General features: G+C 34.3%; 1 protein-coding gene across 1 annotated transcript; it reads right to left on the minus strand.

Moving 5' to 3' along the window:
* Window positions 1-21,250: 21,250 nt before the first annotated feature.
* On the minus strand, window positions 21,251-81,275 carry LOC111502423 (acid sphingomyelinase-like phosphodiesterase 3b). The gene is made up of 9 exons (XM_074182885.1): window positions 80,891-81,275; window positions 65,002-65,070; window positions 57,269-57,434; window positions 51,985-52,190; window positions 40,600-40,754; window positions 29,571-29,766; window positions 27,656-27,768; window positions 25,097-25,287; window positions 21,251-21,774 (listed from the first exon to the last, which is right to left on the minus strand). The coding sequence occupies exons 1-9, from the start codon at window positions 80,958-80,960 to the stop codon at window positions 21,552-21,554; spliced, it is 1,389 nt and encodes a 462-aa protein (XP_074038986.1). The 5' UTR covers window positions 80,961-81,275; the 3' UTR covers window positions 21,251-21,551.
* Window positions 81,276-144,179: the final 62,904 nt, after the last annotated feature.

A 144,179-nucleotide genomic window follows, 5' to 3' on the forward strand; every position in this document is an offset into this window, starting at 1 on the left:
CAACCAGTAGTTTTATCGAAGGGTGTAAACTGTAACTACGACAGTAACTGAATCAAAGCCATTTTTCTGGTTTGTCGACCATGACCTGTAGGTTTTCATAGTAGATGTTTCTTCTATGACTTCCATGAGGCAGAGAAATACTTCGAATATGGCTGTTCATAGCGCTTTTCATAAATAACTTCGATTCTTTGATCATCATTTAGGAAACTCTACGACAAGTTTCAGGGTATTCTTTGGGCCTGACCTCATAGTGCTAGAGCCAAGCTAGTGACCTTTTCCTTTTCTCTTGGCGGCGTTGAATAGCCTATGATGAGTTACCATTGACCATAGAGAAGTGAAGGCTTCTGGATTTAAACTGTAGATATTCTTTTGGCTACTGATGCCCTCTTCGAAATGATTATATTCCACCTCAGGCGTTTTGTTTGGTTTACTATGGCTAGTATGATCAAGTTGTTTCTACAGTTTTTTCAGATGTCCAATTTCTTGTTTTTTTTATGATGTCTCGTTAATTCTTTGATCTGATCCTCCAATTTCATTTCTACTTCCATCCTCACTCTTTCGTTAATCGTACTCGACCGCTAAATGTATAAATTTCATCCTATAACACCGTGACTTCATCAGTTAACAGTCGATTGGAATCAGTTGATTTGAATGAATCTTTACATTGTAGTAGGAAATCTGCGAAGCATAAAAAGTAGCATGTTCAATAACACCTTTATGGTAAAGGGAACGAAAACCTCAACGAGCCATTGATTTGAAGTAGACCAAATTCGGAAAATATTTCCAAAAATACATCCTAGACTGAAAAAATGGGAGAATGGGTTAGCTTCACTTCGAAAGTCATCTACAGTGAACAATTTGGTGCTGCTCTTCCACTGTGAATGATAGAGCAAACAAGCCTATTTGATATTCAAAGTTTCATTCGTTGTGTTTATTACTAATGAATTCAGGACAGACCAACCCTATTCAGATGTAACAATATATATTCAAACTGTAGTAGAATTCTCTTTCATAATTCATGTATATATAGAGAGAGGCTATTAGTGCGATTAATCCCACACTAGCATACATGGGATTATTCGTTCCTGAAAGGGACTTTGACGAATGAAATAGTCTGTGGTCAGACATACAATTAGTTTGATTCACATCGGTATTGAATTCGCAATGTGCATTGAGTATGCGTAATATGAATGCAGTTTGTCCGTATATCACACGCTTGAATTTGCAACTTGTGAATTGGGCATGGAAATGGAGGTGATGAGATAGTGAGTAAAAACGTTCCGCACTAGTGGAAGTGGTCACATGTCCTCGTGGATAGTGTGTTTTTGTATCAAAGGACCGCATTACCTATATAACCAAAACATTAGTAGAAAATCTTATTTTTTCGATGTGAAAAGGGTGGAGAACCAAATAGTGGAATGAGTACCTCGTATTGCTTCTCGCAGGCGCATAACTTTGAGATTATACTCTTCATTGACCCTACAACCATATGACAAGAACGACTGATGTTCTATACCAATGGTCGCCAACCTGTCGATCGCGAGCTACCGGTAGCTCGCGGAGGCAATTCTGGTAGCTCTCACAATGATTTTAATTTAAAAAATACAAACTACAAAATTCCACAAAAAAATCTAATTGTCATAATATTAAACATAAACAGCGGCAACGTTGCGGTGAGCGATCTGCCGCTGACGCCATCAAGCTAGAATCGGCTAGAACCGACCAGCCGGACCAGCGCGTTAGTGTTCGAGAACGATCTGGATTGCTTTGAACGGGATAAATACGCACGGCGCGGCGACATTGAGCTTAGTTTGAAACTGAACGCGTAACCAACGTCCAGCGGTTGGGTTAGTAGAGAACAACAAAAATAATATTATAGCAAGCAGTTGTAAGAAGGTAAAGACATACCACTTTCATTCGGAATGGAAAAACCATTCTTTTTTACAGAAGTTAAAGATAAAAATGTGTGTTTGTTATGTAATACTTCGGTCTCCGTTGCTAAAAAAGGAAATATTGAGAGACATCATGAAACTGTACATTCTAATTTTGAAAAATCATTTCCACCACTTTCTGCCGCCAGAAAGGAGAAACTGAAACAGTTAAAAAAGCAGTTAATTGGACAACAATCAATATTTTTAAGAACAGTCGACAAAAATAAGGCTGCAACTGAAGCATCGTACCGTGTGTCCCAGATAATTGCACAAAAAAAAGAAACCTTATGAAGACGGGGAAATGATAAAACAGGCGTTTTTAGAAGCTGCTGATTCGTTATTTGCCAACTTTAGAAATAAAGACGAGATAGTTTCAGCTATAAAATCTATGCAACTTTCTGCTAATACAGTGATGAGACGTGTAGAAGTAATGAGCAATTATATTTTTTCACAGTTAAGAACTGACTTAGATAACTGTGTTTATTTTTCAATTCAACTGGATGAATCAATAGATGTCGTTGACACTGCCCAGATGGCCGTGTTCTTACGTGTTTTACGATTAAAGAAGATCTTTTGAAGTTCATTCCACTGATAGGACACACTACTGGACATGAGTTGTTTTCGCATTTAAAAAATATTATTTTTTCCGAAAAAATTCTAATATCTAAAATGGTAGGCTTGACAACCGATGGCGCTCCAGCTATGGTGAATTGTGATAAGGGTCTGGTGGCGTTATGTCGTAAAGATGAAACTTTTCCGCAATTTCTCTGTTACCACTGCATTATCCATCAGCAAGCATTATGTGGAAATTTCCTGAAACTAAACAACGTTATGAAACTGGTGGTAAAAGTTGTAAACAAGATTAGAGCTCAAGCGTTACAAACAAGATTATTCAGAACCTTGGCCGATGAAGTTGACTGTCAATACGGGGACCTACTCCTTCACTCTGAAGTCCAATGGTTAAGTAGAGGGGTGCTGAAACGTTTTAATGATGTCCTATCTGGCATAGTTCAATTTTTCAAACAACGCGATGAACCGACTCCGGAACTAGAAAATTCAATCTGGCTTAGAGATTTTGGTTTTCTCGTGGACATTACAGAAAAATTAAACGAACTCAATTTGCAGCTTCAGGGGAGAGACAAAGAACTAGCGGAAATTATTTCTGACATAAAAGCATTTATCAAAAAGCTGGAGTTTTGGGAACAAAACCTAATTAACAGCGATGCCAAGCATTTTCCTATTCTTTCAGAAAAAATATCTCAAAATCCATTAGAACCCTATGACAACAAATATCATGTATAAATAATTTCTACCCTGAAAAATAACTTCAAAAATCGTTTTGAGGATTTCAGTGAAATGGCTTCAGTAGCGCAGTTTGATATCCAACAGTTTGCAACTTGTGTTATGCAGAACTGTGGCGAAGACATCACTGCAACAGAAATGGAAGTCATTGAGTTTCAAAATGATTTATCCTCAAAATCGTTAGTCTCAAGTACTGAATGTATCTGGCCTATTGTAAGTAAAGACAAATATTCAGTTCTATGCCGTGTTGCCTTGAAAGTCAAAGCATTATTCAGTTCAACCTATTTGTTTGAATCTTCTTTTTCCAATATGAAGTTTATTGGGAACAAATATCGCAATCGACTCACAGATGAACATTTGGATAATTTTATTCGAATGGCTGCATCAAATTATACTGCAAACATTAAAAAAATTATCGATGAGTCTGAGTGTCAGCCTTCTCATTGAACGTGCTTTTTTATTTTTCAATATTTATGTTCATGATAGTGCGTTACTTTTTTGTTGTTATTATTAACTATTTTTGAATCATACGTGAAATGCCGTTGTGGCTGGATAAAAGTTTGTGTTTATTTTTCAAACACCTTCGTTTGATAGGTAGGAATGTAGCTATGAACAAGTACGTACTAGTAATATTAGTTATTTTGTTATTAGTTTATCATTACTTTATTATTAGTACCTATGTATTATGTATTACCAGTTGAATAGTAAAATAAATACATATAATGATAAATTAACTGTGGATTATTTCATGTACGTTGCGTTACGTGGCTTCCGTGTGGGTAGCTCGCTGTTTATTCCAAAATTAACAAAGTAGTTCATCACATTGAAGAGGTTGGCGACCACTGTTCTATACAATGGTAATCGAAGAAAACAGTGAGCAAAATCTTGACATTCAATAGAATTTGTCTTGTTTTTTTGGTATTGGCTCTCCGGAGCTCTGCAATTGGGACGATTGAACTTTGGTGCCGATGTCATATCCATATACCCATGATTCGTCACCAGTTATAGCTCTTTTGAGAAAATTTGGTTAGCCGTTGACGTCACTCAACAATTCCTGAGCGATGCTCCTACTTTTTTTTTGGTCAAAATGCAGCAGTTTTGGAACGAAATTTGCTGTCACACGCTTCATGACCGAAATTTGCCAAAAAATTGCATTACATGAGCCAACCGATATGCTGACATCTTCAGCAACTTCTCTAATAGATATTCGATGATTCTTCATGACAATTTTCTTCACTTTCACAGCATTATCATCGTTTGTTGATTCACATCTTCTCGACCCTATGTAAAAAGCGTCTACCACTTGTAAACATATTTGTGACTCAGAGTACAATCGTCATATGCCACTGTCAATATTTCAAGTGTTTTTTAGTACTTGATTCCATTTTTCACACAAAATTTGATGAAAAATCTTTGAGCCTTTTTTTTTGAAAGCAGAAAATTTTCGAACACGCAAAACGCTTCTAACTTCTATGTTCCTCAATAACAAACTGAACATGATGAACAGCTAAAACTGCGATATGTCGGTCCCACACTGAACACTGAGTCACGCGAATAGTTTGAAATACGGCTAGCGCTGTGGGTTAGGGTGAAGAGAAAGTGAAGCCAGACAAACTGGCGCCGTTATGCGTTACATAACGAAGCAGTTTACTCTCACATACGAAGTTATCACTCAAAAAAATCGGTAGTAGCTTATATAGGACTGACATTTTTGGATAAAAATTCTATGCCTGAATGAAATTCCTTCAACTAAAAACATATAGTGCTGTAAAACTTTCTTAAATTTTGTATTATCAAATCATATAGAAGTAAAACAAAGCATTGAATGGAATCTGTTTACCCGCCAATGAGCTTCGAATTATTTTAATCTCCTACCATAATAACCCATTTACACGGAAATCGTCGACCCCAAAAGGATGTTCATTTCAGCAAAATCTTGACGTGAATGAGAAGTTGTGATGTTTTTATCACCAACGCCACCCACAGCTGAAGATGTTCCTTTTCATTCTGCAGTCTCCAATTATCCGGCCTCCCTGATAATGTTGTTTCATTTGTTTTAATGAGTGAACATCAAAATTCTTCAGAAGCGTTGAAAATTATAACCCCGCAAATGAAGCTTTTAGTGGAGTTTGTTCAAGCGTAAACGTATTCTGTGATTTTCTGGATGAACCATTTCAGATAATCATTCCAAAATGTTTATGGATTGGTTAACGAACAAGATGAATACACTGTTTCCACTGAATCAATATTAATGTTGCTATTCCCTCTACTGTGGAGAAAATTATGGAAGTACCGTGATATTTCGTACAAATATCCTATAATATATCAAGAGAGGTGCTGTGATTAATATATATCCAACATCAGCTACATATTTTGACAGTCGAGAAACTATAAATTTTAGAAGTTGTAAAAATGTATGGGTTCTACACAATCTGAGTCATCATTTTGAAAGAATACTGAGTTTTGAGAAACAGCAATAATACGTTTCAACAAAGGCATTGGCTCTGCCCCTTTTCAATTTCTAAAAATTACATGCCGTGCTCATTTGTTGTTGAGTCATCGACCATGTCCTTGGCTAGGGTTAGTTCTTGAAAGGTGTTATACAATAAAATGAAATGGTTTAAAACTTTTCCCTCATTCAACAACCGACTGATTATTCGAAGATTCATTTGTTGCCTTCAACGCAATATTACCTAGAGACAGACGCCTCAAATTCAAATCATTTAACAATCCTTCAGCATTGTTTTCAAACTGCAGATGATATCTGTTTCAAGTTTTCAAAGTAATGACGTGTCTATGATATGTTTTTTTGGGTCCGAATTTCTGGCGAGCATCACTGCTGATATTAAAGCGACCAGAACGCTCATAAAATCTTATTTTTTGACCCGTTTGTCATACAAGAATTGGTTGAACCCGGTGAAGTATCATAAACCCGCTTTTGAGAGTTGTGGCAAATTATAAAAAATCACAAATTCTATTTGAGCACTATGTTAGCGTTTTGCATTCATGATGGACATTTATTATTCACTATTAGGAAACAGAATATATGTAAATATGATAACTGGACTGTATACCAAATAGATAGTAAAATTTCTCATATTTTTCAGCATCAGTCATCAACTTCATCAATGTTCAAGTGCATAATGAAATTGCATTGAAAAACTTCTCAAGATGATGACTGAATGTCTGGTTAGAAATAGTTGAGAACCATTTCAATGAGTGATCCCTAAAATTCCCCTGTGATTTCAAGTATGGAGTGGGACACGATGTGTGAATATACCGCATATATCATAACCATCTGCAGCTGGAAACTTCGGAAACTATCATATGAATGAGTCATTTTATCTCACTCTTCACAAAATGACTAAAAACCACGCCCTGTCGTGAATTATTGTGCGACACAAAACGTATGAAATGATAAAATATCGCCACGCTAGATGTTACCTGATTTATCGTTGGAAAACACAGATTTATGTATGTACGTGCATCATTTGAAAATATTTTCATAGAGTCATATTGTTCTGGTGGAAACACGCCGTTTGAAAGTTTGGAAGTTTGCTGTTGAATTTGTTGACAAAATTGAACCGTTGAATTCCTGAACTCATCAAATTATAGCAATTCGTTTCCTTGCGATTCCTTTATTTCGCAGTTACTCAGTTAGCTACTATTATTTTCTTTCATTACAAAGTTAGACAGGAAGTAAACACCGTTCATATTCATGTCATTTAGATATCCTTTGCTCTTTTTTGAAGTACGCTCCTAGGGAAATTAATTTCGAACGACAACTATTAACTAGAAAATGAAATAGCACAATATAGATTTCATCTGTAGTTCACAATGTTGCAAAATGGAAACTTTTATACTCTGTTACCTGATAGTAAAGAGTAATCGTATGCTCATTATGATCAAGATAATCGATGAATATCATACCATGCACATCTCAGAATACTGATTCCATAACCTAGCAGTTTCAATCTCGGGTTTTTAAAGTGGAATAGCTTCAATCACTGCTCAAAATCATCAATTCGTTATTGTTTTTGGTTGATTGTGAGCTTGCGCGGCATCCACTTTGAACTGAGCCTTCGCTTAAAAAATATTCAGGCACGATATATCCAAGATGTTCTTTTGATATCTTCAGAGCCTCACCTTTCTCAATCAACTCTACTTCGCGGTCATCCAAAATAATTTTGAGGATTTTTTTATGTTTGTTATTGAGGCATGTATATGGAAAGAGTTGGGCTGTCATCACCAGAAAAATGTATTTTTTCTTACAGTTATCCTTGATTCCACAATAGAAAAATTTTTGGACACATCCATCCAGTCCCGAAAATACAAATATTATTGTTAAAGGTGCAGAAGACGATTGTGTATACTAACAATCAAAACGTCGTGGTATACTAACAATCGAAACGTCGTGAGGTAACTTGGTTTTAATTTTCATTTCTTGTTAATAATCGTTTTAATTTTCATCTCGTGTTAATAGTTTATTTTTTGATGTTTTGATTGTTTTTCGAATTTTTTTTCATTTCAGTTTTTTTGCTTAATATAATTGTTATTTTTTCAGCTAATCTCTTTTTTTAATTTTTTACAGATTCTTTTTGGCATTTCGAATCAATTTATATCATATTAAATAATGGAAGTCCGAACTAATGAAATGCACCAAGAAATATTATCAACTACCTTCAAACAAACCTGCCGGACGAATTATTGGCGTAGGTGTCGTCAGAATTAGTGGCGAAGGTACCGCCAGAAATATTGCCGAAGCTACCGCTAGAATTATTGGCGAAGGCACTGTTGGAACTTTTGGCGAAGGCACCACTGAAAATTTTGGCGAAGGTCCTGTACGAATTTTTGGCGAATGCGCTGACGTGAAATTTTGGCGAAGGCGACGACAAGAAATGTTGGCGGAGGCACCGCCCGTAATTTTTGGCGGCGGTACCACCAGTAATTTTTGGCGAAGGTGTCGCTAGAATTATTGGCGAAGGTACTCTTAACTTTTTGTGGAGGAACCGTTAGAACTATTGGCGATGGCATAGTTAGAATTGTTAGCGGAGGTTTTGCGACAGTTATTGGCGAAGATAACGTAAAATTATTGGCGAGGGTGTCGCAAGAATTATTATTGAAGGTGACGGGAGAATTGTTGATGACTTATTGGGAAAGACCACGTTGAAAAACGATCTGTCAAACCATAATACAGAGTACTTATCTGAGAGGTCCACTTATCCGAAAACTTTTCAGTCTGCCGAGGGCGATATCTATCGAATTTTCAATGTCATTTATTTGTTGAAGTAATAAACTTGTGAAGCATTTCACATTCTTTTGTTTTCAAATGTGAATAGTAATTTGATTTTTGAATCATGCAAGTAGTTCTGTAGTTCATAATGTTGCAGGATTAAAACTTCTATACCCTGTTGCGTGATCCATCCAAAATCATTTTGTGCATTTTTTTTTCATGTTTTCGTAGAGACAACCTCTTTGGGGGGCGTCTACTACGTGCATCGTCCTCGGTGCTCATTTCACCTCGTTTAAACTCCTACTACTCCTCTACAGTTGATTTTCCTGGTGCAGAGTCCGAATGATGTTTATCAAGGTTCAAAAGTATTAGCCTAAGACTTTTTGAGCTCATCTTATTCATTTATTGGGACATTTTTTCCACACCAGAATGAAATACTGTATCTCGACGCACGTCTAGTCCTCTTCTGATGATGCTAACTTGTTTAACGAAACGCGTGTAGACATACTCATACACTGGTGTTGGAAGTGCACTTCGAAAAATAGGTATTCCACTCTGGTGTGCAGGAAGTGTGTTTTATTTGTAATCAATGGATTAATACACGGATTCATCTCTTGAAAGACGGTGTTTGTTGACAAGTAGTTGAGTATGAATAATGAAGAGGAATCAACTGAAATGATGGTACATCTTTCTTTCAATTGCTTTCATGATTCTTTCCTGAGATTGAACGAACGAATTGAATGTCTCGTATGGGGATAACTACTTTTCTCCGGTTTTTCCCTAAGGAAGACTGAGGTGCGTGGAAATTCTTCGACGAAATTACATTCTGTAAGCCTCCGTTTTGTATCGTGCTCGGTCATTATTGCCGAGGGATAATATTCTACGCTCCAGCGACAACGCCATCGATGTCATTTCAGGCCGTGTTCTGGTATCGATTCACTTGTTGAATCACATGACATCGGCTAATAGACCTACTAGCAAAAACGCAAACACGATGATGGTTGTTTGGAAAGTATGAAAATTGAAAAAGAAGATGACATGAAATTAATTCCATAAATGAATTAATTTCATAATAACAATATCATCCAACCGTAGTACCACATGAGGAAGGAAACTAAGAATAGGCAAATAATGTTGAGGCATCTACATGGAAAGAGTTGGGCTGCCATCACCAAAAAAAAATGTATGGGATTTCTTGTTTCTTTCAGTTATCCTAGATGCCACAATAGAAAAATTATTGGACACATCCATCTATTGACGAGGAATAGAAATATTATTGATGAAGGTGCCGAAGACGAATTTGTACACTAAAAATCGAAACGTCGTGAAGTAACTTGGTTTCAATTTTCATTTCTTATAAAAAAAAAGTGGTAAAAACCAGAAATTTCCATTTCTTTTTTCACTCAATATAATTACATATTTTTTTTGGTATGGAAAAATGGAAGTCCTAACTAATGAGATACATCAAGAAACATTGTCAACTATCTTCAAACTTGCCGGAAAAATTATTGGTGAAGGTGCTGTTAAGATTATTGGCGAAGGTGTTGTTGAAACTATTGGCGGAGGTGTAAATAGTACTTTTTGGCGAAGGTTCCATCATAACTTTTGGCGAAGGTATCGCAAATTTTTTTTGCGAAGGTACTGTTAAAATTATTGGCGGCGGTGTCGTTGGGCTTTATTGGTGAAGGTTTTGTGAGCGTTATTGGCGAAGTTAACGGAAAATTAACAACGAGGGTGCTGCAAGAATTGTTGGTAAAGGTGTCGCGCGAATTATTGGTGAATGTGCCAGGAGAATTATTAATTACTTACTAGGAAAGACTACTTGAAAAAATGATGTGACAAATCATAATATAGAGTAGTTATCTGAGAGGTCCTCTCATCCGAAAACTTTTCAGTCTGCCGAGGGCGACATCTATTGAATTTTCAGTGCCATTTATTTTTTGAAGTAATAAACTTGTGAAGCGTTTCACATTCTTTTTTTTTTCAAATGTGAATAGTATTTGATTTTTAAGGCATCTAAGTAGATTTCGAGCAGAGTTGCTGCCTTTTAAGAAAAAGAGAATCCGTTTAATTGTAAAAAATGTTCTGATATCAGGGAATTTTGTGGGTCGGGGTTTGTATCGTGTATGTGGTTATTGGATACAAACCTATACATGAAATATTAGGGAGTTTTACCAGCCAGGAATCTATAAACAAAGTTTTTTAGGTAATGCTCAGGTCTATTAGACATTTTCAGGCAACCACGATGTTTTGGGAGGATGTTTGTGATCTATGACTCGGTCTGAAGTCAAACTGGTGTGCAGATAGATATTTGTGCACAGTGACATAATTATACATTTTTTCATTAACAATTCTCTATAAAAGTTTCGAAACTGTTGATGAAATATTATTAGGCTAGTCTTCTACACTTGGAAAGCATTATATGTTCAGTTCGTATTTGTCCCGCTTGTTTTGCAAAGTTTATTATTGAATCTCAATAACCTTACAAAGGATCAATCACTTCACGGTAGTTATTCAATTGATATGAAATATTATTTTCTCTATATTGTGTTCGGATATTGATTCACTTGTTGTATTCAACAAGTGTCATACTATTGTATGACACACGTTGATAAAGAAATTCAGAGAACGTTCAGTTTTCCCGAAACATGTAGACGTGAGCTCGGCCTCGTCTGGAAAACTAACCATGCCATCGATCATTGTATCTCATGATTGATGTTGCAGGGAGACAGCTGTCAGACCTCTTTTTGCCACAATATATATATGGAACTGTGAACGGAGCTTATTGTAGAAATGTCATCTGAATATCGGATCATCCGACTGAAATTTCTCACAGTTGCAAGGAAAAGTGAGATGTGCTCTTTTTCAGGAGTGAATTTTTGGGTGCTGAGCTGAATGTACGTGGGATTTGATAAGAACTGAATTGTTTCGTAAATGGTTTTGGCAATATTTATGGCAATTTTTTTTGACTTTGCATAAATACACGTATACCTATAGCTCAATATGAATGTATGGAGCTTCGTCCCTAACCATCCAGAAAATAGCCATCCGCCTGATTGGAGATGCGAACATTACTTGCTACCTTGACAGTCTTAAACATCGAAGAAAGGTTGGAGATTGGTTTCTCGTCTTGTCCCCACGAAAAAAATCAGTGTTTCATTTGTTTCATCAAGAGTTATCAATATATAATTTTCTTTCATCTCCGACATGAATATAAATCACATTTTATAATGCACCGAAATATAAATTGATCATCATTTTTACATAACGCAGACCTGCTCTTGGACACCACTGAAAGAACTGAATTGGATTAAAATGATACACAAAGCAAAATTGTCAATTTTTAAGTGGGTATTTAATGGTTTTCAAATACGAGTTTTTCCCATATCAATCTGCGGAGCGAGAGATTATGATTGAACAACAGGCTATATCGTTTGAAACTCGGACATTGTGAGGATTATTCTTTCATTTCCGTATGACAATATTGAAGGATTTGACATACATTTTGTATGAACGCAGATATGATAGCTAAAAGCACTTTTTTCCAACATTTCCAGTATTATTACATGCACTAGCAACCCACTTTTCGAACAGAATACTCAAAAATCCTCATACTTGTATTACGACAAATAACATAGCAGTACAATCAGCGACTAAGTAGCGACATGTTATCACTACTTCAAGGCAAGTGGCTCTTGACAGAAAAATATTTGAATAAAATTATTTTTGAGAGAGGTTCGATATAATTCAAATCATTTTCGAATCTCAACTTTCGAAAGACTGGACAATGATATTTGTGATTCTTTATGTGATATGAAACAGCAAAGACATCACAAACATCAGTGAGGCTGAAAACATAGAAACATAGAAAAATAATTGATGAAATTTGATCACATCATTCAGTATAGTTGCCTTTGAAGGCGATACAATGATTGTAGCGGTCATACAATTTTTTTATAGTACGATTGGGGCCTGAGAACAAGAACAAGTCGATGGGTGCTAGATCTGGAGAATACGGAGGATGCGAAAATAATTTTAAGCCCAATTCATGCAATGTTGTCATTGTTTTCGTTGGTTTAAGACACGGTACGCTGTCTTGTTGAAACAGCACTTCCGAATGGGGCCGTTATTCTACGATTTCGTCTTTCATACGCTCCAATAACGCTATGTAATAGTCACTGTTGATGCTTTCACTCTTTTCAAGATAGTCAATGAACAATATTCCATGCGCATCCCGAAATAGTGATATTGTGACTTTGTCAGTCGACTATTGCGTCTTTGCACGCTTTGTAGTCGGTTCACCATATACAAGTCCACTCAAATGACGATCGTTTCGATCAATCAATCCATTCATTTGCTTATCATCAGTACAATAGATTGAGCATCGTCAAGGTGAATAAATACAGTAAAACACAGATACATTGAAAAAACAATGTATTGAAACTTGCAGTTGAAAAATCATCATCAGTCCAGAGATCAACCAGCAGCCTTTTTATACTTTTTTTGTATTTATTCATATGTAATTCTCTCATATTTGATGGTAGATGGCTAAAGAGCTTTTTATGAGTAATTGCCAGTCGATGTTGTGGCTCAAGAATATTGTGGCCATTTCTGGTCAAATATTCATGGTGTTATTTTCTGTTTTGATATAGACGAGACATCGAACTATGTATAGAGCCGCAATTAGTAATATGGTGAATTTTTTAAATAGAGGTCTACAGCTGTCAGTCCGTTTTTCCCTTCGCAGGATTCTAATAGCTGTTTTTTGTAGAATAAATACCCTTTTCCAATCAATTGAAAGTCCCCAGGAAACCAATACGTATGATGACATTTGATACGAATGAACCATAATATCTCCCTGATCATACACAACATGAGGTTCATTCTACTCACCATCGCAGTCAATAGAGAATAGTGGGATATTTTTCAATCTAGGTGAATGATATTGATGAAAAAATTTTACACATCGCTGTAGTACTATTTCTCAATTCCCGTTTCACAACAGCAATGTTTTGACTTGTTGATTCTGATATGTTGGTCTCAACTCTTCATGAAGGACAATTCTGGATAGGAAGAGACGATATCATATTTTCTCAACATCCATGGAATGGACCGAAGATTTTTTATGGAAGCTGTCAAAGGTAGTCCATCGCAAGACCAAGATTGTACACCGACTGCGAAACGAGATTTCTGCTCTGTTATTCTCTGCAGCCATAGAAGTTCTGGGATAGAATAAGTAGAAAACAAACATTTCTCTCAAATACCAGTACTGCCATAATATTGTCACGCGTTTAACCAACGAAGTTGACGTCTTCAGCAGATGAAGAAAAATGAGTACTATCAGTATATAATCTTAGGTAAACCTTTTCTTTCATTTCCAGAGATCAGTTGGGTTCTAAAAGTAGTGAGGAAAATACTTTTTCTATTTTAGCAATTGAACAATAAGAAGATGTTGGAGAAGAACAACACCAGCTTCGAGTCATGAATTCTGTGAATATTTCATAAAAGAAACAAACTTTGAATTCTTTCGTAACTTCATTTTGCTGTTTAAGAGTAGACTGACTTATAATGATGATGATAATAATATTGTCGTTCCCTGCTGAGAAACAGCAGATAATTACCTAGCAGTCGATACTGCTTAATCAAAAACTGCAATGATAGTTAAAAATACAAAAATGAGTTGAACTATATGAATATACCAATCAGAGGCAGAGTTCATGAATTTTGTTCGAAGAATAAGTGTCTGCTCTTCTACTCAACCATGAAATTAACTTTTGAGTACATACGGCTACATACTCGAACATTAAATACAACAAACATTTGGTACACGCAAATATACAAAGAATTCATTGAGTTACCGACATAGAATACTCAGTATGCAATATTTGATGATTTATTGATTCATTTTTGCCAAGAGATTTGGAATCTCTTGGCATTTTTCCATACGAAGAAATTCCAATCTCTTAACATTCACGCACTATGTGAATTATTGTTTTTTGAACATGAAATACTCATCAAGAAGAAATTACTAAGTCAGGCCAACAAATCGTTTCAGTTAGAAACAAAGTAAACTCTAAAAACAGCACATCGTCTATGTGATGTAACATAGAATTAGTTCCTTCTATTAGACCTATCGGAGACAACATTCTGTCGGTTTTTGTAGTGACAACTCCACACGAAATGGAATGCCGTTGAAAGTTATTAGACCGCGAGCTTGTCTAAGCTGCCATTCTATCTTGTCGCTCTAACCGACACCGAAGTCATTTTCCGGGGAATATGAACATAACGACTCCGGTATTCGAGTTATTCAGAGATTTCAGATGGCCCGATTTGATATGAACGTTGCTCGAACAAGCTGAGAGTTCATTCCGACGAATATAAAGTATACTCCATTCGAAAGATTCGATGGAGACAGTGTGCATTTTGGTCGAAGTGATGAGATGTTCATACCAAGTCACAAATGTCAAATATGATAATATTTCAGAATTACCTTTTTGGTTATTATTGATATTTTTCATCAGTCACTCTATATAGTAGATGAACGAGACGGGTTCGAGCTCACAAGGTCGCGCGTCGCTGGTAAGGGTTTCAGAGAAAAACTTCAGTGAGTGGAAGAGAGAAACGTGTGACGTAATCGATTCAGGGAAGAATGTGAAAACATCCATCTTGCAGTTTGTGAATTTTCAAATCATACACTACCTATTCAATAAATCTGTGAAGAAAACAACGAATCAATCCAAATTCTTTATTTCCGAAATTTCATTTAATACATCCATTTTGACCAGTTGAGTTTTATGAGAGGAATGTTAACATCCATCTATTGTGTCTCTGGAGGAATGTAAGCCACCAGAAAGCCGGATTTTGAGAAAATTCATGAAGACTATATTGAGTGCATGACATATTCAGATGGATGCACGTTCATAATATGTAATAAAATCTAAACAAATTCTCATAAAATGATATAATAAAACTCCGTCAAACAAAACAATTGTACCTATAATTAACAACCTTCCAACTGAGTAGGAAAATACCCAACATTCAATTAACTAATATTTCGCATTCAATTATTGAAAAATCCATACTATACATTCAATCGCAAATATTTTGGTCATTGTTTCGCATATACCAATATACTCAATTATTTACACATTTTAATTGCGAGTTACTGATGTAGAAAAAACATTTCGGCCCTTCATATACTGAACGAGATATATTGTGACAATCAAATATGTGATTCTTTTTGATCTAGTATATATCTGTGTACTTACAAATATTCGCTGTTTTTCAATGAAAACCGACAGAAAAATGATGTTCATTATTGTGTTTATTATCAACGTTTTGTGATCTCATCATCATTACAAAAAATGTAGGTTATCATTTCAACTATTGATTGTAACTGATATATATATATATCTCCCTCGAAATTTATTTTCTATTTATGGAATCCACTGTGCGATACCTATTTGTTTGAAATTAAATTTCAAATATGAAAATTGATTTTTTTCTAGTTGAAGTTTCGTCAACTGAAGTTAAACACAATGATGAAGTGTATTTACAAAATGAAAGCAAATAACACTTCAAATGAAATTCACACACAACAATTTATAGAACCCCAACAAGTGTCTCAACTGTTGCGGCTTTGATGAGTCTCTTGTGAAAATATTACTCTCTCAGAATATGCCTCCCAATGATGAACAAAACAATACATTTTCAGTAAAAATATCTATGAATATTGGATCCAACAAAAAGAATAATAAAATTGGAGTGACTGTAACTGTAGCTTTCACTGTAACTTTCAATCAATAATGATCCTTAACAAACACTTGTCGGGACTCAAACTTTATTTTTCCAGCTCGCAGTGGAGATTATTTTTTGTAGCTCATACCTAATTATAAGCTTTGTGAAAAATTTCAGTGGTAATACTGCTGACTACAAAAGTATATAGGTCCTGACACTAGTTCGATTTTTTGTTTTGCAATTATTGATAATGAATGTTATTGTTGACGATGAATGTTTTTTCTTCAATCAGATGCATTACACAGAATTTTATCATGAAAATCTCAAATTTTGACAAGAATGAATTGAATTTGTTTCTGCCATCGTTCTTTTGGAGAATTCTCTAGAAATATATTTCTGGTAAAGGAAAATATTGAAAGTGAAACTGAAATCCAGTTTTTATACAAGAGAAATACACAATGTACGTTACTCATTTATTAATTAGCATGTGGCTTATGGATGGATAGTTTCATGAATTGATTGGCGGTTTCAAAACGATCCAGTAAGGAGAGAGGGAGAAGAGAGAAGTTCTGAGAAACTTTTCCGAATATTTCCGTCGGTTCGTTTGAAAATAATGTGATCTAGGTATATTTGTGTGGCTCTAAATAATCAAATGATGACGTTTATGACGTTTATGAAATGAAACGACTTACAACTTGATGATTGACTTCAATATTTAGAAAATATTGTTCGACTAAATAAATAAAATTTTGTAAAAACATAGTTTTTGGTAATCGGATAAGTAATGTAAACATTAGCAGATTTCAAGATTTTTCTTTCTGTGAAAATCACTTCAGTATTCTCAAGTCATCCATTAATTGTTCCAAGTTTATTACTGCCAATCAAGTAAACAAACTGAGATGAAACTTTACCATTATGTATGTTTACCAAAAATAATATTCGTTATAGGAAATAATTGGTATGTGATATTAGGATCAAGAATAAAGTTTTCCAAATTGGAAGGGTATATCTTTAGGAAAAAATACTTTTTGGAAGAGAAAGAATTTGACTTCCCACTTGGCCATCTTTATACAAAAAATGTGAAAATCTTCAAAAAAAAAGAATGAAGCAATCGATTCAGGAAATTAAGATGTAGATCAAAAGTAATTGTTTTCCTATCCCTACAGAAATTGATCTGACTACAAAATTTGTTCAAATATTCCCCCTACATATAAACGCTTGTTTCTATAAAGAGTGAAGAGAATATGTGCCGATGATTGTTGTGTTTCTCTCGTTATTTGGAAGTCCCCTCACTTGTCTATTTCTTTCAGATCTTCTAAACACATCCATGGGTTCATTGTATCTTCCCCATCTTATTCCTTTGCTGGATGTATGTCCTATTCTTCTGGACATAATTCGGATTGTTTGGATTGAATAATTGTTTGCTCCCTATAATCCATTCGCATAAAATAGCTGAGGTCTCCATTGTACAGCCCTACTTTGTTCAGATGTCCTCTCAATGAACATGTTTCTCAATCAGTTATTTCCACCAATAAAATCAAAGCTAGTATGAATACAAGTCCGACTCTTGCTTGGGCAGTCATTCAGAAATCAATAATGAAATTCAGAAGTCAGAATCTTCATTAAGAATTGTCCATTTATCGACTTTGGTTCAATAAAACTTTTGATCAAACTCAAAAAAGTTCTAGACTACTTCACCTGAAGTTATTCATCACAAGGTTGCTCCAGTGCCCAATTATTTTACTCCTTCAGACTTGATTGATTGTTAAATCATTAATTGGAATGAAGATGTGACATCGAATATCAAAGATGAGTTCGTCAAAAGTATTTTCTGCCATACATGTTTCGTCTGCAAGATTTCTTCCCTTCACGGAATACTTTTGGTGAATGAATATTTTTTTTTCCAAAATGTTTGTGTTTTCTTTTTTGTGACGGGTATTTCTGGGACCACCCATATTTCAGATTCCATTTATTTGCGGATCAATCTGAATTATGCCAACAACTTTTTTATATCCAGGGATTATATGAATGTATTTTTCAATCGTTTGCAACGTGCATTAACGTCATTCATGCCTTTATACGTCAGATTTTTCATTCATAGAGTGATTTGAAGAGCTCATTGAATTACTGGAATAGCGGATTTATCAATTCTGTTTCGACTGAACCAGCTTCACGTTTTAATCCTCTGTTATAAATATCATGCAGTTTCACCCGAGTGACACTCAATCATTCGATGTGCATTTTATTTTTATCTATTCTAAAGCACTGATTTCGGACCCATCCAAAAATCTCAATGGAATGAAATCATATATTTCCACAACGGTTATAAATGAAAGCATTTTTATAAAATGAATCTGTACTTTCTATTATTTACAGTTTTTGATTTTGTTTTTGGTCCACTGAATTGATGTTTGTTGGGAAAATGAAAACCGTTCAAAATTGCCGAAGGAAGATGTGACATAAACGTTGTTATTCAGCATCAGTTCAAATAACTACCAAAATGGGTCATTATGATTGATAATGCAGAACATTAATTAATCTCGCATTGGAAACGAGTTTCATATATGCTGATTTATTGCTGACTGGAACGCGGTTGAGCAATAAAAATGTTTTTAAAATTATCTTTGAAATATCAAATGTGCTTGCTATAGTTCCCTGCCGCTATTGTTTGATAAACAATTCTGAAATTGCAAAAAAAATATGAAATATGCAACAGAACTTGAAAAAATTGGAAAAATAACTTTCAACCGTCTCACGTTTTATGTTATGTGATATGTTTTATATAATGTGGCATTTCTTTATATTGAGTAGTTTTGAAGCTTATTGGAAAATACTTGTAACAAGACAAGAGCTGAAAATATCTCCGTAATGAAAATCCATTCAAATACAGTAATGAATTTATCTGAATGCGAATGTAATATTATCAAATAATGAATGGAAAAAAGATGTTTTTATTGTAACGAGTATATACCAAATTGACTTCCATGTACAATTCTATTTCATCAGAAGCAATAAAACGATTTCCACAATAGTTACAGTTCTCTCTTACCATAATTTGAGATTTCTCAGCGCTTCGAAACATTTTATATCTTTTCAATCCTCTATTAGTATAACATCTATAATCTGTATGAATAATTTATTTACAATAGGCATCGTTTTCGAAAAAGAGCTTTGTAACACTTACACATTTATTATAGGTATACATATTGTTAAATAGTTCCATCCTTTTTGTTCAATATATACAAAAATATGTTACATAAATATTGGATACACCTCTTTTCACATATAGAGTCTTCACAATTTCAATATAAAATTTCATAATGAACCTAAATTTGTTAAGAAATGCAATGAACCTCAGTGCAGGGTTTGATGTGGAGCTTTTGGGTACATATGTCTCACCCCATGGCAGATCGGAAAAGATGAGACATCAATATTTCGAACTTAGGTTCTTCTTTTTATCGAATCTAAAAAGGAGAGTTATACTCCTTCGAATGGAATAGTGAACTCATGTAATCATTTGATTTCCACTAGATAGTTTTACAAAAACGCAACACGTGTTTCGCCATACAATGGCTTCCTCGGGCGTGTCTTAATAACTAATTCTACACATTAAATGCTATATATACCTTATTCTACAATTTGAGGTACCTGAATTTCAAGTACCTGATTTTTCACCTAAGTAAATTGTAGAATAAGGTATATATACCATTTAATGTGTAGAATTAGTTATAACTCACACGCCCGAGGAAGCCATTGTATGGCGAAACACTTGTTGCGTTTTTGTAAAACTATCTAGTGAAAATTACACAACAAAGTGTCTTCATCTTTATCACCGTTTGGGAAGACTGATACTTGGCTCTAGAGTTTGGTATCATTTTCTTACAAAATTTTCAACAATCCATAGGATTGTAACAATAAGGTTTCATCTTTTCTGAAACCCCTAAACTAGGTCATATTTCTCTAATTATCATATTTGTGTAACCTCTTAGAAACAAGGTTATAATTTTCTGATAGATTCGGCCGTTACTAAATGATTTTCAATGAAAATCTCTGAATAATACGGAACAGATTGATCAGGAAATTCACAGCTAATATTACTGAGGAAACAGATAAAGTTTAGTTACCAGAAGCAAAAAATAAATCGTCTGATTAGAAAAGGGACTGATTCGCAGAAAAATTTAGATGAACAAAAAACTGGCAAGAATCTTCAGTGATGAATGACCTGAGTGTATGAATATGGTTAGTCAAACATTCTGAAAACAAACCTTAAAAAAATGAAAGACTATTTTTCAATACAAAATTGTTACTGTTTAGAAATGAATAATGAGTGATGACTGTGTAATGACAGTTAACAGAGAATGAATATTATTGAGGAAATACAGGAATGTTAAAGAAAATGATATAATTTTCATTTTAATAGTTGAAAAACCAAGTGAAAAATATTTCGATGATGCTAAGTTAGGGAATACAGTCAGATCAGCAAATTGTCTAAAAAATTTGTTCTAGATCAGTTATAGATCTAGTTCGAAAACACTGTTCCTTGGATGAGTAGAAACAATTCTTGGACTAGCCGTAGGTGAGTCTTAGAAGTCCGCAAGTTCAAAAAACTTTGCACTTCTTGAACTAAGCGGGAAAAATGCCACTTTCTCGATGTCAGATCAAGGAAAACTTTAAGAAACAGTTGTAGTTGGCTTGGAAAAATTGTTGTGGCGGTGAGTTTACTTTAGAGAAGAACCAAAGGGATTTATCTCGAAGAATTAGAAACGTTGTTTGAAAGGAAAACTGCACGTAGAAGAATGCTTTGAATTTCATAAAATGGATTCAAATAATCGATATCGGCAGCAACCAATTCAAGTATGAACAAAAAAAGTATGATAGCGATCATACAGCCACAAAATGAAATTAAAAAATGTCATTAAAATCAGGATAAGGAAAACCATCAGGACAAGAAAGTCTCAGGAATCATCGTCTCCACCATTAGTCTCCACTTAGTCTATTGCCGTATCATCTTTAAAATTGTCAACCAAAATCGTAGATTTGAGGCATAGAAACCCGGAAAATAACCTTGATCGACAGTTGATTGACGCAGTCCAAAAATAAACAGAAGGTTTTGTCTCTCGACTGCAATTTTCATTACATCGCCGTAATTCGTATTTTTCAGAATATGCTAGTGACGTAAAACAATGGGGGGAACAATCTTGATGATTTCTGAAATTCAATGAGATCAATAATAATTGAATATACCTTCCATAGACTTGAAAACTCTGAAACGAATAAACTCTGCACAATTCTCATTGCATCTCTTTGAATAATAATTTTTGTCTCTTCGAATTGCAAGCACTAAATTATCACACTAATTTTATCACAACACTCACAGATAGTATGAGGAAAAACATCGGCCGAGAGGTGAACGACCTTGAAGAAGAGAGGGCGCTGGGAGCGGTCTGCATGCACTGATGAAACTCATCGTAGTCCACTCTGGTTATGGCGCAGTAATGGGTATGAGCGCAAGTAGCATCACACCCTGTAGATGGGTTTGTGTTGATGCGGACAGAATTGGTTCTATAGTACCTGAAATGATGAAACAGTGGTATGAAGCGATACGTTGACGCTGAATAGCTTGATTTATCACACTACTACTCAAAATATAAATTATATATACAATAATTATATATACAAAATACAATAAATATAATTCAAAAAAACTGAAAAACACGCTTATAATTCTTAAAATATGTTTTTTATTTTGATTTTCTTTTGAACAACTTATCATGGAGGTTACTTATAGCGCCATCTGCCCGAGAATAGCTCAAGCGAAGTTGATTGTTACTGTTATTTTATATGCATTCACTTTTATATTTTTATGTTTTATAGTTTTTATATTCTCATACTTACATTTGTGTTGCATTAGAATATTCATTACTATCATTATTATTATTTATTTCAATATGTAGCATATATATTATCACTTTCTGACTACTTTTCCACCCCAAAATGCTGAAATCACCAAGTGTTCAAATATTACTTTCAATTTGTATAACTTATATTCTTTAAAATAATAACACTTTGACAATAATATTTTCTCTTCGACAATATCTTTCAAGTTGTGTATCTCAGAATAGTAACATTTTGTCAATGAGATTTCATCTTCAACAATAAAGTACATTTTGTTTTGATTTGATTGCAATAATTGATAGTTGCGTACACCGCCATCTGCCCGCGAATATATCAAGAAATATCAATTAGGTTATGAAAAGCGCCATCTGCCCGCGAATCATAAATACATACATACATACATACATACAGGTGGAGCTAACATGAAGCGTGTAATAAAAATGAAGAAATTTTAATTCGAAACAAAGTTTACACAAGTCTCAGAAAGATGAAGTGGTGCGTATCATCTTCTCATTCACTAGAAAGTGAATGAGAAGATGACACGCAGATGATAAAATCCACTTGAAATTCAATCTATCCTCTTGAATAATATAACATAACTTTTTGTGATTGTTCAATTTTTCTGTGAATGCACAAGTACTGTAGAAAAATCCATGAAGTTCTGACACGATTATATTCCAGAGAAACCACATGCCAACATGCCACTGAGACCAATTGTCAGTGCCCCAAGGTCGCCGACCTACCGCCTGGCGAAGCATCTGGCCTCGCTCGTCCAGCCTCATGTGGTTAAGACAAACACCTACGTCAAAGATTCAACAGCCTTCGTTGGTGAACTCCACTCTAGAGGCGACATATATTCTGATATGTCCTTGTTTACAAATACCCCACTAAAAGACTGTCTGAGGGGGCTAACCTACTTGTTTCCAAATGAAATAGTCGGACTCTTCAGAGTATGTCTCACGGGAAGTTCCTTTCAATGGAGGGGAAACTGCAATTTGATGCCGTGGCGATGGAAAGTCCACTTAGCACAGCGATAGCTGATCACGGCATTAACACCTTCAGCAGCTGGTAACATGAAAGAAACGTTCTAACTCTTTTCCTAGACCGCTTTTCCGCTCAACACCTCAGCATCAAGTTCACCATGGAGACTGACCAGATGTGGTGCTAGACTAACCTACTAACAAACCACCAAAAGAGAGGAGATATCTCGACTCTAACTGAACGGGCTCGAATGTGTACCAAGGCATCAAGAGGAAGAACAGAAACATCTTCAAAGGACCTTGAAAGGTACAGTGTACCCAAGATCAACAAGGCCATAAAACTGAAGAGTTCCACTGTTCAAAACGGGGAGGAGGTTTAGGTGCTTGCCTGTGCGTATGTTCCTTATATCCCTAGGGCAGGAATGGAGAACTCTTGACACCCACGAAGAAGTAAGAACAAAGCTGCAGATCGATTAAAAACAGAAGAGACCCACTACCAGCAGCAGGGGTATATTATATACCGTGCACTTGGAGAAGGGTATACATCGGAACCACCAAAAGATCAATTGGAACTAGGCTGAAGGAGCATGGAAGAAACTGCAGAACAGATCAACCAGGCAAGTCAGCTGTGGCGTAACACACACTCAATGAAGGAAACCACACGATTCTCTTTGGAAATACGAAACTCATTCCCTCCGAGCGTAGATATCATAGCCGACTGGCGCGGGAGGTAATGAAGATCTACAAACCAAAGCTGGAGAGCCACGAACTGAGACGATTTGACAAACCATAACATCGAAGTTAGGTCTTTCATGTCAAACAAGGTCAAAGGTGTTAGTCGATTGCATTATTCCAAGGGTGAGTGATATGTGTAAGAAGGTCGCCTCTAGTCTTTGCGGCAAACATCCCGATGATCGATTAGATGTTGAAGCATTCTAAATATTTTCAAATGATATGAATTAACAGCTTTTTCCTTGATTTTTGACGTAACTGAATATCAATGCAACTGGTATATAGTTGGTTGAGAGATTTATCTTGCCCTTTTCGAGTGAAGCTCAAAATTGAGCAGTCTTCCAACAAGAAGAAAAATATCTTTTGGCAAAACAAAGTAAAAAGGCCTGGTGCAAGTTTCTTGACACCATAAATCTGTACATTTCGGGCGTCAGTTTAGTTTTCATCTCATACTCTCTGCAGTTACTGAGCGAAGTTTCATTTTAACTTGTTACAGAATGATTATAAATTTTATCAACAATAAAAGGGTCTATACGAATAAACCATATTTGTCTTCGTTTATAACTTTTTGGATCATATAACACTGCTTTCAACAAAGTGTTTTGTTCACTATATCCATACAACACTCTCATGATGGCCTTTTCTGACGTAGAGATGTTGGTCTTTCACAAAATGGTATCCTACAATATTTTAAAACAATATCATTTCAATGAATCTCTTCACAGAAACATTAAAATTACACATTTGAATGTTATTCAGTATCCGATAACTCAAAACCAAGTATAATAATTATCAGTAAATCACCAAAAATAAATAATATAATCGATTCTTGTGCAACTAATTCTGACTCACAGAAACTTGAAGATAGAGACACTTCTGACTTAATTGAATTTGTACACAGTATCATGAGTAATTTTAGTCCATACAAATATCAACATGTGGCCTTTTGGTCCAGAAGAAGCATTTTTCACCAACATCAGAACTGTAATTCTTCTCGACGTGCGTTTTACCAACCCAGTTGGCATCTTCAGGAGATTGAAAAAACCTGTTTTCTTCATCTCCTCCTCGATCCACCAACTTGGTTGGTGAAACCAACTTTTGATTCTAAGTCGGAGGTTCTAGTTTTTTCTCATATTCGACAAGATAAAGTCGTCTTCCATATTCTATTTTCATATCTACATTTTTATGACTAGTGTGTCTCTCCACCTCACACTGTGATCCCCAGTATTGAAGGATAATGATACTCAAGAGGTCCAGTTAAGAAAATATGATGTGTTCACACTCACCTATTGAATACTGAGTTTCCCGAGGGATTATCTTGCGTGAATTTATCAGCTAACGTATGGAGACTAACAGGACTAATCTCATTGACAGAGTAGTAGGTGCTGAAGTTGTATTCTACCGCCCACTCTGCGTTCTTGTTGTCGTTTGCATTGGCAGTAGAGAGGTCAAGGTAATACTGGGTGTAGTCGTAAACCTGTAACAATTCAGAACAATACATTAAAATACAATATAAATTTACTCACAAGGATATAAATCATAATGAAATGATGAACATATTTCATAAATGTTTTTTATGATCAGATCAGAATCCACTGATTGAAGACACGCCCTTAAGGTATTAGGAAAGTTTGTTAAAAATTTCCACCTCATTATGCATTAGAGAAACTATTGTCAGAAGCATTTTTGTGCCAAACTGTTTACGGCGGAGATACCTTCGTTATTACCACCTTTGAAAGTAGATTTCCATCTTCAAGATCACTTCTCAATGTATTAGTTATCATACATTAAAGTTTGTTGCCTGACACCGGTAGCGTAACAAAATTTGTATATGAAAGCGACTTGTCGTTAGCATAATCCACCTGCATTGTTATTCAGAGGCGTAATGATCAACTCCGCCGCCGTCCCTGATTTCAGAGCAAATCACAGACACACCCTCTTCAAATTCTTCTGATCTCGAGAGGGCTCCGGAATTTTTCAGCAAACGACGCTTCGCGGCACCTTTTGTGTCAATCGAACCCTACTTGTTATTCATTGTTTTTGTTCGCCTGCCTTTGCTGTAGATTTTCTAATTATCGCCATGTCTCAAAAAGGGAATAGTATTTCCCTAAAGACAATTTAATTCTTCTTGGTTTTGATGCCTGGTAGGATATTTTTTTTGATTTTCCTTGTTTTGCCTTCGTCGTTAGGGATGATATATCCCGCGCTGGATGAGATTTACCGCTAAACTCTCATAGGGGTAGACTTGTTGCTGTTTTGTGGAAAATCTTCCTTAATCAACACTGCCAAACTATGAGAAATGATTTTTTCCTGTGACTATCAAAAAAACATTAATTATGTGACCAGTTCCTGTTGGGTAATTAGCCAGAATGACTCATAACTCACACCTTTGAACCAATCACAGTTTATTAGATTCATAAATCATTACCGTGGGTCCAATATCAGATGAGCAAATTCATAATTTAACAATTGTGTTGTGTGCATTTTTTCATTCGCAAAATTAGCCTTGAGAATTCACCTACTTCGAAATTGCTCAGAACTACATTCACCTTTTCAAAATTGCTAGAAATCACGCGTCAAAAGCTGAGACCTCATAGATTATTGGCTCGCAAAAGTTTTGGGGTGACAGCTGGTTAACAAAAAACACATTTTTCAATGAATCCCCATTCGGTAAATTCTCCACAACTGAATCTAATTTCAAAATATTTCTGTTAGTCATAGAAAAATTGTGGTATTCTACTCGCGAACAATGGTCATTACTCGTTCGTATGATTCATAAACTGCATTTCTTTATGTGAAAGCTATCTTCCGTTTTATTTGCCGAGGTCTTGGTTCCAATGTAGACCAACCCGCAGCTACGAGGGATCCGGATGTTGCTTGAAGTTCTGTGGAATCCATAGCTGACTTCAGACTTTATCTGGTAGTTTTTGTTGGCCTAAATATTGGTTTCACGTCGTGTTTCTCTAAGATCATCCCAATCCTGTCTGTAACATTTTCCTCAGGAAAACTCTCAAGGTTCACAAATAAATTGTGAACGTTTTCAATTACTGTTCTGTGTCTGGGGGTTAGAGTTTTTTCCACCAACTTCAGGTTCACCAATTTATGAGCTGGCCAAATTCTTGACAACCCTACTGCAGACATTCATAGAATAAACAGAATAATCCATTGAGAACTCATGACACTTTATCGAAGAGAGTGGAGATATGAAATTAGATTCTGAAGTGGACTTCGACGTGCTCTCCTTGTACACGATAGTTTCGATCAACGACACGATACGGCTAATTATTCCAAGTAGAAACAACACAGCTCATTGTTTATCATCAACTCTTTTCCAGTGGAATGGTATTTTTACGAACAAAAGGATAGTACCGCGATGGGCAGTCCATTAAGTCCGTCGAATGCAAACTTCTTCGTGAAAAATTTTGAACAAAGGGAGCAAGTGACCGTGAAACCATATTGTTGGCTGCTTCATATTGATGACATGTTCATAAACTCTCTCCACCCAAAAATTCAATCCACGATGGAACGAGAAATGATCTAGCCTGCTTGGAAGTTCTTGTGACCAAACGTGAAAATGGTACATTGGGCTACAGAGTATACAGGAAATCAACACTTTCATACATGTACCTCTACAAAAATTTGAACCACCAACAAACAGGAAAGAGGGGTTATTGAAACGTTGGTTGTAGAGTCTACAATATTGATCATGGATTAAGTTTTGATACGTAAACTTTTTTCTCGACATTTTTTTTTGAATTATCAACGTTTCATCATACTGTTGATATGAAATATTCAGATTTGAATACATATTAATGATCAACATTATTGTATTTTGAAATACTCACCACTCCAGTATCCTTGTCAAATTTATAGAGTCTTAGTCCAGGATTATTTGGTCCTTCGTTGGTTCTTCTGGGGGTAACGGAAGGTGCTATCATCGCCCAAGAAACTGGCCGACCTGCAACAAATAACAAATGTCATTGGAAAACTGCAAAAACATATTTGAATTATTGACAAATAACAAATTTCTTTCATCATATCATTTGTGGGATATCCCACCACCGCTTTTTCAGTTGATACTAACCTTCAAAGGGAAGCTGTTGAAATTTCATGATAATCTACTGATAAGTTTGTGGATTATTGGGCTAAGAGTGACACTACTTTTATTATTCTCAGAACAATAGATCAAAAACAGTTTCGTGTTTCAATTTTACACTGCTTTTCGATGGGAAAAATGCCGTTCAAAAAAAACAATGGCTTGGAAAGTGTTATAAGGACTCCGCTGCATTAGAAACAGAAATTAAACTTCAGTTTCCTGTGGTCATAGAAACACCGATGATGCTGAACTCAGTGGATGTTCAAATGAGGCAGTATACACCACAAAATCGTTTTGAAAAGTGAAGTTGCGTGAGTTAGCTGACATTGAGAAGATACCATGTTGGCGTAGTGTCAATTTGCTGAGCTGAGCTAAGCACTCTGTATCCAGGGGTAAATAATCATCTGAAAACTGTCGTGAAAACTTTCCGTAGATCAACGGAAAAGAGTGTAACATTGTTACCTTTGTCGTTAGCCGCAGCTGTGTCCAGCAATTTCATAGACCAAATGTATTACCACCAGGCCGTCGGTGTCCAGGAAAGTTTCGAAACTGAAAGCCCAGAACGGTCGACATAAATTCCCGTCGTAAAAGAAAATTAAGTGGGCTGTTCTGTTTTTCAACCGGATTTTCAAAGTGAACGATCGCTTTATATCCAAGGAAACGAGAAAAAAATATAATTTTTGTTACTGTTCAACGAAATGTTCGAACCCACATCCGGCGTAATCTCTTTAACAAATCTTGGAAAATCTTTCAGCCATAAGTTTATGTCCTTCACTCACAAAAGTTTCAAGAAGAAACTTTCAAGCAAGAATGAAACGTTGATTCAAATGGGAATGAAAAATTCGTTTGCGAAAAATCAGTACTAGTTGTTGGGAAGCATTAAGAAATAGGAAAACTTTGGGAAATGCAAGATGTTTTTGTACTACTCGAAATTGTCAGGGAAGTTGGGATAAAATTGAAATACGTGGATATATTGGAAGCTTCGGTGAAGGGCAAATCAGCAATTTTGGTGAACTCTCAAAATCGAATGATATACAAAACATGGTAAAGGTACATGCAGCACACATAATTCCATTTTCAATAAAATATTTTTGCAAGACTCTCGGTACTCTAATTTGAATATCAGTCGCATAACCCTCTTCTAGGATACAAAAAATCTATGGAGCTTGGGAGAGCAGCCCCACACAGCGATATCATACGAGCTGTGACAGTAAATAAGGGCAAAATGAACATTTAAGAGCTGTTTTGTTGAATACAAAACTCAATTGTCTGAAAGCATAGTACCTCGAATTAACTTTTTTCTTTACTTCAGCTGTACTTGACTCCCATGCCACGTTGCTATCTATGCACTTATCAAAAAAGTGGACTTGTCTTCGGATTCTTAATCAGAGTAGAATAATAAAAAGAGAAGAACCATAAAATTATTGCTTTGACAATCACCATTCACAAACAGCTACTGTTTCCTTCGATAGTATTCCTACTCATAGTTGCTGATAACTCTTCCAAGAATATACAATATTTCAGATCAATTTCGTTCCGTGGAACGGAAGAGAATCGCATTCCCCTAGAGGGAAAACTGTATTCCAGATATTTTCCGATCGCGGGCTTTCCAAATACATCGAGACCCGCTTCTCCGAATAAAACTCAATTTCGGTTCAACTTACCATTCTCCCCATAAATCACCCGGAATGTATCCGAATGCAAATGGCCGAAGAACTGACCCGCTATGATTCCGGCATACTTGCGCACAATTTCCAGATATTTCTTATTATGGTGATCCAGGTAGGCGATGTGGGACGGCGTGGTGGCGGCCCTTTGTCGCTCGTTAGACCCCGGAGGCATGTGGCCGACAAGATACACCTGGAATTAATATTACACGGTTAGAATTTAGGAGGAAATTCTGAATGAGTAATAGAATATTTCAAGCTGTTTATTCAATTGTTACCATAATGTAATGTCTTTTTCTGAAATTATATACTGGAAACCTAGATATCTGATTAGGTGTATCTCTTGAAGTTTCTGAAGCTATTGAATAGTTCAGAACATATGGAAGATACACTGTAAAACTCTGTCCATGCAACAAACGAAGCAACCCAAACAACGATAGATGCCTGATCAAAGCATGATTATCACAGTAAGCCGCTTTACGCTGGCGAATCAGATTCAACTGCAATCGGCTGACGAAATTCGTTATTATAGTGTCGCAGTGGTCAGTTATGTTTCAACGCCTGTGGTGTGTACATATAAGGTATTTTTTAAATTGAAATTTTTAAAATATCAGGTGCTGATACGGCTGAAGAAACTGCTAATTTGTGTTCCTAACCTCCACCTAACCAAAACAACTGCACCTCAATATTAATGAAAAAATGTAATTATGAACATTCACAAGAATCGTATTGAAGTAAAATCTTTATTGTCTGTGAGGAAAGTAGGAAAGAATGCTGGAGTGTTTCCTCCAAGTGGCTGTGGAGTTATAAAAGAATATAAACAAATGCATTATTTTTTGGCTCCAAAGTACATCTTTTTTTTAACGAAATGCCAACAATAGATCCAGTTCTAAAAGTTGTGAACGATGATCCTGATCTACCAAATATCAAAAGGTCGACATTCCATAAATTATTAAAAAAAACTAGGAGAAATGGTGTGTTGCTCGAGAAACCAGAAATAGTAATATGGAGATGACAATATTCAATGAAAATAACAGCCTACAGAAAATAGAATAGACGAATCTATTACTTGGATTGAACGTGGGTAAACACAGGCCGCATTAAGTCCAAAATTTGGGTTGATAAATCCTTCAAGACAAGCCGTTTCAGACGGCCTCTCAAACCGCGTATGTTTGTGAACAACATAACTTGTTATTGTTATGTGATATTATTCGTATGGGAAGAAACGCTTCTTCTGTTCCAACTAAAACAAAATGAATTATTTTTCTGGAAAAGGAAAAAGGTTGATAGTATTTCACATAGGAAGCGAAACCGGTTTTGTCTCCGACTCCTTATGGGTCTTCAAGTCGAAGAAAATGAAAGACTATCATGAGGAAATGTGGCATATCTTTTGGGATTCAGTTCAGATTGTTTCAGATAATGCTCGGTACCATTCTAGAAAAGCTGAAAAAATCCTACTACAGCCACAAATAAAGCTGTAATTCAAGACAGGATGCGTTAGAAATGTATACCATTCGAGAATAACATGATAGAAGCTGAACTTTTGAGGATAGTGAATGAACATAAAACCGAATATAATAAATACATTGTTGACGAAATTGTTAAAGCACAATAGAATAGTATTATATCTTCTCCTTCACCACTGCTCATCACAATAGAGCTTATTTGGGTGTACACAAAAAACTTTGTGCCCACAAAAAACACTACTTTTGAGTTTTGTGATCTTATATTTTCAGTGAAGCTATTTCATCTATTACCGTTGAAAACTGAAATAGAAGTTTAGGGTGTGTGAAAGATAAAGTAGAAATGAAAATGTTGAGATCAGACCATCTAATGGATAATTTGGTAGACAGAATTCAGTTCATTATCAATCTTAATGATGATTATTTCAAGAGCAGATCTTAAGCATCTAGGCAATCAGTCTGGAATGACGAAAGGTTTCATTAATTTATCATTATCTAGGGATTTATACGCCAAAACGTCATTTTGAAATCAAAAACTGTTTACCCGTTTGTCCTGCTGAAATAAAATGACCTAATTTATTTGTTGTTCACTCAATTTTAAAAACACAAAATTGTTTTTGTTTTCTTCATCAGTTGAACTTTAAATAATTTTCCTACACCCAATCGCATAATAATAATAATATTTTGGAGCACTCGTTGCTAGGCTGGATAGAGTTTAGTTATTTTCCTTCTGATGATTTTCGATGTTGAATTTGTTTACCAACTTTCCGATTAATATTCCTAGATTTTCGAATGCGTTTCTGCAGGAGGTTTAAGAGCCCAAACTCAACATTGAACGAATAATACGTTTTTGTGCTATAAAAACACAAAACGGTTAAGTTGATGTTCCTCGAAAGGTCCCATCATATCGTATAGTCTATTTTCTACCTGTACATAATAGAGCTACAATAATTCAAAATTTCTTTTATATTCCTAAACTGATAGGCAATTGTGTGAAGTTTGGAAACAAGAACTCCGCAGTGAGACTTCCAATTGGTTGTCGACATTTGATTCCAAAAATTTCGTTCTCGTGACATTGGTGGAGATCACATGAGAACCAAATGAGATATATTCACAGGTTTTCTGGGGGCTATGATATCTAGGGCATTTTCTTTTCGTTATATTCAGAAAAAACGAGGTTCGCCGGAAATCAATTATTAACTACGGATAAAGTTTCGTCACAGTTTTTCGTAATGCAACTTTCTTAGGTATTGGAAATTATAAATGAGGTGACATTTAAGACAACTATCACACAGTTTCTACAATGTGAATTTTTTTTCACCTAAATATTATATATTTCAATTTTGTGGAATGTTTTGAATTAAATTATCCATAAATTCATTTATTTCTACATCATTCTCTAGGAGACAGCACTGTTTGCCTAGCAATTCAAATATGTATTATTTTGGAAAGAATTACAAGTTACTAATTTTTTTCAACTGGAAATATCAGTAACCATCAACATTCCATTTGTACATTTCATTTGTTTGAAATGGCTCTTTGGCCTGACTGCTGGAATGCCCGCTCGCAAAAACTTGCAACGTACACAATTCCCTATTAATTATTAAAAATGGCAGTTGAATGGCTGCTTTGTGAGCGGAGCGTCAGAATATTAATATGACTCATGAATAGCACTTTGCAGTGTAAGCTGCAAAATCCTCTTCCGTATTTATGTTGTTTTTTCTCTCATTACGTAACGAGTTCTCTCGCAGTTTGAAGAATGGAAACAGCTAACTATATTTGTAGACTGTTAGCATGGAATACTACCTAGTAGATTGATTGACTAGACATTTTCCTTCATGAAGTGACTGTGTGAAATGCAAGCCCCTTTAAAGCTGTCAATATTTTATTCGTTTTTATATCTGGGAAAAATCGAATATTTTCTGCAGTCTTGATCTATGTATACCATCCTCTACTTTAACTGATATTGACATAATGCTATGTGTACCACCGGTAGACAGCTGTTTCAGCTTATTGGGCATCGTCAGTACCGGGCAGGCGGTCTTCGTTTGAAAACGCAATGTGAAAAACCAAGAAAAGTATTTTATAGAAATAACTGCGTAAACGCAAGCGAGACATAAATGAAACCACCTATAGAGTCTCCAAAATACTGGTGCAATTTTTAAGTACGATAGCAAGCTCTTCATCAGGCCTAGACGTCTTGTTGATATTGAGCGTCGTTTCCCTCATAATGCGTCAATAATTCACAATTCATCCCCACCAACTTTCAATTACTATTGACTAACTACTAACTACTCCACAAAAAAACAAGAAAAATTCATAAATTCAGTGAAAATTATTGATATAAGTTGAATAACATTATGCAGTGGAACTTAGCATTTACATTATTCAGGAATGAAAGTGTTGCTTGTTGTTACTATTATTATTATCGACAGAGTTGCACTGGTCGGGCTGATTAAGAGAAACAAGTACTTCGAACAATTGAAAGTACATACTTGTGATACACAGTTTGGAACCTTTGGTGTAGTAATGAATATTACTGGTGTTTTTTCTCAACACCAAACCGTTATTTCAACACCTCACCAAGAAATCATCGATGATGATTTCTTGGTGATCGAAACACGTATTAAAATAATTATATTATATTGAAAAAAAACTCCAGTAATATTAATTGAAACTATGTTTAGAAAAAAATAATACTGAAACAAACACAAATGGTTCACTGTGTGAGTTTGCTTTGAATCCATGGATTTTTTCGATTCATTCATGAATATAAATATTTCTTTTTTTACAAAACAGGATTCGATTTGACAAAAAACCCAATATACCATTATTGATACTCGATATCTACGGTGGAAATTAAAATCAGATCAACAACAATAGCGTGTCACAAAGTGGTCATTCCTAATTACGCTGTTCAGCCAAACAATAAACATTTCATTCGTGGTATTTACTGCTGTTATCGATATAACACTCCTTTGACCTAATTGTAGTTGCATGGTGGTAATATGTTTCATTTGTTTGCCAACACGTCTAGTTTTCCTGGCACATATCAAGAGATATTCGTGACTCCGTGAAAAAATAAATTTCAGGAAATCAATAGAAAATAAAATAATTTTTTGGTTCAACTAATTGATAAATGATTAATCATTGAAAGACTCCGTGTTATAATTCATTCTTTCAAATACCTAATTCTCAAAGAAGCAGACAAGCAATGACCATTGAGTAGTTCAAAACATATATGATATTGAAAAGAATGAAGACATACATCATGGGTGTGGATACTATCAATCGTCATATCAATAGTTTCTCAATGAATAAATGGAGTCACCTCGTTAAGTATTTGTGAAGACAGAAACTTATTTTATAATTGGGAACTGTAACAGTTGGTCAATCCATACTGGATTCAATATTTTGAAAATTCTGATTGAACGTGAATTGCAAGTACTTGCCATGTTTCTGGTCTCTCGCTTGACATTCTATACACGCTAGTTCACAAAGACTGAGATGGGAGAGAAGGTGAGGTTAGATTTTACGATTAGATCATGAATTTTTTATTGATCATATTGGGAATGAGTATTCGTGGGCAAATCTGTGTTATTGAGACTGGGATCTCAAGGAAACATAAAGACCCTACACAAAATCCACTCTTTCAGTTAGAATGTTATTGATTTTGCCATACAATGAAATTGTTATATTGTTGTGGATCTGACTGTGTATATATTGTCCTATATTTTTCAGAAAGAACAATCAATATGACTGAAAATCCTGAAAATTATCAGTGAAATCAGACCCAATGTAACCCTGATGGAGTTACATTGGTTAGGGGTACGGGGTTATATTGGGTCAAAATTAATTTCACTCCTAGAGAACGTGCCATTTGAAATTGAAGCTCAACAATATTTTCTGAAATTTTTCGAAATAATACAAACTTGAATGAAAAACAGAAGTCATAGTGTCATCTCATTTCTAATGTCTCGTCCACGTGACCTCGTATTCAAAAGTTGTTTTAGGTCGCAAATAGTATTTCTGAATATAAATATGTCATCTGATGGATGTAGATACTCATATAGTTCAGATAATAATAATAATAACGATGATAAGTATTTATTCACCATGAAAGCACAACCAAAACAGACAAAAAAATAACAACTTCCGGTATAAACCTGGGAATTACAAGAGTCAAATAAAAATAGCAGAAAAAGTCTAGTTAACATCAGAAAATGATGCAACCGCTGTAGAAAAATTCCTTTTTGTATTGGAAAAGTCGGAGGCGGAAAAGAGAAGCGAAGGTCTAAGGATAGATCCTTGAGTCACTCCTTCCGATAATGGTAGAGCATCCGATTCAACATCATCCACATCAACTCTTTCAGTACAATTCTTCAGAAAGTTTCCAAAGAATGAAACTGCTTTCCAGGAAAACCAAAGTAGACAAGTTTGTCACACAATATCTCGTGATCAATATACCGATATCAATTTGACCGGTATAATAGTTCCAGTATAATAGTAGACTGGTCAAGGTTAGTTCTCCAATTCAAATACTCCCTGTTAGTATATAGTAGCATCCATCCTTCTTTCATGCAAACAAAATTTTTCTATACATTTCTGGACAGTGTAGCAGACTACTAACCCAAATTTTTATGTGGCATGTAACTGCTCCATATTTCTTTCTCCATAATCATCCCCTCTCTGTATGCCAGTTTCATTACGAAACGCGCCATCAACAATAAATTCACTTAATCCGAGTTATGTGACAACACCAAGCTAAGCCGGCCCACCATCAATGTCGTCATCAGCGAGGCTGAGCGGATCTTTGATATCAAGATTGGAAGAAATAAAGCCGTTCTCTCGGAGAGAACATTATAGCAGTCTCTTGCCGTCAACTAAATCCCCCACTAAAAATGGGTAAAGCGTAAGGACATACGAGGAGGAATCTTTATCTTTTATTGCTTGTTTGTGGGGGAACATATTCATGTAATTCAAAGAATATATCGTAGTGGATATAGCCGGTGGAAATGTCTATTTCTGGTAGTGTTCAGAAGCGAGGTCATACTATAAGATGGGTTCAATCTCACTGGGAACTGGAGAGCAGTTGATTTACTACCAGTGATACCGATGATAATGAAGGAGGCTGTGAATCAACATTTTCGGCTATTCGAAACAAACAAGTTATAATAATAATAATATTTATATTCCATTAGACACAGATAACATGTATTGGAATCGTCAAAGTACACATAAAACAATGTCACAAAACAAAGTATGAGCGACACCGTTGTTATCAAAATAACAACAACAAAATTGAAATGAAATAAAATACACCACAGATACATTTACATATTACGAATTGTAAAATTCTTGAAAATTATAAAAACAATTCTCAATCAAATAATTCTTCAACAAATTAATACATTCATTGAGATTTGTTATATCTTTCAAACACCTAGGGAGTTTATTGAAAATAGTAAGATCTACCACTGATGGACAATTTAGCGTTGCTTTATACTGACGAAACGGTAAATGGAGTTCACTTTTTTGTCTAGTGTACACATATAAGTGTACTTCCGTTTGTAGAAAATCTATTATTCTTGAAATAATATCGTACCTAGCACAGATCCTTGTGGTATACCCATCGTGACGTCCAAGCGCTCGGAATCAGGGGTAGTAATGGTAGACTCACTATGATATTTCAAGCAAACAAACTGCTGTTTCAGTTCAGTTGCTATCAGCAATACGCAGATGATATCCAGATATATATTTCTTTTCGGAAAAAGATCTTCTTTCATCAAACTTCCACCTGGATTCAGATGATACTCAGATTCATATTCCATTTTTTGAAAAAGACCTCCTTTTATCAAACCCACAATTGAATTCGGATATCGAACCCATCGTTACTGTATCTTCCAAAGTCTGTCTCTCCTTCTGAATCCATCACGATGTTTGTTTGGTAAAAAAAAGCACGCAATCAATGATATATCTCCTTGGACGTCCTCATTGGAGTAAATACCCTTAGCATATCTAACAACTCGAAAACGTTTGGTTTTATATTAGACTCTCCTTCCAATTTCAATAGCTACATCTGTCTCAACATACGACGTGTCTTCGCCAGCTTGAAAAAACCAAGAATCCAATATATTGCTTTTCTGACGACAGCACACCTGTCTCGACATTCCGATTGGAATAAAGGACTTCGACTGCGGATGCACATCTTCACCGGCAGCAGGAGGTTACATATCTTAATGAGGATCTAGAGGTGATTTGGAATCGGGATGAAATGAACCAAATTCAATTCAATGCCAAGAAAATTCAAGCGTCGGATTTCTCCAGAATGATTAATGTCTCCGAACAGGATATAATGATGTCAAAACAGAAAATGGAGCTTTCTGCTTCTTGAAAGCTTGGAATACTGTTGAAAATCAGAAAACTAGATACTTCAGCATATTTGATGCCTTATAAAGCTTAGAAGAGACCTTCTTTGAAGTATTGTTTTCATGTATAGAGCTTCGCCCCTGAGCATTTCCTGAAGCTGCTGGATTCCATACAGAGGAAAGCCATCTGCCTGAATGGAGACACGAACATCACTGCAACCTTGATAGGATGGAACATCGAAGAAAGGTTGGAGGTTTGTCACTCTTTCGTAGATACTTTCACGGGAAGTGTTCAAGTTTATTGGCACATTCGATTCTATCAAGAGTGGTACATATCAGAAATATGCGACGGACTGTGACTGCTCATCGTTTTGACGTTCAACTCCGCACAGTACGATTAAAGAAGTAGATAAGGAGAGTAAAAGCTTGTTGAGAATGCAGAAAAGAGTTGTGAGGCAGAATAAACAGAAAGGGCAAGCAGATAGGTTTGAACGAAAGGAACAGGAGAACTCATCTGGAAAATGAGAAAAGATCAGAGAAAGATCAAGTGATATGGGGAACTGAGTGCTTACAATGACAGATTGAATGGAATGAAGGAACGACTGGGCGACTGTTGAACATAAATGGTGCTGATTCAATCTGTCGAAAAAAGCTATCCAGCTGAAGCTGGAATACAAAAACTTTTTGGGAAACCAGGCAAAATTTGAACTGAAACTCAAGACCTTGTTCTCCTTTGAAATAGCCATAAATAGCTATATATGTGTTAGAGAAGGGTCTGGAAGTTGACCGGTTGGTTGGAGAGGAAAGGAAACAGAGGATTAGTTAAAGACGGAGTATAAATGTGTAAGAGCTAGAGGGGCTAAGTCAACGAGTGGCCCAAGCAGTAATAAACAAATTAGTAGGCTACAATAGATGCGACTGAATGAACTGGAGTATAATAAAGATTTTTCTGGTCTTTTGGCCCTCCAATGCTCTCAACTGATCAATTTATGTTAGTGGATACGAAGTTCGGTTTCATTTCGGGTTAGATTCAAAACTGAGGTGAAATTGTTATACGATATCATGTACTTATATAATTTTTATAAAATGAACGGAATGGAGATATTTCTCCACTGGTTAGCTTTCTCGGCTTTTTTAGAACACAACACAAGCACTAAAGGAAAATCGTTAAGGCGCTTCAAGAGCGGGGCTTGTGCGGAAGTAGCGATTCACATTGGATTTGAATTGCTGGAGATGGAATCCATTTGGAAAAACGTTCTCAAGAAGTTTATCTCACATAAACGCAGTTCTCCAAATGAAAGAGTTCTTGAAAGTGGAGGTTCGAGGTGTACTGAGTTGAACCTCAAAATGATGAGCATCCACAAGTCGTCGCATATTTCTGACATGTACCACTCTTGGTGGAATCAAATATGCTAAGTTACTTTAACACTTCCCGTGAAAGTATCTATAGAAGAGAGAGAGAGAAATTTCCAACCTTTCTTTGGTGTTCCAGACTATCAAGGTTGCAAGTGATGTTCCTATCTTCAATCAGAGAAATTGTTCTTTTCTTGATAGAATCCAGCAACTTCAGGGTATGGTAGGGTATACATATTCTAGGTTAACAGAAAATAAGAACCGTCGTCGTTTCCATTTCTTACTGAAGTTACTTTAAATTACAACTCTCAAGCACGCTGTCGTTTAAAGAACGTCCTTCGAAACTTAGTAATCTATTGAAAATTCATGGAAAAAAAATACACAACAGGAAGTTTTCAAAACTATCAGATATCTGCTGAAAGGAATGGAATTTTTTAATATCATTGAACCCAGAATTTATAATTCTACGGACTATACACTTGAATTTCTGCGAAATTCCTACTTCTGCAAGTGAGTATGGGTGATTGAAAAATACATTCAGAGATGCCCCATCATCTTGGAGACTATGTTAGAGTTTGATAGGCTTGAGCAGATTCAAGAAAGTCCCGAAATAACTGTTATTCGGCACTTGACAATCGGCGGCTCAAAATGTTCATGTATAATTTAATCGTACCGGCCGTATGACATTTTTTCGATTCGTGATCATAGTTGTGTAAAGTAGAAGGAATTATAGGAAATATCAAGGAACCGTCGAAACTACAGGTTGGTTTCAACACTGTCCACAAGAGTTGAAATTATTCAAAAAAAATATTTCACTTCCATCTACATTTCTCCTACCAAAATACACAGACCTCACGCGACGACTCTTCACACTCCCATTTGAATTTTGAGCACGCTTTATGGATTCACAAAAATTTGAAACGACAATATTTTGTTCATCTTATCTCTCCCCTTCTGAAGCTCGAGTATAAAATTCCACCCTTAAGTATACCACCATAAAAATGGAAAAAGCGTCAGCTGAAATTGGAGGAAGTAATTATTCTTGACAGAGATAAAAGTTTTCGAAGTCAAAATAAATAAGACGACACTCAAAGAGCCATTTCACTGCATAACTACTCCATTTACATAATCATTTAAAAGATTTGTAGGATGGAAGCATTCCACATTATAATGTTGAAGGAAGGAAACAATAATTAAATTGAGGTGCATTTGGAAGTGAAATGTTGAATAATGAAATAATATGGTTCCTGTGAATATTTGGGATGAAGTCTATTTGATCAGCTGAAACAGTTTTTTGGATTCAACTGAGCTGTCAAAAATTTTAATATTGTTTGTCACGAATTTTCTACATACTCATATTATCTTTTGGAATCTCTGATTGATCATAAACCAAGTGCAAACCCTACAGTCGAAGAAACAAGCAAACTTATAATTAAATTCAAAATTCGAAGTGTAATATGACCTAAGTTGAAAGTTTTGATAATGATCCCTCAAACTTATGAAGCTCTACATTGTAAGTAATGAGAATGGATGGGTTTCATAATTAATAATTCCTGGTGAAACCTTCAGATGAATGCACGAGCGATTTATCTAGAGATACACAAGTGAAATGATCTCAAAAAAATTACTGAAGGCTTTGGTATCAATTCAGAAAATTGAAATCGGAAAAATATTCGGGAGGTGTCCCAAACACTTCTTTGGTACCGGAACAGAATCTGTCTTTCGACTTGCGTTTCGTTAACATATCCTGATGATATTCACTGAATTTCACTCAACTTGTGCTGTATATAAAAACAATTCATATCGTTTAATGCCTAATATTGAAACATTTTCTCTACTTACTGTTTCTCCGTTTCGTTGAAATTTGCTCAGGACTCTATCAAGCCAAAGCCACTGTTTCATTGCATCATCGTCTTTTTCACCCCGTTTCATCAAATTTGTATTCAGAACGACGATTTGGAGCTTCAGTTGCTTTCTTTCTATAATATAGTAGCCACCTGAAACAAATTTAGTAATTACATTCTAGTTTATATTGAACAAATATAATTTTATAAACTGTCAAAAGGAGGTTTTACTATAAATGTATATTTTCATGAATCCTAGCTTAATTTTTGAGCTTGGATGGATTTCATTATCAGAAAATGCCATCTCGTAATGATGAAGTAGAAGAAGGGACAATAATTAATTATTTTGAATATAGAATTCCTTGTTCAACTATTGAAAAGAATAAAAATATTATTTTTTTCAGTGCACTGCATTTATAATAAAAGCAAAAAAGTTTTTAAAAAAAAATAGAACACTTCAAGCGATTGGCGCTTGAAATCTTTATTTTTGTTAATCACTCAAGGCATATAGTCACCAAACTTTTCGAACAACAGAAGTAAAAACACTGGAACATTGTATACATTTTCCTGAAATCCAAAAACCAATACTAAGTTCAATCTGCTTTCACTCATTGTCAGCAAATTGTGTACCCAATTCTACTTCATGATACTAGTATTCAAGACAATTCGATTTCTTGACTACCATCAATCATCAAGAATACTTATTCATGAAAAATAATTCTGATGAAGCACTGCGGAGGTTAAGAATAAAGCAATTAAAGTTCGATCGTGTTTGTGAATCACGTAATAAATGACTTTCCTAATTGGTTTCCTCACCTCGGCAAGTTTTTGATTATACCAAAATGATGTGTATTCAATCCACCGAGAGAACTTTTGTTGTAAAAGTCTTGAAGATCTGATCTTTGTTAGAATTCATCGATTGATAATAATTTACTTTGTCCTTTCCTATTTGAAATAGAATTAGGAAAATATTATAGTGGGCTACTCAAATATGAGTGTAGTAGAGTAGAATACAGTAAAGTTTTATTCAACCATGTTACGTATGAATACATTTATAACAGACCACAGTACATAATAAATATAGTTTGAAAGAACTAAATAACACGCTTTTGAAGAACATCGAACTAAAAAGTTGAACATATTTTTTTTAAATAAGCTTAAAACTTTAACGAACGAAAAATACTGGTATTTTTGTGAAAAAAGCGACGTGCGTTTGATATATAAAAAATGACACAAAGCGCCCAAAAAGCGTGCCAATACAAACACAGATTTGCACAAAATATTCCTATACTCGGAGAATCATGGACTGAAAATCAATCCAAATAAAACTTTGGCCTCATGCATAGGGTCTCAAAGACAAATAGTAGAAACTCAGTGTAACTTTAGGCTCACTCTCGATAACGCAGACATTGACTGGGTAGACAGTGCTAAAAATCTTGGCGTAACCATAGATAGCTCTTTGTCTTTCCACGAACATGTGACAAACATTTTCAAAGTATCTTTCTTCAAACTCAAATCGCTATATAAATTCAAGTATCAGTTATCAGAAGAAATGACACTCAGGTTTGTTAAAACTCTTATTTACCCCCATATTGAGTATTGTTGTTCGGTGTATTACAATTTTTTGCCGCAATATAACAAACAGAAGTTACAACCTATACAAAATGCCGGCATGCGATTCGTATGCTGTATACCATATGGTGAACATGTCACCCCATTTTTGTATCATTTATATATGTATATATATATATATATATATATATATATATATATATATATATATATATATATATATATATATATATATATATATATCGATTTAATTCGTGAGGTTGCACTCAATAGCTGGGCTGTTACAAAGAAAACTCTTTGTTATATGTCAAGCTTTCGGTATATTTCACACCTTCGTCAGGACAACTACAATAATAAGATAATATATCTTGTAAAAAATATATAAATATGGAGAACTTACTAACGTGAGAATAAAATATAAAATGGTTCAAAAACAGATAGAAAAACATTAATAAATGACAGTTAATAAAAATTTTGGCTGACAATGTCAAGTGGGAAAATTCTGAATGATACTCGAATTACTAGATTTTTTATTTTCTTTATCATATTTCAGTAGGTACGTGTAAATTTTGCTGAGACTATCAATATCAGTTCGTTTATTCATTGAATGTTCTTCGTTATTATTATGTATCATTTCCAAAAATATTCTTTTCGTTGTATTGGTTTCTCTATCTAAAATATTTGGATTTTTAAAATTCATTTTATGATCCTCCGAATTAACATGTTCTGTTAATGCACAAGAATTAACATTTCGTCTACAGTCGCTCTTATGGGAAGTGATGCGACTACTTAGAGGTCTAGATGTTTGTCCTATATATGTTTTAGAACAATCCATACAAGAAATTTTGTATACTAAATTGGATTTTTGTTTATTTGAAATTGGAGCTTTTACTTTACTGTATAATTTAAATATAGAAGTGACATTTGTTTTAGATATTTTGAGGTTATTATTTCGGAATACATTAATTAATTTTGGTGTCAATTCTTGAATATATGGGAGTGATTTATATATGAATGAAGGTATAACGTTGTTATGTTCAACTTCTTCATTATTATTTTGAAAGTTTGTTCTTTCACAAAATAAAATTCTGTTCACTAAAGATTTAGGATAAGAATTTTGGATCAGAATTTTACTGAAATTAGACAAACTTTGGTTTCGTAAATCGGGATGGGTAATTTTGATGATTCTGTTTTTTAATGATTTTATTAAATTGATTTTCATTTTATTTGGATGTTAGGAATGGTAATTAATAAATCTATTACTTGATGTTGGTTTTCTGTACCATTCAGTGATGATAATATTTTGTTCTGATCTCAATAACTTCATATCGAGGGAAGGAATTGAGTTGTTTATTTCCTCTTCAATAATGAATTGGATATTGAGATCATATGAATTAAATACATTCAAAATTTCTTCTTTTCCATCTGTAGGTATGGTCAGAATCAAATCATCTACAAAACGTTTGATGAATGGAATAGGGAAAGATAATTTTTGAATACAGTCATCAATAAGCTCATCTAAAACAAAACTCGATAAAATTGGTGAAATGGTGGAACCCATAGGTGTGCCAAATATTTGTTTATAAAATTTGTCTTCAAATATAAAATATGTTGAATCAAAAATAAAATCTAAAATATTCATGAATGTAATTTTGTCTAATTCACAGTGTTCTTCAATGTTAGACCAATTTTTGTTCAAAGTTTGTTTCACTACTTTTAACGGTAGGTTTATGAAAAGTGAAACAACATCTAGGCTTATCAAAACATAATTTTGAGGAAGCTGAAAATTATTTATAAATTCACTAAATGAAAAAGAATCTTTAATATAATAAGGATTGTCTGTTTTATAGGAAGTTGTTAAAATATTCGTTAGAAATTTACAAAGTTTTGAGTTAGGTGCATCGATGGAAGATACAATTGGTCGCATGGATAAGGTAGGTTTATGAACTTTAGGTAACGAATAAAAACGTGGTGCTATGGAATTGTATATCATTAATGATTTAGCTGTAATATTATCTATTTTGTGACAATTTTTTAATTTTGTAACAATTTTATTTGCTTTCTGTTGTAGTGTAGAAGTTGGGTCTGATTTTAAAATTTTATAGTACTTATAGTTTTCTAATAATATGTGATTTTCATTGATGTATTGGTCTTTACACATGGCGACTGTAACTTCCCATAAGAGCGACTGTAGACGAAATGTTAATTCTTGTGCATTAACAGAACATGTTAATTCGGAGGATCATAAAATGAATTTTGAAAATCCAAATATTTTAGATAGAGAAACCAATACAACGAAAAGAATATTTTTGGAAATGATACATATTATTAACGAAGAACATTCAATGAATAAACGAACTGATATTGATAGTCTCAGCAAAATTTACACGTACCTACAGAAATATGATAAAGAAAATAAAAAATCTAGTAATTCGAGTATCATTCAAAATTTTCCCACTTGACATTGTCAGCCAAAATTTTTATTAACTGTCATTTATTAATGTTTTTCTATTATCAACCAATGACCACTCCCCACACCGTGGGGTAAGTGATCATTGGGTCCGACAATCATGTGCCCTGAGCAAGCGCAGTGAGCCAAGAATGACAGCCTTCTGCATCTGTGCGGCTAAGATTTCTGCCTTAGTGCGGCAAGCCGGTATGATTGTAAAATTCGAGTAGAGAGGACATCATTCCACCAAGACTCCAATAATCAGAACAACCATCTTGACAGAGTGATCTGGATAGAGTCTGCGGAGTTCGAAGAGAAAATCTCGATATTTTTTCCGTTATTCCTCCTCTTTTTTGACGATATTCGTCTCGCCAGGAGCTGAAAACTCCACGACAAATATCGTTTTGATCTGGTGGTCGAGAAGGACTACATCAGGCTTATTAGCTTGCATGAGCCTGCATTATTATTATTATTATTATTATCATATATCCATGAAATTTATATTTTTTTGTAACATTGAATTCTAGTTGAACTTTTTCATGATGGTTCCACTAAAAAATCCAATTTTTGGCAGCTTGTTCTTCGCACCCTCCATTCGATGAACGCCTATGAATCGGTCTTCGAAAAGTTCATCTATTCATCTATTCAATAACTCACCTCAACTCCCATAAAACTCTCTGTTGGAGGAAACTTTACGACAATAACTAAACTTTGCTTCATATGTCGGGATTACTTTTTCATAAACGTGCTCAATTTGATCCCAGAATATCCATAATACATGGGAGACTCCACTTGCATATAAAACTTGGATTACGTATATTATCTACGTGTGGTCATTTCGTTGAATTCATCTCCGATTTTTTCAGGAAGCGGTGGATTTCAAAATCAATATCGCGGGCAATATTTGAGAAGAGAATTATTGAGAAGGTATTAGTAACGAAAATAAGTTCCTTCGACGTGGAAGTAGATTGGAGGTGATCCAGTGTCAGTCTCAGATATTGTCAGTTCAATTATCGACAGTAAACCTGTCAACAAATGTTATTTCAGTTGAACTTCAATATATTATCTTAAACCCTGATGAATTTGATGGTTTGTTTGAAGGTGGTTGACAATGTTTCGTCGTGAATTTCATCAGTTCGGACTTCCATTCTCTAATATGATGTAAATTGATTTGAAATCCCTGAAAAATCTGTATAAGAATTTTAAAAAATTAGCTGAAAAAATTGCAATTTTATTAAGCAACAAAACTGAAATTACAATGGAATAAAATACAAGCAACAACAAAAAATCAAAAAAATTGAACTATCAACACGAGATGAAAATTAAAAAATTATCAACAAGAAATGAAAATTAAGAATAAAAAGATTCCAAACCAAGTTACTTCACGATTTTTTTATTGATAGTATCTACAATCGTGATAACGTTATCACAAGAAGACTTCACTCCATCGCTTCGAAGTTCAACTGAACATACTTCAAACAAGGCTCTTCCAGAAATCTTTTTGCGGTGTCCTTGTGAAATAAACTTTAAACAACGAGTTCAGTTCCACATAAATCGTACATGCATCGCTCTCAGAGAGTTTTAAAGATTCTCATGTAGCACTTCTCTATCTCTATAATAAATGCTGTGATTAATTTTGATAAATTTTTTGTATGGCTTATGACCTTTCAGTAAAAATTGCTCTTTTGAATGTCTATAAAAAAGCCATGTTATTATAAATTCATAATAGCAGTTGTGTTCCTGATTTCGAACACGCACATAAATTTTAATTAGGTCATTTGGCATTGGATTAAAAAATACATTTCATATGAAAGTAACGGAGCGCAGGTTTGAATCCAATATTGATTCAAATGGATTATTTTCTTCAATTTCAAACTTGCAATAACCATAACTACAGTGAATTCCACCTCTGATTTTTTGTGAAATAATTTTGGAGTTAGAAATCAAATTTACTTAACAAATAATGTATTTCAATACAAAATTTAGATTTTTAGAACCTTTGGATTATCAAATATGACATGTTCCTGAAAACGTAATATTTGTCTTCTGGAACGTATACTGAATTCATTATTTTCTATCAGAATTGTATCGTTATACAATAGCTTTCTTCACAAAGAAATAATCAAATACTGCTTGAGGAAGCAGCATTTGATTATTGGTGAGTTTCATTAAGTATCGGTCAGTTACATTCAACAAATTTTTACTGGTTTTACATCACCTCATCATAAATGAGACACTACGCAATGAAATATTTCTGAAACATTTCCCGTACAAACAGGGAACAAACAAAAATACATAACTACATGAAAACTTAATAAGTGGTATTTCACATTCATCTTCTCTATCACTCTTCAGATCTACGATGTTTGGAGCACAGTAAAGGTTGACTGTTTGAATTAAATATCTACTTTTCGAAAAGTATACTTATTATAACGGTAATTTGCTTAGAATGAACATCGTCATGTGTATTTCAACTTCAATTTGAACGACATGAAGGTTATTCTTTTACACGTTCAAAAAGTTGAAAAAATAGCTCTGGAACAGGTCTATCCAGTTTCAGAGAATCATACTGAACATTTCATAACTGCAACTTACTTTCGTCATCCCAATGAAACTATCGATCGTTTGTTAAAAAGCAAAGAATTGGACGTAGCCTACAGAACGAATAGTAATAGTTGATTCATTAAAAACAATGAAGTAAAACTGCAGTGTCGAATAGTTCGGGAGTAGAGAAGTTGATTTGAGGTTCTTGTCCACAATTTTATGTCGGATAAACCTGACAAACTAGATCAATTCAACATTTACAAACCATCTTCAGACAAAGAAGCACTAGTTTGAAAAAATGGTTCAAAACTCAACCTTTTGAAATGTTCAGAAATCAATGGATGTAAAAATTCAGGATCATCGCTGAAAAATTGAAAACATTCGAATCGTTTCCCTTTATTGAATTTAGTTTGCAACGAAAAAATTGGTAATTAGAACAAATCTCAAAGGTAGGTAAAATGATGGCTAAGGTGAAAATTGTACTCATTATTCTCCAGTTTCATAAGTTATTCCTAGATAAGTCAATAGTTCAGATGATGAATTTATCATACAGAAATTTTACAGTAAGTGATTCTCATAACGATTCAAACTACTATAAATGCACGATACAGAATTTGAACAGACAGTATTGTGACGCTAGAAGAAACTATTATTTAGTGAAACATCGCTTAGTTTTGTAAACTTCCAGTATATGAATTTTCAATAGATTTTTTTATTTTAATTCATAGTTTCCATTATCATATACATCAGTAATTACTGTGGTTGATTGTAATACCACGGCAATGGGTTTATGGCATGAGAAATAAGATACATAAGTTTTCGATTAAAAATTGAAAATGTATATAAAGAAAAATGCATGAATTATTGTTCCATGTCTTCTGGTAGGCTCATTCAGGTTATTATTCATTCGTAGTTATGACTTATCTTGTGAAAGTTCATCCAGAGTTGTCCATCTTCGGATGCGAAATCAATATTGAAATCTCCTGCTAAAGTTAGTGGCAACATATGATAGTTTTCTCCTTCTTCTTCAGAGCATACTCCACTGTAAATATATGCTCGCATTTCTCTCCGTATCTTTTTATTTTTATTGACCTTTTTGGCGATTTCTACTTTTCATAATCGTAAAAAAATATAATTATTGTTCAATATTATTTCCATACCCAAAACTTCTAAGACATTTGGTTTGTTGATACTTTCGAATCTTTGAAATGAACTTATTTATATTTTGATAGAAATCGATAACAAACTGTTGTTAATGGTATTTGCATAATGATGCGATCACGTGGTAGATCAAAAACCCATTTTGATGATGCCACATGAAATACATCTCATATTGCCATCATGTCCCGCAACTGTGATATAAAATAATGTCGCCGTAATGCAATTTCGAATCGATCTGTTGCATCCATTCCACTCGTCGTGGTTTGAACAAAATTCCAAAATAGCATACAATGTTTGCCACATATGAAGAGGGCAGAAAAAGACTGATGGGATACCATGATTTGAAAGCTGCATTTCAGGCAATATAACAAAAGTATAGAATCGATATAGGAAATTGTAAATATCTCGAAAACGATCACCTTCAGTATTGTTGGGGTAGTGTACCTTTTTTACATGTGGATATTAGGTTTCTTCATGAAAGGTACCAAAAGTTTACTGCCAAAACAGTTAGGGCCATTTGAAACAAATGATGACAGCGTACGCAGCGCAGCACCTTCTAGATGATACATGAAAATTGATACGAAATTATGACTTCTCACGTCATTATTTTATTTTCAAATTGTCTCGTGAATACGCCACTTGAATATTTTAACGTAATTATGTTACACCCTGTATATCCAAAAAAAGTCACAGAGATTATGTATCGCTGTTACAGAAACAGAATCAGTTTCAGTCCCATTTGAATAGAAATGTTTTCGATTTTGAATACTACTGTAGGGTTTTTCCTACAACTATGTAACTAAGAGACATTTTATTTCGTTAGTGATTTTTAATTTTGTATTATAATTTTTTGTTTATCATTATCAAGCAGTCGGACAAAATGTCCATCTGCTTGGGTTTCTTTATGTGAATTCCTTTCATTTCATTTTCACTCAGTATGTTTATATTTTTTCATGACAAATCATTCTCTTCTCTCGAACCGCGGTTTATTGCCGAGAAACACAAGGATATTTTAGAATGACAGACTCTACTTGGGTGAGATTTTTATATATTAGACAACGGCCTGAGTGGGTAATCTTCTATGAATATACTTATGACCCCGACCATATTGTCACTGGCGATTATTTTCGAAAAGTACATGAGAAACATTTTTCAACCAAGACATTGATTCATTCTGTTCTACGATTTCGGTCGGGCTATTTCTAATTTTTATTCTCCTCGCCACGAGGTTTCACTTTTTTCTATTCATTCGTTTTGTTGGTGTTGTTAATGAATTTCATTATTTGTAAACGCTGCGTCCGATTAATTAATAATTCAGCTATCACTCTGTCCCCGACACTACCATCCCAACTTCCTTCGGAAAACTCGAGAAAAGTGCAAATGAAATGGGAATTCATCTGATCAACTTCTATTAACCTCAAAATTGAATGTGAACTCGTCTTATACCGCTATCAAAGAAAAATCCTAAAATTGCAGCATCTTCAGAAATGATCAAATTGAGTAATTGCCAATCGTGAAATAGCGATGATGTAGAGAGAAGTAATAAATTTCTCCATCGCGTCAGAACATCTGCAGTGCCGGACCATTTCAATTTAAAATTCTCAATGGCTATCAATACGAGAAATCTCCACTTCCAACACATTTTTCCGTGATGCCTTTGTCATATTTATGAGCGATGGAAAGAAAATAAAACGTACCGGCTTTCATGGAACATGAAATCTGTCGTAAATTCAACGAATGAGACGAAATGACGTTTGTGCAGAAAATATGATTTGAATTCATTTTTACGTAGATTTGAATTCGGTCTTTGAGCTCACCTCATCGTTATTATTCGCTTTCAGACAAGAGAAAATCAATTAGGGATTGCGGAATAAATTCCCACCAGGAATCTGTATAATATCACTTCCCCCACATTATTCAACTGAAATTGTCCAGGAACAAGATCTTATCATACTTCTATGGAAGAAAAGAATAAATAAAAAAATCAAACTCCAAAATAACAAACAACATATTCAGTTTTTGTTGTAACTCTGTGTCACAAAATGTGGGCCCTGCTAGAGTTCCTTCAGTTTTGAAATAACGATGACAACATGCATATTTTCGTCTATTGATGTTTGAAAAGAAGCTTTCTGTTTTTGCCAAATCGTCTACTTACATTTCAGTTGATGAAATATGTTCAATTTGTTGAATCTACTAGAAAATATTACACAGCAACAATTTTGCTGTAAGACAATCAAAATTAATAGAATATTCATGCACAGAAGTGAGCACAGCATTCCACTTCTTTATTTCTTCCATTGGATAGCCGCTATAGAAATTTCCCTTTTCATTTCTGGGAATGCATGAAAGAACTCTGATTAAAATATGATGAACATAAAAAACGCTCAAATTCTGATGAAATATGGCTTCATGAATTCACGAATATATGGAATTGTCAACCTATATAAAATATGTTCAAAGGAAAATTTTAATATCTACTGAAAAACCTGTAGCTAACGCATCTCTGTTTTCCAACGTAAAGGCCCATTCGGAGGAGTATTTCATTTTAATTTCAGTAATTCAAAAAAAGTTGAATTAAACTCAGTGGGAAGAAGGAGGGATGAAATGAGAGTAACAGATTATATTTTCCATTTGAGTCGTCGTCAGATGGCATTTTTCCTTTGTTCCTTTCTTCTGGCTGTAGGAGATTCAAATTAAGGATATTTCTATCCGATATTTCGATTAAAAACGAAATGTTAAACAAAAAACTACTGCATCCCTTACTTTCGGAGTTATTTAAATATCTATTTCTTCAAGATTGAAATAATGGAATACAATATAGCTGATCAGTTTCCATTCTATTGCTGAACATTTGATAGGAATTCATGTTGAAAATGATCTGCTGAAATGAAAAATACAGTCAAATTGAAAAATTCCTGCTCGCATGGGTGAAATGAACGAATGAAATCAATGTTAAACCGATATATTCATATCCAAGATAACACAGAGGGAGTCAACCTGAGTATTTTAATGAATTTGTTATCATCCTTTAATTAGCTTCGCCTGTATGTATGTATGTATGTATGTATGTTTGTTTGTTTGTTTTTAACCCTCCTTTTCATTTCATATTTGTTTCCGTATGAATGCTCGGGATCTGTATCTGACAGAATTATCGACATTATTGCGTGATCTATTCGCGGGCAGATGGCGCTCTACGTAACCTCCTTGATATAAACAAATTTCTAAAATATTCTGTGTACTTTTCCCAAAATCTCAATGGACCCTGTAGAGAGGATTCAATTCAACCTACAGTAATCCAGAGCAGGATTTAAGGACTCTGGTGGAGACTGACATATCACTAACGGTGAATGAGATGTGGTATCATTCTTGTGTTTTTTATACACTGGCGCCATTGCTTGAGAATGAAAACAACATTAAAATAGAATCTAGAAGCCCACAATCCGCTTTCGACTTATATAATAGCTTGTCTGTGACAAAAAAGAAACTTTAAAACATCAAGTTTGGATGTCACGGTTCTCAACTCTCTTGGAGATACGTTACGGCCAAATAAAATTGTATTATATTGAGTTTAGTTCTCAGACAATTCAAATATGGCACCCTCAGTTTTGTTAACATAGGAATGAACACCTTATATATACTATCACATGAATCGCTTACCGGCCTCGAAGGTCTTCAGGGAATCTGTTGGCAGCCACCGGGACCACATCCTGCCCAACCCTTCCCTCAGGAAGGGATCGTCGTGCCCCAGGGCCGGAAAGACGAACTGCGAACTGAATGTCTTTCCCAGTAGATCGGTGAGGTTTTGCAGGAGTTCCATTTGACGGAAATCTGGAAGATGCCGCACTGTGTGTGACAAGCCATCGCTGAAAATACAGAAACAATGGATTTTGTTCGATGGAAATGGAGGGTAATAGAAATTATTACGCTTCGATAAATGTGAATTAAAAAAGCCTTGCAGAACGATTACCGGGAATTAAATTGAATGGAAAGTACTGGGAGCAGATGGTTCTGAAGTGGATCATTTCGTCCAGAGGTATATTATGAACGACATGAAAAAAAATTTTATTTGTTTAAATAATTAGCGAAGTGACAAATTTGCTGCCAAAGCATTGAATCTGTTTCTCTACCGTGTAAAAACATGTAATAGTGTGTTTGAAAAATCAGAAAAAAATATACTATGATTACTACGAATAGTAAAATAGATCATCAAATCAGTGGAGTAATAGTAAACTGCTCAAACACGAATATTAAATACAATAATAGTAACAGAATTTTGCGATACAACGAAATTAAAATTTAATACATATTTAGTTCAGATTCAATGTTTGAGAATTTCGTTTGGGGTTTTTTATATGGTTACTATTACTTTTCAGGCCAGACTCATTTTTAATCGTTTAAGTAATACCTTAGAATTGAAAAAACTCTTAAATGTCAACTTCATCTCTACCAGTTTCCCTGCACTCAAAAGCTAGGCCCTGAATGGTTGCGTTACTCTCATATACTCTCATCACCTCATACAGGTACGTCATACTCCTCTCAGTCTTTAGCAATTATCTCAATATAGAGTACAATATGAAAATATTGATTTGGTAAACTCAAAGATAGTTTGTCACAAAGAAAACGATTTGATTTTTGTGTTGTTTTTGTTGGTCATCATAGTTAATATTTCCTAATCACTTCCATCCATTCAACAATATTTCGAACACAGTGTACATTTCGAAGGAAAAAACCTCTTTTCTTTCTCTATTCCACTTCCAAATTTTTCTCAACTTCATTTACATGAATCTTGTCAAAAATTCAACGGTTTCAATTGCTCTGATGATTCCACAACACAACAAAAAAATATTTTTCGAATGTTTCCTACACTAAATTAGTCAATTTCTACTAATTTTGGGGTGATAAAAACGAAAATAACAATGAAATATTTTTATTAGCTCTGGTTTTTGAGATACACAGTACTTAATCTTAAAGAGTAGTTATACTATACGTGAAAAGTGAAAGTACATAAAACAATATTGTTATGTTTCTTTTAGAATATTTCAAGTACAAAATTAATAAAAAAAAACATTATTCTTAGTGTTTTGACAAATAAAAGAAGTTTGTACCACCAAATTTCAATTAAGTCCATCCGATTCATTGGAAGATCGCTGTCGTTTAGCTTGTCTTTTATAAAACACTTCTGGAGCATCCCTATACACAGACCAGCAGTAGTCTGCAAGCATTGCTTCATTCCAACGGCCCTGATATCTCTGTTCCATTAAGGCAATGTCTTGATGGAATCTTTCTCCATGTTCGTCACTCACAGCTCCACAGTTTTGTGGGAAGAAATTAAGATGAGAGTGAAGAAAATGAATTTTTAAGGATATGTTGCATCCAAGTTGGTGGTAAGCTTGAAGAAGCTCTTTAACCAATGCTGTGAAGTTATCATCTCTTTTGTTACCTAAAAACCCATGTACAACCCCCTTAAAGGCTTCCCAGGCTCTTTTTTCATTTCCTGTTAAAATCATGTCAAAAGCAGGATCATTTACGATTTCACGGATTTGAGGCCCAATAAAGATGCCTTCCTTGACTTTAGCATCACTCAACCTGGGAAACTTTGCTCTCAAGTACTTAAAAGCTTGTCCTTCCTGGTCCATGGCCTTCACAAAGTTTTTCATTAGTCCCAACTTAATATGTAATGGGGGAAGGAGAACATCCTTAGGATCTACAAGAGGCTCGTAAACTACATTTTTCTCATCAGGGTTTAGGTCTCGTGTAGGCCACTTCATTTTTTTATAGTGAGATTTTCTATCCCGACTGTCCCACAGACACAAAAAACAACAGTACTTGGTGAACCCTAATTGCATTCCTAGGAGTATAGCAATGACTTTCAGATCACCACAGATGTGCCACTTGTGTTGTTCATATTTGATTGATTGGAGAAGTGTTTTCATATTTATATACGTTTCCTTCATGTGAACTGCATGACCTATAGGAATAGAGGGTAGCTGATTTCCATTATGCAGAAGTACAGCTTTTAAGCTTAGTTTTGAAGAGTCTATAAACAGTCTCCATTCAGATGGAGTGTGATCCAAATTCAAGCAGTCCATCAAACCATTAACATCAGAACAAACTACGAGGTTTTCTTTTTTCTCAAAAAAAGGAAGCAAATCTTTTTGACGCTGTCTGTACTGAGATATTTTCACATCATGTTTTAGAAGATTCCACTGTTGTAGTCTTGACCCTAACAGCTCAGCCTTTTCCTTAGACAAGCGAAGATCTCTTATAAGGTCACTCAACTCTGCTTGACTAATTCTGTGCGGATCACTAGACCTATCGCTTACCTCAAAATCAGGGTCATAGGATGTAGAAGGATGGGTTGCTCCTTCTGAACAGTCTTCATCACCTTCCTCTAAAATTTCATAGTTTTGGGGTGGAGAAGGGACTGGCAAATTGTCTGAGTGTGGTACAGGCCGAAGAGCAGATGGGAGATTAGGGTATTTAACCGTTCCTCTTTTCTTCATAGATAAACCTTGCTTAATGGGAGGAGTTAAGCAGAAATAACAGTCGTCTGTATGATTGGTAGGCTCACGCCAAACCATAGGTACTGCAAAAGCCATTGCCCGGTTTTTATTTTTCAGCCACTCTCGCAATATGACGGAACAAGAATTACAACATATATGAGGAGCCCATGATTTATCTTGGTCCCCAACTTTCACACCAAAATAATGTTCATAGGCTGTCTTAACGATAGGTGTCATTTTACGTTTCTGAGCCTTAAATGTTATTTCACCACATATATAGCAAAAGCTATCGACAGAATTCACACACTTTCGAGGCATTTCAGATCAGCACTTAAATTAATTTAAAAATCAACTTCACACGATAATTTCAATAGCAACCACGTGCGTACAATTGACAAACTCACATAGGTTATGTTTACTACTTAAGAACAGCTGATGAGAGGGGTGTTATGTAAACAAACATGTGTACCAACTGTTGGTGATGAAATATTTCATTTGTTGAAAACTCAATATAGATATATATAATATAATGATACTATATCTTGAAAACAAGAGCTAATATATGATTTTTATGGTCACTTTCGGTTTTAACACGTGGAAATACATTAAAATCATCTAATTTCAACCCCGAACCAAAAACTTTGTTGTGTTGTGTTCTTATTCCAGAATCGTCTTCGGGTGATGACTGGACTCCATTCATCACCCGAAGACGATTTTGGATACCAACAATCGAAACGTCGTGAAGTAACTTGACTTGAAATCTCTCAATTTTTTATTTTCATTTTTTCTTTAATTGTTTTATATTTTATTTGTATTTTAGTTCACTGTGATTTCATTTCAGGGATTCTTTGCTCAATATAATTGCTATTTACAGCAATTTTTTCAACTTTTCATTTGTATTGCTTTTTTATATAATATTATATAATGTCTCCCACAGTGGTTGACGAAACGTCGAGCATAAAAACCTGCAGACCACGGCCAGAAGACAACTTCTGAAAGAAGCCGCACTGATGAATATTTACCTCAACGTGTTTTAAAGTAAATATCGTGTGGAATGTCGGGTATTTCCCCAATCTGCTATAATGAGCAAATTCCATCTGCATTGCTCTTGCTTCGAAACAAAAACGAAAAGACGCAGCGACGTTCACTTTAATCACGGTCGCTTCTCGTGTCCACTGCAGGGATTCCAACCTGCGCCCAATATCGATCTTATCCCAGATATCAAACAGTATCCGGTTACAAAGACCGAAGCATGAGCACTCTCCATCATACATGCAGAAAGTCACGTATAATATACCTAACTTTGCATGACAATATTCCTAGATATCCCGACTGAGATTTTGATCCTTTAATAAAACACGAACTGTCATTCCTTACAGAATCCTTTTCTGGCCTCACCGTGTCAAATGTTTTATTCGCCTCCATCCATCGATGAGAAGTTTTCCGCGTTCAACGTATTTGTTGGGAGTTTGGGAATGGAAGTTCTCCATTTGTTTTTCATTCGCCATAAATTGCATGTTGGAGATTCGCAAAGTAACTTCAAAGTTTGATGGTTGTTTCGATTTTCCTAATTTATTCTCAGGAGAATCTTGTTGGAATGTTTTTCTCGTAATTCGGTAGAGTTTTTTCGGAAAACTCTCGGAGAGTGGCTGTGTAATTGGTTTTCTTACTGTTATGGGGTTAACAGATCAAAAAACCGACTCGAACTGGAAAACCAATCTTCTCGAGTTTTGTGTTTTGGCATCGGTTGAACAGACTTGTTTTGTGTGTAAACTTTTGTTACGCGATTTTTTAGCTTGTTGAAGTGCGAAAGGAATCGATTTTCTCAGTACTGAACTTCTAATGAAAATTGTATGACAGTTGTTTTAGGAACAGAGAAATTTAAGAGTTGGATCTGTTACTGGTGGTTTCGAATGGATCATTGTTTGGTAATAGAAATTTGGCACCTTCATACGGTGTTCATCAAAGGAAATAATTTTTTGTACCATTAGATTCAGTTAATTGAATCATGATGACCATCAAATATTGAAAAATGTGCATGTGAATTCAAAAAAGTGATAATAAATACTTTGCGGTATGAATTATGTCGGAATCAATGAAATAAAATTGTTGCAGAAGTATCAACGCAATTGGTTTCACCGTTAATTAGCTGTGGTCTCCAAATTCCTAACTTGTGTTCGCTAAGGATTAACAGGGTTACACCTTTCTGAGTGAGATACCTAGCACGGATCGGAGATATGCATCGTTCGTAATTTGGGATTTAACCAAAATTTACAATGGGGAATGTTCGAAGAGTACATATCACTAACTAACAAGCTATCATCTGACTGACTGGCAATATTCAGAGTATTATATTGATTACTTCTGATATCAAAATTTCATAGATTTTCATATGTATGAGGAACTTAGACAGTTTTCCTATAAAGTATAATTCTCACCCTGTCCAGAGGACAAACTCCACATTATCGTTGTGGCGCCCCATCATAGTTTGTGCAGCTGACTCTATCAGCTCCCACGTCGAATCACAACTGTAGTCTCCATAACGACCCATGTGTCTCCTTGAAGCTTTGCTTTTGATTCCTTCATAATCAGGTCGCCAGCAACCTGAAATGGAATGGAAAAGTCTCAATACAAGAAAAATATATTTTCGTGATGGATTGCCAATTTCAATGTATATTCGATTTGTGAAAAATAAATAATAATCATGTGGTGGAAGAATAGCAGCCACAGTCAACACTTCTATCCCAAAATCAAAGAGCCTTCAGCAAAGATGATATTCTGAATGCTATGTCATTAAGAATGTAGGAGTATCTATTCGAGAACAAAGTCCATCTACAAATATGGTATAGATAGATAGATAGATAGATAATTTATTGATGTTTTTTACATTCATCAGTATTTACACAAGTCAATACATACATATTGATAAAATTAGCATATGTCAGGCATCTATTTATATTTACATAAACAATGGATGCTTACAATTCATAGAACAAGGTTTTTTTATAAAAAATATTTATATCTTATTACATCTTATTTACATCTGAGTTATTTAAAAACAAAGCATTAAAATTTAAAATTGGGTATTATAAAACAACGACAAATTCCTATATGGTTAAGGAACTTATATCACAGTGCAGGAATTTTTCGGTGTTGAAGAAGGCGTTTTTCATTAAAAAATATTTTATCCTTATTTTGAATATATTAATAGGTAGAGATCTTATGTTCTGTGGTGATTTATTGTAAAATTTTAACATATTTTTAGGCGGCAGTAGTTTGTACTCAAATCAATTTTATGCCTAGTGTTGTGGTCGTGCACATTTTCAAAACTTTCATATTGAGATGGATTAGTTTTTATTTATATTAAATTTTCCATGATATATGGAGATATCGTGTGTCACAGGGGATGAAAAACGCGGAAGTCAGAAAGTCATATACAAATAATATACGAGTTATCAAAAAATTGAAAAAACAAGAAGTACTCGGCTGACAAAACATTATTAAAGAATTAATCAAACATGAGGATGATGAACTTTTAACAAACATTATAAATGCAATAGTCAATAGGACACTGAATAATCATAATATTCGAAAAATTAAAAACAATAAATTGAAATAACTACAGGATAATAGCACTTTCATCACGCACAATAGCAACCATAATCAGATGGAAATATACAGGGAAAAATTGAAGAATATTAACAACGTTTCAGAGAGAGTAGATCAATTGTAGATGTTGAAGGCCTATATATGAATTTCATATACCTATTCAATATATATACCAATGACTCCATTAAGTAGTTATTATCATTTCGAATGGTAGGTTTCTAGTAATATTAGTGATTTCAGTTTTTTGTTTTAGTCAAATCCATAATTTCCAGTCTATATTCTTTCTCCTTGCTTGTGATTTTCTGTTGAATTCTTTCGCAATTTGTTTTGGCTCGGTTATACTCTTACCAGAATTGATTTTCATTTCGTAATTTCGTTTTTTGAAATGTCTTACACAAATGTCCGAAGTGTTTTTTGTATATTTCTGATTATTCTCTCTATTTCCTAATCAGACTCGTAGATTCATTTTTATAATTATTCGAAATTGGATTTTTAGGTCAGCAAGTAGAATATTTGTAAACCATGGTTTTTTTTTTGGTAAATTTTCGCTCCAATTCGATTCCTCTGAATTCATTGGTCGAAATAGGCATGTTTTTTATCGTAAATGAATATATTTCACTCGTTCAAAATCTGCTCTCTACATTTGAATTGTTTTTTTCGATTTATGACAATCATAAGTTCTCATAACTTTTTTCAGAAAGTTACAACAGTGGCGAGTTGATTGCTTTCAATAGAACCTCATTCCAAATTTCGCAAGTCGTTATTTGGAAATATTTCAAGAAACCCATATCGTCTAATTTTCTCGAAACATATTTCTTTCTTTGTGAATCGTACCGCTGTCACTGTACTCATTGTTCCACTGATTGAAGACCTCGCTTAACAGGCATTTGCTAACGTGGATCAGTAATGAAACCCTAATCGAAAAGATCATCTATTCAGCTATGTCAGTTTGCATGATATTCCGACTAATCTGTGCCCAACATGTGAATAACCGCCTCGGCGTGTACATATATCTGAAAAAACGGGTTCAGTAAATGAGGCGAACATTTTTCAAACACGCAACCACAAAAAGTTTACGTGTGCTTTCACATAGGTTTATGACAAATGTACACCGAATAAATGTCGAAACAGGAGCGGACTAACAGTATATCCAATGAAAGTCACTTTAGGAAAATACCTTCCGCCGAGGAACGTTCCGATAATCTTGTTTGAATTATCAGGAGACGAAAACGAATCAAAATATAAAATTCCTAGGCGTGCAAGCTTGTTATCGTTTGAAATGGTCGGCCTTTTATTAGACAGCTACAGTTTGATTGTTATATGAAGACAAAAGGTGAAGTTCAATTTGCATGATGTCAAGTAATCATTCAATTGAACTTCCACTTAATACTATTTTTGGCCTGTATATACTGCAGAGCATTCGCCACACTTCTATTTTGACGTAAGGCTCTGTGAACACGTCTGTTTGGACAGAAAATCTACAATTTATGAACATCTTCAAGAATCAAAACACAAAATGAGTAAAGATAACCTCAAAAAGGGGAAAAATGAATTTGTTGAAGGCCATAGGAATGAACAAATCGGAAATATATACCTACAAATGAGCAACTAGATTTATGTAGATCCACATTCGTGAATTTTCAAGTTTAACAACCCCTATAATCTTCAGTGTTGTCCTATCTTACCTGAAAGCTCCCAATATAACCAAGTTTTCCAAATTTCACATTTCAGTTTTATTTTCATGAAAGTGATTATGAATTACCACAAAATAAACAAGTCATTAATCACATAAATCAAACTCCTTATCCTAACCAAGAATCGACTTTTCCGTGATATACTAATAACAAGTGTTTTTCATTTTAGACTGAGATTGAGAAAATTTCTACTGATTTTGCTTCAAAACAACATCCTAAATAATGAAAATCCCATAAAATAGTCAGTAAATGCCGATGAGATTCGAAATGGGAAAACTAGATAAGAGTTTGCATATTTATTGGACATGAAGTTTTTCTTATATCTTTCGCATTTCATCTGGATTTCACAAAATTGATCATAAATCTGATGGAATTGGATTCTGAATGTTGAGACCGATGTAATGAAATGAAATATTTGTTATGAAAACATACCTGGAGATATTGAAAATGGAGTGAAATAACGTAATCGACAAGTTTTCATTGAATTTCTTTTAACATAAGATTGAAGTTAGAGCTCTTACCCTCAATAACCAGCGATTTTCATTAAAATATATGTTTTGAGTTATTTTCGTAGGATAAATACTGAGAAGTATCATTTGGCAAAGAAAATATTTGCTGGCAACAAGGTTTGTGAGTCTAATTTTTCCTAAATATAAGAAAAAATATGAGTTGTTGTATGTTCATAAGCTGCTAGTAGTGTTTTTTCGGCTGTTACCTCATACTATTCAATATTTTTCCAATAACCAATACACCGATTAGAATAATTACGGATCAGACTCATTAATTTTCGAAAGGTGAATTCACAAAATCTGTAATGGGTTCAAAAGTCACAATTCAGATTTTTCGTTCATGATATGATCACAGAGTATTAGTAAAACACTAGAAACTCATTCCAAAATTGTCCTGCGAATAGCTTGTTTTTATCACAGTAAACACCAAAACTCCTGTAGTTCACCCCAAAGACCAATAGTTGATATATTTGGTTTCATGCTTCAATTTTCGAGACGAATTTCTGACAATGGAGAGCATTTTGTGAGGAACTAGTAATAGAAAATTTAAAACTCTTAACGCACATGACGTTGATACATTGGTAGGTCAAGGATCTACTTACCAAAGTATCTCTGAATAAAACCATGAGACTAAATATCAGGAACAAACCACAAATGAAATTTCTGAATCATTGTAACCTGAAGATGTAGACGAGACTAGATCTGCACATGTGCCCATCCCTCAAATCCTTCCTTTTTACGGTATACCTGTTCTATGTAAAGTCACCCTGATCGACCCCTGGGTGTGAAAAGTAATACCCTGAAAACGCTATCCTTGGGTTAGGAAAGGAGAATAACATTTTTGAATCATAATAATCTCTAACAACAAAAAAGCAATTGAAAATTTTTCAAAAATATTGAATTTCTCTATTTGTTTGAACCAATTCAATAAACAAATTACGTAAAAAATTCATATCCTATGTAAATAACTGCCATTGTTTAATATGAAAACAGACATAGCTAAATATCAATTGAAAACTAATTTTTATCAACAATTTTTAGATATTTCATTCTGCAATAGTTATAAAAAATCATAATTAACAAATTAATAAATTCTAATGAAGTTTCTTCGCAGGATCGTATGACGTATATATATCAAAAGGGCTCCACGAAGTTTGAAATTCATAGGCCAATTATATATACCTTTCTTCCCATTATTTATGGCGACGGAGATTGGGAAAAAATTTGTTAGTTTACAATTGAATAACTTTGTGAAAAATAGTGATAAAACTTTTTTTTTCTACGGGACTCGATTCATTCAAGTGTTAAGAAGATACTAGATTTTTTTCAAATTTTTAAAATGACATTTTATGTTATAAAAAAATTATTTCTTTTGATAAACTCTCTTTAGCGGCAGTGCGCGCATGCCGTAACAGCCGCGCGGAACCCTATGTTCAACGTTAAATTAAAATTATAAATAATAGAGATAGAGTTTCGGGAGTCGGGATTTTTTTTATTGTCTTTTTCCTCCTCTTTGACAAACTTTTTTCAAAATTGCTAAAATATTGATATTTTTTGAGTTATTAACGATAAACTAAATACCATTTTGTTTAATCTTATTATGGTTAAATGAGCAATCGCTCATTTTTTAGGACCTTCATCTCTATTTTTCATGTTTTTGAACTTATTGATTAGAATATTATATACTCATACAATCCTTCATTTTTGGAAACTACCATTCTGACAAAATTCGAATATTTGTGTATTCTTTATTATGGTTTGGTGCATCAAAATGTTCTTTCGCCATTACATCAAACACATCAACTTTCGCCAAAATTCAACAAACAACTCCTTCGCCATAATTTCGAACATTGCGCATTCACCAAATTATATTACGAGCGCTTTCGCCATTGTTTAGCATGATGCGCCTTCGCCAAAACTGGCTGTCGTGTCTTTCGCCAATAATTCAAAAGTTGCTCCTTCACCAAAATTTGTTCGGCGAGTTCTTTCGCCATTATTTCAAATGTGCTCCATCGCCAAAATAAATAGTAATGATTTAGTTTAGATCCGGTGGTCAAGATTTAGGTAATTAAATTTTTTTGCTGAAAGTATAGAAAAAATGGCGTAGTTCAAAAGATCTTCACTGTGCGGAAAAAAATAATTTGAAACCAACTCAAATAACATTTCCAAATTGCTGAGGAGAAACCAAAAGAAGCTGTTTCGAAGCGACCAGAGATTTGGTGAGATTAGTTGCATTTTTTGAGTAGAGGTTAGTTCACTGATAGATTTTCTAGTTTTCGTTACGGAGGAGTCGAGTAGAAACATTAAGGAAACCGTTCCAATCGAAAGTATTTTTTTTGACAACAACCGTGTGTTTCTACTTCTTCCATCTCCGCTTTGGTGAGCTCATCTATCATCTCTCTCTCCATCACGTTCATATTACGCAGAGCGGTATTCGAGTAATCGGAACAATTTTTTTCGACGATTACTAACACAATAATGAAAAATGAAACTTTCTGGTTTCTTCTAGTTTCGTCCTGCATGGATATTTTCAAACTGATACAATAGAACCCCTTGCAGTAAGGATAGTTACATATAAAAGTGGTAACATTTATCAAGAAAATAATTATATTTTGCTATTCATGGCTGTAGACTTGATTTTATTTTGGATATTCTGAATACATTGAGTATTGTCTTGAAGGAAAAGCTATATCAAAATATTCAAATTGTCAATATCAACAAGGGTCTTTGTGCAATACATTATTGATATTTTCATCATTAGAATATTGTTGTTTGATGAATTCGTTTCAATTATATGTTATCATTTCCCCGTCATGAGTAGTAATTATCGAAAAGTTTTAGTACCGATTCAAACACCCATTTCATATCTTCTCTGGAATAATAACAGCGAAAGTAATAACTTCAAGATTGATTGTACTTTCGTATAGTCGGTAATGTATTACGGGTAATGTATTACGGGATACGGTACATGGTGGTAATGACGTCCTTTAAATTATATCGTCCATGGTTCACAACTAGATATCTTTCGAAACTGACAAGTTCAAGTTTAGCAGTGAATATATACGACAAGTGATTTGATTGTAGTGGAGATTAGAAAGTTCTGTTATTCATTCCACAGTCTATTGAAAGGAAATTCATTGTAGGGCTGCATACATAATGCACTATGGAAATTGAAAAGACAACAAACTCCTCTGAGTTGAGCACACAGAATGCTCTCAAAACGTTTTTCTTAGAGTAAAAAACAAGAACTAGTACAACAAAACATAATCGTGCTCAAAACTAACAAACAAAAATAACTGAATGAAATTGTTCGCTGTGAAGGAGGTGAAATGGTTACATTAAGAATACAAAAGTTTCAACTGAACTTCAATAGACGAAAAAACTCCCCATTTTCACAATGAAATCGGGGTATTCAGCAGAAAAATTCATATGCAGCAAATGAATAATCCAGAATTATGAAAGAGAAGAGGAGATGCCTAGACCTCTTTTAGCTGAAATATATTTTAACACATTTCAAACTCATTGAAACATTTCATTCTTATCATCATGAGTCCAATACATTGCTCTGCTGACGACAACACGCTTGTCTCTATTGGATTGGAGATTTGCCCCTCTTTTATATATACTTTCACGGGAGGTGTTCAAGTGGCTTGGCACATTTGATCCCACTAACAGATTTTCAAAGCACGATTCAAATAACTACTTCTAGAGACAGCAATTTTGTTCTGGTGTGTCTCAATAAACAATTCACTTTCAGTGCTCATTAGAAGTTGTTAATTTTTATACTTATTGATTTTCATACTTTCCAGAGAAAGTTTCGAATTCATGGTTCAACTCATGACTTTTTCTAAGAAGGTAGTAGTTTATGCTGACCTCATTTTTTCATTCTGGAAACTATTCGTGTTCTTTCATATGTGCTTCAAATGTTCTTCCAGTTTGACCCATGTTGAACATCGGACATGAACCACAAGACAATTCACACACTTCTCATCTATCTGTAACCAATCTTTGTTTCTTGTTATTTTCAATGTTCACACTCAAGTTATTACTGGTTTGCACCAACACATAATGCTGAATTGAGCAATATATTATTGGGTATCGCATGTGGATTGCTAACGCTAACTATTCGAATTTTCAAAGTGAAATTGTCTGCTCGAGTCAAACTCTTTGTAACCATCTTTGAGACTTCTTTACAATCGTAATCTTTCTGATTAGTCCCTCCACAAGAAAGGGATGATGGAATCTAGTTTCGTCTGATATATCATCGAAATGTTAAATTAGTTGACTTTCTTTAAATTCGCCACAAGTGTAAATCAGTTTGAAATATCAGTACGTATAGTTAAGTTGAAAAGTAAATACCTTTTCTGGCATCTCCATGGAATATCACATGTCCGTCGTAATGGATATCAGTGATGTGCCAAAAATATCCTGAAAAAAAAGAAAATATGAGTTAGTGTCATATTTTTAAAACATAATGAATCAAAGGGTTCCTTCCCTTGTCTGGATGTGAAACATTAGAATTCGTAGTTGATTATTCAGAATGGAATTATGTTTTTATAGGTGGAATTGAAATCTCTAGTGTAAAATGTACACTGACTCTGTATGGTAACTTGAATTACGTTTCGCTATCTAAGTAAGCATCATCAAGCAGCTTCATCGGACCAGAGCCTATCATTGGCTTCGCTTCAGGCTTTGCCACACAAACATTGAACAACTGGATGGCAAGAAGATTTATAGACTTCTGGCAGAATCTTCCAAGATTGGCTCACGCTCACTCCAAGGCGTTTATCCACCCTTCAAAGCTTGAAACCAAACAGTTGTTGAACTACAGTAGAGATGAACAACGATGTCCAACAGGCCTTCTTACAGGTCACTGTCATTTGAATCATCATAAACAGCGACTAGGACTGTTGGAAGAGAGTTTGTGTCGCCTCTGTTTGCAAAATGATGAAACAGCAGAGCACATACTTTGTGCCTGCCCCGCTGGGAACCGAATCAGATTTTTAGAGTTCGGCAGAGCCGTACTCTTACCGTCTGACCTGAACGACCACTCACCATACAAACTATCGGCTTTGTTAAGAAGCTAGGTTCATTTGGTGTGAATCGGTGTGAGCCACAATAAACCCTTTCGGGTTGCGGTGGAGGGTCTAATAGAGCCACTCACTTTGGACCGAACCTAACCCAACCTAGATGGTCTGGAGTCCTAGACGGCCTTGAGTTATAGTTGCTGTTACTTTTTTATATTCAAATTCCGTAGTGACTTTACAAAAAACCCAGTATTATCAAATCATCAAACAATTAGATTGATGGAGAACAATGGAAAACACGTCAGATATACCATACAAAATGGAACTGCTTTTGTGTGTCAAAAATTACCAACAAGGTAACTTCTTTCTTTATATTTGCAGTAAATCAGTCAATAGGTTGATAAAATCTGTAAAGGAATGGAAAAAACTACAAAAAAGACAACACCTCAGTTGAAACAGAACATGAGAGGAACAGTTTATAATGTATTACTATGGACAATGATGAAAGAACATAAGAAATAGAAAATATCAGTCAATGAAAAAGATGGGTTATACTCATAACTATTGAAATCCACATAATGTTTGGGATAAGTTACATCTTTTCAACTGAAAATGACATGAACTCCTCTGAAAAGCGAAACAGTTCAGTAGAAGAGTTTCTGATATATGTTTCATGACAAATTTCAATAATTTCACTTCCGTTGGTGAATTTGTAAATTTTTGCATCCACTGCGTTATTCTTCAGAAACAGTTTGAATCGTGAACGTCTCAGTTTATTCGAAAATTTCGAGGCAAGATTCTGAAATCTCTCTCTGGGAACTCCATTTCATCATATCGTCCATCAACCGAGTGAATTCGCTGTTGCTGAACCAGTACCAGTATTTTCTGGGATTGTTCGAGGTGATCATTCAATAGCTTTATTCTCAGCTTGTTTTTCAAGGTTCTTTATTAAAACGTTCGTTCATATATATTACAAACAACACCAACACGTTTCCTTGGGGAACTCCGTTATCGAAATTTCAAAAATTTGATTATGTTTCCCTGATATCAACTGACTGGATGGATACCCTGTACATTGTAGTAGTGATCGAAATATACCACTAGGATAAAAACAATATTTGGAGTCTACTTCTCTTGGAAACGTCTTGAAAAGTAATACGAATTTGGTGAAACATCCAGAGAGCAATTTTTTGAGTTATGCTCTTTTTTGTTTCGTCGTTGTTTGACACTCAAGTGGAGATAAGTTGTATTCGTTTACTTCGTACCAAATCAACGGTACTTACAAACATTTTGTTTTACTGTTGAATATTGCGAATTGGAGAAGTTTCTTCATGAAATTCATCACCAACGAATTACTCCACTGATAACGTTGAGTTGTTGGTATGGAAATCATGTAACATAATCGAAAAAAAATACTTTGTTGGCTGCTGATCATATATTCATGAATGAATTCTGTTGAAAACAAAGAACTGTTGCTGAAGCATGCTTAGAGATTGGATTTTTTTACATTCTACGACAGTGTTTACTAGAACATAGGCATCAATACAACTAACGTTCATCTTTTGTTTGTTTACTTTTAGTCTGTCAGTCTAGCAAATATTCAATTACCTATCCTCTTGGCGTTCGTTTCTTACGAACTTAATAGCGCAGGAATGCCGGATTGAAGATGACTTCAGATATCTGAATTTGCGATTCGAAAATGAATAATGTCGAATCATGTTCCTGAAAACTGCCTGGAAGCACTCTCTATATTATTCCAGGATCAACAACTTTGTGGCATCAAGAATCCCCATAGTAGGTTCACACACAATTAAGCGGTTGTTATGCCTGAAATTGCTGTTCTAATTTAGGCACGTTCGAGATGATTCCTGCTCCATGGAACTCGGTTCGTTTCCACTCACTAGATTATTCTACATGAGATTAGATTAGGGAGTAAATTATTGTAATTAGTGCATTAGTTCCTTACCAGATCGATATTTAGGCCAGGTGGATTTTCCCTATGATTTCAGTTCAATATTCTATATAGCATCTAGAAAAAGTTCATTGAGTAAGATCCGTTCCTGAATATAATAATAGCAGATAACTAATCTGGAAAGCTATTTTCTGGGTTTTTAACCGTGGTCTGCAGATTTTTGTGCCTGACGTTTCGTCTACTACTGCGGTAAACGTTTTGGAAGGCGATATATGGTAACGGTTGAAGTGCCCAAATTGGTGTTGATACTTGACTCTAGTTCTGGATTATTATAAGTAGTCGTGGCTTGGTTTTTCCTAATTGGATTACCTAACCTTGTTTATATACATTTTAGAGACGTATAGCCAGATTATATCGATGTTCATTGCCTCTTCTTTTCAATTGAAATTATCCCTGTGTTTCTGAATTTAAATTGCCTCTCTATATACTTTTAGATAGTTTGAAGGAAGATATTAAACGAGATAATGTGGGTGCCTTTTTTGTTCAATTACAGCTGATTTATCGGTTTCTGTACTTCTACCTATACTTCTTTTGGTGGTTTCAAAGTCGACCGGCCTGCAGCTACAAGAAATCCGGTATACTCCCGGTGTTGCTGAAGGTTCCCTGGGGTCATTATTTGACCTTGGACTTCGTCTGATAGTTTTTGTTGACCTGAATATTGGTTTCACGTCATGTTTCTCTAAGATTCTCAAAATTCGGTCTGTAACATTCTTGACATATCGAAGAAAAGCTTTTTCCTTGACTAGTCAAGCTGTGGTTACTTTGGCGATGTACCTTTTCTCTTTGAAGACTTTTTCAGGTTACTGAGTTCTTCAGGAAGACTCTCATGCTCACAAATACGTCGTGCTCCTCAACCAACATTTCAATTACCCCTCTTTGTCACTGTAGCTGGTGATTGGAGATTTTGTTTAGGTACCTGTCTGTCTGTGATAGTTTCCTGTACACTCTGTGGCCCACGTCTGTTAACCAGAACATCCAAGAAGGCTAGAGACCCTTGGGTTTCTCTTTCCATTGTGAATCGTTCAGTGTCTCTTTACCAGAATTCCATACCACAAACATGTCATCAACATGAAGCAGCCAACGATATGGTTTCACAGCCGATTGCTCTAAGGCCCGTTGTTCGAAATTTTCCATGAAAATGTTTGCCACCGCCGAAATCAGAGGACTGCACATTCTTTGATCGACTGAATATTTCCCATTATTAATGTATTTCGAAAATATGGTAGAACTGACCGTCATATCTTTGTGACAACTTGGTGCGTTTTGATTGGCTGGTTGGCCTGTCACGTTGAGCTAGTGGAACTCCTACTCATGCAATAATCATAAATAACACTGTAACCTCTATCTTAGATGACTATTTGACCTGTACACTAGTTCTCCCGTATTCAAATAAGGCAAAACATTATCACTTTTCAGGAAGAATATATAATTCCATTTCCACCAAACAAACATATTTTGTGGCACACTGAGCTAATAATATAATGATTATCTTCTCATAATCACCTCATACGTAATTATCAGCCACATTTACTGGCGGGAGTTTATAAACACTGTATTTGACGTATTGTTTCAATTGCCGCGAATTTACATACCGTGAAATCGTATGTTATCACGTGACCTCTTGTGGGAAATATGTGCGAAAATGAAGGAAATCCGATAACGGGTAGGTATTTCGAGTTGTAAATTTGTTGCGTAGGTTGAGGAAATCGCCATGAAATAAATGATTTACTATTCGTCCTAGAAGAAGGTTTTCATTCCTACTTGAAGGGTGTGCTAGAATTTTTACCTTCTAGACATTTCTAGCAGAGTCCAGCACATTCCAAAGTAATTGTGAGCATTCCAACACATACCAGAACAATTTGGAACACTATGGAATATTCGACATCAACGTCTTTACACGCCCGCAGAAGCCATTGAACTGCAACTTTGTGAAGTAGTTGAAGCCTTCCTTGTATGGGTGGGGATACCCATAGTCGGGGGTATATAAAGCAAGATCCGTTGACCATTTAATTCCAAGTACCACGCAATCTCATAATGAATCTCTTGGTGAAGATAGATATCCCAGCCGGTAAATACTATTCATAACTCTATCGAAAACGCATTTTCCTCACCAGAACGAAAGAGAATAGAAAAAGGTGTTCCATCCAACGAGATTACGACAACAGATCTTCAAAAGATACGTGTACAAATTTCACAGTTGTCGGACAATTAATTTGAAGGATAGAACATATTGAGTCAACCAAATTTTGTTATTTTGAAGAAAATGGATAAAAAGCAGTTCGGTGGAATTTTCAAGTGAACTGACACGTCGGTTCAAATGGAAATTGTTTAAAAAACCAAAACCGGTCGAAACAAATGAAAATCTTAATAGATATCAGACAAAAGTTATTTTCTTTGTCCTATATTCACTAGTTTATGTAGTTGTTGAAGCTACTAATGCATTCAACCTTCCCGACATTGAGTGATTGCTTTGCACTTGGGTACACAACTCAATGTCATCTACCAAGTGTGTTTGAGAAGCCTATTGTGGGAAAACTCAAACTAGAACACAGTAAATGAATTAAGGTAGCCTGTTGTTCCGTCCATGTTAAATCGGGCTAATTAGGCGAAGGGAATTTGATAGCGAATAGCTGACTCAATGACACAATGCCTGGAAACAATAATATACCAGATCATTAGAACTTGACATTATCAGTAATTGACCTATATAGCTGAGATTCCAAATACGCCATTTCCAAATATATAATGAATGAAATTTACTGCTCGATTAGACAGAAGCTCAGTCAAAATATTGTGGTACCATATAACCCTTTGATTAATTTAGAAATTGTTGCAATCAATGAATCTCTACAATTGTATGATACGAAAATCGAGAAGGGCGATTGAAGTTTATTCTTCCTCTTGAAGATGTTCACTTGTTGATCGAAACACGTGTCGAGGTGTTTAAATAACGGTTTAGTGTTGGGATAAGACTCCATTAATATTTTTAACCAATGGTATGCATACTAGAGATAATATAATTCATCGGTTGGATAATAAAACGAGATTATTATTGTTAATAAGTCAACTTTTGTAGATTGGTCCCTGAATTTAAAACTTATGATTCTCGTTACGTTTTCTTTACCTTCCATTATTGTTGGAATAACTTCAAAACTGTGTTCGACCGACTCCCTCTTTCCCATAACTTTCATCAATATAGAATTCGCAAATTAATTTATTCCTTTCTTCTTTCTTTTTACCCACTGTCGTCTCTTCTGTTTAAAATCTTGTAAGGCATTCGAGGAGGTAATAATAACTTACCGATTCCGAATTAATGCAGCAGCTGCCAACATTTCCGCATCCCTAGAAGGCCATTTCCATTCATCAAGTCGTCAACCGAAAACGAAAGATCTGCGTCGAAGGAAACAAAGAAATGGCTCTTATCCCGTGGGATTTTCATATCGGGCGTAAGATTGATGCAAACCAACTCCACTTCGCGTCGATTCATCAAGCTTTCGTATTCATTCCATGGTAACGACGTCGAGCGATTGTTCCCCAACTTTGCATATCATTGCAATATATTGTTCCTTGTGGAAAACCACATGTCAAAGTGCTGTATTGTTCTCAAGACGGTTTCGGTTACGTGGATAGATGAACGAAGTTACGGCATGGGTATTAATAATCCCTACTAAATGGTAATCGCTGTTGTTTCAGAGGATTCTGTTGAAGAAAAGTTGAAGATAGAGGATTTCAAACAGTCTTAGAAAATATCAATATATACCCTCTGCAGAATATTTGAAATATCTTTAATGCACCGCAGTTGAAACACCCTGAGTTATGGCAAGTACATTTTGCGCGGGTACTTGTACCCGAAATATCGGTGGGAATTGTTGTACTGGAAACTAGAACCGCGTTCCATTCAACAATTCCTGATGACGGGGATCGAGTCATATCAATAATAAATATACATTATGATCTTCTACCACGTAATAACAGCTACATCCATCCATTTATACACCTTTATGTTGCTTTGAAGGCATAATCAAAGCAATATATGTTACTAATATAGAAGAAAACGAACTAAAATATATCAAAATATATAATCATGAAAATTCTCATAAACTACTGAAACTTAATGAATGCAGATACGAAAGAACATCTTTGAAAAACACTGGACTACTCGATCACTTCATTATACACCATTTCTGACATTATCATAAGTTCGTTAGTATCTTCATCCTTCCAGAGTAGGTTTCTGTCATCAGCATATGATGTTAGTTGGACTTCAGGGATGTCAAGAAGAAGGTTGATGAGATCCTAAGTGAATGTTGAAATAAACAAGGGTCCAAAAATGGAGCTTCGGGGAAACCCCTATTGAACTGTGAGAGAGTAGCACTGAGTGTCACTGATGATTGCCCTCGATTATGATTTCACTAAATTCAAGGCCAAACCCCTTATACCTATCATTTTTGTTTATGGACCTTCAGCTTCCTGAATAAACGTTCCCTGCAAGTCAACGTCGATGTATATCTCTCGCATACGTTCCCTAGGGAACCATAGTGTCTCCAAAACCCTCTTTTTGTTGTATATCAACCACTTATTGGAAAAAATCAAGAATCAAATATATTGATTTGATGTCGACAGCATATTTGTCTCATCTTTTCGTTTGGATTCTAGAACATCGGCTGCTGATGCACATCTTCACCAGCAGCAGGAGGTTGCATATCTTAATAAGGGTCTAGAGGTAATTTAGAATTAGGGTGAAAGTATCTAGGTTCAGTACAAAAACCCAGGCATCAATTTTCTCCAAGAAGATGAATGTCATCGAACCGAATATAATAATATCAGGACAGACAATTCCGCTTTCTGCTTCGATAAGTTTGTTGGGGTTAAATTGAACCCCAATATGTGTTGGCACAATCACGTCACTGGAATTGCAAATGCTGCTTCTCAAAAGCTTGGAAAACTATTTCGAACAAGAAAACTGTACACAGCTCAGCAAATTTTGATGCTTCATAAAGCTCAGATCAGACCTTTTTTGGAGTAATGTTCTCATGTAAAAAGCTCCGCCCCTAAGCATACCATGAAGCTGCTGGGTTCCATCCCGAAAAGAGCCATTCGCTTGATTGAAGACATGAACATCACTTGCAATCTTGATAGTCTCGAAAATCGAAGTGCTGTAGTGTAGTTCTGTAGTGCTGGTATTTTGTCCTCAAGGAAAATAAATACTATCAAAACTTAAAGGTAAACTGATTCCTCTGTATTTACATCTACAAATGCATTATATAAGCTACAATTAATTATCATAACTTTTCTCTCAACTCTGATTACCACGACTATACAATAAGTATTATTATTTCTTCAGTTCTTTTGTGATCACAATCCATACGAATACAAAAAAACGACTCTCTCACTCCGAATAGCTTAGAGCGTGATTGAACAATCAAATGAAATAATTCTGTTTGTCTTCCCGAGTGGAACTCTGATTATTTCTCCAGTTCTTGTTTGTACCTAATCGATCTAATTTGTCACATTCATATCCGAAGCTTTATCACGAGGGTCCTTTGAGGACGAAATCTGGGAACTGCAATTAGCTAAACTTCATTTTGTCTGCAAGATAAATGACGTCGAGTTTAAACACGGGTTAACAGAGTATGGCTAAAACTTCGGTATGAATCGAGTTAAGTGGCGACCAGAATTGCAGAATGGAATGATGGTGATGTATTATATACGAATTGATCGTTTTTGTCGATAGAACTTGAAGCTAGCTGGCTACTCAAGTCGTCTTTCTGACAGTCATTAGTGAGTGTTGGACTAGAAGTGATATTGCAGTCCTCTATGTAAATTCGAACCCACTCGCCCTAATGACCATATTTCTGGGTGGTTAGCTCGCTCTTGACTACATCGTACTGTGGTGAACGAAAAGAAGCGAAAACACATTAAGAAGGTTTTAGGGTCGATTGTTCGAGCAACGTAATAGATTTTCCACATAGAAACGATCGAAGTCGAATTAAATTTGGTAGCAAAGGATTTCCATTAAAGATAAAGACTTGGGTAACTATTCAGCTACGCGTACATATTGATTTTTGCAACCTTCGAGTCCAGATTTTGAATATGTTATCATTTTAGTTTTTTGTTTATATATAAACATTTGTTAACCGTCAGGAATGGCTAAGGGGTGGTGAATTCTGTGATCTCGGAGGCCATCCAACTGCTCTCCTTCTGCCAATATGTCTATCTGGAAATCTCTCGTTCAACCACTGTCGGACGGGAAGAAAATAATGAGGTGGAGCACCGTCCTGCTGAAAATGTAATAGATCCTCCTGCAAAGATTCATTTGAGTTTCTAGCTCGTGAGTTATAAGTGGATCGATAGTCTCTTCAAGAATTTCAAAGTACAGATTGCCAGTCAAGTTTTGTTTCAGAAATAATAGACCAATAACAGCATTTCCAAGAATACCAGCCCAAACATTAACTTTCTGTGAGTGTTGTGTATGTCCTTCTCGAAATATATGTGGATTTTTGTCACTCCAATAGCGACAATTTTGTCTATCAACATTGCCATTCAGAAGAAATGAAGACTGATCGCTGAAACAGATGTTTAATAGAAGATTAGGGATGGTATTGACTCGATAAGATATGATTCCATAAAACTCTATTCTTCTATCATAATCATCCTCGTGGAGCTCCTGAAGAATCTGCATTTGCATTTTCAATGCTGCTCTTACAGTCTAGCGTGACATTCCCGTCTGATCTGATTGTAAAGAGCTCGTAGACTCTGCAGCAAATATTCCCAATTGGAGCTTTAAAAAAATGGTAATAAAGAGTTGGAACGGACCACCTTATCAGTTAGGCGTACTAATAATTATCTCTGTTAGTTTAGAACGCCATTTTTCGGAAAATGGTAATCAAAAAATAATAAGTCAGGGTACCATTGGAAGCCGATTTGAACGCCAATCAAAATGATGTACCACTTGACTCCCCTTCTCATTCAAAATTCTAAGGATAACATCTACCCCTCCTAGGGGTTTGAATCATGAGGACTACAAATAGTCCTTGACTCTGCCCCTTTGACAATAAAATTGACCTTTCCTTTCGATTTGTTTTCTAAAAGGGAGATATGAAGTGTGGGAAGTTTTGAAATTGACACCCTGTATGTTCCCACCAAGAACTGTAATTTTTCGTAACCCCACACAGAACTAGTTCATTTGTACAACAACCCCTTCCGAAACTTTCGGTTCTGCCTCTGATTTCAGCGCACTTAGCACACGAACATTGTGATGTTCGGAAACTAGAACCGATAAATTCCTGCATAGACAGTCTAATGCATTATTCCAAACCTGATTTTAGGATAGGAAAAGGAGTTCAACCTGAATAATATACAACTACCGTTTACTCCCTAGCCTAGTTTTCATTTCGCGATGTTTCCGTTCCACTACCTCATTATTTATAGCTTGAATAGAATTATTGAATAGAAACACAACTTCAAGTCGAGACGAAGGCCAGGAAAGTACATCTCGATGTTCGGTACAGGTAAATGTCGAGAAATAAATGAAAGAAATCGTTTTCCAATGTACAAGACCTCGTCGGTACTGTGGTGAAAATTGCTCCAGTTATATTGGTCAAAATTGGGTAAATATCTAGGAATTTGAGATATCCAGCTAAGAACTTGTATAAAGTTGCATATCTCGTTTCTTATGAGTTTTCGCTATTTGTATTCATCATCATTATCGTAGAATATTGAATTCTCTACAACTTTTGTTCCAGAAAGTTTTCTATACGTTGAATCCTTTTCAAGATAGAGGGCTGTCCCAGTCAAAACACGCTGTATGAAGCTTATTAATTATTGATTTGTACAACTCCATAATGCCCTATCAATATCACATCAAAATAGTAACAATATTCGAGACACTACAATATCTTTGAGAAACACCATTGAAAGAACGGCCAACCTTTGTTCTATTACGGATACATCGAGTCAATGATCACCTATCCTTGGTATCATTCACGTTGGATATGTATGGGATTTCCTTAATAGAGATTCTTACCCACACAATGTCTGGGCAACAAACTACTAGATCTCAATTAATTGAGTTGGGAACTGAAGATTTCCCGAACTTGTTACGCACGGGTTCAGATCCTTTTCCTCATTAAAGGGGATATTTATGAACCGAGATAGGAGAATGGGATGAGTTTTAGACGTTTTAATCCGATTAGTTGGGGAAGAAACGGTGTTGGATTGATACGTTCAGCTATATGAAGAACACGTTAAAGGTTTAAGCTTCTCTTTCGGATAAAATATTTTCCTTTTCGAATAATTACCAGAAATTCTGTGCATGAAGTTCATATTTGTAATATATGTGAAATAAGAATATTGAATTTTTGGTATTGGGTTTGGTGTTGGGTAAAAAACTCCAGTAATACCCACTACAACACCAAAGTTTTTTAACAGAATAATTCCATGTGCTGAAACATGCAAGATCATGTAAAACTGGGAGTTTCAATAAAAATGCAGATGGTGAAAGACCAGAAACTGTAACAACGCCTTCACTGGAAAAAGCTATACTTGAAACGATGGAAGGAAATCCTTCAAATAGTAGGAAGAAGATTGCGCTGCAGCTGGAAGTTAGCTCAAAACCATATGAACAGTTCTGAAAAGGAACCTCGCACACCCATATCACATGCAGCGGGTCCAAGCTCTACTGCTTCGGGATTTTCACCAAAAATTCATTTTTTGCAGGTGGTTGATTCGTACGATTGCTTTATTTATGAACGGAGGAAACTTTCCACGGTATGCTATGATGAACTCCAACAATGATCATTTTTGGTCCGACTAAAATCCCCACTTTACCAGAGAAAGTCATTTTCAGCAACAATTTTCGCTGAACGTTTGGATAGGAACGTTTGGTGACTACCTAGTTGGCCCATTTTTCCATCAGCAGATTAACAGGTGAATCCTAAAGGGACTTTCTGCGGAATTGTTTACCAATTTAGATTATTAGAAGAAGTGCCGGTACTTGTAAGAGGAAACATGTGGTTTATGCACGACGAGGCTTCAGCTTATTCTAGTGTTCTTACTCGTTAGCATATCGACATCACCTACCCTAATTGCAGGACATGCAGGACCTCAAAATTGGCCAGCCTACAATCCTGATATGAATCCTCTAGAGTTCACTTCACTACACACTTCAGCAACTTCTTTGTATGTATGGAGCACCGCTCTAAGAGCGCCTCAAAGATTCTTCTGTAGTGCTCGTGTTTTGTCCTTGAAAAAACAAAGGAACTATTTCTGCTTGCCTCTGAATTGTACATTTCTCTTGAAGACCCTTGTAGTTTATTCAACCATTCTTTGTTTTCATAATCCACTTTCCAACAGAAATGTCTCAGGCTTCATTACCTCATTGATTTGCCAGTTAAATTCACCCCGATTCCAGTGGTTGATCTCGGAAATAGCTCTATCCGGCTAGTTGCGGCATCATTGTTTTGACTTTCCAAGTGTAACCGCCTATTTGCCACCATCGTAGTTGGTTCAACCGAATGTTGACCTTCATAGACCGAATTTAATTGACCTGGAATATCAGAATATTCTCAGAGAATTTGCTAATGTTTTGATAAGAATCGTAGATTTGAGGATTTCATCGAAAATTCTGTTGGAAATGAGTTTGGAAACGAACCGTCTCGTGTTACGTCAAACACTTCATGATTCAGATTCGTTAATCAACGAGATTCTTGCAGTAAATATAATAACTTAGTATTATTTACATTGTAACTTAGTGTTTAATAAGTACCTGCCAATGGAAAAAAGCTTATTCCCTATTTCATATATTGCATCTATCGTATGGTAACACGCATTAGAGTTACAAAGTGTTTGTCAACAAGATATTAGTTCTTAAGACATTAAACGATATTACATACATAAAGGCATGTACTAGAATATAAATATTTCGAAATAGAATCTCGAAATTATTTATGCAAGATTTATGCTTCAAATATTGTGTCGCAAGTTAACGAAGCTTCAGAAACCGAAAGAATTCTCGAAAATGTAAATACTTTTAACATTCACCTATCCGTGCAAGAGAAACAAAAATAAGAAATCATCTCTATAGAAACTTTTTATACTGAGAAAAGTGGTAATGAATATGTTTTCCTGGTAGAATCCGTTCCGAATCAGAAGGAATATTCGGATTCATCCGTTTAATCTACAATAATTGACTCTGCAATTATCAATTATACGATAAACACAAACTGACCTATCATCAAATCAACAAATAAACACTCTTTCTTCACAAACGATGTCGTATCTCATATTACATGATTATCTCGGAAGTTAAAACGAATTGACGATAAATATGTTGTTTATTGACCTTCTCTGTTTATACCCAAGGTGACATGGTCAAATAGAGTCAATGTCAATGCTGACTCATACTGAATCAACATCCGGTGATGAGCAGTTCTCTAAACAACGACACGAAGGATCTTTATTGACCTTGTTTCATTTCAGAATATGTAACCATTAATCAGTTATAAATACGTCCTGCGTGGCGAAATTGGTTATTTATATTCACATTTAGTTTCTGTCTGTCTTGTAACCCAAGGGAAATTCAGTATTGTTGCCTCTTTTCGACAATAAATAGTTTTCAAAAAGTTATATTTCAAAAACTTATACTTCAAACTCAACTGCTTCGAATTGCCGAAAGAAACTCATTAGTATCCATCTCATGGATTGAAATAAAGCAAGAAACTTCACCTGTGAATCAGAAAAAATGATAAATAAAACTTCTTTTGTTTTTATATCACTTGTTCCTGTAACTGTCGTTGTTACAGTTTATTGTATTCGTTTGAAAATGTCTTTATGGGACTAAACTGCAGTAGCGATAGTGTTATAAAAACGTAGGAGGTTTTATATCTCTTATTTCATGATGATCTTCTACCATGTACATCCATCAATTCATCACCAATGTACTCAATGGTAAGGTAAATTTGCCCAAATAATTGATGTACATTTTTCTATCTGCTGACAAAGGATATCACGTAGCTTTCTATAACTGGGACGTATTTTGCTACCTCTATTGAAGACAGATATTCCATAAACGTCATTCAACAAATTTGACATTATGGAAATATTATTTTCAGTCAGTAGAGAAATGTCGTGAATTCAAAAGTAATATCCATCAATAAATTTCAGAGTATAACTGCTCTATCGAATAATGATCAGGAAACGCAGTTCCATTTATGATATGATCAGGAGTGTGTTGAATATCCGAATATTTTTTGATTGGAAAATTTGAGTAAACAAGTGATTTTACTTAAAAAAATATTTTCTATATGTTCATGATAGTACACCTGTCACTTGTTTCTTTATATGCCCAAGCAAAGGTTCCCAATGTACAACTTTACAAAAACAAAAAGTTCAATATCTTAATGAAATCTGGGATGAATGTCTCAATGTTGAGAAATCCTATGCATCATTTTTTTCTCAACAGTGAATATGTCAGAACTAGACATAAAAATGCCAAGTCACGCGATTCCGCTAGCTGGGTCAACTAATTTGTTAAAAACATTATGTCTTGGTACAAACACATTGCCCCAAAATAGAATAGTCGACTTCTCAGGAACTTGAAACAATTTTTCGATCTATAGAGTTGTACATACGAGGGTGATTTGAAAAGTTTCCGACCTCAACATGAAGATGGCAGCACTAGTAAATAAAACCTAGTGAATTTTGTTGTTCATCTGTTGACAGATATTCACCAACGTTTCAGCCTTTCTGGATTCGCAGGTGTTATGAAAATTGACAAAATCAAGTATCGAGCTGTCATTATTATAATATTTGTTTCTGAAACACAATACATATACGCAAATCAAAGATGAGGTGGATTATGTGTATAGAGAATCCGCACCATTATTTAGTACAGTGAAATTTTGGGCAGCTGAATTTGAACGTGGCCCTAAAAGCTTGGGAGACAATGAACGTTTGGGACGTCCAATAACCGCAGCTATCAACGAAAACATCGCCAAAATTCACCAAATGGTACTAGATGACTGCCGAATTGAAGTGAAAGAGATAGCAGAGGTTATGGACGTGAAAAAAGAAAGTGTTTGTTACACATTGAATCAACATTTAGGCATGAGAAAGCTGCCCGCGCGTTGGGTAATGATTCTGCTCACGTTAGACTGAAACCGTCTTCGAATGCTCTGTTGACGCAGTTTGGGCGCAATAACTCCGAGTTTTGGTGCCGAATCATTACTATAGATGGAACTTGGATACACCATTATACGCCCGAAATAAAGGTAAAGTCCAAAACGTGGACCGCAGAGGAGAAAACGACTCGTAGAAAGTGATGGCGACCGGTTTATGGAGTTATTTCAATTGATTATCTTCAAAAAGGAAAAGCCATGCAGGTGCACAATACGCATCATTACTCGATAAGCTGACAACAAGTCCTGTTTCAACAAGACAACGTAACGTCTCACACCTCAGCGAATGCCATGGCAAAAATCTACGAACTACGATTTGAATTGCTTGGCCATCCGCCTCATTCACCTGATCTATCCCCAAGTGATTTTTTTTGAGCTCTCATTATAAAATTGCGCCCGGAGGACAGAGATTATTGTGAAATGAAGAGGCAATCACCTTCGTGAACAATTATTTGTACCGGTTACAGAGATGAAAACATCGCGGGGACAAGTATGTATTGTTGAAAGGAGAGTATGTTGAAAAATTCGAAAAATAATCTGAAAACTTTGTTGGATCGTATTCAGTAATGATTTTTGCTCATATGTCAGGATAAGAACGGCGAAAACTAACGTTGCCAATCAATTCTTCATTCAACTTGATGAAAGTTGAACCACACTTTTCAAAAACGTACGTTCTTTGCACATCTATATGAAGTTCGGCATCATACATTTTCTCAGACTAACGATGGAGAAAATACTCAAAAAGTATTCGAAAAACTCGAACTAATAAATATCTAATGTGAATACTTTTTGAAGAAGTTGCTATTTATATCAGATTGAATTATATCCCGACAAAGCCAACTTAATTGTTAAAATAATAATCGAAAAGAAGTATGGAGTTGGCCGATACTTATATAGTGAAACACGTGTTGCGGTTTTGTAAATTGTTCAGTGAACATCTCACAATGGAGTGTGACTTAAATTCGAAAAAAGTGTACCAATTTGATTTCTGGAGAAGCTTTTTCATTACATTCATTGTAAGACAAAAGTTCAAACTGAACCCTTCAGTCTGCAAAATATATTCAACTACTCACCTATTCTCTCGTACGCTTCCCTCCCTGCGCTGACGGACATAATAATTCCAAAAAGATATAACCACCACATTTCAAACTGCTCAATGGACACATTCTCCTCCACAACAAACTTTATCAAAGACAAAAGAAGCACTGTTATCTGATCGAGAGTCTACCGCTTCAATTATCCTCATCTTGAACCCAAAATCACATTCAACAGTTATCGATAAATGGTCCACTACAACACTAGGTTTCTATCTATTCATTCAAGTGATCATTTGAAAAAAAAATCAGTCACTTCAACATCTGTTGCATCAACTTCTCCCAAATTTGTATCGGATTTTGACTTCTGGTAAACACCGTATGCTGGCGATTGGAGCGTCACGGTTCAGGCGTCCCGACGTCAAAAGCCTACAAGCGCCGCCGATACACTGAAGTGGGTTTCGTGCAGAGTGAGATTTTGAAAGCTGATTCTGGGCGCATGTGTGAGTAATGCCAACATCTCAGTTGAATCGTCATACTGGACATTTCTTTATTGTGGTTTTATTTTTCTCGCAGAGTATATAACAAATACTTTGAACTGAATCAATCGCGAAAGACGAGAAAAAAGTACGACATGATGGAGACATGAAGCTGTTTGTGTCTGTAGACGAAAAAGAGTGTGTTTTCAGATTCTTCCTCCATAACCGTGAAGAGTTTCAATATTTCAATATTGTTCGCCAATGTTTGTTCTGTAGTTATAGAGATTTTTCCTTCCTATTCTATCAACTATTATGATTCTTTTTGGGTTTTGATGTTGAAATTCATTTAGTGAGTCGAAGAATACTTGATGAGTGATGGGATCACTTATATTTTTGATTGAAAAATATTTTTGTATCAACGTACTTATCAGCAGAAGGACTTTGGATCTCTTCGGAAGTTTTCAATTGATTTTTGCTGCATGTGTGAGAAATGGCAATATCTCGTTGAATCATGATATTGACCATTACCCAATTGTTTTTCTAGTTTCTTTGCAAAATGTATGTTATATTTTAAATATTGACCTTCTTCATTCAAACCCAAAGTGACATGGAAAAACAAGATCAATGTCAATGCTGACCTTTGCTGAATCAACATGTGGCAATACGCAGTTCTTCAGGAATGGCACAAAGGACCTTCATTTTGTTTGTTCTATTTTCAGACTATGTAATCATCTATTTTTCAATAAATACGTTCTCCATTGCGAGATTAATCAGTGCGATATAACATATATGAGATAATGGTTATATGTAGCTGTTCATATCTTTAGACGTAGAGAAAAATGTTTCATAGCGGTATAATGTTTTATATTTCCATTTCGATCATTTGATTGTGATACGTTTTGAAGAGTGAGTGACAAATGAGTGTGACTGGAATTAGCCAATAGTCACCAACAAAAGGTATTTAAACCACTTCAAATAGTTTTGACTGATTACTTAGTTATTTTTCAACTCACATTCAAGTCTTTTCCGAAAACATTATCGATTTACTACACCCTAAAATGATTCAAAAATGCATGTAGACTGTTTCACATAGTACCTACCCTTGATTTTTAATTGAACTGTGGAATACTATCTTGATAAATATCGATTTTTTTCAAATTTCTGAAGTAGACATACTTTCATTCGTTATCTCATCATTTGTGGAATGCAAACAACTTTGAAAGGAAGATTAAAGTGAGTTGAATCTTCCTCTTGAAGATGATTACTTGGTGATCGAAACATGTGTCAAGGTGTTGAAATAACGGTTTGGTCTTGGGAAAAAACTCCAGTAATATTCAATACTACACTGAAGTTTCCAAACAGTGCATCAAAAATATTCAGGTGTCTAGAGCGGGTTTGCCTTCATTTCATTATTCGATCAACATAATAAATATAATGACCACAAGAATATACATCACATTGTGGTGATCAGTTTTGATATCAGGATTTTATTCAATGGAAAACTTCATTTCTATTAATTGTGTTGGTTATTGCTTTGAAGGCATTGATAAATTATCACATCACGGTGTCATTATTTCAATTCTTATATGGATCATTTTTTATCACATTCTGCATGATCTATCAGTTGATAAAAAACACATAGAAATTCAAAAGTATTGAACTGAAAGTATGTGAATTTGTCCTTGAAAGTTATGTTATGGAGGTGATTTGAGATAATTTTCAGCTGTTGGAAATACATAGCAATATGAAGCAGATATAATAATATGTCCGCTCTTCATTGTTATCAGACTTATTTTGATATTCTTCCAAAACGTGATTTACTATCTGAGTTTTTAATAAAATGGTATGGAACTCTTATTGCTCCAATCAATTTACATTATATTACAAAATGGAACTCCGAACTGATGAAATTAACAAAACAATTATAAATTGAAGTTGATAATTAAATTGACTGACGAAAGTTTATCAATTGGAAATATCGAATTGAATGAAGCACTTCGGACATTCATGTGTCACAATATTCAAAATGTTTCAGTTTGAATACCTATGAATTCATATCATTTATAATGGATGGAACTTGTAGTTATCGAATGGAGAAATTATCCCAGGCATGCGGTATTGCAAATGGAAGTACTTACGAAGTCTGGTGAAATGAATTATTCATATACTCTCAATCAGTATTCGTCAATTGATTTAGTAACGGTGATATTCGAGTGGGTAATCCAATTTTCCCGGTCGCATCTGAAACTGATGATATTAGTTTCCACTACCCAGTTTGGTATTTCACAAATTAATCATGTGAAACAAACGTATCGCAAATTTTGCAAATATTGTTTGGGAGCTGGTATTTTTCTGGAATCTCATAGTAACTGTTAGAAAATCTATCAAAACCTGTTTTTGCGTTAACCATCTATCGCTTTCCTTCGAACGACAACCCTCAGAAATCGAAACTTGTGCGAGATAATGATTAACAAGATCTTACTTTTCAACGTGTGATTTCTATCGTGTAATTTATATATTTGATATTCCTTTTCTGATAATGTAGTTACATTTTCATATCTTTCAAATTATGATACTCAGGAAACTTCAAGGAAATGATTACTTCAAAAAGTTTTATACCACCAGTCACTAGTCAAAGTATAAATCATTTTTATAGATATATTTTATCGAGTGTAACATTTTTTATAACAGATATTATTTTTTCCTAACTTTTCCCATTATATTCAATGAGAATAAAAGTCTACGGAAGTTGGTTGTGTCTTCTCGCATTATATGACTCGGAACTTCATATTCCAGTCCATTTTATTGCTAACAAGTAACTTGAGTGATTTTAGTAGCCAGAATATATGTATCAATACTCATAAACTTGACATGTTTTGCTTGAATTACACTTTTGAACGAACTGAAAATAGAGCCATTTTGAAACTAAAGAACACCTATTTGATTCTTTCGAATGATTTGCTGTTCTAACGAGTAACAATGAAAAGTACGAGAGAAAGTTAATAACATTTATTAGGAACCAAAACTCATTGTATCATCATAGATGAGAAGTATTCCAAAATTATTGTTCTTATTTTTTTGGTTGTTGCTTGTTTGTATTTTATTTCTTTGTAATTTCAGTGTTTTGTTCAATAAAATAGTTAATTTTCGGTTAATCTTTTTTAACTTTTCACAGATTCCTTTAGGGATTTCAAATCAATTTATATCATATTAGACAATGGAAGTCCGAACTGATGAAATACATCACAAAACATTGTCAACTACCTTCAATCAAACATTCCAGAATTATGCCTAGTGTTTCACGAAGAAGAATTGGCAACTCTGAATTTGGTCATATGAGGAAGATACAGAAGTAAAGGCATTATTAGACGTACAACTTCTGCAGATAGAAACTGGAATAACTATCTAAAGTTGATGGTGAAATTGATCCACATGATCTGCTCCACTACATTATTTATCACCAACGTCGACATAAATAATTGGATAGCAAACTTGGATGCTACACCAATATGTCTTTCTACTTGTCCACTCTATGTTCAAAAAATGTAGGGAATTTTCAAATTTAGCGGGTTACATATATTTAATTAGTTGTTTAGCATGTTTAGTTTGTCGGTGAGAGGCAGAAAAGGCAATTTTCTGCTATCAAAATAACTGCATCAAAGAATTTCCATCAAACCCTATATGAATAATGAAAATCAGTACTGAAAAACACCCTAAACGTTGGCAGTGGCATATGGTGATTGTATTCTGCCTCAGAAAAATGTTTACAAGTGGTTCAAGCAATTCACAGAAGATCCAGAAGATGTGAATGACGAAGCTCGCCCTGGACACCCCAGCACATCAACAATCAATGGAAATACTGAGAAAGTGGAGCAAATTGTAATGGAGAAGTTGCTGAGGATGTTGGCATATCGGTTGGCTCATGTCATTGAATTTTTTGTGATTTTTTGAGCATGAAGCATGTGTTTATTTCAAAATTGATGAATTTTGACCAGAAAAACCGTCGCAAAAGCATCGTTCAGGAATTGTCTAGATCCAGTATTGCTTGAAAGGGTCAGCTTACGAATCATGGATATATGGTTATGATATCGAAACCTAGACCAAAAAAAGCACGCCAAATTCGATCAAATGTCAATGATTTGCTTACTGTTTTTTTCTATTTCCGGTATAATTCACTTATTTTTTCATTTTTGTATTGAAATCGATATCGACTCAATTATTTGATGTATCATGGTGGATTGATGAGGGAAAACAATCGTTTGATTATTCCGATAATTTAATGAAATCATTTCATAATTTACGATATTCCATCTAAAAACACATCTTTTTTAGTGCATTCATTTAAAATACTCTAGGGATAAAACGTTTTTAATTGAATATCGATGTATGTGATGTTTTTGTTACACCCAATCAGCAATATTGGAAACATTTCATGTTCCATTGAAACATTGCCGTTATATTTCGAACTATTAGAATAGACCCATCAGTGTTGATCGTGGAAATACTTTTTTTTATTCAGCTATCTGAATAATGACATATCAATAGTTAACAATTGATAATCATGATGGCACACTGCAACTGATCATATCAGGAAATAAATTAAAATTCAATTCTGCACGATAAGACCAGCTACTGGCTAGGTACTTCGAAAATTGGAAATATAATAATATATATTTTTGCGCCTCCATTTGGAATTGGTCCAACATAATTCACTCAATCCATTTTGAGTGACTATCTGCTTTCTTGAATATTACTGGAATATTACACCCAACCGTTATTTCAACACCTCGACACGTGTTTCGATCACCAAGTGATCATCTTCAAGAGAAAGATCAAACAGTTTGATCTTCCTCTTGAAGATAAACAAACAGTTTGATCTTTCTCTTGAAGATAATCACTTGGTGATCGAAACACGTGTCGAGTTGTCGAAATAATGATTTGGTGTTGGAAAAAAATTCCAGAAATATTCATTACTACACCAAAGGTTCCAAACAGTGCATCACATGACTTTAGAAGACGAACATTTTGATGAACTACATCTAGAACTGCTTGAAGACACATCTGAAGGCATGATAACGAACGTTATTGAGGATCACCAAAATTGTCTGAAGGAATTGTTGATATTCATTTAGGTAGCGCTATTATCTCCTTTTTCGATGGTACTTCGTTGAACACTTCCCTAGTAACCGGATTGGTAGGCGGAGATCAAATGACCTCAACTATCTCCAGACCTATTTCCTCTGAATTTATTTCTTAAGAAACAAATGGAAATTAGAATCATTGACGCTAACTCTACTAATATATCAGATTCGCGCCAAAAAATGTCGCCTCATCCCCTTAGAAATGTTCAGGAATGTACGAGAAAGTTTTCAGCAGAATTTGTTCAATTGCAAGAAAGTTGGGGGTGCACATTTCAAGTATTTGTTGTGAGTTACTTCAAACTCACACTTATTATGGTTGATCACTTGAGTGGTCACCACCAGTAGGGAAATAACCCTGTAATAATAGCTGACTAGTTGCTATCTTTGACTTCTTGCGAACTCAAATTTTTCATATCAATTTCGCTGTAGTACGATTAGGTATTTTTCCGTAATGGTTCCGAATGGCAGCTGTATGTACACGATAAACCATGAAGCGACAAGCAGTCATTGTGCCGTGAAAAGTTCCATGCAAACTAGCGAGGCATTTAGTGTTTCGACGCATGCAAATGCCCTGCAATGATCATATCCATTGAACAGCCATGTTCATACGTTCTACTCCATCAAACATTCCGGAACAACGAACTTCTATCAACTGAGGTGATAAAGATATGAAACGCATGAAGAAATATTTTAGGCTTCTCTTGCAAATCCATTATCATGAATACACCAACCTGTTACTTGATGAAAATCGATAACACTATTCGTCATTATAATTATAGAAGTTTCACGATGAATTTCATTCTGGAAACGTTTCGCGACACGTTAACTTCATCAGTTGAACGTATATATCAAACTATTCTACGACGTCTTATATATGTATAACAGTAGGTAATTACAAAACTCATTCAAATAAAAGAATAATTCTGGTGAGATAGATTTTCAAAAAAATAAAATGCAATATTACTTCTAGAAAAACAGGAAATTTGTCAATATGTCAATTATTGAATTATTCACAAGTCCATCATATATAAACTTTTGGGCACGATTCATACGTTACTTTGTAGAACCCTTTTCTTTTACCTTTTTCCATTTTTGGAAATGTTCTGTTTTGTCAATAGTCAGATTAAATAAAAATACCACCTAATTTTTTTGTTTGAAACATCTATAGTAAATCAGTTGATCGACGAGCCAGTCAGTCGATGATACAGTCACTCAGTGTCTCACTCAGTGAGTCACTCAGTCGGTGAGTCAGTTAGTGAGTCAGTCAGTCAAAGAGTCCGTCAGTTAGTGAGTTAGTCACTGAGTCACTTGGTCAGTAAGTCAATCGGTCGGTCGATCAGTGAGACGGTCAGTCAGTCAATGAGTCAGTCAGTGAAACTGTCAGTGAGTCAGTCAGCTAGCCAGTGTCAGTTAGTAAGTCAGTCAGAAAGTTATTGAGTGAAGTCAGTCAGTCAATCAGTCGGCGAGTCAGCCAGTCAGTGACCGGCTGGTCGGTCAGTCGAATTGTATCAGAATATACTGGGGTGCTTCGCGCACTCCAGTTGGGTTAGGTAAGGTCAGGTTAGGCTGGTTTATGTTAGGTCAGGTTAGGTTGGGTTATGTCGAAAGCTGATTTCGTGCAGGTTATGCTCCATAACTCTGACAGAGTTGTGGTGTACATTGAAGGTGTATTATTTATTGGAGAGTTTGGTTGGACGTAGTTGAATTGAATTGCCGTGGTCGAATGGAATTTGTACAGTTTAAGCAACGAAAGAGACTCCCAATCTTCGTGATTCAATTAAGCAAAACTTATAGAACTGGCCCTTAGTAAAAAGTGCAATATACTTTTTCACAAAACCATAACAGGAAGTTTCCAAATGACGTTCATAATGACGGCTATTTTATTTTCATTTGGGCACTGTGAAGTTGGAGATGATACATTTCACACTGTCTACCAATAACTACCTGCCTAATATAAATAACAATTTCAACTGTGATTTGCTGTCTTATACTGCTCGATGTAGTGGAAAGACGAGTAGGCCAACCCTTTTGGGAATTTAAATGATATGCTTTGGCGAAATCCAGCAATTCATCCAACAAGGTACACAAAGTGAATGGTTCACGTAATTTGATGTTACAATCAGTCGAATTTACCTATTCAATAGGTGGAAGGAATTTTCAGTCAAATTATTTGACGATTGGTTCAATTACACCAAGAAAATTATGAAATGTTGAAAAAATGTGTGTCTAATTTTCGAAAGAGAAGAAAATTCAATATATATAGTGCTTAAGTTTAGATAAACCCACCTACATTGTCAGTGATGTTGTTTGGAAATGGTGGAAAAATCATTTCAGTGAATTTGACAAATACATTCTTGGTAACAGATTAATCTTTTTTGAAAGAGAATCATTCATGAATACATGAATACAGTAAAGTTGTAACTTTTAAAATTTTTGCGATGCAGTAACGGAATAACGAGTATATTCGAAATTGAAGTTTATGGATTATAAGTTCTTGTTGTTTTCCCTTGAAGGTGAAAATACCCAAAAGAGGTCGATAAAAATCTGATTTTCCCCCAAAAAAAGATGATTTTCCTTCAATATTTGAAAAAAATTGTGAAAGTTAATTGAATAATCAATATATATTCAGACAAAGCCGAAATCTAATTCGTTCTGTTATACGGTACACACATGACTTAATCGTGTGGAATTGCGTGCTCGCAACTGATCACTTTGAAAGCTGTATTTTATAGTGCTCTATAAACTATGTGGGAGCCGTTTCGCCCTTTAATTAAATTACACAATCACTTCAAAAGTAACTTATTCAATTGTTAATTGGACACAAAGATATATTGAAATTTACCTTGCCGTTCTCCTTTTTGGCACGCGAGACTATTAAATAACCTACATTGGCACAAAGGAAACAACTTCAGAGTATGGAGTTGTTTATACAGGGAGTTGCCGTCGATAACATACATTTCTAAGTGAGATTTTTTGACCTTGAGTTTCATTATTTATACTACTTATTACGGCAAATTATGTCAGAACAACTTCAAAGTTGCGACGTTCAATAAGTTTGATACCGTTTTTGTAATAAGAACTGTCTTGCTCCTTAAAATATCCATTATAACTGCCGACATCATGTGAGTGCTTGATTACCACACTCCTACGGCACTCCTACGGTATTAACAATACATCGTTGTTGCCTTCTGTTCCGGGAATATTGAATCCGTTGAGAGGAATGAGAAGTACCGACGATTGAAATTAGAAGATATCCATAGAAAAAAAAATTCTGGTGAAAAAAATCATTTGATTCGAAAGGAATATATTGAAAAATACTCTATTGGAATTATTGGACTATTTATTGAAGTTCTTGGTTACCAAGAGGTCCAGAGAGTCATTTTTTCGACGCTACCGACCCTCTGAAAGTAACGGGCTCAAGATAAAAAGGCCTTTTTCAATTCGATTAGAGTCGAAATAATTGTTGATCATATACAACAAAGAGGATCGGGTTTGAAAATTAGTGAATCAGTATCGTGAAATGAGTTTGGATATTGAGTGAGAGTAACTGTAACACAGTGGAGACTTCTTTTGAATGGTGCTAAGTTAGAAATTCAACAAGTGGGTAAGACCTCAATCATTATTTGAAGCTATTCATCGTTCGATATTAGTATTCACAAGGTCATAATATTCAGTTAGATTATAAGAAGAGGTGCAAATAGAGACAGAAGATTCGTGTTTTCGAAGTGAATCAATCTCTGAATTCTGTTGAGTGGAAAAAAACTTCAGAGTAATCGAAAGGAAAAAGAATATGCTGGTCTATGAAGGATTGAGGGGAGTAGTACTCATCCAGATACTCGAATGAAAGGATCTGCATGGTCCCTAAAATTTATAAATTGCTAACGTTCTGCAAATTCAGGTTCACATTCATTTAATTAGTTCATTTTCCTATTTGTATATGATCAAACGAGTCACATTAGAAACCAGAAACGTATTTGTTTCAACTCCAGATGGAATGCTGTTTAGAGTGCACTTTAAATAATTGGTATGTGATTCATTCACGATGTACGTAAAGAAAAGATAATCAAAGCCTTCAATTCCATCCAGTCCAACGGAGGAGGAAGTCAACTCAATTCCACTCAAAGTAATGAAACTGAATTATTCATACATCTTTGTGTGGAAACGTGTATGAGTTGAGCAGTTCATTTTCCTTGGAAGCGGAATTACGGTAATGATGAAATTGAGTTCTCCGAAATATGAAATCGATAGTGCTACGAGTATTTCCATGAATGAAAAGATCGACGATGAAATGGAGATTATGTAAGCGATGTAATAAAAAAACATTGATGCGTTATACACGTATAGTATTTAGAATTACGAGTACAAATCGTAGTGATACATGAACAAAAAATGTTTTTATGTAACAAAGAATACAATATATACATGAAAGTGAAAAAATAGTTATCAAACTTATCAATGTAGTTGAGGTTTTCAATATAATAGTTTCTACAAGAACTTCGACACGTATTTCGCTATGAAAATCTTCATCAAGCAGTGGTAGTGCCCCATTACAGAAAAGCTGTAAAACCTTCTAGGCACACAACAAAAACGATCCTATGAACTTTTTGTCACTTGAGCTTTTAAAAAAATATTGGAAAGATTCTTCCATGCTGAGTATTTTCTTCGCAGCAACTATGACTCTAAAATACCACTTGGTCGCAACGGAATGAATATTCAATTGGAGCATTGAAACGGTAGGATTACTCTAGCCTTCTGGACGTTTCTGGAATTCTGGGAAAGCAAACTGTAGTCGGAAAACTATGGTTTGAAAGTTCCTATTTTAATAAGCTCTTCATTTTCTCTTCTGGTCGGACGTTTCCTTCGAAATTTAATGCTACTTGTTCTTGAGAAATCATTGATGTATGGCTAGAAGTAAAACTTTTCCAATAAACTGATAAGTCCGCCGTTATATTCAATACTTATTGACCGAAACCTCTTCCGTTTTTTATTATAACTCACGTAGTATCTGAAACCAGAATCATGTTTTGAATTATCAGATCGATACAATTTTTCTGTGGAATACATACGATACCATAAACTGTGAAAGGAAACCTTTATATTCTAGTGGAACAGCATCCGAGAGGAATACTGAAAGCTGCATAAAGCTTTTGCTAACCAGGAATACATATTAATTTGTTGGAAACTACAGAGGAAGTAAATATATTTCCTACATTTCCAGTGAACACAACTAAAGCATTAGTAGATTGCTGAACAATGCCTCAGGGCTGGAAAAATCTCGGAAGCCATTGTGAAACGATAACACAACAGTTCCATAAGCTCTTGATACATAAAGGAACCGAAGAAATACATTTTGAGGCGATGTCTATAGCATTTCTGCATTGTTATAATTGAGAGAGATATTTTATTTATTAGATTTGTCATAAACTGGGGAGCTTTTGGTCTAATCGGGCCTAATCGGCTTCTGATCATTCATCCATCAATAAAAATATGTTGTTTCGTTTCTTCTCGCTCGGGTTCAGTATGTTTCTACAATCGAAAAATAAATGTCACCTATATTGAAGAAAAACTGCTTCTACTTGAATTGCATTTAAACCAATGGATTGTTTTTATTCAGTAGTGTTTTTTCTATAAAATATAATTTTCATTAGGATCGCAGTTATATAATTCAAGATTTTGTATGAAAATTTTTATGGGTGATACAAAGCTACATCGTACATGAAACGTTAATTACGTGAACTGTTGAAAAAATTAAGTGAATGTTCAAATTTTGTGAACTACTAACATTCGATTTGTGTTTTTTCATGTTGGTAAACAAGACAAGACAAGTTTTATTTCCCAAGAAACATTATTCTTGTATATACCTACATGATTCAGTTGGAAATGTTTCGCTCGAAGAAGATAAGAGAAAAAAAAGGTTTGATTATTTCTTTGATTATACGAAAGTTTCCAAAAACATCATAATGAAACTGGGTAATATTCAATAAATCAATTTTTTTTTCATTTCTTTACTTGATGATAGAATGTATTGAAAAGAGTTATCAAAAAATCCACTAAGATAATCTTCAGTCTGTAAAAGTTTCCCCAATTCGAACAAACTGGGTAATTCGTTAAGAATTTTGACTCCCATGTATAATAAGCCTTTCCGATTCACTTCATAATTGAATGATGGTATCAAGAAAGTGTCCTCATTACCACACTTGTTGTTATTGTGGATCTCAGAAGATTTTGTAAAAATCCGTTTTCTTTTGAATGCAGATATGCCTACTCTGAATATGTAGGAAATGGCAAGTGGTTTTGATTTTTCTCCAATTATAATATTTATATTGTTGAATAGATCCAATTCAGCATCACAAGTGCTCCTCTCTGATCAAAAACCATCTTGTTTTCTATCTACTATGTTGTGTAGATCCAGATGTTTTTTCAGCTGGTCTTTCATTATGACATATAACTACAGTTAAAGCTGTTCAGCCTATTCAGCTTGTTGGTGAGAGGCATAAAAAAATAGAAGTGTTTTTTGTGTTCGGCCATTTTCCGCTGTCAAAAATAGTGGATCAAAGAATTAGTATTTTTGTGTTAAAATTGGAATTGAGCGCCCAAAAACAATTTTGAGCGTGGATCGTGTGACAGAGAAGTTCGTTCCAAAATTACTGAATTTTAACAAAAATTGGAATTGTTGAATGACGTCAACGGTGATCAAAATTTTCTCAAAAGGTTTATCACTGGTGACGAATCGTGTTTATAACATGAAAACCAAAGTTCAATCGTCCCGATAGTGGAAGACTCACAATAAAATTATACTTGAATAATATATCAATGAGATAATTGCATAAAGTCAGAAAAAAAAGACCGAAGAGGACCTTCGAAAAGTGAGTGAAGTCAAAAAATAATTTCAACAAAGCTCCAGTGGATATTGAACATCATAGAAAATATAATTACTATTTTGTCATAACATATTTGTGATAACAAAGGAATATGATGATTTGAGTATTTTTGAAGAGTCAATTTCTGTTCAAGCTCAATCCAATCCATGACGGCAAATAGTTCAATGAATATTTCGATCGACTATTTCCTACTGACTACTGTACAGAGTTCGTTTGCGTCTACCTGAATAAAAAAAGAAGAAGCACGATGAAGGCAATAATTGCCGATAACGGAAAGTATGATCACAGACAGTAGAAATGGACCATTTACCCTTAATATGATTTATAAATATAATCAAAAGCGATAGTTATTTCCATACTTTTTATCTGCAGACGATATCGGCATTTCGTTTGGGTTTACACTTCGTATTTTATTGATATGGTTATGACGTTTAGGAGGAGAGATGATCGTCTCATTTTCAGTCGGATGGGAGTTTCTGATGCAAAATCTGATTGAGTGTTATCGTCAACTGGAGAATTCAGACATTTTCAAAAGAGAAATGAATATTCCCCAAAAATTGTTTGCAATATGCAATATAGTATACCACTGAATCAAATAATTGGACAAAATAGTCGTTTTTTTAACTCTTCCTGGAACAATTTCCTAGTCGAATTGTACAATTCATGAGGAAATTTGGGAGAATCAATGAATACTACAAAGCGAACATATTCAACAACAAAGTGACGTATCTAAGCCTAGTCGAAAATCCGCCTCAACTTCAGTTTGATGATTAATGCCAGGATTCTTTTGTTCCTAAAGTTCTCAGAGGCATTGTTTACATAGATTACAACTGATAAAAAGTTTATTTCTCCCGTTGAGCGTCCGCATCCTTAACAAAAAGTTACTCAATTTATTTGGTTTTATCTGTTAACTTTCGGAATTTCCAAATTATCGGAACAAGCTCAATCCATCAAAAACAATTCCAAGTATCCATTTTCCGTCGGTCAATGAATTTCACTCCAGAGAGAAATGTGAACGATTTACCAATCTGAATGGGAGCTTAAAAAATCAGTCAGTTGAATTCATTGAACAAATGTCACAACTGTGTTTCTTAATAGGTAGTACTGTATCTCTTAGTTGGTGAATCGTTCGCCACTATCATGTGCGGGCTGCAGAATATAACTGGTTGTGTGATTGGAAAATGTGCCAATATAATGACATAACGTATGCAGCCAGTCAGATAGAAACATATTTAATAACCTTATAAACCTAAAGTTTTTACAATAAACAGTTACACCCCAAATCACCCAAATACGACATATATCGGACTATAACAACCTACCTATCAAAGAAGAACCAAAACCCTACCTTGAAAATAATAATAAAAAAAATGAAATTAGTTTAATAGTACCTGTGTAAATAGTTGAATATATAATTGTTGTTCTAATATTACTGTTAACGTATTACTGTACTATATAAATATTATCATCTATATCACGCATGAGCTTTCAAGCTTCAATGATGTTTCATGTCTATTTTCAAAGTTGGATAGCCTTACCTGGTAAAAGACAGTTTTTTGTGGGGTGAATGAAATTCTAAACGTTAGTGACTGGGGGAACTTCAATCCCACCAACACTACCCTGAAAACAATCTTCAGAGTAGTGCAAAGCTCATCAATAAAGAACAAACTGAGATCGGATATCGACCATGCTAATCTGTTAACTATTTCATAGAAGGTACGCTTATCACGTTACCTATTTCATACTATCTTCCCGGAGTGCACTGTTGCTATTAGAAATTTCTGTTTAGTAGAGTAAGTCTTCGAGTTAGTCTCGAACTACTGATAACTTTTAATTAATGTGAGTACCCGAACTTGGTTGCCCGGCCGTTTTACATAGTGAAAACAAAGTTTAACTAGCCATTTACGGAACTTATTGTTAGATGGAAGTTGAGTTCCTGATGTAACTGATAGTACAATTGTATATATAATTGATGAATATGGCCAGCGATTCTCGCATGGGCTCTCACGTGGATTCGCAGGACTTAAAACAATTATTGATTCAAACTAGGTCCATAATGAAAATAATTTGTGATTTAAATTCAAATGATATTGATGTTTCCATTGCAAACTTTGTAGACTTCCTACTGTTCTATTATTTATGCGAAGCTGTTGAAAAATAATTGTTAGAAACCGAATATGAATGTGTGGAACATACATTTTTTTTTACATACGAGTCGAAAGACTATCTGAAAATAAAAGAATTCATCAATTTCTCATTATTTTACCTATACTTTGGAAGTGCCAAAAATAATAGATTCCTTCAATGGTTCTGTTCCCAAAAATGTTTATTTTCCAAAAATCAGAAAAGGATAAGAACATTTCGATGAAGGAAGAACTGGAAATTGAAAACGATAACTTAAGACCCACTCCGGGATATAGAGGATTAATAAAATGAAATTGTATAGATATGGATGATAGAAATTTTTGTTTTCGTATACATTGATGTGAATTTCATGAGATGAAATCAGAAAGAAACCAGACAAATATTCTAATATACTTTCAGCTTGTGCGTGATAAAACAGCAACAATTGATAGAGATGCGAAATCCTTCTGATATTCCTGAATTAACAAGCAATTGTATGCAGTTCAGAAATAATGATTCCATAATGAAGTTTCCAATTTAGATTTTCATCTATGTGTAGTCCCAAAAATTTTACACTTTGTTCACCTCCTGTGGTGATTGTGGGTAAACCAAATGAAATTTTTCTACAATATTTTTGTGGAGTTCGGAATCTCAAGCACTGAGTTTTGCCGATATTTCAGGTTACAATATAAATTCAGGTAAACAAATTCTATTGATTTGATCATTGGGTCTCTAAATAAAAACAACAAAATCAAATATGAGTATGTTATCAATCGATACCCTGCATATTCCGTTTCGATTATCATTTCACGACCATAGTATCTTATTATTCATAATATGAAAGTTTAGTGTTTCAGCAGAGATATTCTGTCGTATCTCATGTCTACACAAAAAATAACCCTATATGATAGGTACAGTAAAACATTCCATCAAACCGTTCGCTAGACATCTTAAGTACTCATGTAAATGCCATATCTTAGACAGCGGCATCGTGCAGAAAAATACTTCCGCAGAATGCAAAATTGGGCCAGGGACGACCGTCTGGAAGCGTTATCTCTTGAATAATAGATTCGAAAAATTTCAATGTGACAGATATACATTTTTTCGAACGTGATATTTTTATTACACATCGAAGATGGAACAGTCTATTGCGACAATTTCCGCCAGTGCCGTTTGTGTTACTGTTAGTTTTCCATTGCACCATTTTGACTCTGGGCATAGAGCAGCATAATTACAGCTTGTAGCTGGTTGTTTGATGAACAAAATTTCATTCAGTTCAATTACTCAGAAATATCTGGTATGTGAGGTAATTGGACACTTCTTGATGAAAATTCTGATTTTTCTGATTTTCCAAACCACCATAAAAGTTCAATTCATAAAAAAAGGATATTGTTTTCAGCTTTTAGGAAAAAATCTTTTGGTTTTCCTTCTCTCCATCAACATAAAAAAAATCCGAATATTAAAAAAGCAGCTGAGAGAACTTCAGTATCTTTACCGATTTTTTTCCGAAAATCATATCAGTGTTATTCTTTCCCACGAAGCAAATTATATTTTATCGATTGAATACAGTCTAATTTGCTAACAAAGTGGGTGTATCGCCGCCAGTCGATCAAATCCGTCCATCATTATTGATAACAGCATTGCATGTATGTTCATTATTCACGTTTAAAAATCGTTTCCTCAGATATGATGAATCGATTTTACTTCCGGCATTTATGGTGCGACGTGAAAGATTACTGATGCCCTTTCAACGTGCTTCGGTGTACGTTAAACCCAACCTATATACGTACTTGACAGAATGTTGAAACATGGCCCTCCTCTTAAAGGGCGATAAGGGTATCTTGAAAGATCAGAAATGAAACAAAATATGATTTAAGGGAAGTTGAGGTTGAATTCGAATCATAGTTTACGAGTTTCACAAAAATAAAATTTTATATGTTTTAGGAATGAATGGCAAATTGGGAATTGATTTTTAACTGTCCAAAAAAATTCTGAACAATTATCTGAATATGGCTTAGAGTGGCACATCACAAGAAAAAAGAAACTTTCTTTTATTCATTTCACAATCACAAATTCACTGCCGAATGAAATTTTGAATTAATCTATTGATAAAATACTTCCATATGTTGCGGACTTCATGTGTAACACTGGTCTGAAGAAATGTATCTCATTAATGTATGAGCAGCTCGTTTACTTTTCTATTCAAACTTATTTTCTCGCGAAGAATGAGTTAATCTATAGATAAGTTGATGATGATGAAGAACACAAACATACACCGCTATTAACTGGCAAGTATGGCTGCCTCTTCTCAACGACATAGAGCACTTCACATGAATGTCTGTCTTTTCGTTAACCAAATGTCTACTCTCCACCAACGACAACCTTCAGAAGCCCAAACGTATGTTAGCAAAGGACTTCAAGGACTCACCTTTCAACCTGCAATTCCTGGCATATTTTCTTGAATTAGCTTCGTGGCTTGGTTGATAAATCATATGTCTATCGTTCCCATTTTCTCACAATAATGTTTCAAAACTCACACATTAAATGAATATTTTGAAGATGGAAATTTGCGTTCTTGGTTCTTCGAATAATAATACACATATAGCTTAATAACTTCTATAGCTGAGGTTATTATCGCCATATTTTGGCCGCGAATCATCTTACGATAAAGAAATAACTTCCAATTAGTATCTTCAACCACCCGCTCATAATTTCTGCTTACTTTATTAAAAAGAAAAACCCAAATGGAATTTTCTGACCTCATTTTCCGTGGCATCTCTTAATCAAGAAGCAGAGTTTATTAATAATATTCTGGTCCATAACAAAACTGGATCTCATTATAACTTTATGAAACAGATTCAATTATCTTCGCATATTTCACGAACGTAATAAACTAATGAGCTCTTATTCGCTTTTCTCGGACACACTGAAAAGCAGAAATGATAATTATATTTGGGATTCCGCATCATATACTTGATATAGTTTTCTGAAGCATACCTGATATCTAGTCAGTTCACCAATGAAAATAGTACCAGTTTGTTTCAATATCACGTTGACATCTTTTTTTGTAATAAACTAACATTACTGGAGTTGCGTCCTATAAGGACATTTTCCCCATTTTTTAGTTTTGTGTCCGCTAATTTCACTGCGTCTGTAGTTTTCATCTGTGCGACGTTTTGGCTTCTGATTTGAAGCCATTTTCAGGAACTAATTAGGTATAATTGCAGTTATATGACTCAATGACTGGGTCGGAATTTCCCTGACCCCCAGACTCATCAGTGGCTTTGCTCATTTCCAAGTGAATAGTGATATTCACTGGTATCGACACAGCTCTTGCTGATATCATAGACAATATCACATTGAACAAAAATGATATTTACCAAGACCGTTCTTTTCCGAATAACACACAATATGTGCGTAACTTTTGGAATGACAGTTTTGAAACCTGAACAGATGAATGAGTGCAATTCAGTGTTCTCCTAGGTCTTTTTGTAGCTTTTTCTGCGGTACCACCGAAAAAAAAGGAAACTGTATCGTACTCTACCTGACTTGCAAGGTACAATTGCGTGGATGCGAAAACATTATTGTAAATTTTCAGCATTTACTTATTGATTGGTTAAGTTTCCCTCTCCACAGTAGTGAACAGTCACATTTGGTCACATTCAGTGGTTGAAGATTTTTCAATGGTATCAGGTCCAAACTTGACTCCTTCTTGGGATTCTGCGAAAATTACTTTTTCTGGTAGATCTACCCCGCGATAAAATTATCTAATGACATATACCCCGCATTCTCCACTCCGTGAAGGATCCTTTTTTCAAATGTATCTAAAATCACATTGACATATCTGTTTTAACGTCGAATGTACACCATTCCCAAAGGTTGTTGATCGAATAGAATCATAATCCAATATGAGCCGGAAATGCATGTCTTCATTCGAATTGGAATCTCTGTAGAATTGTAGCCGCATAATAAACATGAAACTCAATAACAAGTCATGCGGAATTCAACTCACAACAACTCGTTAGTTTCCAATTACTCTGAAACAACCAGCAACATGTTTCACGTGGCACGACACTTTCTCTCCACGACACCATCGATGACCTTTTCCGGAAACTTTGGCTTCATTCCTATAACTTCGAAAACCCGAATGTTAAGAAACAAAATGTAATTACAATAAACTTGAAAACAGTGAAGTGTTTATTCTAGGGATGTGAAGAATTGTTGAATCGTTGGTGAAATCCAAGAATCGCAAATCAACATATATACTCCCGTTCAATCCGACACTGGATTTCCATCTCTATTGTTTCCGATTATTACAAATATTATATTATGATAGAAAATAAAATAAATACTAAAACAAGTTTCCTTCACTTTCTGCAGTTTCTTGAACGTTTTCAAGGTTGTTTCATATCACCATGAAAAATCAAATTAACGATAAATCCCATAAACTTTGGAGTTGCTAGTGTTTGGTTGATTACGAGTATGCTAAATAGATACTCCTGATTGCACTTAGAATCGACAGAAATTTTCTCTTTTCATTTTTTTATAGTTTTCAAATTGAAAACGAAATCTAATGATATGATGAAAACACTATCAATTTGCGTAATTGTTATCTGGGAATTCGTTTATTTAAAAACAACCTACAAATTTCGAAACACTACTGAAAAAGACGATAGATATGTCTATGAAATGAAGTGTTATCTATTCTTCCTAGTGCTAGTCTGAAACTGATGTTCTCGCTTGAATATTCATGAAAATCAATTGTGTCAATTGGAATTTGTCAAGTTCGATTGCTTTCTGATCGAATCCAAAATAGATCGGTTAATATTTCATACATTCGGAAACAAACTGTTCCCCAGTATTGAATAGATCCGTTCACTTTCAAAGAAAAGACATGAATCATACTCGACCCGTTGATGGCTCCACGCAAACAAGAAAATAAGAAATATATGTCTTCTTGTTTTTCCATTAAGTTCACGAAATTGACTTGTTGCCACTTTCCCACCATTTCGAAGATTCTTTCATGCAACCAATTCTTTTCTCTGACGAAGAAAACTCGAATATAACTTTCGCAAGTTGACAATTGTGAAAGGATATATGGTTTCGGATATATTCGATGTTGGATATATAAGACAAACAAATGGTATTTTCAGTAGCAGGGCTCAAATGTGTCTGGCGCCTTTTGTCTACCGAAGAAGAGCAAACAACATCTATTTCTCACTTGGAAATGTTATTCGGGAATAATATAACAGTAGGAGTTTCGAGTTTGAGGAGTTTGAGAAGTATTTTATGGAAAAATGATAGTCGACTCGCGAAAACTATTTGAAAAAAGACTTTAATTTGCTCAGTATAAAAATGTATTCATGTTGAATGATCTGGAAGTGTTTAGTCGATTTTTTAGTTCAATATGTAATTGAGAACATTGGAATTTAATGAAAAGAGAAATGAAAATTTCTTTGTTTTTTACCACCTCTGAAACAGAGGTACTACACGACAGCTGAACCAATTTATGACATTCATGAACAATCTCAATAGCAACATTCAGTTCACACTCGAAACAGAGATAGAGAATCAGATAAATTTCTTGGACCTGGCCATTACACACAATCAGAATAATTTCGATGTTTTCAGAAAACCTATAGCTATACAGACATCACCATCCCAAGCGATTCATTCCATCCAGACAGTCATAAAGTAGCAGCCTACAATTGAATGTGGCACAGATTTCAATGCCTTTGTTTGCAGACAATCTAGCTGAAGAAATTGATACAATTACACAGATAGGTCGTAATAATGGTTCCAACGCAGATTCTATCCAGAACTTAGTCAGGAAACAAAGCCGGAAATTCACTTACAGGTACTCAATCAAGTCAAGTACCTCTATTTCTATTAGTACCAACAGGAATGGTATATAATGGCGAATGTATTGAATCATTGTTAGTTTGAGAATGTCCGTATAGGACAAAACTGCAGTAACGTTAGTTACAAATAAAAGTGGTAAAAAACATAGAAATTTTCATTTCTCTTTTCATCATGATCTCCTACCACATAGTAACGACTACATCCATCAATTTACATTGGGATTTGTCGATTTTCAAGAGTTGCATATCTTAGTAGATCAAAAAAATACCTAAAACCTTTAAGCACGGTAACTACACTCTAGTATTGAAGAGCCTCAGTTGACGGCAGACTAAGTATAAGAATGTATCGCTTATGATTCCTGAGTGTACCGGTATTCAGTAAAAAGTCAACATCCTCTAGTTCCTCCAGTGTTGATCCCAAAATTCATAAACTATTTGGCAAAAATTTTTTTTATGTCCGTGTAAAATTAACGTCTGAACAGGATCATAATTACGTTTGTATAATGAGTTTCTTCTGGGTGTCTTTTCTACATAGATAACAAGCATAATCAAGACAGTTTCATTGATATATTCTACACAGTTTTCCGTCATCGAGTCAAGTGATTTAGTATATTCTTTATCAAACCAGCAAGCAAGCAAGTTCTGTTATTCATTTTTTTGCGATTATATCAGAAATATGTATTGTTTGTTGTTTCCACTTCACTTTCTGCATTGTTATTAAGGACTACGTTAATTTTGTGTTATTGTTTTTGTTCGTATCCACGATTCGAAAACATGGCATTATCCGAACAAATCAAACCAAAAAATAGGGGTGAAAGTACAAAAAATCTCATCCAGTTCAAAATTGGTAGGTTTCTTCAGAACAGGTGTTTTCGTGGTTTTGAGTAAAAAAGAAGAAACGTGAACGGAAAGTTATATAACGAATGAATTTTCCCAGTATTGAAATATCTCCGGTATTGTCTAAATAAATATTCCGGGACAACCGAGCTTTGACACACGTAATTTCGTTTTCTCCGTTTCAAGCACTCTCAACAACTGGCAACCGATCGATTCACCAACTTTTTCAGCTTGTGAGTGTCGCCCTTGGATTGAATCGCCAGGGGAACTACCCATAAGAAAAGAAAAACGTCGGACGGAATTCATTTTCCAGACGAGTCAACCACGGACGGAGTTGTTGCGTGAAAAGTATATGCGTCATCCCCTGGCGATAATCGCCATGCCCAGCAGACTTCAAGTAATAGGATGTGATGATATGGAAGAGAATATCCATGCTTTCTCATCTGCGGGAGTCCGTTATAAAGGTCGGTTGAACCATACGCACATTTTTATATCCACAATGAAGTGGCTGGTTTTTGAAAAAGTTTGTATTGACTGTAACGTAACATACATATTTGATACTGACTGATGCGTACTCAAAGTTGGAAAGAAATCACCGGCGAACTTTTCAACTGAAGAAGTTGGAGGATGAGGAGAAATTCTGAAAGAGTCAACAAATCATCAAAATTCAACGAATTCTATACTAGTTCACGATAAATTTGAGTACTAATTATTACAAATTTGTTTTTTTTGCTGGTTCCATCAAAAACTGAACGACCATGGGGGTTTATTATTTGTCTTATAGATAGTATCACACTTCAGTTTCATTCTGGGATTCCCACATTGGATATGTCTGTTCTAAACTATCTTATGTTTCACACCATTTGGATTCCAGAAAATCGGCTGTGGATGCACATCTTTTCCTGCAGCTGGAGGTGGCATATCTTGATGAGGATCTAGAGGTAATGTTGAATTGGGGTGGAAATGATCAGGCATTGATTCGACTATTCCACTGTTAGTGTTCTAATTTGGCAGAACTCATATCAAGTTTTTTTCCTATCGGCAGATCAACACAATACAATGAAAATTAACGATATAAATGAACAAAAATTCCATAATCAGTAATGAGATATCACAAACTTCCATTTCCATTATATGAGATATTAGAGAAAGCCATTGAAAAAAGGATCAATCGAGTGATTGTCATGAAAGAATAAAAACAAAATACATACAAGAATCATTAGGATGAGGGTCGAGTACAATTCAACTTTTAATGAAAGGAAACCCGAGTTCAAGCTAAAATCGAGTTCCCAATCTCCAACGGAAATTGGATCGGGTTTGTGCAGCGACCAGATTCACAGAGTCATTACTGAAAGATTCTCGGGCGTGAAAAATATATTTCCGCACAGCTATGCTGGATCAAACACAGTTTTTCCCATTTTACAGATGTCAAGGAATAGTTCTTTCTTAATCGATCAGTTGATTTTTTGATGACTCCTTCATTATTTACGAATTCATCACTACCGACTGATATAGTGTACTCAAAAATTTTGATAGAAAATGTGATTGATTAATAAATATACAATAGGGCGACACATATAACAAAAATCTAATTGGAAAATGGAATAGCATAACAAATACAAAATGTTGATTGCTAACGTTTGATTCAGTTATCGAAATGCCGCTTTTATTCATTCAGTCACTCCTCTGCTTCGCTTGGCAACTGCATCCTCTTCATTCTGGAAAATGCAAGAATTCAGAACAAAAACAAGCTTATTCACGTAACAGCTTGGAATCACTCCGTTGGATTTCAGCCAAGTATGAAAAAGTGCTAATCACCCCTTTCGTTGAAAGATAATTCCTACCAAACGACTGAAAATAAGCTTGGCTTTGACGTTACAAAGCGTGGATCCTAGAAACTGTTTACATTCTATCCCAAATGTCGCCGGTTTGACGGAGAATAGAGTTTATACCAGTGATATTTGTTCATAATTATTATGCCATATTTTGCTTTATCTAGACTCACTTTCGTTACAGTTACTCAACAAAAATTATCTAGACTCTACAAAAAGTATCCAAAAATCTAGTGTCATATACCGATTATAATAATTTCAGACGATTTTCACTCACTATATGGCCCTTTTTCAAGACATGTTGAAAGACGCTAAATTTTTCTCGCCCTTTTAATCCGATATACTTGTGAAACAAGTATTGATAGCTTGCTTAGTCTGACCGATATATGTTACATGTTAAACACAATGGAAATTCTTCTAAAAAGTTTTTTGTCAGCTCGGGGGTACTTCAGGGCGCCAATCTTGAAATCCTCCTTTTCATTTTGTCAGTGATTAGACTTCAGTTCTTCATTATTCAGATTGCTCATTGTTTGCAGGTGACTTGAAGATTTGCAACGATATTAAAAATGTAAGGAACTGCGTCAAGTTACAAATAAATCTGGAGGATTTCCATACGTGTTTCTGTGGAAATGAGTTATTTTTTAATATTGAAATATGTACCACAATGACGCATGAAAAACCCTATTGAGTTCAAATATATAATGAATTGAGAAAGTATTTGAAGCTGCCAAGTGGTACAAGATTCAGGATTAACATATAATAAAATCTTGTCGTTCACAAATCAAATTCATTAAATAATCAGTTCTTCTTCAAATTGTATGTTGATCTACTCAATAAGACACACTAAACATTTTTTAAATATAAATATGAGCAAGTAGCTTTACTTTACACTGATCAGATATGAATTAGAGTTTTTCCTACCTTCAGATCCTTTAAAAAAAAACAAATTTCTGAGATACATATATTTTGACACTAGAGCAGATTATGATACACTACGAACCACTAATATAAAAAATAAATTTGAAATTCCATCTTTGGGAAATAAGCTTACCCTTTGCATGTTGGTTTTCCTTTACAAAATCATCAACAATATAATACATTCTCCTACACATCATTCGAAAGCTAGTTTTCAGAGAAGCTTTACCTATACCGCTATTAAACAGTTCAATTTCGTCCCTATTCAGACAAAGGACTTGCGTTTGGTAGCCTATAAAAAGTTTATAAAAGAGTCCTCACTATCTACACAGTGGATAATGTAACCAAATATTGGTCGTGCAAACGTAGTATTATCATTTATTTTTGTTATTGATTTATTTTTTTCAATATTGCAATTTATACGATGTTACATTAGTCGAATACTGCCTAAACCTCGCCTCGTGATATTCAAGCAAGAACTCTTATGTGATAATTTATAATCTCTACATAATAATGACGATATTATTGTCATCATTAATTTTATATCCCTGAATTTTCATTTCCCAACATCTTGTCTTCGGGTTAACCCAACATATTTGTTGAAGTTAGCCATCATTATTGTCGAAATATGAAATATTTATATCACAGATAATCATAGTTTCCATTACAAACGACGAACAGCTCAGTTACAGTAATTTACACGAAGTAAAATACATATTTCCCTTTTTATACTCACTAACCCATTTCCTAGCAGGTTCATCATTTCTAAACAAAATTTTGACTAGTTCACGTGCACCTTACTTGAAACTTTCAACGATGCATATATTTGACCTTCTCCTGCATCATTTCCCAACTGCGGAATGCCAGGAATTTCAGTGTTGATGTATTCATAAATTCAGTAGCGACGGTTGCTGCGACATGGTGGAATGGCAATTTTGGCAGACATGTGGTTTAATATGTTTTAACAGTATTCCATTTTGAGGACCGCTTCAATTTGAGAATACTCTGAGCGACATCTACAACGAAACACAGGTCGAAATGTGTAAAAATATTGAATGAGTTGATAATAGTTTCTCATCTCTAATCAAGTTCAAAAAATGAATTTGTTATTGATTCCAGAAATTCCAGTTATTTCAATTTTCGATACAATTTTATACATGATGTTTCGGTTCTATCTTCCTGAAATTCAATAGATAATGAGTAGGTATTAGATACTGAAGCCCAGAAGCGTTTCATTTCAAACTCAACACCAGCACTGTCTTTATAGGAATCTATAAATTGAAAATAACATATTCCCTAATCTTATTACGATTAGGGTTGAAACGGTCAATAGGAGTATTATCCTGAAGTTATGAGACGGTTGCGAGAAGCAATACAAATAAAACGTTCCATATTGTGGAAAAACAAGTTTTGATTTTTCGGACATCATAATCATTTATCAGCCATCGTATTCACCAGATTTGCCCCCCTGCGACTCCCTCTTGTTCCCAATATTGAAGAAACCTATGAGAGGACGGAGTTTTGCGACGATTGAGGAGACGGAAACCGAATCGCTGAGATAACTCGAAGACACAAAAAAGTTCAGATCAGATCTGCTTTGAAGATTGGCACTGGAGCGAATAATTTGGAGAGTAAAGAATCGAAATTGATGAATGAATGAATATTTTTTTCGATCATTATTAATTTTTTTCAGTTCGATTGGATGTGAAAATAAAGAAAATAGCAAAATCAATGGAGATTACAATAAAATATACCGGCTTAATATTTTAGCAGCTCAGAAAAAAAATTTCTTGGCCTGCTAAATGTTATTTTCCTAGAAAATAATATACCAATGGATAATCTCTTCCGACAATAAAGAAGGGTCCTTACATGGCTCTGAATTGTATTGCGATTCGCGATGAAAAGTGATCAAAAACTATATCACAAAACTAGAAATAATTCACTGGTGAGTTATTGGTTAACATTTTGTTATTCAGAATTTCATATAATGAATTGTGAGCGTAGGCGTAATCAATCGATGGCAAATAAATCAGTTTCAAGTATTGCATTTCAGTCATCAATTTCATTAAATAAAATCGTTATTGTTCTCCTCTCCATGTTCCTGGAATTACTGAATTATATTGTTTTATGAAACCACCAAAATTCATTATGGAATATCTGTATTGTCCATTCATAAATATAATTAGTTTGACATTCTGATTGAAATTGTCGATTATATTGAAATTTTTGTTTTAATCGTTTGAAAAATATTGAAATTGCTACAATTCACGATGGAAATGCGCAAAACATGGTACACATGAAAATTACTCTGGAGAGCACGGTTTTTTCTGTAGTTCTAACTTCATTCAATAGCCTCACAATTCTCACAACGTGAATTGAAATGAAGTGAAAAATATATCTTTCATTCCTCAGAAGACAAAAGTAATACTTTTCTTCTTCTTCATCGTATCATCCTTCGGGTATGTGAAGATTTCTGTTATCATCTTTGTCTGAATCGTTGTTTCTAGCCTTTCCAGAATTAAGAACTATCCTTTTTCTGAAAAACATGTTATTTTCACATGTGCTACAACTTCTGCGCTGTTTTAAAAAGGGAAGAAACTTCTTTCAAGGTTTTTCTGCAAAGAGACTGCCCTGTACAACAATAATACGATAATGAATTACGCACCTATACTAGAATTTCATAATAGTAGGCACTACATTCTCATAAAAAGTATTGCATTGAAACGAAAATATTGTTGTCAGGTTGTGATTTTATATATTTCACTATTCTATATACTTTACCTGATGGTAAAATATATACCTACTCCAGAAATTTTCTTTATGAAAAATTGATCACTCCTAAAAATATAATCCTTTCAATTTTTACCTTTCATTTAGTATACTGTGTAAGAATTCCGTGAGTGGTATCTGATTCAACTCCATAGCGAATGTTTGGAACACAAACTGATTAGAAAAGAGTGTTTTCTGTATAGTTCAGTGTTCATAAAAAAGTACTTTCTTTTTGTGTTTATATGAAAGTATCTGTTTCAGTAGGTCTCTTTCTCTCAATTGTGTCTGAAAGTTACTTCTTTGCATAATCTACACATCTGGCTGAGAGCTGTGGGTCTCCGCTTTCTGCCTCAAAAACGGTCAGATGTATGGAAACAATTTCCGAGCAGGGTTCGTCGAAAATTTTATGCTTTTCATTTGTTATCATGAATATTAACATCACTGGAGCTATAGAAACCGAAATAATCGTGAAAAACTGATTTTTGTGACCTTTGAATAACTTCCGCCGCAGACATAAAATTCAATGATACTTCTGAGACAACTTTGAGAACACCAAAATGGAGATATATACGATTTACAGCTTACTGTCTCCCATTTCGAGGTGGAACACCTAATATGACTGGACTATGAAACAATCTCTATAAAATATATTGCCAAAGAACTCAACTGAGCAGATCTTCCTTAAAAAATAATTTCCTCAAAATGGTGGCCGATTGGAAGTAGTTACTCACACAGGAGGCTGATATAATGCGATTGGAACATTCATTCGGAAATTAAAAAGCGTCCTTTATATCATCTTCCCATAGTATATTTCCTGACGAGTATATATTTACCAATTATTTTCTTTCATAAATAAAAATATGCTTCAAGACATGAAGGAAATGAGATTACACTTCCCTTCCCAGAGATACAAAAGGAGGTTGATTTATTGGAATATGTTTTGGAGGGTGATTCGAGGGGTAGATTACGCAATTTATAAGCAGCTTAAGAAACCCAGATTCCGGAATGTTTATGTTATGTGCTCATTTCTATCAGCGACATTCCCGATGTGAATTTCTGTGGGATATGGGAAATTCAGAGGTGTTGATGAAGGAAATTATTTGTTGGAGATATATTAATAAATACAAAGACAGGCTAAGAGAAGGTACATTTTATGGACGTTGAAATTGGGGCATTTTAGTTGAATTGAGTCTTCCTGAATAAGTTGTTGATACTGAGAGTGTGAAAATATGAAACAGGTCACCTTCATTTCTTCAGAAAACTACATTTATGTTAGAAGAAATTGAATGAAAGTATGAAACTAAAAATTTTTCTGTGCGACTCTAACACTTTATAAAACTATCTACCCATTCTCACGAGTGCTAACGACTTCCTCATTTTTGTTTTGCATTTTTGAATACTTTGGAGATATAATTAGAACATTTGGCTTGTTTTACCTCATGATATTGATTGAGATCATCTGAACTGTTGCCAAACTCTAGGTTGAATCTCTCAGAAATCCACTCAAAATCTGTACTAACAAGAACTAGGCAAAACTGAAATGATTTCTCTTCATTATCAGTTGAATTACGTTATAGGAATCCAATAATTGCTAAACTAAACATGAGAAACATTAGAGTTGTAATTCAGAGTTGAATCTGAAGAGTTAACTCCTGAGAAATATGCCTCTCCTTCATCGAAGTTGTGTTCGTTGTTACAGTCTTAAGCGCACTCCTTCATACTTGTAATAGGTAATCGGACAGTTTACAGAAGTTTCGAATGTAAACTTACTCTAGTCGTCAACACATGTTCAATGGAATCATGTCTAGAGAAGATATTAACTGTGCTTCAAGACTACGGATGTGTGCTTGCATTTCAGTAAACTTGACGTGATTCAATATCGTTTGATATGTTCTACCAAATTGGTGAATGTCCAGACAAGTTATTCCCAAATTGGTACTTGACAGGAAATTTCACAAAATGTATTCATACCGGATGAAGATATTGTGACTTACATCTCAAGTTCTGGTGTAGACAATTGGTCAGTAGTGCACTCTATTTGCAATGTGAGGTCCATTTGAAGAGTTTTTTTTCGTTAGTCTGATCTGAATGTGAAGCTTGGTTGAAACCATGTTTTTGATCATTTGGGAACAGTTCAATTGTGACTAAGTGAACCGAATTCAATAATTCCATTGCAAGTAAAAATTATTTTTGAAAAACAAATAACGGTTTCTGTACTTCCTTGTTTCATTACTTCGAAGCTATGGTTTGTCGGATCATTTTTGTGTATGACTCTTCAAGCTTCCTGAAAAAGTGTTTCCTGCAAGTGACCGTCGTGTGAATGTAAATTTCGCGGGCTACGTACATTTTTTTTGTTTTTTTTTTAATATTTTCAGAGTTTCAGCGGTTTGGCATGTTTGTTGTTAAGAGGCATAAATGTTATAACTATTTTGCGTGTTCGACGATTTTCTGCTATCAAAAGAAATGAATCAAAGAAATTGCATGAAATTTTGTGCAAAAAAATTTAATTGAGTGCTCAAAAACACTTGAAATATTGACAGTGGCATACGGTGTTTGTACTCTGTAGTCATAAATAATTTCTATCGAGAAAGCTACGATGTTAGCGAAATGCGTCTAGAAAAAAAATGTTTGTGTTAATTGTTTAAATATTTCTTTTCCATTATATTCATGAGATGTATTCAAATAAACTAAAGAAACTGATAAAACAACAATAAAAATAAAAACAACAATAAAAATTAATTGGCGCTCCGGGGCGAATTCATTGATTCCAGTGGCGCATTTGCTTTTTCAGATGCAGGAAAACCCGGAAAATTCCGCAGCATCACATCATCTGAAAATTTTGATCTGAGCATGTCCTCTCTCTCATGAAACAAAATGTAGAGTGTCTCCAGAGGCTCCAATAGATTCAATACTATTATCATGATTGTTATTGATAGTTTCCATCAACTGACGAGTCAACACATTCAATACTTTCATTATTTACTGGAATGAATAATATTTTGCTTTTTTGTCGAAAAATCTTCAAATAAATGTAATTCACACACACATAATGTCTGGCCTATCGAAGAATTCTGCAATATAAGTTCAGCCTAGCCCTGCAGAAGTTTCCTGAATTCATGTATGTGAATCAGTTGTGGAAATCCAAAGTCAATCGACTCTGCAAACAAACTCGATCACCTTTCAGTGAGTCAATCATGTTTGACAATGTCCATCAATCCTCCAAATCCGATCTTCTCACACTTTCGTGAATACAACTTCGAACTTCCATTATAAAAGCACTCGAAAGCAAAATATTTCCCATCTCCAATAAAATTCGCAACGAGACTACTTTTTCATTTCAATTTTCTGAAGACTTCCAAAAGTTTCAGCGGTTGACAAGAGGCTTGTTAAAGTGGGACATATCGCCGGCCAGAAGTTCATTCAGTCAATCTCTCTTGGATAAAACTGTCGAACATCGGTCATTTTACTCTATTCACTCTGGAATAATGCAAGAATCCAATTTTATATACAGTGCAGGTCACTGAGAGTAGAGTATGAAGTTAATGGGTGTTCACAAAACTTTTCTGTTATTTTTTAGGAGAATAAAATAAATGTTTGTATGATGCACCAACCAATTTGAAGATTTCAAGTAATTTCACAAAAATATGTTAGCACAGCTTCTCCCATTTCATCAGGTGAGTTCGTGGAAATATTAAAAACAAAGAATATTCAATCATATGAATAAGTTTTGATATTTCTTCATCTATATACAAAAAATATGTGGAAATATTTCAAAGAGAGAAAGCCAAAACCTCTTTTCTCTAAAAGTGATCTCACAAAAAAATATCCTCCTTTTAATTTGAATTTGTTATGTATGTTTATATTTGGGTTCGACATATTTGTTCATTCATTCTGCAGAGTGGAAAAAACATTACAATTTCACAAATTACGATCATCATAGTATTCGCATTTAGTATTACCAGTTATTTATACTCATAATAATAAATACGAGTATAGATTTTTCCATTAATAATAATCACGAACGAATAAACAATTGATATCTGAAAAAAGCACTTTTCACGAACATTAGAACTGCAAAAACATACTACATTTGGTCCATGAAGGTGAAACTCAACCGGTAATCGTAAAAAAATCATTTCCACTTCATAAACACCATCCAGCCCCATCATTTCCAGTTATTTCCAGTTCAATTATCATTATAAACTTTTTCCATCACTGATACCCACAATAAAATTTTTTGACCGATGTCTGCATGTTGAGTTTTTTTTTCTATCAGGTTTCTGGACAACCGTAATTTATTTGTGTTGTTCAACAATCATTTCTGAAAAGTCTTCCTTAACAAAACCGTCTTATGTAATGGATTTCGGTGAGAGAGTTCAGAAATAAATTGAATTAGAGACTTCTGTGCATTTATAATTATCTTCATTTCAATTGGATCGTATTCATTAAAAAATTCAATTACAGCACGAACTCGAACGAATAAAAACTTAGAGTACACTATAATTAAATTCCCTTCTAGTTTCGAGTGGAATTGAATAACTTTTGTTGTTGTTTTCTCACATCATTTCTTCTTGAATTGCATGGATTTTCTCGTAATTGAAATGCATCCCACAGAGGTATTAACTTCAAGTTCCATAAAACTCACAACATAGACCAGAGTTTGTTTTACAAAAGATTCCTAAAGTCAATGTAGGCGAAGTACGCTTTTGTGATAAATGAAGAGGCAGTTTTCAAACCAATCGCTAGATTGAATTAAAATTAAAACATAGGGGTAAATTTTCCATTCACTGATTTTACATTCAAGATATAACCAATTCACATGATTTTATTGTTGCGTCATCTGGTAACATGTGTACGAAGTTCGATTGATCTCTTCAGTCGCATCAGTTCTTGAGAAAACTTGAGCAAATTGTTGGAAAACTAAGGTTTCCATGCATAATGGTTATATTCGAATACTCGTATTGATGTTCCTTGGACTTCTACTGTACTTCATTGTTGTACCGATTTCAGCTTCAATCTCATTATGATGCATTGAGAAATCAATTTTTATTAAACTGAAACCTGAAATTTTTTTCTTTATCGACGTTTCTATACAGAGATTTAGCACATTTTTCTCAAAAAGCAAGTAATTTTTTCTCAATATCACGGTGGACATTAAAATATATTTGACAGACACCGAGAAACTTATTGCAGATACTTCACATTTATTCAGCAGTAGGATCTTGCTGAAATGAAAGTTACGGATAGAGAAATACCAAAGTGAATATGAAAAGCCTTCCAAAGAAGGTGAAATTGCTTCTTCAAATCGGTGCAAAAATTTTTCGACATTTTTATTCAAAATAGAAGTATTGAACTTCCAATTACACTTGAAATGAATCTCTATATTTGGAAGTTGTAAACCACTGAGATTTGAACGAATTTTAATGAAGATCAGCCCATTTTAAGTCCAGAAACAAATTTTTCAGTTATAAGACTGGTAAACTTTTCCTGCAGTGATAATTTTCAGGAAATTTGTCTGAATAAAATTGAATGATAGATAAATGATAGATAGATGAACTGAAAGCTCCTTTTCTTGTAACTATGCGAACTCAACAAGCATGAAAAGAGTTCTCAAACTATTCCAATAGAGAAACGTTCAATTCAGTATAAAAATAGTCATTTGTCATACCATCGACATCCGAAAACGGAAAAGTATCATCTCTTCTGTGGTTTTCCTTCTGTTCTTGTACATACGAGATGCTCATAAAACGTAACGGCAATACGCTCAACTTTATTGACGTCACTGAATGATTTATAGGAAATTTCATTGTTGGAAATGAGTTATTGTCTCTTGAATGTCGATTTGAGCTAAGAATGGTCATTCGATCGATTCCTAGTTACTTAATTGTGAATGGTGTAAGGTGAACAAAAGGAAGTTTCTTCATCAAGTATACTGATTCTGAGAATAACATTGAAATTGAAAGTGAGGACTCTGAAGATCAGAAAAAACTCCCAGAAATTGCAATTCCTCATATTGTATTATATTTCATCCATGTCACTAGAAGAACATTCTTCAGAAGTGTATTGAATTCAATTTTGAATGAGACGAAAAATAATGCACTTCTGTTAAAAATTCTCAAATAGCTTGATTCATATTTTGAAGGAAGTTTTGTCACTGATTTCCACCTGAAATTGTGATTTTTTCTATTTATCACATATGACACCTCAATTTTGATATCGTGTTCATCAATCACCCGTTTCAATAATTCACTTTCAGATGGTGTTTTCAGGAAAAAAGTATCGATAATTCACTCTTAAGTCATTTAACCAAATACTGAGTTCGAACGATATATTTTGTTGTCAAAATGTAATCTAATTTGCAATGGAAATGATTTCTAGATTGAAATTGATTTGTAATCAATAAAGAGGAGAGTGGTATTACAGCAGATTTAATATTCTGGGAACCCAATATAACTTTCTTCCAATAAAAATGGGGTTGAATGTAAGACTAAATTCTTGCTGAGAAAAGCAAAAGGAATATGATCAATATTGCTGAAAAATATCTCTTTGGTTTCACCTGACCAGAATCTTCTGGACTTTTCATTGACAGAATTCATTAAAGCCGAAGTGGAGACATTAAAGACAGAAGCTGAACTTTTGGCAATACTGATTGTTACTTTGTGTTTGCTAATGATTTTTCAAATTGTTGCTCACTATCAAAACTTTTGATGTTCGCCTCAGGTCAGATAAAGTGTTTTCATTGTTGATGCATGACACCCAATTCATATGATTTTCCAAATCATTTCAATAATCATACTAATGTTATCATTGAAACTGACGAAGACCGGCTGTCCTATGTGTTCATAAGTTCTGTTGAAAATTATAAAAAGGAGGCTGCACCCTTTTAACCACTTTCCTCACCCTCATCCACACCCCCCACAAACCCCGAATTCATCACATTCATCCAGTCTCCGATTGGTTCGAAGCATGTTAGCTGACTAATGCTCTCGTACGTATTTCTAACGTTTACGATGGCGTATATTTCTTTATACTCCACCGAAATTTGACAGGGAGCCCAGTATTTCTTTCAACTTTACGACTCCGAAATACCGCATATACCTCGTATCCGTCACGCATGTTGTGACTATAAAACAGTATCGATTGATCCCGATTGCTGAAAAAACGCTATTCCTCCAGGGAGAATAATATTGGTTCGCACTGAGTGAAAAAGAGCTTTTTATTTTCAAAAACATTGATGATATTGTACCCGTTGTGGTTGAGAGAGTTTCTGCTTCAAAAGTCCGACACAACTGTACAATATTGGAAAAGGATCTCATTCATTCGATGTATGGTTCAATTGAAAATACTTTTTTTATACCAGTATATTATTCTGGCATGAAAAAAGTAATGACAACAGATTGTACTAGGCTGATGACCAGTGTAGCCGATAATATCTAAAATATATCGCAAAACTTCTAACCCTTCAAACCACATTCTTCTAATGAAGAATGGGGATCGAATAATTGATAAGACTGCCTAAAAAAGGGCCTTCGATTTTATATTCTCCCCGGTTCCACTTTTGAAAATCAGTCCACTCATATATAAGAAAGTAAATCTGGAAAGATACTAGATAAATCTAGTAGATACTTACTGAATTCATTGTTCATCTGAGTCCATATAATAATAGAGGATCTCTTACATTTTGCAGTACTTGCTGTGTCACTAAATGAAGAAAATGATGATATGAACACAATGTTCGTCGACAAAACAAGAATGGAAAATAAAAACATACAGAAGAATTACATAAACGAAAATTCATGCTCAAAATCTTTAAAGTAAATGAATATGTCAACATGCATATTTTCATGAGTTGGGTCAATAGTTGAAAATTGGTATCGATACATATAAGATCGTTCTCACATGTATTCAGCGACCCTTCTTCGTTTGAGATGTTGCAGAAAATTCAGATCTTTTGGCACATGTCTGAAAAATGCCTGAAATTCTAGCGGCTATCTCTCTCAGAGTCAAAAGGCAATTTTCAGTCACTATTTCCTTTACTTCAGCGATGTTGAGTTCAATAGAGGTCTACATAGAACCACCAAAATAAGTATAAATACTATGGTAATCTGCTACTGCTATTGTTCATGGTGAACTTTTAAATGATGTTTGTTATTGATTTTCGTAATTGTGAAGCCTGAAAAGTTCATCAAAGTATTGATTTATAGTTTTTTTTGGGGTAAAAAAGTTCTTGACTTTCTACTACACCATCTTAATTCGAAAAAATCAATCACTCTTGAAAATATAACCCTGTTCATTTGATTTATAGTTTTTTCGTGAATTCAATGTTTTCGTGAATAGAGTGTATTCCTGAGAAGCTGTCTATAACATCGTCAACATACCAATGAGTACATTTTGAAATATTGGATGTTGCTCAATAGTTTTTTCGAAGTTGATCATGAAAATTTTAGCGGGGCTCATAGGAGAACCCATAAAGACGCATTATTTGTTATTACATATTATGTTCATGGATTCAAAATAATTTAGATCTAAACATATTGACGATTATTTTATCATGATGAATTTATATTTTTTATGACTTCTGAATATCATTCCATCTATGAGTTTGTGAGATTCACCTGAAGAAGAAATGCTTGGAAATAAATTCATGACATGGAACGAAACTAATTTGTTATTAGGCGAAAATGAGTGTTGTAGGGGTTTATTATTAGCTCATTTGAACTAAACGTGTAGTTTCTGATGGTATTTATCAAGAATTTTGAAATTTCATACAATGATGCTGTTAGGAACGATACTACTTGTCTGATAGGATTATGTTGTCTATGAAATTAAATGAATTATTACATTTGTCGAGTTCACAGATTGTATTTGTATCTGCTTTCACATCTGATAAAGGAATTTTTCCTTATTGTTTGATATTTCTTGGTTAAATTCCTTATTGAAATCACAGCAGAACTGGTATGTATGAAGTCGACTATTTTGTTTATATAAATCTTATTGGAAATGAAAATAACAATCTTTACCTTTGCTGTTGTGAATGAATTGTTGTTATCATTGATTTTCTGTGAGAAAGTTACTGTCAATGAAAAAATGTATCAATATCAGCAAGTCAGGATGATATATTCATTTCTTCATATATACTCGTATTAATAATATCAATTTCGATTACCATTACTACATAGGAAATCTGTGGAGAAGTTAGTTGCAATTCCGTGAATATAGGATCTCGAAAAGTCACAAATAACTTTCGTAATGTGTGGCATCTAGACGAGGCTTCTGAAGGGGAATTCTAAAGTAGACAGAGGAATGGAAATGCAAGATAAATATTAAACAGCCCGAAGTTTTATTGCATTTGTTGTGTGTAACTCGGAGGAATCAATGCAGGTCAAAGGAATTCGGGACGAAAGTTATACGTTTCCGTAATCTTGAATTTAGTGTTGGGGACTATCAGTTGGATTGGATAAATTGTATAATTTGTACATTCTAAGAGAAAGAATAATGCATCAACCGTATCATAAGGAGGCGATTCTTAACAATTATCACAGGTACATATCTGAAATTAATTAATTATTGAATATCACAGAATAACTTTTCCGGAAAGCTAACAAGTGTTGATTATAATAATATTATTGGATAAGATTTCTTGGATAATGGTGAAAAACTCTGCATGGAGAACGTCATTGGAACTATAACTATTGCTACTCAAGAAATATAGTAGTGAATATGTTCGAAATTCTTAATATTCGGGAAGTTGCCGAGTGATTTATGAAAAGTATCTAACGGATATTTGAAGCAGACTCACAATCAACAGTTTAGAATCTGATCTGAATGTTGAATGTTATTGACTTCTTTTTAGGCAACAACTATTGCTTAGTTCGATCCAGTTTTGAACTAGGAGTTTTAATTAAATGATCTTGGCATGAAAATATTTTGAAAACTATATATAATAATGTAATTCATCAAAAAAATCTGGAGTAAGATGGTGAATTTCATGTGTCCAGATATCATGAATGAAAATTATATTCGTCCTACTACTCAAGATGTCTCCATCAATTTGAAAATATGCTATTCGAATGTGGTTGAACTTTTGGAAGATCCGTTTAATATACGAGTAGTTTTCGAAAGATGAATTCCATTCATTATTTCTCTAATTTCAGCTCAAATTTCTATTGTACCCAGAATGAGAGTTCAGGAACTTCAAAATGTCAAATACTCTTTTGAAAAATACAGTACTGTTACGGTGCTTTTTCTACTTTCTACGTATATATTTCATTTCAATCGTTCCATGATCGTAAAATGTGAATGAAGAATATTTTATAGAAACATTCTTTTTTCCAAAAATTGATGAATGATTCAAAAAACAAATTTGACAAACCAATTATAGGAGAAACAAGATTTTGTTATCATATGAATAACTGCTGTTGTGAATGATAACAAATTTATCAATCGTGCTGATACAAGTTATCGGCATTTTCCATTGAAACAATATACTAAACCTTCAGATCATCCTCCTCCATAAATAAAGCATGTTCACCACAACAATGCAGTATCGTATGCAAAACATTCGATATCGGAAACAGTTTAGCTCCCAATATTGTCACAGCAGGTGGTGGCACTATCGATTACGAGAACTTAGGCGCTTCGACGTATTTGTAGGCGACAATAAGATATATCGACGCTCTCAATGAAATTTCATACATTCATATGAAATCTTGCTCAGTGAACCTCACGATCGTGACCGAATAAGATTGATAACAGATGGATGATAACAAAGTATGCTGTTTTAAGTATTAATAATCTTATTCTGAGAGTACTCTTTTGAAATGACAAAATCAGAATGATTTGCCCCGAATATTGGTTATATATTTTGATACACAAAATCACTGCTGCATTGAAACAAAATATCGGAACAATGTCTTCCAGAACAGTTCCGTATGAGTTTACTCACTAGACTGGATACTGAAATTTGTACTTTCAATGGAATTTCACCAGTTCTACTTTATTTTTCGGGATAAGTAAACACGATTGGTAGACATCAACTCGGTACTTAAATTATTATTTTTACAGTTCCATCGAACATTATTTCAACAATGTCTTCCAGTTCTTTCTCGTTTCTTTCGATTTTGTCAAAACAGAATTTTCGTGTTGTACCAATCATAATCTATGACATCATATTCTGATAGTTTTAGTTTTCTGATATTTCAGTTTTTCATTCTTATGTACAGATTTTTTTGGTGTTGTAGTTGTTTTCATTGTTTGGTTTTGTTCTTGAAGAACGTTTGGATAAATACAATTTCATTCTCAAAATTTCGTATTTCAGAAGAGATCAGCTTGAAACTTTCATGAAGTGTTCCATTAATAGCTTTTCTCGATTCATAAAATAGATGGCATTGCTAGAAAGTTAATTTTGAAGCTAAAACTCCAACTATTCTGATCATACTGGTATCCTCTTTTTGATTTCACATCTGCCCCTTATAAAAAAAATAATTCATTGGTGCAATGCGTCGAATCGCAATATCCGATTGACCTACTTCGAATCTAATTGGTGTCGATGTTCCAGTCTTAAGATGCTCCACTGATTCAGGAACAGGGAAAGCCTGGAACCATTGTTTTTATATAATTAAAGTAGTTTGGTTTGCTCTCGATTCCCTCGATCATCTTTTCTTGTAAAATGTATTTCGATAAAGATTTATTTTCAGAGTGGTTTGGAAAGTCAATCTCGAGAAGTTTCTTGTTTGATTTCAGAAATGTTGATCCAGCAGGAATATCGAACGATTTGTGCAAAATATTTCAGTATCGTATTGGTGGAATATGTATAACAATATTCAGAAAATCAAAGAAACCCATCATTATTCGAAACTATGTAAAAGAATGCATTCTTGACAGCAAGCTCTCAAATGCACCATATTATTTGACTCTAGACGATATTATTCAGAAAGTGATAGTGATGAAGTGAGAAAATTCTATTAGTTGACTTTAAAGTCTGTTATTGAAATATAACTACAATTAACTACAATCAATAAAAGTTGTATTTCTTGTTATATTGAATGAAAGTCGTTATTGATCGAGTATTCACCTTTTTGATGAAATACCAATTGGCATAGCAATTGGAATAAGAGGAAAATCTTTCAACTGTAACACTGATAAAAAAGTAATTAATCAACTGAGAAATCTTGAAAGAAATACATTTTCATGTGACACAATGAGGTTTGAAAAAAGACTGAAATAACAGACGAATGTACTAATCAACTACACATTGAAATAACACGAAAATGAGACATATCCCGCTTCCGCCAGAATATAAAATTGCACCAGTTCGTTCGCCAAATTATAGAACTTATTTTCATTGTCACTTTCAACATCATATCTTTATTCTTGTGAACTCATTTTTGTTTCACGTGCGTTAACAAAAATTGATTCATAAAATAAATCAATTTCTTCTGATATGCATCTGGAACTGTTAAATTTGGAAAATTTCATCCAAACTGAGGTTTCAATATATTTACTTTACAGTAGTCCCATTTTCAACTACATATTTCCATTCAGGTATATTTATATTTGTTTCACGTTTTCGAAAAGTCTAATTTCTCTACAAAAACTATCATTCCTTCTCTTTTGTTGCATCTAGATCCGTTGAATTTTAAAATTTGTATTCCGGAAAATATTTGGGTTCTCTTTCAGAAATTCAGCAACAGAGTACGTCAAGTATTGAATGATATATGAATAGACTTTAGTTATATCCTCGAATTGATTTGAAAAGAAAGAGCTGAAGCTTCACTAACGAACTAAACATTGAAAAAACACAGCAATGATAATGCCCGCGCTTTCGCCAAAATTTTAAATTTAACCGAGTCATTGGCCAAATTGCAGAACTTTTCTTTCGTCGGTTTTTATCCTTACTGTAAATTATTACCCATTCCATTTTGAAAGAATTTTGACTGGCTGTCGTTCTACTAATGAATTAAACAATGAAAAAATTGACATGTTACTGCCGCGCTTTCGCCATTTTTTTGCCGATTCATTCGCCAAATTACAGAACTTTTGTTTCACCCGGTTTTATCTTTACAGTGAAGTATTACCCATTTCATTTTTAATCAATTATTGAATCAATACAGCTGACAACTTTCAGAACTGTGATTCCAGTATATTTACGCTTCACGAAGGAACTAAAAATTGAAAAAACACTGCAATGGTAATGCCCGCGGTTTCTCCAAACTTTTAAATTTCACCGATTCATTCGCCAAATTACAGAATTTTTCTTTCGTCGGTTTTTATTCTCACAGTGAATTATTTCCATCCCATTTTGAAAGAATTTTGACTAGCTGCCGTTCTACTAATGAACTGAACAATGAAAAAACAGCAATGATAATGCCCACGCTTTCGCCAAAATTTTAAATTTCACCGATTCATTCGCCAAATTACAGATCTTTTCTTTACCGGTTTTATCCTTACAGTGAATTATTACCTATTTCATTTTGAACAAAGTTTGACTAGCTGTCGCTATACTAATGAACTGAACATTGAAAAACGGCAAAGAAAATGTATGCGCTTTCGCCAAAATTTGAAATTTTGTCGAATCATCCGCCAAATTACAGAACTTTTCTTTCGCCCGTTTTTATTTTTACAGTGAATAATTACCCATTCCATTTTGAATCAATTAGTGAATCAATACAGCTGACACATTTCAGATTTGAAAGTCCAATATATTTACTCCACATTAACCCCATTTTCAACTGCATATTTCCATTCTGGTGTATTCATATTTGTTTCACGTTTTCAAAAGTCTAATTTTTCTAGAAAAACTATTATTTCTTTTCTTTTATTTGGCATCTAGATCCGTTGAATTTTAAAATTTGTATTTCGAAAAATATTTGGGTTTTCTTCCAGAAATTCAGCAACAAAATATTTCAAGTATTGACAATATATGAATAGTTATATTCCCGAATTGATTCGAGGAGAATATGAACAGCTGACGCTTTACTGATGAACTAAACATTGAAAAAACAACGCAATGGTAATTGCCCGCGCTTTCGCCAAAATTTAAAATTTTGCTGGCTCATTCGCCAAATTACATAACTTTTCTTCCACAGGTTTTTATCCTTACAGTGAATTATTACCCATTCAATTTTGAACAAAGTTTGGCTAGCTGTCGCTCCACTAATGAACTGAACATTAGCAATGAAAATGCCCGCGCTTTCGCCAAAATTTGAAATTTTGCCGAATCATTCGCCAAATTACAGAAGTTTTTTTTCACCCGTTTTTATTTTTACAGTGAATAATTACCCATTCCATTTTGAATCAATTAGTGAATCAATACAGCTGACACATTTCAGATTTGAGGTTCCAATATATTAACTTCACAGTAACCCCATTTTCAACTGCATATTTCCATTCTGGTGTATTCATATTTGTTTCACGTTTTCAAAAGTCTAATTTCTCTAGAAAAACTATTATTTCTTCTCTTTTATTTGGCATCTAGGTCCGTTGAATTTTAAAATTTGTATTTCGAAAAATATTTGGGTTTTCTTTCAGAAATTCAGTAACAAAGTATTTCAAGTATTGATAATATATGAATAGTTATATTTTTGAATTGATTTGAGGAGAATATGAACAGCTGACGCTTCACTGATGAACTAAACATTGAAAAAACAACGCAATGGTAATTGCCCGCGCTTTCGTCAAAATTTTAAATTTCACCGATTCATTCGCCAACTTGCAGAACTTTTCTTTCATCAGTTTTTATCCTTACAGTGAATGATTACCTATTCCATTTTGAACGAATTTTGACTAACTGTCGTAACATTGAAAAATGGCAAAGAACGTGTCTGCGCTTTCGCCAAAATTTGAAATTTTGCCGAATCATTCGCCAAATTACAGAACTTTTCTTTCACCGGTTTTTACCTTTACAGTAAATTATTATCCATTCCATTTTGAAAGATATATGAATAGACTTTAGTTATATTCTCGAATTGATTTGAAAAACAAAGTGAACAGCTGACGCTTCACTAATGAACTAGACATTAAAAAACAGCAATGGTAATGCTCGCGCTTTCGCCAAAATTTTAAATTGAACCGATTCATTCGCCAAATTACAGAACTTTTCTTTCATCGGTTTTATTCTTACGGTGAATTATTCCCATTCCATTTCGACCAAATTTTGACTAGCTGTCGTTTTACTAATGAAAAACCCAGCAATGAAAGTGCCCACGCTTTCGCCAAAATTTGACATTTTGACGGGTCATTCGCCAAATTACAGAACTTTTCTTCCACCGGTTTTTATCCTTACAGTGAATTATTACCCATTCAATTTTGAACAATATTTGACTAGCTGTCGCTCTACTAATGAACTGAACATTGAAAAAACAGCAATGAAAATGCCCGCGCTTTCGCCAAACTTTAAATTGAACCGATTCATTCGCCAAATTATAGAACTTTTCTTTCATCGGCTTTTATTCTCACGGTGAATTATTCCCATTCCATTTTGACCAAATTTTGACTAGCTGCCGTTTTACTAATAAACTGAACAATGAAAAACAGCAATTATAATGATTTGCCGAATCATTCGCCAAATTACAGAACTTTATTTATATCATCCGTTTTTATCCTAACAATATCGTTAATAAATAACATGAATTGTTGACCATTCCATTTTCATTCTATAGATGAATCAATACAGCAGACACCTTTCAGCACTGAGGCCTCAATAGATTTACTTTACAATAACGTCAATTTTATCGTCACTTTCAACGACATATCTCCATTCTGGTGTATTCATGTTTGTTTCACGTTCGTGAAAAATCTAATTTCCCTATAATAACTGACATTACTCCTCTTTTCTTTGCATCGAGAGCCGTTACATTTTCAAATCTTTATTCCGAAAAGTATTTTGAGTTCTCTTTCAGACATTTAGTGAAAGAGTACTTCAAGTATTGAAAGATATGTGAATGAACTGTAGTTATATTCACGAATTGATTTAAAAAGATAAATTCATCAGGTGACGCTTTACTTATGAACTGAACATTGGAAAAACCAAATGAAAATGATCATACCTCACTTCCGCCATAACTGAAAATTTTACCGGTCCATTCGCCAAATTACAGAACTACTTTTACATCCGTTTTTATCCTGACAATATTGTTAATGAATAACTGATTTATCAACCATTTCATTTCAAATCAATTGATGAATCAATACCTCTGACACCTTTCAGAATAGATTAACTTCACAGTAACCTCACTTTTAACAACATATTTCCATTCTGGTGTATTCATCTCTGTTCGACGTTTGTGAAAAATCTAAATTTTCCTGAAAAAAAATTATTCCTCCTCTTCTGATTTCTCTAGTACCGCAAATTTTTTTAAGTTTTCATCCAGAAATATATTTAGAAACTAAATGAAATGAAAGTGGCAAGAATATTTTCGGAAGCATCCTCTTGATTTCACTTCACTCATTATCGTTCATGAAATTTTTAGGTAATTTTCAATGTGCGAAGCTTATGCCATCGAATTGAAAAAAATCAACTCGAAACAAAAAGGAGTATAATCAGGGTAAACAGAAACGGTTATTGAATAACTGTGAGAATTGAGTCTTGAAAACGTTTTCTTCTCAAGTATTATATCAACACAGGGATATATATGATTCACTTTTGAGAAAGACTGTTGTATCTGAGCCACTGGAGCTAGTAATCGGATTAATATAGAATTGGGTTAGAAAAGCTATTTTTCTTTATAATTGAGTCTCAAGGAAGCTTCCCTTTGTTTTGGCCAATTTTCGAATGGAATTGCGTTGTACAGAAGATAAAATTGAATTAGGTGGCATAATTCCGCTATCAGAGATATAACTCATGGGAATGGAGAGGTCTAATTGCTTCATCTAGGAATATCATTTCACATGTTAACTACAGGACTACAGGCGATTTCACTTCTGAAGTAGGGGGATCAATAATTCTCATCTACCGAGTAAAACTCAAAAAATGTCCTAAAGATATTTTGATAGCCATTGAATAATATTCACTTGAATGAAGGAATACCCAGTTTTATGTATGAAAGTTTGATTCAATTTTTATATGTTTGCTGACTCCTTGTCTACCATCAGTTTAAAACTTCAATATGGAGGAAAACTAATCAAAATCTATTCATAAAACTCATTTCATGAAAATTCATACCAAACTATCATTTAATAAAACTCCGCAATCGAAATAACATTACAAATTTCTTAACACATGAATTCATTAGAGTATAGCTTCCAAAACCGATATATTTAGCATAAAAAGACAGATAATGGGGTGGCAGCTATTTCCTGTTACATCAAATTAAAAACCCCGTATATAGGGGTACGTCTTTGACAAATTTAACATCAATCTACAGATTAACGAAACAAAACAGATTGAACGTATTGAAATCAGGTGATTTGACACAAGTAAACGTTCTTGGGAAAAAACGTTTCGGCTGACTTATTTCTCTTCTCCAAACGAAAAATGAAGAGAACTTCTGAAATCATGAAGAAAGAAATGAACTTTTAGATTGATCCTTCGAAAAAATTTGCACGGAAATAAAGGTTCTCCAAAAAAATTATTATTTTATAAAAGGACACTATAATTCTATATGGTGTACTTCGAAGTTTAGGAAAAAGATACTTTCCTCATCAAATGTATTCAGAAAACACTTCATTATGAGATTTTCACCGGACGGTTTTACAAAAACGCGTTTGTTGAACTGTTCAGTGCAAATCTCGCAATTCCATCATATACTTTTCTCATTTCTTCATCAGCATCGTTTCAGATAACATTACAATAACAACATTTCATAACATCATTTTCTTGTCATCGAAAGAGACATATTTGTTCTTCTCACGGTGGAATTACATATACATATTCATTATTCTTTGGATTCCTTCTATAATTATGGGTATCACCTACTATATTCAACAAACAGAACTTTCTGATGAATAATTCATCAATCCGTAGGCTTCCAGAGGACAAAAAGGTAAAGAAAAAACTAGTATTTTGCAAATATTTCATGAAGTAACAGTTTTCAGAAACGGGATCACTCATTTCCAACTTCAATCCTTTTAGTGTATCGCTTTCTACTACAAACACAAGCGGAAATCCAAACATCGCTTCAATACAAGTAAATAGGAAGGCAGTTGTACTTTGTTCTCTTGATATAAAGTCTCATAAAAGACGACTGTATTTTCAGATGACTCAAAAGAATTGTTTTTTTCATTTCCTGAGTATGAGAGATGAACGAAAGAACGAGTTGTTTCAATGACAATATGTTTATGAATCTAAATGTTCACATCGATACCTTTTCGCTGCATCAATGGATTGAAAAGTATGTTTACAGACGCAGATTTCAGATAACATATTGGTTTATTTTGGAATGATGAATGTTTCGCTTTTGTAATTGGAATAATATAGTTATATCAGCCAACTCGTCTTGTGTTGTAGTGATTGAATATGTATCTATTTTTCCGAGGATATTATAGTGAAAATGAAATGTAGCCATCTGATATTCCATCACGGGAACTGTGAATAACATCCTAAATATATCTGAATATTATTAAATTTCAATAAAAGTTTGAAAAATTCCCAGAAGAAAGTTGAAAGTTGTTTTTCTTCCAGAAATCTTGTTCTATACAGAAAGCCAAAACCTTTCTTCTCAAAAATCTCTTCTAAAAATATACCCCTTTAAATTTGAAGTATCATTGGCTTTTGTCACGATTTGTAATTTGCTAAAAAAATTGCTAACCTAATTTTAAACCCGATTCATGTCATTTCCATTCAGATAAATTAGACAGTGATTCAAACTCCATTTGTTTTAGTTAGAAATAGAAAGTTTCCCACTCATTTTGATGCGATAAGATGGTTATTAAGAGATCTACAAATTCATCATCCTAAGTTTAATATTCACAACTGCAATCCCAAAACATATCGCTGTGGAATATACTCACACATATATTAGAAAAATCCCAATTGAACGTTAACATCAAATTTCATCTCACGGAGAATTCCGTAGCAAGAATTTCCATATCATTTTCGTGCTCCGCAGAAAAGGTACAACCATCGCAAAACTCGCAGTGCATATGAAATTACGCCGAATGTTATTAAAATTTTTGAATTCTTTGTTAAATTCTTCGTCGTCCTGGAATATATTACTACGATGCGATGTGCAGTCACAGAACAAATTCATAGAAATATAAGAATGAATTTAAATAATATTCTTGGTGAATATTCAATTTCTTGCCATTTTTATTGTTAACTTCATCGAAACTACTGAGTTCATGAATATTTAGTATTCGGTCGATCCAATTAAAGCTCAACCCATTCTGAAGTTGAACTTTCCAGGAAGTTCATCTTTGATATCAATTGAATTGTCGTTGAATTCGATTCGAGCTTCCAATTCATATGATATACAAATCACCAGATGGGTTTTCAATACCTTTTTTTATACCATTCATTACGAATATTCAAGTGATGATATAGAATGTTAAATGTAGCAAATGGAGCGAATATTTACAGGAGCAATTAGAATATTCCTTCACTACAAATAATAATTTCATTTTTTTTTTCAAAGTGGAATAGAAAAAATTAACTTCTGAAGTTTTATGGAACCTTCAACATTTTTATAAACTTGTATGTCGCCATTTATACAAAGCAGACATAAATAGCCCTCCTTTCTCCATCTAAACTTTTGAATGGAACAGGATATCAAGGTCCCACAACATTTACGTACGTTCAATAGATAATTTAATTTTTGATCCAAAAGAGAGTATTTTTGTCGCAAATATCACATTTTTTATTCACGAGTTCGTTAATAAATATTAATATGAAGTTTTATTTCAATGTAACAAGTTATACTTTGATGATTTTGGATCAAGTAGTGTCAGTTAATGAATGTGTGGAGTTAGAAACAAATTTTTTCTGTTGTATATTTCAAATATTTTTGTTACACTCCAATCCGCAATTATTCGAAGTATTGAATAGTAAATTTCAAAAACCCTAATATTTAATGAGCAATGAAAATCTATAGAGTACTTTTTCTGGATACCCAATATGTATTTGTTATTACCAAATTGATATTTTAATTTCATTTTCGCATCGAATGAAGGCTGTAAATATTAATGAATATTTTATTTCGAATAAAAATGGATATTCCATTGTTAAAGCTATAGTAGAATTGAAAATAAAATCTGAAATTGCCATGCATAAATTGTGGAGAGTCGTAATAATAACAATATTTCTGAAGTGATTGTCGAAAGAACGTAGTGAAATTTCTGTTCGTAGAGATATTGCATTTACAAATTCATTTTCAATAGTAACTCGACAACTGAAGGATATTTTCCTTCCTTCACGATTTGAAATGAGTGACGGCTAATATTTATCAACCATTACTGATTGACTGCTGATCAAACAAAACGAGTGAAGATTTTTGATCTTCTGGAAGTTGTACAATATGAAAATATCTCACCGAATATATTAAAGGTTTGTGTCATCAACGATCATTCATTTATCAAAACTGTTGAGGATATTAGCTAAATTTCAATCTAACGATATTATATGTACATATCTATAAGCAATCACACCTCAGCAACATCTGGTGCTTTATAAAGCTGTGGATTCCATCCAGAAAAGAGCCATTCGCCTGATTGAAGACGTGAACATCACTTGATAGTCTAGAACATCGAAGAAAGGTTGGGATTTGTCTCTCTTCTATATATACTTTTACGGGAAGTGTTCAAGTTACTTAGCACATTTGATTCCACTGAGAGCGGTACATATCAGAAATACCCGACGGATTGTGGCTGCTCATCGTTTTGAGGTTCAACTCAGTACATCTCGAACTTCACTGTTCAAGAACTCTTCCATTTGGAGAACTGCGTTTATGTGTTGCTACAGCAGATTTTTAATGTTTCTGCAAATGAATAAGATGCAGCAAAATATGAAATTTGTTAAGTTTTTGTTTGTTCCGTATATCTTTGATACGAAATTTTTCCACGAATCAACATAGACTAAAATTTGAGTAGCCCTCCCTATATAGTGACAAAATTTTTCGAGAGTTGTCTTTCGAACTGTTGCTTGCTTTCCACAAAGTTTCCTCCAGAAACTTTCCTGAACTTTCATTATCTCTGAAAGGAAATTGGCCACCACTATTCCGCTCCGGTCGAGAAAAGATCGTGGAAAATGTCACCTAAATTTTTTGGATTCAATTACTTCGGCGAAGTAAAAATCGTCAATACTCTTCGTCAACTTCTCGGGAACTATTATTAGAACTTTTTCTCTGATCAAAGCATAACTAACTTCAATAAGTTTTCAGGAAATGTCTCGACGAGCTGACGCTGGATAATACTACAGTCCTTGGAGATCGAGTCAGCATTATTGCGGTGTATTATGACACCGTAAAATGTTGATGCATTTTGCGCTATCGAGAATTTTCGTGAACATTCTTTACCGGTGTCGCTGCATGAAACGCGGAACGCTGAAAAGATATTTACAAGATTGAAATACAAGATATCAGAATATTTCAGCTCCTGTGGAAATGTTGAAGAATTGAAGAACATATCCATGTTATTTCCAAAGAAGCTTCCAATTGATCACCATTTGTATCATAGGAATACAGTTTTCTTAATCATGTATGTCAAGATTTATCAAGGTATCCCATTATGAGGGTAGTTGTTGAAACATTCAATTATCAAAACAGCAATAATACATTTATACATTACGCTTGGTTGAGAAAAATTGCGTTGATTTCGTCGATAACAGGTCAATGTGGGTATTTCCTAAGCAAGATATGACATCATCAAAATTATGGAGTTTTGGATTCTGTAGAAATTACAGTTTCGCTCACATAATTTTTCCAATTTCTACTTGAATCTTTTGAAGTGTTTTTTGCCTTTCCAGAACCAAATACACTGTTTCAAATTTTCGAAATTAGTTTCACAAGATAGATTGGGAAAATCGAAAACACCTAAGAAGATCAGTGATGACTTGACTCGTCTAAGGTTCGTCACCCTGTATCATGAATTGTTATTCTCACACAATATTAAAAGTTGGTCTGTTTTTTAAACCAATGTCATCAGCCCTAATTCAACCGCGTTGGAACAATACTTTGATCGGTTTTGAGAATATAAATTCAGATTGGAAAAAAATCAACATCAAAACTACATATTATAGAATATCAACCAACGCATTAATTTGTAATTTGAATCATTTCAGTAGCAGGAACAAAAATACGACATCTTTCTTCGAATCTGTCATTTTCCAACCACTCATACCCCGACAATCCCAATGAGATGAATTTTTCGAGTGGCCATAAAACATCTCCTGAGCTTGAAACTTTGGTCTGGAAATGAACAGCGCGAAGAATTATGAGGGGTCAGGAGAGCACTAACAAGAAATGAGTTGGGGTGAGAGCATTAGAAGGTCCGAAGGACATGCTTGACCCCTCAATGAAGTGTTCAGATCGTTTTAGGAAATTTTCTCATCATGTTACGATGTTTGACCATCCGGACGTGTTTGGACGTCAAGTGACGAGCCGCTTGTTTATTGGGATAACAAAATGTTTGCAGAACATCAAGGAGGAGAGTTTCGCTTTGATCACTTTTTGTGACAGAGAAAAATCATTGTCTCACTGCTTTCTTCTGTTGAAATTCTCGTATTATGATTTTTTTTCGTACAGAAATTCTACGGAATATAAAACTGAATTATTTAAAAAATATATTAAATAGAACAAAATATTGAAGTCAAGACAACAATTGAACACAAAAGTGTTTTTATTCATTCCATTAAACTAAAATTTCAAATGGGGTAATAGGAAAATATCAATTTCGATACTTTTTCTGGGAGAAAAGATTCTTTTTCAGACGGAATATCAGTGAAGCTTTTCTAGAGCTTTGAATTCGTTACAAAAAAGGTTCTGGGCACTGTATACAAAAATAAATGATTTTCAAACTGAACTACTCCAAAATTCCAATAATTATGTCTCATCTAAGGACTAATAATCCTAATTGATGACTAAATAATAGGTGGAACTCCACTGAGGGGTATTTCCGTTCCAAACTCAATGATTAGTATTCAATTGGAACAATATGTTACCATTTCACTATTTTATAATGTTGTTCTCCATGTATTCTTATCCAAATAATTGGTTATCAAAGTTTGAATCATTCATTTTTTGATTTTTCGAATACCATAAGCATGTTAACTTCAATCAAGTATCCGCACAGATACCATGATGGGTCATTTTCACGACAAGGTGGATCCTAATCTTATGATCTAGTAAATCCACCCACCCATCACCCAATTAACGAACACGAAGGGACCCTTATCCAAACAAGAAAATTTCAGTTTACGTAACAGAAATGAAATCGCGTGATAGGAGACTCAAACCATGATTGTTTCGTTTCTTCACGACAGACAAAACGTAATCAGCAGCTAATTATAAACTACTTTGTTGAAAATCGTGTACACGCAACTTCTGAATTTCAGACATGGAACTGAAAACAAGATTTATTACTGGAACATCAATATGTCTATGCATATTTCATGAGAGTATCGGGGATGCGTTCAATCACTTTCTAACAATAATTAGGGCATGAAAAGGATTTTAGGGAGCTGTGGGAGATAATAGTTCGGTTGAATTTCCATATCAGGGAAGAATTGAACTGGTTATAGTTTGTTTCATCAAGTGTGCAAGAAATGGGAATGGGCATGATAGAAGCATTCAAAAATTCACTAATGATTTCTATTTTACATCCGAATTGCGATTTATGTCTTCATTTATCACTGCATCATAGAATAATATTCCATTGTCATGAAATGAAATTTCACATTACATTATTTCGCCAGAGGAAATCAATTCACGACTATGTGAATGTTGTTTTATTTCATTTGCATATATCGCCCACAATTTAAACAACTCTTTATTGGAAATGTTTTTTTATCAAATTCGTACCAAAACGGGTACTGTTCCCAAACATCAGAAACAGTGCTATTTTGAATTTATTCTACGCCAGAGGTACCAATTCTATTCTCAATCGAATTTGTGATTAATTGCGATGAATTCTAGCATTGAGTTACCTCACTGCTCAAGGAAATAAACTATGATACTGTTAAAATATATTTTATCATGAATGAAGTATGGAAATCATTTGTAAACTTCATGAGGAACCTGTCAATTCATTATTATCAGTCACCAGCAAGCTGAGAAGCTCATTTTAGGAAGTAGTTGGCATATTCCTGAAATCTTTTGTCGGATGTCCAGTCCTGTATTCCGAGAAAAATATCTATAAATATTCAACAAAACTATTTATATATACTTGTACAAAGTAAAAAGAAGAATAATATTGAAATGAACAAAAAGAGGAAAACAGGGTTGCCTAAACCCCCTATACCGTTTAAGAGTGCTGAGCCTTTTCAATCCGAAATTCCTTACTAAGAAAATTATGAATGGAGTGACCGGTTACTTCATGAATATTAATAATACTATCCATGATAATGATTGAACTATTTTCTCAAACATTTTTGCTAGATGCTTCTCGTCAACACCATAGCTTCCTTGGTAGGTTCCTCATTTTTACCGAAGTGCCTAGAAAAAAAAATTGTGAAAATTATCCAATTATCATCACACTTGACCCTTATCATTTTTTCAAAATGTTTGGATGAAAGTAAAATTATTTCTCACCGCGAGTTAATGTGAAATTTCCACTTGAAAGTGTACGAAACGTTGTATTTTCGATGCCTGAATTGCTTTCGTTTCTATTTTTCTCATTCGGTTGTTGTCATTTTTTTATTCAACATCCTGTTATCCTCTACCTTCTATCTCAGTATGTTAAAAGCTGGGAAAAAATATTCATATTTTTACTACGGTCTTGTTTCAGCAGCAATTTGAAACCGCCAAACCATCACATACACGGTCCATTTGGCAATTCGTCTTTGGCAGCGTGAAAGCCAGAAATCTTTTTGAATACATTCTTGTGATATTCATAAGAAAACAACCGACAAGCTAATATTTTAACACCATTGTGTTGTCCTCCAGTCACATCATCGATCCAACCAGTCTGGGTTGTGAGTCGCCGTAAAATACCGTCATATTTTACAGAAATATCCATTTTCATTATTTCGTCGTTGTCCGTGAATTGATGAAATATATCTCCACTGTTCTCCAACCTTGAACATGTTTCATGAGCTGCACATATTAAAAGTTATAGATCCCTCGCTGTCATATATCACATTTACACTTTGGAACTTTTTGCCGTTCTCAACGTTCCGAGAGCTGAGTGGACACCCCGGGGATGACACCATTTTTCTATTATGAAGGGGACCGTATACTTTGTATTTTGCTTTCATGAAAGTTCTCTGCGACGGTCATTTCTCTTAGTGAAAAAGTTTGAAGGATTCATCAGAGGGAGGCAAATATGAACACTCTGGACTGAATATCACAGGTTAATTAATCCCTAGCGATAAAATGACAAGTGACAAATACGAAAGTGAATCGCATTGAATATTATTATCCAAATGTATCATAAAAATTATGGAAAGAGTCCGTTTCAATGGGTTCTGAATTGAAGAGTGCGGTGTATTCCGTTTTCCTCTCAGATAAGATGCAGTAACAAAATCGTTGGTTTGGGTTGAATATCACTAAGTATGACATTTGCTGAAAGCAAACCGAAATATTTGCTATTTGTGAACAATAGTTTCTACGTGAGGTGTGACAAAGATGCGTAGAAACCCTGATGTCGAAAACTCTCCACGAATAGTGATAAATGGTGCAAGAATCGAAATTTGTAGTGCGTATTTCGTTCAGGTCTTCAAATTGCACAATATCAATTATAACAATATCAATTATAAAAGTAAATTTTCATATTTGTGCAAATTTGTTTATGATTAGCATAGTGGTACCAAGAATCCAGTTTCAATTCATAAATAGTATTCTCAATTCCTTCAGAAAATATCACACTAATACGAACGTTGTCGAAATTAGCAGTATAAATAATCTTCGGGTCGTCAGGAATGATTCACCAACGATGGTGAATCATTAACCAAATAGGCATAGTTTTTTCATGAGAGATTTTTTTCTGAATCTTTTTATATGAACGGCAATGATGACAACTGTAAAGCAGCATTCGTATTATCGATTCAGAATCAAAACTGAAAAAGTTGGTTTCATAAGTTTTTTTCAATGAAATTAGACCAAACTCTTCAAAGTCACCAGTTGTCATAGATGTTCTATAAGTTAATTGACCTGGTAAGTCATCTCCAGAAAGTTCTTCAATAATTGCCGAACCACCTGATTCTCGTAAAAACAACGGTTATATAATTTTTCTTTCCGATAGGTCATGTGTTTTTCTATAAATCAGACACTCTATTTATCTTAATTGGGTAGAACTTGTATATGGATTACTATGTGACTTTTTTATTGGTATGCTCAGCATTTGTTTCGTTTTATCAGATACGGTTTTCCAACATTGTATATGAACAGCCTCCGGTTATAACTTCCATATGAGGTATCTTCTTATGAATCAGTGAGGAAAAGAATTAATTACATAATTGATTTGAGATATGATTGAATTTTTATGTTTAGGAAACAATTATTTATTTGATTTGCTGTACTTGCATACATAAGTGAGAAATTTTTTTCTGGAGTTATGCTTTTACAAAGTTATGCATATTGTTGTGAAGATATGAGCAGATGAGCTAATAAAACCAAAGGATCTCGATTTTTTTAGTAAACAATTTCTCTCATTCATCATCATTCTCATTTTAATATTTTTACCCTCTCGACATTATCTTGCAAATAGAGGAAAATTAGTACAACTAACAAATTATCGTACATGATCATCAATAACCAGAATTGAATGTTCAATTTTTCCCTCATGTTTTTATCTGAAATCCAAAACTTTGTATACAAATGTTTTGATTTCATACAAATCATTTCTGGGAAGCTTTTATATCATATCATTTTCAGCTTTCCACCTCTCTGCAGGCAAATCTTTCCAATTGGATTTACTCCGTATAACCACTCACGCATATGCATTATCCCCTGAAATATGTATGCTAAATGTCAAAGGTTGTTTGATATTCTATTTTGTATTCGGGAATATCGTTTGCTTACATCCGAGATGGAAATACTCTTGACTGTTTTCCATAACGTAGCATTATTCTGCCAGTTCTGATTTTGCGATCTGAGAACCCTCTCTACACAGTGAACGTTGACTGTGCGTATATGTTACATTAGTGTTAATAATAAAAATAGTAATCCACAAAGGTTCTATAATGAAATTATATGATGATTCACATTTTTTTCATCTGAAAAGTATAACAATATCATTGTATCCTTCAAACCAGAATGGCTTCTTAAAATTCAATTGCGAAATTCTAGTCGCTTACTTTTCCACAAATTAACTTTTGAAATGAAACATATTCAGAAGAAGTTGGTTAAAAAAAATGTAGGTCATCACTCTTCATTTTTCTCGAAAAATATTTATTCACTTGTACCATCATTGTTTCCAATACTCCAAGTAGTTCTGATACGCAGTTTTTGGTGTGTCCTTCAGCTGTCTCGGCCATTCTTCGCGAAACGCCGTCTTTTCATGAGTCTATTCAATCTTGGAAACAAGAAAAAGTGGCATAGAGCCAAATCTGGTGAATACGGTGGCTGAGGCATGATTACGCTGTTGTTTTTGGCGAAAAAATGAAGAACAAGTAATTACGACTGAACAGGTGCATTATCATAATGCAAACAAAAGCCATGAATTGGACGTTTTTTTGTATTGCTTCTCGTGAGCGGAACAAAATTCCAGAATACTACTCCCTATTGTCGTGCATTTTTTGGTCTTGGGTCTCCTGGTTTCTTCAAATGGGTCGATTGGACTTCAGTTTTGATGTCATAACCATATACCCATGGTTCATCACCAATTATGACCAATTATGACTGAGAATTATCGATCGCCAGGTAAACTTCGAAGTTTTAAGCGTGACAAGAGCAAATGTGTCTTTCCGGGTGACATGAAGTTGTAATTTCGTGTAGAAATTGATTATGCCGTCTTTCAATGTTATTCGAAATCAGTAGGTTTTCACCAGAAACTTTCGAGTAACTGTGGAGTTTGCAATTTTTTCTCATGAATGGAATTCTATATCGAAACTTCATCACATAACAACGCAGAAGTAAAAAAATGACAAATCCTGTAGAAAATACAAAAGAATAAGACACAAATAATAAAAACAAATAATTCAGATATCAGAATCATGATTACCGAAGTTATAAACAAAAACGATATGTAGACATTATCCAAGCTTCCAATTCAGTAATAATGCTTTCAATAACTTTCGTAACAAACCCTCCTGATAAATCACACGAATTACAAATACATATTGCAAAAAATCTTGTTTTGCTTCCCAAAATAGGTGTATATGGTGACTTTTTCCTATTTAGCCATTCGAACTCTTTATTTCAGAGTACAGATTTTCAGATCATGCTCAAATCTCAGCAATTGTGTACTTTCGGAGTACTTTAACTATTCATATAATCAAAAACAAATCCATTGGAGTGTTTCAAGATACTGTTGACTCAAATAACATTATTTACCCAGAAGCAGTAGCCCGTAAAAGGAAATGAAATCAGGATTAGTGCTCCGTTTCTCCAGGATTCAACTCCGGACTTGGTTGGCTGTAGTCAATTATCCACGAATCTGCGATAAAATCCTTTCATTTGAAAACAAGAATTGTTCCAATCCGGAAGTACAGTGATATATGAGGACATGAAAAAGTTATATTTTTCACATAGACTTTTATGATGCAGGATTCCATAAAATGCTTTGAAATGCTTTGTGCTTCGTGAGCTGAATCTCGAAAAGGTATCAATTTAGAGTAGCTGAAAAGATGGAGTTTTTTATGAAATTGGTTTCAGTGAACTCAGTCATGAACATATTCTGATGTGATCTATCACTTTTGATATTCTGATGAATATCTTGGCTAATTAATGAACCAATTTCCAGTGGTCGACAGTGCATGTTGAACCTTCAGAGTTAGCTGTAACTTTTGATCATGGATGAGGTGATATCTCACAGAAAAAAAACAAGGAGTGTAACTTGTCATGCCATTCAAAATCACCTAATTTATGGCCTATGAGTTTCCTAACGAAGCATTATTTTCATAAAAATACGTGAGTATAACTGAGCTTCTTAAATACAGCCGAGAAAACCCAAAATTCATCAACAGCAGTAACTCATGTTTGAATAGTTGAATTTTGTATCAGCATACTGAGATCTTAATTCGCAGATGTATAAACAACTGGTTCTATCGCTTATGATCAAGTATTTTATATCCAATTATATTCTATATTGGAAATTTTCAACAGTTATTCACCTACGAATATTCAAGGCATAATAGCACCGCAATTCACAAAATTAAAGGCCTCCACTTTGAAGTTCTCAAATAATAAACAACGGTTTGTTATTCGTATCAGATACAAAGTTGTATAATTATAAGCTCCAAATCAGCTTTTGATCATCAACGACAAATTTATTTGTATTCAAGGTTCGTTCATCTTCTCTCGCCTCTCGATTTGATTCATAAGATGCAATTTTTTGCAACATGTGTGACTGAAGATAATATTACGGAAGTTATTTCGAAATGCCCCCTAAAGAACTGTACAAATTGGGAGATTAGGAATAGGTACAAATATCCATTTCAAACTATCAATACAATTCTCAAAATGTTTCTCTTTCATCATCCACGAAAGATATTTGAAGAAAGCCGGTATACTTAATTACATCGACAATAAGAGAATATACTTCCCGACTGTGCGACATGAAAAAAAATTCACAAGCACCACTACAGTTCCTCCTTCTCAAAGTAATTGTTTCCGTCATTTCTATTTTTCCCATTGGGTAACACTTCCATGTTCTGGTATATTGAAATGTCAGACATTTCTCCAGAGTTTTATTTTCACGATAGCCTTTCATTTCTTGCCGAAGTTATTCTTGATAGGGTAGTCACTTGGCTAATTGTATGGCCATTAGCTAATTTCAGTGATGTTCCAACAAAGGAACAAAGAACGGTTGAATTGTTCTTCCATTTAATTATTTGTGAAGTCAATAAGTGAGAAAAATCCACTTTTTAGATACTAATGATATGCACCTTCATCATTTTGAGGTGATCAGTTCTTGTTACAATGAAAACAAAACGAGTGTACAGGTAATTCTCCGAAAATTGTTCCTTATGATATTCCACATGAATAGAAAAATTATAGAGTACCGCCGTAAAACAATTTCAAATTTGAACCTCGCCACATGTATATGTTCTACATCTGAATTCAGAACTATTATCAAGATTTCCAAAATATCTGACCTTTAATATAAAAAATGGATCAAACGGTTTTCACAAAATATTGTAATGTTTTCCATTTCATGTTTCGGAACAAAAATGGAAATATTCATTGGAAATATATTTTTCAGAATTGGCAAATGTCCATTTCTGAAGTCACATGACTGTGCCGTCAGTCTCATCACACTTAGAATAAAACATCAGCTAAATCTTTTGAGAAGACATACTCGTCTACATTGCAGGGGTCAACCTTTCGTTGAATGACCATTGCTCTCTCGCAATTATTCCCAGCCCGTAATTATTCATTCGCGTGCGTTCCACTTGTGATATCAACATTAGTGTGATTGAATCGGTACAACAAATGTATACATGCAAAATGAGTCAATTACTCAGGGTACTACTATATCAGCTTATCACTTTGTTTGAATATCAGATGTGATTTATAGGATCGTATGGGTCATCATTTGAATTTAAAGGAATTTCACCTCAGAGACTGAGCTGCTACTTGAAATTCCTCAATAACAATGCTAATTATCGCAAAGTCTTTGTCCAATCGAATCAACGTAGTGTATTTTTAGAAATTCTTCAGAAACAAATCCGATTTTAATAAGAGTTATATTGATTTGGAAGAACAATTCGCATAACATCCGATCATAACAAAAAAAATGTTATATTCGTATCGTAAAGTTCAAACACATTTCAGATGAGGCAATTCTACTTTTTATTCAAGATTTTGAGATTGCTTCACTACGTACGATTTTACTGGCAGTAAAACCTTCAATTCCAAATAAGAATGAAACGTTATGTCTTTTTTTATTGCACTTTTTATGTGTGATAAGCATAGTATTATAATGGAAAATCATTCGAACGATACCTCAAAAAGTGTCCGTAGGTATTTTTCCGTGACAAGAATGAGTAAAAACTTCATTTCAGGAAAAAATGCGCAAGCAGAGCAAAGAGAGGGTTTTCCAGATATTAAAAAAGTGATTTATAGTTTTGCACTGAAGATAATGAAATGATAAATTTTTTCAAGTATATTTTTCATAATGTCAATGTGACATTTTGATTCATGTTATATTATGTTCATACAACGCCGAAAGTTGGGTCTCTCCATCCCAGAACAAACGTTATGAAAAAATTAGAGTGATGCTGTCCATCATTTTGAAAACAAAAAACAGACGTTTTTTGGACGTATGCATAGAAATATTTACCGGGTAAAATTTCCACTTAACTGACCAGCAAACAACTGCACATTTTTCAGTGAATAAATAATATACATAATTTTTCAGATACTGGTATCAAGGAACAAAATTTTGTTTTGCAGTAAATTTGTGAAAGTTACATACCTCATACACATTTTAATTTCACAGTTTTATATGATTTGATCAAGTATTTTTACTTCTACGGCAAATGAAATTTTAATGAGATTTAATATCTAGCAACCTCATTCGATTATTCCGCCTGCTCTTCATGATACGTCTTCTGAGACTCGCGAAAACGAAATTAAAGTGCTACTATCTTTGAGGTCGACTCAAGTGCATGTCTCTCATGTGGAAGTTATTCGTTTACCCGTCCAGACATACACATTCCTTGTTGTCATTCAGTTTTGACGTGAACGTGAAGAATTCATTTCACGTTTTCTCGAATAGAGCTATTTTATCGCATCCCGCATCGTGAAGCCCAATGAGATTATTCAAAGAGTTGGGTGTATAGGCCAAGAATACTAGAAAATTAGTACGAAAAGTCGAAACTTCTTCGGCTGATCATTTTCATCAATCTATCAAACCGATAGAAAAGTTTGTGGCTTCATAGCTCAACCAGAGTTTTATAATTATTTCAACAATCATACATTTTTTTGTTTGTTACCCGTTCGGGATACAAGAATAGGGTATAGTATTATAAACTCGTCTATGAAAGCTGTGGCAATCATTACGAAATCACAGAATATTGTATGAGCACCCTGTCAGCGTTTTGCATTCATAATGAGCATTTCCTTTTTATTCTGAGAAAGTAGAGTATAGTTACTCCAAGGATTCCTGAAGAAATCCATAAGTAATAGCATTATTCACTTACTGCAGTGAAAAATACATATGGCGAACACCGCGTACTTTAAGACTTATATTAGGAAAGAATCACGAACGAAGTTGAATATTAAAGAAAAATATTTAATGAAAAACATGGTCTGAATATTTTATGCGAGTGCAGCGAGATACGCGGCGTTAATACCTGACAGAAATTCATCATTTCAAACTGTATAGACACGCCTCAATCAAGCTATTATATAAAAGGAACTCGTGTTATGTTTTTCCGAAACTTTTTCGTGAAAATCTCACACTGAAGTGTTTGTTTTTATAATACAAGAAATCTTTCTACAGTTCTCAGTTACTCTAGTAAAAATGTATACCTCTATGCTTGACTTGGGATAACTATCGAATGACATTTGTCTTCAATTTTCTCTGCGGAAAACAAACCTCATTACTTAGAACAGATAATAACAAAGTTCGTTTGATACGAATTCGTATATCTTCGTACAGGAATTATTTCCATCGAATATCTTGTTGTATAGTCTGCAAACAGCAATCATTTCACACAAATACATTCTGCTTCATATAATACATATATTCATGTAACATTTCATTTGAGATTTCCACGAATAAAATAAATTGAATAAATACATTCCATGACGTTTTTTAGGTTACTGACCTTCAATAATATAAAAAATAAATAAATATAGATCAATAGAGAATCTTCTCAAGTATGATAAAAACTGACAAACTGAAAAGTTCACACTGAAAGGTGAATAAAAATATGAAATTTTCAATATTTATGTCCTCAAGAACGGCTAACATTACAGAAAAAGCATTTTAGAACGCCCTGAATTCTTATTTCACCAGGTTCTATATTGATTTGTATATTTTTCAGACTGTGAAAATGTGATGCACTGTTCGGAACCTTTGGAACCGTGATTAAATTGATCAAACATGTCAAGGTGTTGAAAATAACGGGTTGGTGTTGGAATAAAACTTTAGTAATATTCAGACTGTGGAAGGTTGCATATTGAAAACCGGCAAAAAAAATTATTGTCTCTCATAAGTTCTGTAAGTTGCATCAATAGAATGTCCAATCGTATCGAAATCAGCTCGATACCCTTTCAGAATTTTTTTTAATTCGACCAATCCTTTGACACGCCATTGAAAACTAACAATGTCTCCGGGAAATGTCTCATTCAATGTCGCGCCGCTTTCATCACTTCCAGGATAATCCTCAGCCATCACCGAGTCCATCACCGCGACTGAACCTCCGCGGAACAATTACTTGATCCTATCACGACTGCATGGAATTAAGCCATCATTCAACAATAAATATTACAGCACTTTACTGCGAAGTGAATCCCCGGCTAACAAAAATAAGAAAATGAATGCGAAGTAATTTCAGTGAAGTGGCGAATAAAGTTTTGAGTTCGAAATGAATAAACCGACAACTGAGGACCTCTTTCTGATGGGGTAAATGAGTGGGCCACTAAAATAATAATTTCTTGAACTAATTGGCTGAAAGTTCGCCACGAATGGATTTCGATGGATTGGAAGTTATTGTTATTTCATAGGGTGATATTCTTTCGTGGGGAAAATCACTGCGATTCCTGAAACGATACTCTGAAATCGTATTTTAATTGTAATGTTCATGGCACATGAATACGCTAAAGTTTCAGAGGATCATTTGATACCTACGGAAACACATGAATGCCGCATATTTCAATTCTTTGTTTTATGGAAATCACTACTTCGAATTCGAAATTTCGTCTTTCGAGTTGAAACTCTTATAAGATTTTTGAACTAATTTGGATTATTCAATTTATTCGAACGTTTCGCTATTTTCATTTTTGTAGATGGGGCCAAACATGTTGTTTGTCTTTCGCTTCTGTCTATTTCGAAAAATGATACTCTGAAAGGAATTCGATTCACAATTATCTAAAATCATCGACTTCATGTTGATGATAGATTTATGATTTGATTTATAGCCAGTCTTCAAGTATGCCCAGATAGAGAGAAGGCGAAGGACTAATAATTGAACCGGTAGTATCAAAATAATCAGTATTGAGAGTCAGTCCCACAAAAATGAATAAAATACAATTCAGCTCATTTTTGCATCATCATATTTCAAATATCTCTGAACGAAATTTCAGTAATTGAACGAAACAGGAAAAAGCACTCTGAATGTTTCGATCTATTCGATTCATTACTTTGTGCATTTATTATGAACGTAAATAATTTCTGACTGATGAATCATTGATGTATATTGTCATTCCCAATTTTACGACCAGAATGATTGATTGAAACGGAACAGCAAACAGCAACATCAACTAGAGTCCCAAAATTGTATCTCCTTATTGAAGAGGGTTTGAATTCAGGGGTTAATATTGGAGCTGATGAAATTATCAGAAGGTTATTTTCGATTTCCTGATTTCATACGACAATATTATATATGGGTACGTTGTTGATTGAAGTATTGGTCCTTATGCAAAACCTGAGATTGTCCTATTTACGTTTTTGAAAACTCCACAGCAGACTAGTCAGCATGATGTTCCAATCAACTTTTGAAACGACAATTTTTTATGACAGATGAAGAAATTCCAAATTCTTTCACTTCCAATAACGACCAATTTATCGGTACACTTTGTCTCACAGGAAAGATCAAGATTCATTACGAAATCAATTATTTGACAGATCAGGAATAGCAATGACTATATGAGAGAAATCATGTCATGATTATTTTCATGAATCTGCTTTTTATTTGAGTAGAATTTGAGAACTCTCAGCCGAAATATAAATCCGAATGCTATTTCATTATTAGTTGGAAAGGGGATGAAAATTGTTTTCGTAATGTGTATGTGGTTGAATGAGTTTCATGTATTTTGTCCTTATTTTCGTTTGTTTTCGTACCTCCGTTGTCTGTTATATATATTCTTGAGGTTTTTTAACATGGATGAAGTAATCTTTGACTCCAGTTGATGGATTCTATAAAGTTCGAAACATTGGCAAAGACTGAATTGTTCATCGATAAAAAATTTTTCGATTCCTTCTCTAAATAATAAAGAACTCCGATGCTTTCATCCCTGATGAGATTTTCTTCAACAGCAAACCTTTCTCTACTCAAGGGAAACGCAATAAGCCTATTCTTTGTTCAGATATATGATTCTAGGCTTGATTACTTTCAATGACTATGACATCGAAGAATGGTAACTCCTCATTGTTTTCAATTCCATAGGTGAAATGAATATTTGGGGTCCTGTTGTCGAAACAGAGTTCTCTACCGTTGATTTTTTGCATAAAAAATCGATAATACATCATCTACATATCGAATCCGAAGTCCGTGGAAAAAAAATGTAACTCATTCTCTGCTTCCAATTCATATTTGCTCATGAACAGATCAGCTTTGAATGGTAATAGTGAGTTTCCCATTTCCGTGCCTTCATGTTGTCTGTAGAATCAGTTGTTGAACTGGAAGAAATTTAGTTCTATGGAAATTTTTGTCAATTGTATGTATTCTTCGATCATTTCTCCATTGAGAACATTGACCCTCAGATGGTTCCTTGAATATTGAATAGTTTTTGATACAGGGACACTTGGAAAACAACTACGATACATCAAATGACACTAAAATCTATCCATCTCGCAACTTCACATCCTCAACCATCTTTATGATATCATGTGAATTCACAACACTCAAATCAATTGTGAAAATGGAACAGTTTGAAACTGTTTGGTTGCGCATTTAGTGAATTCATGGGTAGAGGAACCTAGAAGGGCATGATTCGTCGTACCGACTAACCAGGCTTGTGCATTTTCGGTAGAGCATATATTTCAAAAACTGTAGGATTAGAAACCTGTAGACTCTTTCTGGACGCCGCTGTTACCAAATTTAGACACTTTTGGGTGTGTTTTTCACTTTTTGGGTGAAGAGTTCTTCGGAGAAGAGGATTACATTTCTATTGATTGAGAAATATGCCAGTTTTTGAAATTTTCAATAAGAATATCGGATTCAATGAAATATGGCTTCGTTTCAAATTTATTACTCCAAAAACAAAAACTTGAAGATGCTAATTTGGTTAGCAGAACGTGCATCGAGAAGCAGTATTTTTGTTCTGGTATGGAAAAGGTGTTAATAAAATA

The sequence above is a fragment of the Leptinotarsa decemlineata genome, unplaced genomic scaffold (genome assembly GCF_025532065.1).
Source record: "Leptinotarsa decemlineata unplaced genomic scaffold, Ldec_3_MD MMD2_tig00026330_RagTag_RagTag, whole genome shotgun sequence".
Classification (NCBI taxonomy): domain Eukaryota; kingdom Metazoa; phylum Arthropoda; class Insecta; order Coleoptera; family Chrysomelidae; genus Leptinotarsa; species Leptinotarsa decemlineata.

What these genes read in the sequence shown, in the direction of transcription:
- LOC111502423 (XM_074182885.1), bottom strand. Translation starts at nt 80,960, where the DNA reads ATGTGGTGGTTATATCTTTTTGGAATTATTATGTCCGTCAGCGCAGGG. An exon ending in CCTGAAGACCTTCGAGGCCG is followed by an intron (nt 40,755 to 51,984) that starts GTAAGCGATTCA and finishes AATTTGTTTCAG; the next exon opens with GTGGCTACTATATTATAGAA. An exon ending in GGTGATTTATGGGGAGAATG is followed by an intron (nt 27,769 to 29,570) that starts GTAAGTTGAACC and finishes TATTTGTTGCAG; the next exon opens with GTCGGCCAGTTTCTTGGGCG.